Source organism: Anopheles cruzii, chromosome 3 (assembly GCF_943734635.1).
Source record: "Anopheles cruzii chromosome 3, idAnoCruzAS_RS32_06, whole genome shotgun sequence".
NCBI classification, from domain to species: domain Eukaryota; kingdom Metazoa; phylum Arthropoda; class Insecta; order Diptera; family Culicidae; genus Anopheles; species Anopheles cruzii.
Window position 1 is genome coordinate 80,355,423 of NC_069145.1, and position 139,339 is coordinate 80,494,761.

At 49.2% G+C, this 139,339-nt stretch overlaps 13 protein-coding genes across 19 annotated transcripts in view; 7 read left to right on the forward strand and 6 right to left on the reverse strand.

The window, feature by feature from the left end:
- Positions 1-2,334: 2,334 nt before the first annotated feature.
- LOC128274372 (troponin C) lies at positions 2,335-9,537 on the forward strand. Of its 2 annotated transcripts, none has more exons than XM_053012551.1 (4): positions 2,335-2,531; positions 6,625-6,938; positions 8,570-8,679; positions 8,738-9,537. In XM_053012551.1, the coding sequence occupies exons 1-4, from the start codon at positions 2,529-2,531 to the stop codon at positions 8,764-8,766; spliced, it is 456 nt and encodes a 151-aa protein (XP_052868511.1). In that variant the 5' UTR covers positions 2,335-2,528; the 3' UTR covers positions 8,767-9,537. The 2 variants fall into 2 exon arrangements, with proteins under 2 accessions (XP_052868511.1, XP_052868510.1); XM_053012550.1 differs by lacking the exon at positions 2,335-2,531 and adding an exon at positions 4,604-4,807.
- A 16,184-nt stretch (positions 9,538-25,721) lies between these two features.
- Positions 25,722-35,890, forward strand: LOC128273714 (slowpoke-binding protein). Its single transcript, XM_053011741.1, has 10 exons — positions 25,722-25,958; positions 26,780-26,893; positions 27,064-27,228; positions 31,323-31,530; positions 31,612-31,848; positions 31,915-32,096; positions 32,788-33,010; positions 33,073-33,198; positions 33,272-33,414; positions 35,752-35,890. Exons 1-10 carry the CDS (start codon positions 25,849-25,851, stop codon positions 35,798-35,800), a joined length of 1,557 nt encoding a protein of 518 aa, XP_052867701.1. The 5' UTR covers positions 25,722-25,848; the 3' UTR covers positions 35,801-35,890.
- A 10-nt stretch (positions 35,891-35,900) lies between these two features.
- Positions 35,901-41,638, forward strand: LOC128271104 (uncharacterized). The gene is made up of 3 exons (XM_053008541.1): positions 35,901-35,934; positions 36,187-36,211; positions 37,398-41,638. The coding sequence occupies exons 1-3, from the start codon at positions 35,901-35,903 to the stop codon at positions 39,412-39,414; spliced, it is 2,076 nt and encodes a 691-aa protein (XP_052864501.1). The 3' UTR covers positions 39,415-41,638.
- A 474-nt stretch (positions 41,639-42,112) lies between these two features.
- LOC128273604 (mitochondrial carrier protein Rim2) lies at positions 42,113-56,043 on the reverse strand. 2 transcript variants are annotated; one of them, XM_053011608.1, is made up of 6 exons: positions 55,258-56,043; positions 48,533-48,788; positions 47,424-47,623; positions 47,061-47,343; positions 45,366-45,604; positions 42,113-45,283 (listed from the first exon to the last, which is right to left on the reverse strand). In XM_053011608.1, the coding sequence occupies exons 1-6, from the start codon at positions 55,299-55,301 to the stop codon at positions 45,154-45,156; spliced, it is 1,152 nt and encodes a 383-aa protein (XP_052867568.1). In that variant the 5' UTR covers positions 55,302-56,043; the 3' UTR covers positions 42,113-45,153. The 2 variants fall into 2 exon arrangements, 1 of the variants encoding a protein (XP_052867568.1); XR_008269267.1 differs by lacking the exon at positions 42,113-45,283 and adding an exon at positions 46,301-46,991 and having other exon boundaries at positions 45,470-45,604.
- LOC128271106 (uncharacterized) lies at positions 55,541-66,663 on the forward strand. Its single transcript, XM_053008542.1, has 7 exons — positions 55,541-55,551; positions 55,667-55,761; positions 58,986-59,685; positions 59,746-59,920; positions 64,251-64,442; positions 64,503-64,624; positions 64,686-66,663. Exons 1-7 carry the CDS (start codon positions 55,541-55,543, stop codon positions 66,604-66,606), a joined length of 3,216 nt encoding a protein of 1,071 aa, XP_052864502.1. The 3' UTR covers positions 66,607-66,663.
- LOC128273607 (V-type proton ATPase 21 kDa proteolipid subunit c'') lies at positions 57,145-58,587 on the reverse strand. Of its 2 annotated transcripts, none has more exons than XM_053011613.1 (3): positions 58,490-58,587; positions 57,714-58,425; positions 57,145-57,656 (listed from the first exon to the last, which is right to left on the reverse strand). In XM_053011613.1, exon 2 carries the CDS (start codon positions 58,415-58,417, stop codon positions 57,791-57,793), a length of 627 nt encoding a protein of 208 aa, XP_052867573.1. In that variant the 5' UTR covers positions 58,418-58,425; positions 58,490-58,587; the 3' UTR covers positions 57,145-57,656; positions 57,714-57,790. The 2 variants fall into 2 exon arrangements, with proteins under 2 accessions (XP_052867573.1, XP_052867572.1); XM_053011612.1 differs by having other exon boundaries at positions 57,714-58,428; positions 58,490-58,582.
- Positions 58,832-60,074, forward strand: LOC128273606 (F-box/LRR-repeat protein 15). Of its 2 annotated transcripts, XM_053011611.1 has the most exons (3): positions 58,832-58,924; positions 58,986-59,685; positions 59,746-60,074. In XM_053011611.1, exons 2-3 carry the CDS (start codon positions 59,000-59,002, stop codon positions 59,924-59,926), a joined length of 867 nt encoding a protein of 288 aa, XP_052867571.1. In that variant the 5' UTR covers positions 58,832-58,924; positions 58,986-58,999; the 3' UTR covers positions 59,927-60,074. The 2 variants fall into 2 exon arrangements, with proteins under 2 accessions (XP_052867571.1, XP_052867570.1); XM_053011610.1 differs by having other exon boundaries at positions 58,846-59,685.
- LOC128273605 (uncharacterized) lies at positions 60,058-61,077 on the reverse strand. The gene has a single exon (XM_053011609.1). The coding sequence runs from the start codon at positions 61,047-61,049 to the stop codon at positions 60,105-60,107; it is 945 nt and encodes a 314-aa protein (XP_052867569.1). The 5' UTR covers positions 61,050-61,077; the 3' UTR covers positions 60,058-60,104.
- A 237-nt stretch (positions 66,664-66,900) lies between the features above and the next one.
- Positions 66,901-68,571, reverse strand: LOC128273664 (cell division cycle protein 20 homolog). 2 transcript variants are annotated; one of them, XM_053011686.1, is made up of 2 exons: positions 68,342-68,571; positions 66,901-68,254 (listed from the first exon to the last, which is right to left on the reverse strand). In XM_053011686.1, the coding sequence occupies exons 1-2, from the start codon at positions 68,569-68,571 to the stop codon at positions 66,901-66,903; spliced, it is 1,584 nt and encodes a 527-aa protein (XP_052867646.1). The 2 variants fall into 2 exon arrangements, with proteins under 2 accessions (XP_052867646.1, XP_052867645.1); XM_053011685.1 differs by having other exon boundaries at positions 66,901-68,571.
- A 656-nt stretch (positions 68,572-69,227) lies between these two features.
- Positions 69,228-72,150, forward strand: LOC128272475 (zinc finger protein 780A-like). Its single transcript, XM_053010292.1, has 2 exons — positions 69,228-69,295; positions 69,351-72,150. Exons 1-2 carry the CDS (start codon positions 69,272-69,274, stop codon positions 72,108-72,110), a joined length of 2,784 nt encoding a protein of 927 aa, XP_052866252.1. The 5' UTR covers positions 69,228-69,271; the 3' UTR covers positions 72,111-72,150.
- Positions 72,151-72,723: 573 nt separating this feature from the next.
- LOC128273507 (serine/threonine-protein phosphatase 2A 56 kDa regulatory subunit gamma isoform-like) lies at positions 72,724-77,022 on the forward strand. Of its 2 annotated transcripts, none has more exons than XM_053011481.1 (2): positions 72,724-73,586; positions 73,668-77,022. In XM_053011481.1, exons 1-2 carry the CDS (start codon positions 73,291-73,293, stop codon positions 75,328-75,330), a joined length of 1,959 nt encoding a protein of 652 aa, XP_052867441.1. In that variant the 5' UTR covers positions 72,724-73,290; the 3' UTR covers positions 75,331-77,022. The 2 variants fall into 2 exon arrangements, with proteins under 2 accessions (XP_052867441.1, XP_052867440.1); XM_053011480.1 differs by having other exon boundaries at positions 72,724-73,549; positions 73,640-77,022.
- An 861-nt stretch (positions 77,023-77,883) lies between these two features.
- Positions 77,884-79,335, reverse strand: LOC128271107 (zinc finger protein OZF-like). The gene has a single exon (XM_053008543.1). The coding sequence runs from the start codon at positions 79,333-79,335 to the stop codon at positions 77,884-77,886; it is 1,452 nt and encodes a 483-aa protein (XP_052864503.1).
- A 48,265-nt stretch (positions 79,336-127,600) lies between these two features.
- Positions 127,601-139,339, reverse strand: part of LOC128271108 (uncharacterized) — a 21,436-nt gene continuing 9,697 nt past the window's right edge. The window contains exons 3-15 of the mRNA XM_053008544.1: positions 137,860-137,974; positions 137,672-137,765; positions 137,065-137,178; positions 132,654-132,857; positions 131,401-131,691; positions 131,186-131,316; positions 130,394-130,556; positions 129,682-129,781; positions 129,368-129,561; positions 128,795-128,933; positions 128,293-128,695; positions 128,004-128,111; positions 127,601-127,903 (exon numbers count right to left, since the gene is read on the reverse strand). Of these exons, the coding sequence (XP_052864504.1) occupies positions 127,601-127,903; positions 128,004-128,111; positions 128,293-128,695; positions 128,795-128,933; positions 129,368-129,561; positions 129,682-129,781; positions 130,394-130,556; positions 131,186-131,316; positions 131,401-131,691; positions 132,654-132,857; positions 137,065-137,178; positions 137,672-137,765; positions 137,860-137,974 (2,359 nt within the window). The remainder of the gene's footprint in view (positions 127,904-128,003; positions 128,112-128,292; positions 128,696-128,794; positions 128,934-129,367; positions 129,562-129,681; positions 129,782-130,393; positions 130,557-131,185; positions 131,317-131,400; positions 131,692-132,653; positions 132,858-137,064; positions 137,179-137,671; positions 137,766-137,859; positions 137,975-139,339) is intronic.

Sequence of the window (139,339 nt, forward strand, 5' to 3'; positions counted from 1 at the left end):
GATTTACGATGCTCAAGTGATCGTAGCTCAAGTAGAAGGCAATCCTTGTGAACTTGCGTTGTGAGGCCTTAAAGTGATCAATCCAACATTTATACTGCGGATGTAACACAACCCAAGCATACTCTTGAATCGGCCGAATAAGAGAATTGTACACACCGATGGATTGCGCATCACAGGTAAATGATGCTCAGAAGGAAGCCGAAGAGTCAGATCATTAATAAACAGCAGAAATAAAAGCGGACCCGAATCGCTTCCTTGGGGAACGCCGGAGGACACAGAGGACAGGGTCAGAATAACACTTGCTTTGTCAACTGCTTTGTCGAAGACTGAACACACCTCAGCTTTTGTCTGCTATCCCTTGGACTAAATTACCCGTAAGAACATCTTGGCGGACCTTGACAGCTGGTCCAAAACCCTCACGCGTACTGAATAGGCCCATAGTTCGGTCAAAGCTGTCTGAACCGAAGCGCTAAGGTACCGGAAACGTACTAACGACACGTCCTCCCCGTAACGAGGTCATTCACGGGCGCGTGTGGATTGCATTTGGAGTGCCACGTGGTGTTCGGGTTGTCGCGTAAACTTTAGAAACCCCATCAAAATGGGTTACTATCCCACTCGAACCGTTCCTCGAACAACGCTTCTGCTCGAGACACGAGGCGATTATGAGAGTGGCTCATCCGGAAGTTCCAAACGAAGTGAATTCAATTGACGCTGCTTCACTGGGCCCCACGTGAGGCAGCGAACATGTTGAGTGGCAAAAAACGAACAAATGACCCACCCATCGACTCGGCGTTTTCAATCAATCAAGCCGGTTCCGAAGTGATCGAGTTTATTACCCGTTTGATGGCGCGATAAGATGCTGCGACTCGGAAAAGCGACTTCCAGACTGCGCGCTCTATCCAGATGATAAATGGATAAGCGAGAAGCATCGAAACAGAGCACAGTCTCAATCTCGTGCACTACATGTTCAATCTCTCCAATAGTCGCACCGCGATAATCAATCAATTTGTGACAACGCAAGAACGCGGAAAGAGCCTCCTACAAAAGGCATGCGAATCACTACCACCAGACAGTTTGGAATGCTTGCCGAATTTAGGGGTCATTGCTGTCCACATCGCGCGAAGGCAGCAACAATAAATTAGCTCTGTTTATCCACCATTTATGCAGGAGGTCCGCAGGCAGGCCCCCATCCGCAAAGTCTGGCTGACCTCGCCAAACGCGCGGATTGGCACAAGAGATGCGAGCCGCGTGTTTACAACACCTGGCCAACCGCCGCCGGGTGTTTTAAGCTGCTTAGGTCAGATTCCTTCGCCCCAACACAGTCCATTACACGACAGTCCGGGCCAGAAAGGGGGGCGATTTTTCTAAAACCGCATAAAATTCATAAAGTTGTGTCAAATAAAATAATCCAACTGTGACCGTTGTTGTATCGTAATTTTCCCTGTCCCCTTGGGGACCGGTCCTGGAAGGGGTGGTCCTGTCCCGATCCGATCCGATGCGTCTGCTTTCCACGTTTCGGTGCCAAGTTGCGCGTGCGGGTTATCGATCCCATGCCGAACGGACTCATCCAGTGCCCCGGCGCTCGTATTTATAGTGGATTATCGTGCGCCACGAACACCGACTGCCGAATGAGTCCGTTCGCGGGTGGGGAGTCCTCGGCCAGCCATCCCTGGTCTTTGCCCCCCTTTTGCTGCGTTTCGCGTGCGTGCAAAGGAATGCCCGTCGGTCGCTCTATGCTCTTAACCTGTTAACCTCCTCGGGGTTCTGCTCCGCGCGATGGAAAAGCACCCAGACTGATACCGAACAGCTCACGGGGGTGTGTGTGTGCCGTCGATGTTCCATGTTCCCGAGAGCGAGATGGATCACCGGCCGCGCAAAGGTGATTTCCACGATCGCGCCATTCCGTTTCGTCCACCGTCGGTCGTCGTCGTCGTCGTCGTTGCATCGTCGTCATGGGCCGCATTTTCGGCCGCTCTCGCGCGGATGGAAAAATATACACGTTTGCTAGAGCTACTTATAGCGATTTTGCTGCTCATTGCTGTGTCGAAGGCGTCATCGCCACCTTCTCTCGCTCGCCTCGGTTCGGCCACTGTGGCCACTGCTGCGGTCCCGTCATGGTCCTCCATGCGATGTTCCCAATGTTGCTGCTGCTTGCCGTGTGCGAACGAGATGGCTAGCGGGCGGGCGGGCGGTCGGACTGCTCACGCACCGCACCGTAGTCCGTAGTCCACCCCCAAGCAGCCGCTGCGGCGCTCCGGCAGCAAATATTGTGTGGAGGAGTTTTTAAATATAAATGATGTTGAATGATATTTTTCGCCTTTAGTTGCCTATTGAACCGCCTTCGGTTAATTAACTCCTCGGGTGTCTCGGCCGGAGTGCTCGCCGTGTCTGTGTGCTTCACAGTCTGTTGTGCTTCAGTGCCGTCGGTAGTCGTCCACAGAGCGAGAAGGACCGAGAGCCAGGCTCCAGAGTGGTCCCGATCCGAGTTTGAACTTCCTAGCGCAACACCTGCAAATCCCGTGGCCAAAATGGTAATAATCGTTGGATTACGGCGCACCAGGCGTCTCCACCAGCCGGGCGGAAGTGACCAGTGCCAACTGTGTGTTTGTGCGCGCGTGTGTGTGTGTGTACCGAAGTGGGTGTTCACGGGGCGCTCCATTGGCTTCATTATGTGCTGTAAAGAGTGCGCTCAATCAAACCAGGGCCGTGGGCCGTATAATAATGATTGCGAATTAAAATTCTTTCTACTCGGAGCACTCGGAGGTCCTCTGCCAAGGTGGCATCCGAGCGTTAAAGGGTTCGGGCACGGAACAGGTTCTGGTTCCACGGCCGGTGCCCGGTACGGTACATATTAATTAGCGAAACGACGTATCAATCACGGTGGCCGGGCACCCGATGGCCCCGATGGCAAGCGAACTTTCTTCCGAGGCGATGAACTATGAAAAGTGCACGTAATTGACGAACGGGACGTTTTTACAGTGACCGCGGGTGCACGTGACCGTGTGCGGTTTGTCCGCCACCACACACGGCCGTCCGTCCATCGGGATTTTATTAATAAATCTCAACTCATACCACGGTTATTAATCATCAGCTATGCCGGGCCGTCGCAGGGGCCGTCGCAGGGGCCCCCGGTTTGAGTGATGGGACGCAGCAAATGATTCATTAACGGCCGAGAAACACCGGCGAGTGTTGTTTGCTTGCCGCCTCCCGTTTCCGGTGTGTGTGTTGCTTATCGCCACCGATCACGGGCGGATGAGGCCGACGGATCTGTTTTCCGTCGGTGGTTCGATCGAAGCGCACGCAACACGCAAAGGCGGCAACACGCTTTTTATCAAGTCCGCTTGATCCGCCTGGAAGCAGATCGATCAAAGGGGTAGAAAGTGATGATGTACATTCGGGGAAGTAATTGGGCCGGCTTGGGAGGCGAAGGTACCAGTACCGAACCCAACACCGAAATAAACAATTATTAATGAGCGGCGGGATGCAAGTGTAAAAAGCTTCAAACCCCCTTTCCGGAAGCGGCCAGTTTATCGATCGAACGCTCCAGCGTTCCAGTGGGAACCCCTTCTTTTTATGCCGACCCCCCACAAAATTGTGGATCTCCGGCGCAGGAACCCCAAGCAGGAAATGGCGTTACGCTGGCGGGGTCGTTCGCATAAATTGCCGACCGCCGCCGAAATTATCTCTCCAACACACCAATTTCGTAATGGATTTACATGTTTTTTTTTGCCCACCACTCGCGAGTAGTAATAATTCATCGCAAAAGTATTCCGGTGCCCCGGGCCAGGCGGTCCTCGCACAGCGCGCTACTGCGTTAATTAATGAGTCGATATTTTTAATTCATCTTCGCAGGTTTTATTTAGACCATCACACTGCCGTCCCCGGACCACGGACTCCTCGTTCTCGTCGCTTAGGGAACAAGCGGCCTCCGTGGGGTTTCGGAGAAATTTCGGGTTTTCGGCCCGGATGAAATATCTCAGCCCATCCATTCAGCTGTCTGTCCATCCATCCATCCTTCCAATCGGCCAAACACCTTTCCCCGCGTGCGTAACATGCGTAAGCTCAGCCGACGCGGCCGACAAAATATGACTCCCGTCGGTCCGGTCGGTGTTTGGAAAATGTGCTAATGGTGGCCAGTGCACACACCGTGCCACTCCGGTGCTCAAGGTGTAAATAAATAAAATTAACTGCAACTGCCTGTGGTACCCACCCTGTGGCATCGACAGGGGGTCAGGTCGGCCATACTTCCCGAGAGCAGCTCCGCGTCCCGGAAAAGTCACGATCGCTTAGAAAAATCGTATCGTTGGCATTGTGTTGGGTTCGTTCGTTTGATCAAAACCAATACAATTTCGATGCAGGCCGGTGCGAGAAAGAGACCGTGGATCGCCCTCGGGATGAGGAAGAGTAGAGAGACAGCACTCGGGTGCAGAAATTGCATCCCGATGATGGGCCATCCCACCGCCACCGTCGTGCTGGTATTCGGCCATCTGGTGGTGGAAATGATTTTATAATTCGATTTGGCTTGGCTTGACCATCTTGGCTCAATATCGCGCGGATCCGGGGGACCGAACCGAAATTGCATTGGTCGAACATTTCACGGCCAAGTCGGGCCGCGCCAGGCCGTGGCCGTCAGTCGGAGGCTAAACGCCACAACAAAAGGGCCAACCAACAGTAAGGGCTCCCAGTGCTTAGCGAGTGGTCGCAAACTCGAGAGTTCGATTGCAGTCTCCAGTCGGACAGGACGCCAAGGGTTTTGCGAGAGAACCTACTACCTAGAGCCAGCGGGATCAGGATGTCGGACTATTTTGTGAGTGATGCGGCCAGAAAAAGCACCAAGTTGCGCCCAGTCAAACCTAATTAGTGACCGTGTCCGGGCTCGTGAAGGCAAACCCGAAACGGGTCTCCGGGTTTGGGGTCGAATCTGTCGACACCTTCACTTTCGGTCCAGTGGTTCAAACCGGTCCGCTGTGGCCCCTAATTAAGTGTTGGTGACGAAAGTGTTACCCGTCGCAGAAGGGCCGCTGGGCCGGTGATAGCTTCCGGTGGACCAACCGATCTAGGCGATCCTTCGGTGCGGTGAAATGAGCTGTAAATTAATGGCCGTTGACAAATGGTCGTGGCCTCCGTCCTGGTCGGATGGACAGGGGATGGACGATATTTTCGGACGTTCGCACTGCACTGCCGATTATCTATTATTTTTGCACATCGAAGAACGGAAAAAAACGCAATAGAAATGCGTTGACGTCCAGCGCTCCCGACCCCCATCGGTGTTTATTTGGCCAATTTCTGGTGGCCTTCCGCCCCGTACCCGCCAGGAGCTATCTTCCGGGTGGCATGCTTTCAATCGCCCGAAACAATGTTTGGCCAGACAACATCGACGGCCCGCTCCGACCGCGAGTGGTGGCATTGTTTATTGTGACATCGGTAATCGGCGTATCTAAACGGGGAGAACCCGTGACAGCTGCCACTCGTGAGGGGGCCCAGTGGCAGAAAGGAACCACAAACCACGAAATAAATGATGCGGCTGGTCAGAGCAGAGCAAATTTCGCGGTCATCGCGGCCCGCGATTGGGAAACGGCCTGGCGGCCAAAGTGAATCGAGGTGTCAATCAAAAATCCGAACCACCCGAATCGTGAACCGTGAACCGAAGGAGACCGCGAGATGAAAAGCCAACCGACACAACCGTCATCAAAATCGGACCCAGCTCCTTGGCAGCCGCGTAGCAAGTCGGCGGTGGCCGATCGGTGGCGAGATATTTTTAAGATCATCCGGCCGTGCGATGAAAAGGCAGCCAACTGTGAGAAGGGGGGTTCGAGATGGGGTGCGGGGGGAGGCCCATAAAAACCGAAACTGGCCACGATCGTGTCACCGCGTGATGATCATGAATCAATCGTTAATAATTACATCAGGCCCTTGGGCTGCCGGGCGGGCGAGCGGGTGGTCGGTTGCCAGGGTGGTCGGGTTGTTGGCCGGTGGCCAGCAGCGGTGTGGGCCGCGCAGGGAACGAGAGAATGATTAATGCAATATTCGGCCGTCTCGTCGTCGTCGGGAGTGGCCTCAGCAAAAATTCCTCTCCATTAATATTTATAAGCAAAATCGAAGGGCCACACCGCGCAACAGCGGGTTCGGGTGCGGGACGGGACGGGAGACAAAAATGGCCCCGAAGCGGCACTTACAGAAGCGAATGGAATGCCATTTAACCGCTGCCCGCGAACGGGAGGCGCAATTCGGGGCCACCAGGCAAAAAGGAAGGAAATAAATGCCCTGCCCTTGCTCCACCGCCGCCAAGGGTTTCGATTTCACAGTCCATTTCGGCAGACGAATGTTTCCTGTCCGCGCAGGAGGCACCACCACCACCACCATCGCTAACGAACCGTTCGAAACGTGCCATTTGAAGTGCACCACTCGCTCTCCGGCGGTCTTGGGGCGGTTGATGGACACCTGTTTAGACGTACGGACGTATTGCTACGGACGCCCGAGGGCCCGGAAATGGCACACAAAAGCGGGAGCGCGTACGATACATCTCACTTATTTTGTGGGGGGGGGCCCGAAGGCCCATTGTCCAGTTACAAAGTAATTCCGAGTGGTTCGGCCTATAGTTGACGGTTCCCTTTCGCTTCGCAGGATGACGAGGAGCAGAGAATGCTGATCATGCGCAAGGCGTTCCAGATGTTCGACACGCAAAAGACGGGCTTCGTCGAGACGATCAAGATCTCGACCATCCTGAACACGCTCGGCCAGCTGTTCGACGAGGGCGAGCTGCAGGACCTGATCGACGGCGAGGACCCGGAGAACACGGGCAGGGTCAACTTCGATGGGTTCGCTAACATCGCGTCCAACTTCCTGCAGGAGGAAGAGGACGCCGAGGCGATGCAGCAGGAGCTGAAGGAAGCCTTCCGATTGTACGATCGCGAAGGCAACGGCTACATCACGACCAGGTACGTTCGCGGGGCGGGGGGCGTCAAAGGACGCGTCCTAAATTTACTATCGGCTCGGTTGGTCGCTTGGCCGCGGCTTCGTGGCCAAACAGGCGGCCCTGCGCCCTGATTTATGGCTGTGAGGCGGGATTAGGATAGTGTCATTATTTTTATTTATTTTCCACCGATCCTTTCACCGGTGGTGGCCCTTCCCTTAGAAGGGGACGAAGGCCACAGTTACGTTGCCCGTGGTCGGCGTCTTTTCCGGAAAGGCGAACCGAAAGTATCCGGAAGCGAATCGAGAACACAAGTCCCAAGCAAACCATATTTCTGTGCTTCATTCGGACGGAAAGATAAAGGATGCCGCTGGGACTTTAGGTGTGTAACGCCAAACCGCAGAACCGGTAAAAAATGGTGGTAACGGGTCACGCGTGAAAAAAGTTGCCACGACCCATTGCCATTCACCAACTCGACCAAGCGCCCAGAGGACAGTGCGGTACCAGTGCGGGGAACCGGGCAAGAACTTTTGAACCGCAGCCAACATCGAGAGGCACAAATGGCGCAAGCTAATTTTGGAGGCAAACGGTGACACCGCGCAGATGTTGGCCACTGAGCGGTTTGTTTCCCTGCGCTCTCTCTCTCTGTTTACACCTCATCCCGCGGCACTCTTCCCGCGTGTCACGCGGGCTGGCCGCGCTGGGCGTAGGCAGATCACTCCGCACCAGTCACCTTTCCGCCGTGTTGTGCAAGATTTAGAACCCTTGCCCTTACGTGTCCAGCACACGTGGGGCGCGTCCATCCTTGCACCGGAACGAACCGGAAACTGTGCGGAGATACGGGGAGCCAGCGGGTGCGTCGTAAATAAATGGTCGCGCGCCGCGCAGGAAGTTAATTTTGCATTCCTGACAAAACATTTCCAAACGGCGGTGGTTCTCAGCTCGAGAAAATCGAGCTACAAATTCCAACCTACGCTCCGCCCCGATGAATAATCCCCACCCCGGGCCACGAAAATCCACTTAATCCGGGCGCGCGCGCGCGTCACCTGGCGTTGAGTTGAGCTCTTCCGTGTGGTGCAATAAACGTTTGGTCGTGTCACGAGCGAGTCAAGACCAAAACACGCCCTCGGCACGAAACCAACCAGGCGTCTCCATGTCGTCGTCGTCGTCGTCGTCGTCGGTTGAAGCGGTCCACTCCACGGATGGATTTTTATTATTACGTTTTTCGAGATCCCCTCATTTTGCGCCAACTGGGCGCTGGAGATTGGCTTATGATCCTCGTCGGTCGGATGCACAGCGAAGACCGTAAGCGGAGACCTATGCTCGAGGTCGCGCGATGCCACCGGATGCCATCCTCATGATGGTCCTTGAGTCGGAAACGTAGCGTGTCGAGAGCGCAGCGCTCGCCCCGTGTGGGCTTGGAAATCGCGTCGCGGCTAAATTATAAATACGCGCGCGCGGCGCACGATGGAGTGGACAATTTATGTGTGCCGTCGAGATGAAACGCTCTCGGCCCGCGTTATGCTTCGGCCAACCGCACTGCTCCCCACAGTGCACGGATGCACGGATTGATTATTTACGAGTGTGTCCCCGTCCCGGGGTCCTGGAGTGGTGCTCGCTGTTGCTCAAGCATTTTCTCTTCCCTTTTCTCGACAGCACGCTGAAGGAAATTCTCGCTGCCCTCGACGATAAGCTGTCGAACGAGGACCTGGACGGCATCATTACGGAGATCGACACAGACGGTTCCGGAACGGTGGACTTTGACGGTAAGCCAGTCGCGACGATCGTCCTAAAACGCGCTAATACTTATCGAAACCGTTGCAGAGTTCATGGAAATGATGACGGGTGAATAAACCGACAATTCCGACCGGGTGCCTAATCTATCGCCTTCCGGGAAACCAGATGCCACGTGTTCGTCAGTCATGCTGCTGCTGCTGCTGCTGCTGCTACTGGAGTTTCTTAGTTTCGACCCAACCACATTGATGCACATTTTGTTTTTCACAACAACCTCACCACACAACAAAACGCAACGGAGCCAGCAGCATTACGTTTGCGGTGCGACGTTTCCTCTTCGCTTCGGCGCCAACGACGCTTTCGTGCCACACACACACACACACACACACACGGTCGTAAACATTTTGTTTCCATCCTCAACCGTGTTCCGGGGACAGCACCGTTTTTTCGACCGATTCGGCGTTCGGTTCTGCCGAACAGCAATTTGAATTTTCATTTCGCTGCCGCTTGTGAAAAAATGGAAATTATCGCCTCGCCGATAAGCGGCGAGTGCTGGGGGCGGGCGGGCCATTGTCCAATGGGGCCGCTTAATCCTCGTTTTGTTGGCCGCTCTGCCGCTTTTTTCTGATCATTCTTTTCTCATTGTTTTTCTGGCCACTCTGAGCGCATTCGCTGGTCCAGCTTCTCCATTCTCCTTTTTATTCCGTTCGCTCCAGCTTGCGCGCGTGTGTGCGTGTGTTTGTGTTGCCCCTAATCCCTTTGGTGGCGCCACACCGTTTCCTTTCCGTAAGGTTTGTCTTTGGCGTAGCTCCGGTTTTCCTTTCTTCTCGTAGAAGTAATAAGATTTGTACGATTTAATTTTAATATGAATAAAGTGACGATATTTTCCAGCTGTTTTGTGTCCGAGCGCTATCGCACTCCCCCGCGGTGTTGTGCCCTCGAACTGGATCGAAACTCGACGAGTTATCGCCCGTCTCGGGCATTCCTTTTCGCGCCCCCCAGGGCCGGGCGCTGGAGACACGATAAAAGCGTTACTGATGGAAATGATTAATGATGGCAAAGAATGAACTTACGGAGCGCGCACTGCATGCAGATGGGGAAAGAAGTACGTAAACGTAATTATGGCCACCTTAGAGGGCAATTAACTTGGCGGGTCGACGCCGCGCCGAACAACGCCGTTCGCTGCCGAGCGCCCGAACGGCGTTGTTGGAATGGTTAATTATTTTAAACTGACATCATTTAGCCCCAGGAGCAGCTGGTACGATGTAAAATATGAGTGCACAAGGAAGCAAGTTTTTGCAACGATTAAATTATGTTAAAAGATGTAATTTTCACTTCAATTTTCATTCAAACGCAGCGTCGCGTCTTGTGCGACGATGGCGCCTAACAGTATGCAATCCGGGTCGCTTACGATCCTAAATATAGGTCGATCGCCTGAGCGCCACATTTTCGCTCGCAATAAAACGTGTGCCCGCAGTAAAATTAATGAGCTACACAAAACGCAGCCTCTCCGACGAACGGGCGTCAGGATGAGGATATTTTTTTTAATTCCTTGGTGAAAAAGTGACACACTCATCCATAATTTAGACCCAGCAGCGTTCCAGTTCAGTTCCTTATTCCACCATTTGCCACACGAGCGGCCGTCGCCGTCACCGAATGTAACCGACGAGCGTGTGTGCGGTGGTGTGCGGAACACATTTTCAGCTTAATTAATAATTTATAAGCCCGCAATTAATCATACTTATCCCTCAACAAACGACGTCGTTTGAATCTCCGGCCCGGAACCGCCGCCGAGCCGAGGCCGAAAAATCAATTTCTTTCATCCGGGATCCTTAGCAAAAGGGGCCCGGTTGCTGCTGCTGCTGCTGATGAGGGGCTGCCACAAAATGTACACATTATCTCGGTGTCGCCTTTCTCTCGGGCCGAATGGGCCCAACGCAAACGGAACGCCGGCAGGTGGAAAAATAAAACCAACGTGCCTAGTGTGCCGGATTGTTGGCCATCGTCTCCTGACCCGGCGGCCCTGTTTAACGGCAGATCATAAAATCGAAAGAAACGAGAGGGCGCCTCCGGGCGCCGGAGTGTAGTACGTGCATTCCCGGGTCACAATGAGCCGCACCTTGCCTTGATAGTGCATTCCACGAGATAAAGCTCGAAGCTCGTTTCCCACCAGTGGCTCACTGTGCCGGCCGGGGGCGGTTTTATCTTAAAGTCTATAAAATGTGAGGCGGTGAGACGGCGAGGCGCCACCGGCAACAGGGCACAGGACTCTTTAATCCCTCAGGTTGTTTGGAGTTGATAAAGTTTCGGCACCGCAATACGCCACGCGCAAAGGTGCGAAGCCTACGGCGGTGGAATGTGGCTCCGTAATAAAGACGGAACGAGCGAAGGAAAATCGAGCAAACGGCGCGAGCATAAGACTGATTCACTTTGTTACCTTTTTTTTTTTTGCGGGAGCTCGAAAATCTTGGCGTTGAGCAAGGACAGATTGGAACTTTGGATTGGAACGGACAAAGGCCTATAAGTTTTTGCTATTAAGCAAACCTAATAACGGACTGTTGGAAAGTTTTTGCGTGAGTGTCTTTTGAAATTCATTTGCGTCACTGTTGACATGCATTCGACAAACTTCTCACTCATGATCTGTTTCAGTTCGGCAACTGTTTCATCCAAAGTTTTACTACACTGCAACATATTACTTTGACGATTCTTTCGCAACTTTACCGTCGTCTGCCTCTACAATGCCTGTCGTCAGAAATATCTTTCCTTCGAGCGGGGGGCGACACAAAGTAAAGTGAAACAAATCTAGTGCCCCTCCAGGGCTCATGTGCTTCGTATTTATTGGAGTTTCTTAGTTCCGCGAAACTCGATAAGTGGTACATATTTTTTGGAAGCACAGCTACGTCATCGTGCAAATAAAGTTTCCGATGCTAGCAGCGACTTTGCCGACCGTTCCTATCGCATATGGCCCCACAGCGTAAGAAAATGAGCGCTTCATGGCCAGTCCTTAATTATGCTACTCAATTGAACACGGTACAGGAGGCGCACATCGGTGACAGAAAACGAGAACAATGGTGTCAGAGCGACACGCATCCACGTTATGTAAGGTTGTCTTAATATTGGCCACCTGCCAAGGCGACCACCACGCAGACCGTACACAACGGTGAAGCGTATGAAACTCTGTGTTTTGTTACACAAGACGGTGTCGGTCTAGGCGGCCTCAGGATTAAAGCAGAAGATCAAGAGCCGGCACCATTGCTTACGTCAACCGTTATCTCTAGGTATCGGGCAGGGCCACTCAAGTTGAGGGTTTCCGTTCGTCCTATGCGGCATTCGTGGCTTGTGGCGCTGGGTCGCTGAACCGTTGGGTGACCAAAGAAATCCCACAAGGATTCGAGTAGCGAGCAGCACCGAGTTCGATGCCCACGGTCCGATCCGGCACTGACCATGAATAGATTTTTAATAAATGTTGAAAAAAGGCGAAGCATTGCAAAAATAAACATCGCCGACGGGACACTTAACGACAGGCAGATGGCAGTGCCTTCGAGGAAAATAAAAAGCTTTTCAATGATAAAAATGTCGATACCAAAGTGACGCAATTACGTTTCCAATACCCACGGTGCCCCAATCTACGCCAAGAAATGGGATTCATTCATAACTTTACTTCGGCCACACACTAATCCGCCCAAATCATTAGCAGCACCCGCTTTGCTTCTCTTTCTTTCTCATGGCTTCTTCGGCTACAGTACGTGAGTGCATCTCTTTTTGCTCCTTTGTATTTCTCTCGTGTTATCCTTTCGCTATCAGCCTTAGTTCATTTTCCTTCGACTTTCCTTCCTCGTTTTATAACTAACCTGGTTTTTTCTATAACTAATTATTATAATAATCGTTTTACCAGCGAATAAAAACCTTTTGCTTTACTCGTTGCTTACCCAAAACTACCCTTAGACGAGCATTGAGGATCAAGCGACGCTGCAAACGGTGTGCTCTTTTCCCTTGGCCTAAGAAGGATAAAGCCAAAGCATTCCAATTCGCCATTACCTATCGCATGTTAGCGTTATCCTCTATTGCTCGATTGATAAATGAATTTGTAGCGCTTTGTCGGTCCGATAACCCCCGAGTGAACCAATCACGCACGCCTCATTCATCCAGGTCGGGGTTTGCCAGCAAAAGGGGAATCGAGTTTTTGTTCCGAGAGCGAATGAATGCTCATGGTTAAAGGACGCAGCAGCAGCAGCATGGGAATTCGTTCATTCTCTCCGCCATCTCGGTGGAAAATTCGCTCGATTAACGTGTGCTCTCCGTGTGTTCAAAAGCGAAGCGAAGAGAACGTTTTATGCTGCATGCGACGCGGTGGACTGCAGGATGAAAATATTGGCCCCCCCTTTTGGGGGGCGGTTGAAGCGGATACAAATCTCCGTGGCTGTGGCTCCTCTCTTACTCGAGTGCTCTCTCTCTCTAGGGCAGATCGTACCGTTGCCAGAGGGCGAAGCGAAAATCCGTTTTCCCGTTTTCGGCAGTCGAACGGAACATCTATCTCGGAGTGCACGTGTGCCACTGCGGCGGCCGACGCGGAAGTGTTAAAACCCCGACGCTTTGCCCACCTTGCATCCGACGACGGCGCTTTTGCTCTGCCTGCCAACCGTGTATAGTGTCCTGGCAGGCCCCGTGCATCGAGCTGAATTTCACCCCCTTCGCGCTTGCTGCTGCTGCTGCTGAGCTAACGGAACACACCGTGATTGTGGAACGCCCTAACACGGGACGCAGTGCCAACAACAAGCAGCGTAGCGTCGAAGCCGAAGGAAGCTCCAGGCCAGGAAAATAGGGCAAACCAGGGCCCCGCGAGCATCAACTACCCAGGTGCCCGAGCTAGGCCCGAGCAGCAGCACACCCCGTGTGTTCGTGAGTGAGTGCGCTTCAACTGGTGAGCGAAACTGGTGAGGTCGGTGAGAGTGACCGAAAGGTGCGGTGCCGTGAGAAGGAACGAGATAGCGCCACAGAGTCATCCCCGCGCGGTGTGCGTTTGACTAATTGAGCCGGATATTGTTGCACAAAAGGATTAAAGTCCCGTTTGGTCCCGCGGGCGTAGCTCGCTCGTGGACGTCGCAGAACAACAAACGAGTAGTGAACGGAACGGTGTCCGGCAGCGAATCAAACGCTGAAATTAAACGCTTACGGTCCTCGCTTTGTTCCATTGCAACCCATTATCCGCCCCGTTATTAAAGAAAGCATAGCAAGCAAGTGAAAATAAAGGCGGATTCTCTAGAATAACATAAGACACAGTCGTGCCAACGTAACAGCAACAGCATCGCGGTGACCGAAATTCGAAAATCATTCATTGAACACTTTGGCCTAGCGGAGCGAGAGGGTGGTACGTCACAAAGCAAACGCGAGCGAATAACAAAACACACGAAAAAAGGGGGAAAAGATCAAGTGTACTCGACAGAGAAGGCGAGAGAGAGCACAAATTCATTGAACGTGCGAGCAGCGCCCGGAAGGACCGAGCGAGAAAGAGCGTGGCTTAAGTAAGAAAATACGCGCGCGTGGGTTTTCCTTGCAACCCCCCAACGGGTGTGTGCGTGTTGTACGTTCGCTGGTGTGCGAGTGTGTGAGTGGTACAGAACCGCGCGTCGCAGTGGTAGTAGTGCGAAAATCGTTCAACGTCATCGCTGTTGGTGTTTTCCCTGACTACGTCATTACTTTCGCGTCGCCTACTAAGACCACCACCACCCGAATGCCAGTAAACGAAGGGGGCTGCTGTGTGCTCACAGACCAACGCCTCGCTCGCTGAGTAGTCATCGCACCGGAAACAGTATCCGCACCGCGTACCCTAACGAGACGCGGTCACGGGCGTCCTTTTCGCCAGCAGGAGGGTCCATCTGCCACCCACTCACCCCTACCTCGGAGAAAATGATGCCAAGGTAAAAATGGAAACCATTGAAGCCCGCAGCATCCAGTAATTCAATTTGCCGCCTATGAACCGCCCATTTAACGTTTAGCACATTTTCATATCGAAAGGGCGACAGGATACTGTTCCTTCAACGCCCGCCTAAAACACACCCCGGCCCGTGTCATATCGGTGGCCATTATCTCCATTTCCTCCAAGCCATTGCTTCGCCACTTCCGGACGTTGCAAAAATGGAAAATTGTCTCAGCGTCCCTTCGCTTTTCCGGCCGGCGTGCGGAGGGTCCCTAATCTTGATGCGCGCATACGCAAGTTACACGAATTTGCATTTTAACCGGCGCCACTTCTGCAAAACAAGCTGTTGCTACGGCCATAATGGGCGTGTGACACGACTTCCACGACGAGTGCCGCCACGCCGCCACCGCGTTAATCATGTGCAAATAGCTGCCCAGCCAGCTGACGGTCCGGAGTGCAAACCGCAATGACACTTTTAATATATAGGAAACGGAACAACCGGTAAACACCCACCGCCACGGCCGGACGGCCAACGGAAATTGTCGCTGGAAAAAGCTTATTGCGCCAAGTGCCACTTTTCAGACGATACAAGCATAATTACATGGCTTGGGCAACAATTTCAAAGCCAAGCGAAGAGTTGATGATGATTCTTGTCAGCTCCGTTGCTGGGGTTACATCACACGGGCAGAGCGTCTTGTGCTTAGAGGAAAACTTATTTTAGTCCATGCATTTCCACCCGATTTTCCCGGGATGACGCCCAGAGCGTACCTCTCATTCGCGGAGAGAGAGAGAGATGGGGCGCCAACTGAACGGCGTTTGGCACCGAGCCGTATTGAATTAGAAATTAAATGTCACTTGCGTTTTCAGCCTCGCCATCACGCGGGCGCCCGAGACAACTCCATGATTGTCTCCTCGACCGGTCTCGACACGTCCGCTTGACACAAATCAAACGTCAGGACGCTCCGGCGAGGCCGTGGAGGAAGTGTGTTTAATGAAATGGACGATCCACAATGGCAAGAAGGAATCCGTGTACCGAGAGGCGACGAGGCGAGCCAAAAAACAATCGACACCAGAGTGAGGCTCTGGCGAACAAGGACAACATCAATACCACGGCCACGGCATAGGCGACAACGGCGGCGAATGCAAATGGAGCGCCACTGGGTTGCATTGATTTTTAATTTGCATCTCATTCCGCAAACGACAAGCGCAGCAGAAGCATGATTTCCGTGTTTGTTGCCGGCGATAGTTTTCGTCGAGTTTGCATCTCGGCTCGCGGTTTGTTCTTTTACCGCTTCCGAAACGGACCGCGTGTTGTTGACACAATTATTGCATTATATTTTGGTCGCCGAAAGTGCCGAAGAACTAATCCAATGATGGCCCGCTTTTCGACGGTTGCTTGAGGTGAGAGTGAAAAGGGTCTCTTATGTACTCGTGTCTTTGACTGTACAGCATTGTAATTCCACCTAAAGGGCACCGGAAACAGAGTGAACGGAAGTCAGAAGCCGACATTATCGAATCAAGATGCGCATGCATTATTAACCGGCTCGATTCCGGCGATGGCGATGATTGATTGAGAGCCCGGCGGCGGTCAGAGTACAGACCGGCACACCGGGAACGACTATGCATTTTGTATGATATGGGTCTACTGGCCACACAATGGCTCACTGAGCGATTGTCCTGCCCGGCCCGTCGTCCGTCTAGGAGCTAGACGTCCGGGGCTGAAGCGGTTTCCCTTTTTATCCATAATTTATGCGCCCTTATTGATTTGACGGTACAAAACTGTGGCCATACGACGGAAGGGATATTATTAAAGGCTAACGAAGAGGTGAGTTTAATGCGAATTTCGCTTGGAGGCCACCGCCACCAGCCAGCCGGGGGATAAAAATAACACGCGTTTATTCGATGTCGATAATGATAAGCATTCGCTGGCGTTGGCACAGAACGACCACGAGACGGTCATCGACCACGGTCCTAGCTGGGAGCCAGGAAAAGGTCTGCTGTTACGAAGCGAAAACACGGTAACGACGCCATCGGGAGCATAAAAAGCGCCCTTTATTGTAGCGGACATATTAATTCAATGGCTCCGTTACCGAACACCGAGCAGCCGACGGTGGCCGCCCGTCGAATATGCCGACGAATACCCGGAATGCCCTGGCGTGGATTGACGACTTTAGGATAAATATAGGCTGAGCCAAGCCGTCCCCGGCAGTCCACAACCGGCAACAAAGCACACGCCTCATGTAGGGCTTCCTGTGCCGCGTCTGCCAGAATGAGCTGTGGCCAGCTCCTTCACGGAGGTGGGCCAAAAATTGGAACCCCACATCGGAGGCTCCGTCATCGTGACGCCTTCTCGGCGATCGCCTCCGTATGTTTATTGACTCTGTTTTGCCACTTTTGTTTGCTCGCGTTTCTCGGCAGGCATGTGAGCTCCATATGGCCCAGAATGCGCCGTCCGCACTTGGTCTACCCAGGAATACCCGGGATTCTATGGAAGCCGTCAGAGCGAAAGCAACGCTGGTGACTGAAATATGGCACAGCTTTGTTATTTTTCATTGCCGTTGTTTGCAGCCGTGTTCCCTTTCGCATGTTCGGCTGAGGATGTTTATTTGTTTCCCATTCTTTGGCCACTCGTTGTTTTGTTAGTGCAGCGCGCCAAGCAATATATGGACCATATATGAATGGAAAGTGTGTTGACCCAATTTATGTTCGCATTCGATCAGCCACGCCAGGCGCCACCTTTGGCCCCCCCGACGGTCCGTGTTATAAATCGACTTTCGTTCCCCGTTCCCCGGTGCTTGTCCGGTGTGCGGAATAAACCCCCATTTCCGGTGACGGGTGAAGCATAGTTCACTGACACGGATCCACAGGCCGCTCTAGCTCTAGCTCCAACTAGCCAGCCAGCCACCCAGCCGACCAGCCAGCCGACCAGCCAGCCGACCAGCCAGCCAGCTATAAATCTTTTAAATTGCCAACGGCCACACTAGTTGAGGATGAACCTCGCCGGGTCCCGCTCTGCCGGCGTTCGCCGTTCGATCGATTTCGATTCCGTATCAATTGGTTGCAGCAAACAACGTCCGGATCGAATGCGTGGCACCATTCGGTTTAATGAAAGCAATTTAGCAATCCAAATGAAATGTGGGAACCGTTTCACTGGGAAATGGCCGTCCCGCGTCGTCCCGTTACGCAACGCTCCGGGCTCCGGATTGTGGTTGCTTCGCTCGCGAAAACAAGCCACGGACAGCTTTTGTCCGTTTGGCAATCTAGAGCATAAATATGGTTTTAATAAACTTCTAATGCGCCCTCAAAACAGCCGTTCTACCGAATTCACGTTCAGTTTAGCGACCGAATTTTGAATCACGATTTGCTCCATGAGTGGCTTGAACGTAACAGATTCCATTTCAGGACTTCCCCGTTAGTTTTTCGATGACAATGTCGCACGATTTTCACACTCGACCGGGGCTTAGCCGGTCACGGCAACCAATCCCATTATGAGAGAAGCGCTCTCGCTTCAGCGCAGCACCGATTTTAAGTCGCATAAATCCGTTAATGCTTGACATCGTAATACCCAGAGCGCAGTGGCCTCCATGGACCGGCTCGGTTTGGTTGGCCATCGATCGTTACATCGCGAGCCCGAGAAGCACCACTCCCCGAACCGGCACCATTAGGTGAAAAGTAATCTCTTACGTAAATAGCAGCGAAAACCATGTGCAGCAGGCGTGAAGGACCGGAAATCTCAATCCTCCATGGATGAACACTCGGTGTCCAGTTAGACTTTCGGTTCGGTTCTGCCGTTTCGACTCCACAGAAGCGGAACGATGGCGAAGAAGCGATCGCAGTGATTTCACGCGATTTTCAACCATCGAAAAATGGAAGAAAATCGACCCACCCACTTGCCAGTGTCTACCCGCGAACTGTGTCACGGAACGCGTGTGCGTCTGACATCGGTAATCGTGTAAGGGTCGCCCTTTATTGGGCTTAACTCGGGCGCAGCATCCACCGGGTTAGACGACCGGGTTTCGGTCCGATGTGGAACCCTTTTCCCACCAAGACACCGTGTTGTTGTCCGTGTTGTGGTCCGAGGTCCCTGCGTACGGACCGTTGTCAGAGGGAGGATCATTAAATTAAGCAACCTAATTCCGGCACCGCGCTGTGTCGGGCCCCGGCGCGTATGATTGAATTATTTTGAACGAAGTCTAATCATTTTTCTTTTTCGACACTATGTGGACTTTCACGAACTTCATAAACGTTTCAGTTCTAGGGACCTAAGGCTCACGAAACGCCGTGACGATTAAGTTTTTTCATCCATCATTCGCATCGGCTTCACTACTCACTTTTCGCTTCCGCTCTATCGTTCACAGGTCAACGTGACTTTGCGCTTGAAGGGAAATGAAAGTTGATTTACACCACAACAATAGCTACAGCTCATCGTCGCATTTCTGGATTGTAAGTATGCCGCCGTTTTCGTCCCGCTTTTTACTCCGAAATCCTCGTTCGCTCCGAAAGGTTGCTAGCTGACCGAGCCGTGGCGAATTGAAACCCTTTTCCTGTCACTTCCTGGGGTCTTTTTCCACCGGAGAACGCCGCTTACACTGCTCGCGGCCGGCACAGCGAGCGTTGCGTCACAATGTGGACGTAATTTATGACCGTCGCCCGTTTCTATAATGCTGCTGCATGACTCAAAGGATCAAAGCCTACGGCTGCCAGTCCGCCGCCGCCGTAGCCCGCCATTCGGGTGGGACCTTTGAACCTTTATCATGCCCAGCCGTCCACACGGCCCTGCCCCCGCAGCGTACGACCTTTCGCCCGATGTTTCGCTGGCAAATTAAGTGCAAACTAAATTAGTTCAAGTTGGTGAATAGTTTGTAGGGAATCTGTGGAACCCTGTGGAGCTGCTGACCACGGGGGACCTGCCCCTTGGGTTCCTTTTTTGTGTGCCAGGCCGGAACGGTATTTAGGCATAAATTTCTTACGCGGTCCCGTCTGCGGACAGGAAGTGAAGGAGATCTTTGGAGCCGTGCGTGTGCTCCGATTTCCTTTGCCTCCACATAGGTAATCACAGGTTTCGGGGGATTGCCCGGGAGTAGAATTTATGAACTATAGAAACCACCCGTACGAGCGATGATGGAATGCCATGCTAGCGCTTTTCTCTCTCCCTTTCGGCCCTCATTAACTCCTGTTCCGTGGTTTCTGTTTTGCAGGGTGCACTCTGGTGTACAGTCGGTATCATCATATTCGGCGCTGTGGCTGTGATTTCATGCTGGATAAAACGATGCAGGTAAATATGGTTAAACCCCAGCAGCAGCACCTATATCCGCCAGGACGCCCGAAAAGTCAGAAAAGCGCTTCCCCGCGAACGTACCCGGTTTGCGTTCTTTTCCTGTGAGGCCAATCAAAAGCACTCGGCTGCAGGAAAGCGGTCCCGTAAGCAACTCCGACGAGTGCAATGTAATGAAATGCAGTGAAAATGGTGAATCGTGCAAAACTACGCCGTGTAAACAGTGTGTCAACAGCGGGGCTTTGGCGCACGTGCACGGCTTTCCCGCTGTTTGTTGATTTTTCTTCGTCGTCCTCTTTCTATGCTGCACGGGCCCATCAATGTACTTTACAGCGCGCGGCACGCGGCCGGGGGGCTGGTTTATGCATCGGCAGCAAGTTTACATTGCTTGAAGCCGAGTGCACAGCCAAGCCAAGAGCTGTGCCGTGTGGCCCAGAAAATGGTACCAATCGATTTTCAGACTCGGCGGAAAACCAAAAATCCCTCCTCTTCGGGGTGGGCAAACGAGGGGGAACACTGTTTTCAGCCCAACCCAGCGGTCGGTGAATGACTGCTGTTGGGTAACGGCAGCCTTTCGTTGCACAATCGAATCAAGGCGAGGTAATCCAATTCAAATCACATTTCAGGGACTCTAGTGCCCGGCATGGAAAGAGAACGAATATTTACATCTAATAGCAACAATGCGACAGTTTGCAACACATCTCTCGTATCGTTTCTATTTAACTATAAATTCACGGCCCAAAAGAACGTAAGCGGATCTCGTGGAACGCGACGTGCACTAATGGCCGGAAATGAAAAAGGCCAAATGAGCCCTGGTCGACGTGCAAAACATCAACGGTTGGGCAAGCAAAGCAACATTATGAGAAGTGAAAATGAGAAACCGGAAAAGAACCGAAACCGAGCCTTCCGGCGTACTGGGTGTGACCAGAATGCAAACACACCGGTCACACTGACGCCATTTCACAATGGCCCCATTTAGCCATTTGCGTGCGAATGTTTATTTTTAATCCCATCCCGCTAGCAAGGGAAGACGCAGAACCGAGTCAGGACCACCTAAGGACGCACTACGAACCGACGAAGGATAACTTTGAGGCAAACTTTAGTTCGTCCGCGTTCGGGCAGTCCGCCGGAGCGAGCTAGCGGTCGGAACCGGAAAGGGCCCGAGCGCAGCCTTTGTGGGAGCCAAAAGGATGATTGATTATTTTGTAACCCATGGAAATTGATTTTAGATTATCTCTCCCTCACCTCATGGCTTTCTGGTGGCTATCTCTGTGCCCTAAAGCCGGCCAGCCTTTGTGGGGCATTTCGGGCGGGTGTAACACAAAGACAAACTATTGAAAGTTCAACACCGAGCGTCGGGGTGGCTTTCTCGCCCGGACACCACGAAGTCAAGCAACAACCGTACAACCCTTGTTTATGTCATTTAGTGAATCGAATTGCCTATTTATATGTGCCCGGTCCACTGCTGACAGCGCGGGCGCGGATGATTGGTTTATTTGCCTGACCTTCCCTTTTTCTGGCCCGGGGTTTCGGGGTGTTATTGTGTTGTTGTGCTGGATGCCTTTCAACCTGCTGGCTTCCTGTTGCCCCGGTAGGCTGGCTAGGGCCCAGTAACGAGTTTTTAACGATGGACACACGTTGGACCTTTCGTTTTGAAAATTCCATAGCGAAGCATTCGGTAATGTAGGGGAATTTGCATGCCAGCAGTGTAATTGATGGATCGATATCAGGCACAAGTCCTCTTATTGCAGCACACAGTTAATTGACAGCTGGAGCTAAAAAAACGAGTACGTCAGAACAGTGCTCAGGTACTTGAGCTATATTTGAATAATGTAGCAACCTGTTCACATTTCCATTGGTGCCCGGGATTGAAATACCTGGATCCAGGTGTCAGGTGCATAGTAATCTTCCAACCAAAAATGTGCATTCTGATTCTGAGAATGGCACTCCATTCATTCCGACCGTCCGCAATGCCACAGCCAACAAGTTCACTGCAGGAGTCCGGTTTCAAATCCATCCCTAAGCTTTAGATGCGTAATTCATTATTCATGCCCACGGCCGCTTCTCCTGGTCAGCATTATTTGTGGCACTAACCTTTAATAACGATGTGTTGATTTGTGCCGCAAAACTTTAGTCCGTAATCGGTCCTCTGTTGTACTCTTTGCCAAACTTTGGAAGGTTTTTCGTGCAAACTTTACCGGGGTGTTCCCCACACACATTTATCCAAATCTAGATTGCTCGGTTGCAAGTCTTCACGTTGAGCATCGCATTGGTTCCGTGCATCGCTCACCATAACGGATAAGTTCGGAAACCCGGCCATAACACGTGCCCGATATTTCCAGGCCCCGGCGCGAAGATTCGTTTCATCTTGCCGACCTTAGCCGACGCCCACAAAACCTCCACCTACGTAGGTGGAACTCGCAGAGCCCGGCGAAAGGTTAAAGGGTAAAACGGAAAGCGCTCGATCGGTGGTGGCCCAGGCATGTGCCCAGCCCAGCCAACCATGCCAACAAATTTTCCACCCAACGCGCCATCCTGGGCGCAAAGGGAAAACAGGTATCACCCGCAAACAACAACAAAAACCCAAAAAACGGTCTCTCCACATCACTGCATGTCTGCACCAACGCACTTTCGGGATGGGACAGCCTCCGAAAAGTAAATGTATTGCGTTTATTGTGGCCTCCCTTATTTTTGCGTAGCATTGCCCGGGATGCTGAACTTTGACATTTCGCACGGCGCACTAGCTGCTGATCTTACACTTACCGCCCAATCTAGCGAAGGATGCGCGAATTGGCACCGAAAGTAAAATGTCACGCTTCGCCCAGGCCGGACGGAGGCTTCGGTGACAAGTTCCATTAGTTCCGTGAGCTCCGGCCTCACGCGGATGCTTGTGTGGGATGCTTTCGAATCGTCTCGAATCTCAACGGGCGTTGGGGAAATGAAATTTTAAAAATTCATAACCCCGATCCACGGCCGAGCCTGGCGAGCGACCCTGACCAGGCCATCTGATAGACGGCTTGCTGCTTGCTTGCTCCACTGTCTTTCCACTTTCCATCTCGGTCACAAAGTCCCATCATTATGGTAGCGGCACTAATCTATCCCATTTCGGTCTGCCAACGGGCGTCGTCCGTCTTACCGGAGCCGCTGTGTGCCGAGCCGAGAGAGAGAGCGTTGGACACGATTTCCGGTGACACAAAACGTCAGCTACGTTACAGCTACGAAAGGTGAAATGAGTGAGTGCCAAAATCGGACCACCGGGGATTGGTTGGTACAGGCCGGCCAGACCATGGCCAGGCCGTTATAATGAAACTCGACTTTGGTCAGTGACAGCTTCCAAGCACGTAGCGCTTTCTTATGGCGTCCACGTCTTGCCACTTTGTTTACAAAAAAAACAGCATTGCAGCGTGACCGGGCTTTTGAAGGATTCCGAGCCTCGCATAGGCCTAGCGAGTGGCCAGAAAAAGCTGTGTGTGGGTTATGGTGTTTCCCTTGCAAACTGGAAAAATGCCTTATGAAGTATTCCGCTAGCAAAGCAGACAGACTTGGAAAGTTGAGTTCAGGCGCCCATCCTTTATATTGGCTTCAAACGGTTTACTTCGTGGTCTGACTTGCCTTCTACCGACCGTGAGTTGTTGCAGCTGTTGGGATGATGGTGCGAAAGTAACGAAAAGAGATCTTACGGAAGCTGGTGAATAAGGTTCACCACTTTTGTGTGTGCAAGGCCATCCTTTGAGGAGAAGGCGCCTCAGTGGCCATTAACCATGGTTTAGTGTATTTTAAAACTTCACAATTGGAACAGCTTATTCGTGACAGTTTGATAATATTAAGATGATTCAATTGACCAGTATTGTAATTTTACATTTATATTTAAGTTACTCGATCCATAATGAAGTTGAATATTGTTCATTCTACTCTTCTATTTCTTACATCGCAATCAAAGCAGTTATATGGGCAATGTTTTCCGTTAAGTAATTGAGATCGTCCCACACGTACAAACGACACGCTTGGTGTGCAATTTGTTAGGGCACAAACCCGCACAAACACACTCGCCCGCCAAGGTGCTCCCTCCGGCACTAAATGAGTTCATTTTTCCACCAACGCACAAAATAAAGTCCTCATTACTCCGGGTCCGGGCCAGCCAGGTACCTGGCAGCCTGCTAGCAACCAACCAGAGGGCCACAGGGAACAGGGACGTGTGTGTGTTGTTGCGCTATACACATACACCACTACGGCCGTATCGGCCAAGCGAAGTTCGACGAAATTGTCGGCACGATGGACAGGCTTTTCGCGCATATCCGTTCCGTCCGTCGGCGTTACCAGGCGGGCCAGCCGGGCAGCTTTTTCGCGTTGAAAGTGCCAAAGTATTCTCACTCGGTTTGAAACTACCGACCGACAGCGATTCATCACCAGCTTGTTCTGCGGGGCCAGAATGGCCAACGCCGGTCGTGGCAATGATGGAGCATTTTTCTCGAACAATGAATGCAAAGTGTGGAAAAATGTGGAAAGTTCCCTCGGGCACACGCTGAAGAACGAAAGCCGCGAGTCCCGTGCGTGAAATCGTCCATCCATAGTAGGTCGAACTAGGATCCTGCGGGCTTCCGGCATCGATCCGGTGCATGGTAAATGCAGTTGCAGCTCCGCAGATGGTTGAGAAGTTTTGTTGGCAGCGCAATTTGTGTTAAGTGTTACAGTTTCTGTTACGTTCTTGAGTGAGGCAACGGAAACAATCAAGGCCGTGTTACAGAAGTTATTGACAGTGATTACATGTTCCAATAGTTGGTCCGGTTGGAAGAGATCAAAATTTAGCAAGCCCCTTATGGGCGTCACTCTTATAACATCGACCAGCGAGCCCTTTTCGCTTCGCGAAGAATGTATGAAACATTGTAAACAAATTTTGTTTTTTTTTTTGTCAGATAATAATGTTAGATTTATGCAAAGAGACCGCTAAACTATAGAGGCCTGTCGGCTGTCGAAGAACAGAACTTCGAAGCACGAATTCCAGGGCGCCTTGCCGCAGGTGAATCTTTTAATTTGATTTAAGATCCGACGCCCAGTTCGTGGCCTACGCGTCAGCCGTACTTTGTATTTGCGTAGTGTAAGTGCGCCTATAACGATGCCGTCGACCTTAATTGCCGGCCAGAGCAGGAAGCCTCGCACGTGACATCGTATGAAGCGCAGGCCAACGTTCTGACCAACAATGGTCGGAGGGCGGTTTAATGCGCTTATTGGCACGCCTTCGTGGCGATAATGGAGGCGCATGGTGCTCGACAGTTCGTCTTCCCAGTTTTCCCCTTGCTACGCGAACACGTGCGTTGTGAAAAGAAGGTTTAGACATTGTTAACGTTTCCTTACCAACGGTGGGTGCTGGGTAGCAGTTCTCGAGGTTGCCACCGCGAACTCGCCACCGCCCACCGTAATGGCGTAACGTGTCAAACCTACGGTCGATAAGAGATGACACGTTGCAGTGCATGGGACCACTTTTTGAGTATTTTCGACCATTCCAATCACAAGGCATTGGACGCATAAGACTCGCCTCGTTTGTGTACTACTCGTTCACTACAACCCGAATCCTCGCTCTCTTCGTTCGTTCTGCCTAAATCGCAGGATACAACGAATAAGCAGCAACAACCGTCATCTAGATCACATCAGAAAACTCATCCCGACCAGCAGCACCTGCGAACGACGCCGCTGGAACCATTACAGCAACCATTGCAGCAACCATTACAGGACCAAAGGGAACAACAGCCGGTGCCGCAGCAGCAACCGAAACAACCGCTCCAACTGCCTTTGCAGGAGCAGCCAGAATTACAGGAAAAACCGCCAGAAAACGTCCAAACACGACACCACCACAGTTGCCCACCGGCGGCACCACCACCCGGCAGCAAGCCGCCGAAAGACGGGCCCCCGGTGTCCTTCTCGTTCTACAAGACAATCAATACGGTGATTAAGAGCAGCCGCAAGATTATAGTGCGCGTTTGCGAGGTGACCAATGTGAAGACCAAGCTCAAGATGTTCAACCTATACTCGACGATGAACAAGCGCAATGGCGCGGACGATAAGGAGGCGAAAGAGGTGGAAACCACCGGTCACGATCGCTTCTGTCAGGAGCGCCCTTCGAGGTAAGTGCACCGACGGCATCGTGTGATTCCCACGGCGGGGGGGAGGTGCTGGTGCGGTCAGTTTCGTGTGCAGCAGACCGGGCGTCTGAACAGTGAACCCTGACGTGAATGGTGCGAAAACGCGACAAACGTAGTGATAAGAACAAAAATCGGTAGATTTAAAAAAAAATGGTAAAAATGATTAAAAAATGCAGGACAGGTAAGAACTGACCCCAATTGGAATTTACAAATGTTAGGAATCAGTTACATTTTCCCTTCCCTAACGCATCAGTCTCATAATTTAAGGAATGCTTGTGAACGAGTATGAGCGTGAATATTTACTGTGCTACTGTTTTCTCTCTGCGCTGTGCTAACACTTTAATCCTGAGCTGGCTTGGTTTTGGCTTATTTTGTATTGCGCAACAATAAATTACACACTGTAACCCCTACAACGATCGACAGTAAAACAATTGGATGAGAAGAACGAATAATGAACGCCACATTCACCGGACTTCACCCAACTGCCGTGTTTCTGCTGCACACGAGGACCATATTATCTCGACCGGCACCTCCAACCAGTTTAATCAATACCAAGTACTGACATTTGCACAAAGCTTATCGAAACTAAATCAGCAACTTTCTTCTTTCTTTTACTGCATTGCATCCTTCTTTCTATTTTGTATCCTTGATCGTGCCATTTTCTACTTTTGAACCGCTGGAATTGCCTCCCGCATTCGTCTACAATAATGACACTTCGGTTTTGGGGGGTTTGCCTTTGGCTTCCCATTTTCTCGAAACACGTGGTCTGTCGCTCGGTACGTCCGGATCCGTACTGTCCGTAGGTCAAGCTACCGACGGAAGAAAAGAAAAATGCGCCGGGCACAGTCGGCCGCCGAGTTCCAGGAACCGCACCCTGAACCGACACTAACTGCGGCCAATAAACGCATGCTGTTCAGGTAACTACACTTCCGACTCCTATCTACTCACCACATACATCGCATGTTTGCGGCGCTCACACTAATGAGTATTCTGCATTGTAAATCATCATCTTCAACCCCCAAAAAAGCACCACCTGCCCCATTGTCACAGTCTGAGCCAACGGAATTCTTTTCTCACGTTCTTTCAGAGGGCGCTCCATTAGCTCGGAGCACGACAACAATTCCGAAACCGAACATTCCGAGCGGTCGCCACTGGTCAGTGCCAAGCTCGACTCGCTCGCCAAGTTCCTCTTCAGTCGAAGCCTGCTGCAGGAGAATACGGGCGCGACCAAAGATAGCGAGTCACCGACAAGGTTTCTATGCTCTTCATACTACTTCATTCCACTACTACTACTTCTACTGCTACAAACCAACTGTAACCCTCTGCCATCCGTTGTCACTTTTTCAATTTTCGTTACTGTTGATTAATGTTACGCATTTCAATGTACACGTGCACAATCGCAAACAACACTCAAACCCACAACAACCTCTTTCTGATCACACCCTTCAATGGTTGAGCTATAGAAAAAGGATAATTAACGGAAAAACATGCATATACTCGAGCAAACGAATCCTTACCCAAATGTTCGCGTTAGGGTTATTTTGTGTTCAATTGGAAGTTCTCAAATGAGATGTTTAGCCAGCCTCCCGATTTGTTGTTATTAAAAATTTTTGCTTTAAAGTCATCCTGTTCTTGTCGAACTACATCAAAATACACATTATCCCTGCTATCGACACACACCCACACATACACACACACCAGTTCTACTTTTCGTCATCTAGATTTGTCTTGCTCAACGAAATAGATAGATTTCTAGCTTAATGTTTGCCATACCTAGCAGAAAATGTTCGCTCAGTTAGGTGGTTTGGCAAATGAAAATGTTTGTTTATTTATTCAACTTTCACTATCTCTCTCTCTCTCGCTCTCTGTCTTTCTATCTGTCTTGTTCCTCTTTGTTTGGCAATCTTTTATCAACCCTGCTCTTCATTATTCCCAAGACACGGTATGGCGTTAGTTTCATCGTTTCCTCACGCCTTTATTCTGTTTTGCCAGTTTTAGAACCAACACAACACTCATTTGTCCATCGTGTATAGATCATGCAACAGATAGCAGCCATCGCCGATGATTAAGCTAGATTTAGGTCACAAATTATGAAACTTTTTCCACCTCGGAAAGAAATATGGCCCAATAAATGGTTGCCAGGCAAACACAGTGCCAACATCAAATGTCAGATAAAACAAGTTTAAAACATTTTCAATTTACTGAAAAAACTTTTAATTAACGAATCTTCTTACCCATGGTAAATGCGAGCAAGCTTTATATATGCCAACAAGTTACCAGCGCGCGAAATTGGCAAAAGCGGTCCCACCTTATCTGGACGGAAGAACCGTAGACTTTAACACCAGATCTTGATTAGCTACTGTTTTTTACTTTCTTTTATCGTGTAAAACAAAAACCATTGGTCGCTGGGTGCCCACCAGTATTCTGTTAAATCACTCTCAGTGCCAATGGGGCAAGCAAGGAAAATTCCCCTTTCGATTACGATTCAACGAGTGAATTTCCTCTCCGATTGCAATGGTAGCCCTTTGGCCGTAACACACTCGCTCGGTGCGTCCGGTGGGAAATGTTGAAATTTCCATTATCGAGAAAAATCTTTATCTTGGTTGAATCTAGGGTCCCTCTACCGGCAAGATCTACGAAAACTTTTGTTTGCCATTCGGCGAATTCAGTGGCCATTGCGAAGCTGCTGAATGCCGAACGTTTCTGCTGTTTCCCCCCTCTTTACCGGTGCCGCAAAGGCACACTTGAGCGGGGGTCAACAACTGGCACTTCCTACTAATTGGGATTCGCATCGCATTTACCAGCGGCCTGCGAGTGGTCTCTCTCTGTACGGCATCCTTTCCGTACTATGCAGTCATCCCATTTACCATTTTGATCTTACTCTTCCTTGAAAATGGCAGCTGAAGTCTGTGGACCGCAAAGCAGAACGAACCGGCATAAACAGGTTACAGGACCAGCAATTAGTGAACCACAGACCCCCGAGAAACTTGAACATAACTCAACCGCCTCTTCAAACATGACTTTACGTTATAAACACGTACTGTACATTACGCCAACCTTATTGTTTCGCGTCCCAGGCTTGCTTTACTTATACAAAGTTCTTCTCGTTATGATTTCTACTTATTTAACTAAATGACCTATAATTTAGACCAAGTAGTTTGGTGCTTATTCACCCACGATCTATGCAACATTTCCTTTTAAATTAATGCATTTAAACGCAATTGCCAATACAAAACTAACTCAGTAATAAAAAATTAAATAAACAATTGGTCAAAGTATACTCAAAATAAGGCAAATAAATTAACTACAAAACAATAAACCAGTTCGCGCATACAAGATGCGACTCAAAACAACTATACCAACAATAAGCAATAGTACAGTAAGTGAGTAAGGTTAGAATCATTTGTAAATCTGAGAGGTAACAAAGTGCGAAATAAAACCAGCCAACCCGAGTGGTTCAAAAACAAATCGATTCCAAATTTATCGCGTTTACAGTGCGATGACACGCAAAATTGTCAATCAAATTGTCAAAAACTGATCGTCAAAGCAATGTGGAAAAAAAAGCAGCTAATCACTGTCAAACTAATGGGGACGGGGGGACATCAAACACGTCCAAGAACTTGTTTCAGGAGAACTCAGTAACATGTTGCAAGTTGTGAAAAACAGAAAAAATATCAGGCAAAATGCGAGTCACATCAGTGAAGTACTATAAGTTGTAGCTCTTTCAGCGTTCACGTGTGTCTGTTGGCCCATCTAGAGGGTCTCTTGGTCTCTAGTATTTTTTTCTCTTCATCTTTCGCTCTCTCCTTTCTGTCTGTCTGTTTCTCGTTTTCGCTCCGATTTCGTGCATCTTTCGAATAGATTTTACAACTTGTCATTCACTCATTTTCTTAGCGACTAGCGACCTCTGTACAATAATAGTCAATACGTTATCTGTTTCAAAAGCATTCGGAACATCTTTCTTCTCTTGAATTACTATCTTTGCTCAACTAAGTAGGAATAGTGATTTAGTGGCAAGAACTACGTAAATCTGCTTGTTTAAATTTAGCCATTTTGGCAGTTTTTCCTAATGTCAGCTACAACACCGTGCGCTATGTCGCCATCCCATTTACTCTACTATCCTCGTACTCTACTCAATTCGTTCGAAATTCGTTCGTTCGACTGGTTCTTCTAGACGTTTGTTTGTACATTTCCCTGCTCACTTTCTACACTCCCTGAACGTTGTTACTGTTTACGATGTTGTTTTGCTGTTTTGTGCCCTTCTGTCCAAACTATCCGAGTTTATTGTGCAACAAAGCAACCTCTATCTTTATCGATCGTTACCCAAACCCGCAAATTTGTATTGCATGGTGGTAGTGTTGAATCAACGGGCACCACTTCCTTTCTTACAGACAACAGCAACCATGTCCATGTCTCCCTAATGCAGCGTCCGGCTGAATCGGTCCTCTTCCATTCGTGAGTCATCAGCACATTGAGTCCGAAACCAGAACTGACGCAGCAAAACGCTCATCAATGCTCTGTTCCTGTCTGCTATGACACATTACGAACACTTCATCCAACACTAAGCCACGGACGCCCAGAAACCGATTAATGGTGGCACGGCAACATAGTGCTGGTGAATGTGCCTGACCATAGTGGTGGGGCATCGATGGGTGTCGGTTGGCGACACAGACTTTTGCTAATGGGATTAGAAACACGTGCACGGAGTGCAGCGCAGAGCCATTACTTCTGACCATCGATTATCGACAGGCTTCCGTAAGGGATACGCGTGTTTTTGTACGGTTGTTACCACCGTCCTTGCTGTCGCTACTGGGTCGGGCCATTGTTGTTGGGTTGGCCATGATTGCTAAACAAAAAGTGGCCCTTTTTGCCGGGACGAAAACCAAACGTCAGCCACAAACTGTACAAAATCAAAGCGACATTGTACCGTCACGAATGTGTCGACATGTTTGGTGACAAAGTTTCGGTGACATGCGCTAGTGTCCATGGCCTGGAACTATCTGCCACGTCAGTGTTCTGGTTTTCTGTTGCGTGATTCATGTTTCTCTCCATTCATTTGTTGCGTAGTTTTGCTCGAATCTGTATATACTGTTCCATTAGCTGCCGCCGCTACAGGCCACTGCGCTCGGCCAGGGCAGCCGAAGGTTTGTATGTACGAGTTCCGGTGTTGTTGCATTCGATAATTCGGTATTAGTCTAGAGTTTCCAATTTCTTTGCCCTTCGGGAGATAGCTTCTTCTAGTGTGTCTCGAAGGCATAGCGTCTCAGAAATAGTGTACCGATCACCGAGAACCGTACGGCAAGCTTCGTTTGACCACAGGATTTTTTTCTCCCTCTCCCTCCTCAGACACAGTGTGCGCTATCAGTATACGGCCCTGGACAGTGGCATCGGCGCCCCGGACCGAAGCCCGCGGGAGCGTGCGGCCAGGGAACGGGCCTATGGCGCTTGCACGGAGTGGCTGCAGCACTCGGGCGGTCGCTACGAGTCCATCGCACACCTAGATGACATCGGGTCGCGGACAAATAAGCACTGGTTCCTACTCAACGACTGCACGGTAACGAACTCGAGCTACAAAGCGCCACGGCTCCACGACGCTGATTGTTTACGCCCCTGGCGTCTTTCTCGTTGACCACAGATACGCACCGATCGGCTCATGACTTTACTACCATTACCTCCTGATTGCATTGCCTTAGAAGAATTGCCGCCGTCTGAATGTCCCCAGGGGGTGCTGATGGAGCTGCTCGGCTCGCTGCAGCATCCCTACATCTACCCGGTGCTAGATCTCGGCTTTTTCCCTTCCGATTCCCACCAGTACACCAGTCTCGTGATGCCCTTCAATCCCCGTGGCAGTCTCAAGGATCTCATCTACAAGGTACGCGCTTGTACGGCGGACAGCAGACCGATAACGAACGGCCCACTAACCAGTATCAATCTTCAGTCCCAATGGAACGAACCGTGGGGTCGTAAGTACACGCGCAAGTCCACCTGCCTGCCGATCTCGCAGGTGCAACGCCTCGGCCGCCAGATCCTGGAAGCGCTGCTGTTTCTGCGTGAGCGCGGCATACCCTCCCACGGACACCTGCACAGTGGAAACGTCATTCTGCAGAATGGGGTCGCCCGGTAAGCGTCTTAAATAAGCACCCATTCGACAGGCTATTTCGCCCTATTTCGGTGTCAAAACTCGCGAGCTTCGAACGTCAGTAAAATGTCTTTCAAAGAGTCGAGTGCCGACTCGCAACGTGTCACACCGTGCTCCACATTGCTCCCGAAAACGGAAAATCATTCATTCCATTGATTTTCCGGAAAGCCCTGCGTCCAATGTTTGGGGGCCTGTGACCAGAACTCAATTCGGGACTGCACGAACGGTCCCAAAAAGCGTCCTTTCGCTCCGATTGCTTCCGGCTTCGGAACGGATTTCCATCCGAAATAACATATTTCCGGTTTGTCGCGGCTGTAGGGCTCCATCCGTCACCGGGCCGGCCGCCGAGTACGTACATTACGGTGACACTAATGTGACACTGAATGCATTGGTGGCACTTTCACTCCGTGTCACCACCGTCACCCCGTCTACAGGCACTGACAATGTGTATGACAAATGAATTCCGCCGTTTCCATCGGAGAACGAAACAAGTTCGATAGGCTAGGGGCGCCAACTAGGGGAGCAAATGGAGAGTCAACTTTCCTACTCAACAGTGAAACACTTTTGGGGTTTGGCCACAATGCTTTCACTCGCGTGGCACCGCACCTGGGCCTTCAACTTATCCATATTGATGCACATTTTGTACATAATTTATTTTACTCAACTTTGCAGACTTTCCGGCCTGGAGAACGGTTTGCTGGGGTTGAACTCACGCGTCAATGCCGTTATTTGGGCACGGTCGGCACCGGACATCGACAACATCGACGTCATCTGCTTCGGACACCTACTGTTCGAGATGTGCGCCGGGTACGAGCTGACGTCACCCCAGCCCACTCCCGGTCACTACCAGCTCGATCTCGAGCGGTACCCACAAGTACGCACTGCGCCGACTACGGCAACGATGGCGCTGATGTTCAGAACTAAAAATCGGATTGTTTGAACCGTCTTCCATTCCAGGTCGTTGACGTGCTGCAGATGATATTCGAATCGCCGGATGGTCGCTACCCGACGGTGGAGGAGCTCGTGCTCTGTGATATTTTCCGCAATATCGATTTAAGAGAAATGCGAGGAACATGTGTGCCTGTACGTAGCGTCTGGCAGCTAATGCCGTGCTAATTGCACCCTTTTTGATTCGCTTTTCGCCTTCCCCCCACAGTCCTTCAAACACGGGTTGAGCAGCTCCACCCTGAGCTTACTGAATGCTGTCCGGCGGCGCCAGGGTGCCATCATGAGCGGTTCGTACAGCGAGGGCAGTTCGCCCTGCACACCGCCCTCGACGCCACGGGATCGGAAAACCGGGTGTGTAGTCTATGTCTAGTCGCTGCTGCTGCCGATCGTCTCACAATCGTACATTTTTCGTCCCGTTCCGTTTCTTAACGTTTACTTTACGTGGTTTTTGGTTTGTGTTTTGCGTTTTTTTGTTTTCACTTCATGCCATCCGACACGAAATCGACGATTTTTAAGCAATTCCTTTTTTTTTGCATTTTACAAAGTCTAAGGTTTCGGTTTGTGAATTATGTGTCAAATGGACAATTTTCTGTTCAACCATTTCTGATTTAGCAGCTTCCGTTGCTGATATTTGTCTAATTGTCTAACAACCGCTTAGAGTTCTCACAGATACTGTTTGATTTTTACAAGCACAGTTTTACGTGGATAATTCGTAGCACAAGCAAACGAAATAAGATAGTCTGCCATTAAGAACGGATCGGAAACGTTTTCGTTGTTGTAGTTTTTTTTGTGCCTTTTCTCTGTTAACATGCCCACTTTAGGCGAGAGCAATGCTTTGCAAATTCTAGACATCAACACTAGCTACCTAGGGATTTCGCGAAAGATCAGTGTGTCTCATTTTCATGTAGTTCTTACTAAAAACGTACTTCGCTCAGCCCTAATTCTAATAACCTGTGTGTACTCTTATCATCCGATGTTATGCCAACAAACAACCAAACAAACACACGCAAACACTCTTTCCATCACTCTCTCATGCCTATCCTGTACGGGTACTCCTTTCCGATTCCTCCCAAAGCAAGCAGAAAACGATGTAAAGTTATGCGTAACCGTCCCGCGAAGAAAGGCAAAACACAGGCACCACTCACAGACAGTTAACCAATGCGCGAACCAATGGCTCCCGATCAGTGCACAGCTTTGCACTGATGCATTTGCAAGTCGGCAAATCAAGGCTGCACTATTTGGCAAATGTTTTGCAAGTTACACCAGAACGTAGAATTCATTCACAAATTTGCCTGCAAGTGCAAGCTAATGAATGGGGCGATACATACTTTCAGTGTCTTTCCTAAAACGTATCAAGCTCGAAGATTTGATATGAACAAAGTACCGATTAACCGCGAACAACCGTGGCCAAAGAGGCGTGTTACTTGTTCGCTTCGATCTTTGGATCGCTCGGTTTCCGTTGTTTTATGTTTTGTTTTGCCTTACCTTATCCTTGATCCCGTATCCACCGCCGATTTTGCCCACACGTCTGGGTTCAACAGTACTGAACTGAGTACCGAGTAACGATCGTCCTCATCCGGCGCACTGGTGGTGGTGGGCACACCGATCGAAGAAGTCGACGGACCGAAAACAAGATAAATACAGTAAGTAAAACCGAAAACTCAGCCACGCAAAATACATGCCATATCTACCATTGTGCAACACAGCAACCGCTGGACCACTGGACGCTTCGTTTTGTTCCGTTCAGTTGCTCGTGCTTTGTTCGATTATTGGCCATTTTTGGTTTTAGTTTTCTGGTGATCATTTGGTTCCATTGGCGTTCGGAAGGTTCGGAATGCATCTGTATATTTGCGGAATGATAAAGTAGCTAAATATCTTATCGTTTGATTACACACACCTCACATGCATACCAGCAAACACATTCACACACTCGGACACACTCACTCCCGTAATTTGTGAGGCGTCCACCACAAGCCCCAAGAGCAAACCCCCCTGCGTTAATCCACCGGTCGACAGAGCGAATCCTTCCCCTCCGTTCCTTCATCATTTTACAAGCAGTGATAACGGCATAACATCGGTATGAACGGCGCATAATCGGAAAATGACCACACTTTGATGTTTCACTCTGTGACTATTTTGTCTCTGTTTTTTGTCAATGATTCGTTCTTCGTACAAATTATCCCCAGTGTCTCAACGCTTCTTGTACTATCCGATCAAGGCAATAATGAAAAAAAAACTCTAAATACTAGGAACGGTTCATATACATCATATACAATAGTTTGAAAACGAAAAAATGCTAATAAAAACAGATATCGTTGAGGCCAGTTGATGATCAATCCGTTCACCCCGCACAAGCGAGTGGAAAATGTACGTTTTTCACGACTTCATCCATCATTCATTAATATCACCGAACCAGACCGAACACCGTGTTCGCACTGGGCCATCATCAGCATCATCGGCATCCCGTCATCTCATTACATTTCGGTTGTACTTTGGTTTATTGTTATGTTGTTTCTCTATTTCTATGCGCACGAAAATCGGTAATCAAATCTCGATGGCTGTACCGTCCTTGGCTACTATCTGATGATGGTGTCTATCTTCGATTAATATATTTGTTGGCCAAAAAACACGCACACACACACACACCCCATATCGCCGTGATTTTGGGATTCTCATACCCGTACACAGTTACAACTATCAGGGCCATTACGATGACTTTGTGTTTCGTATGGCCTAACGGTGGTTGCGTTCGATCTCTGACCATCCGGCCCACGTGCCGCACCAGGCGGCTCCACCAGGCGGCTCCACCAGAGCGGTCCTATGATTGTGTGCATTCAATGCTGACGACGCAGCACCAGCTTCTGGCCAGCTGTTGCGTAGTGACCCCTTTTCATGATTCCATTTGTAATAAATGACGTTACGACGAGCCCAAACGGACTGCCGGTGTCCAAGAACCGGCCAACGCATTCTGTTCCAATCGTCAAATTCTTCCTCTCTCTGTATCTGCGTGTGTGAGCGTTATTGTGTGTGTTTTTACAATAGTTAAAAAGTTTAAGAGAGTGTTTGCTTCGTTTGTAAGATAGAAATAATTTCTTTAACCATCGTCACGTCCTGAAGCCTGAGGCCTTCTAACAACGTCACAGTTTAGGTAAGCATCGGACAAACGTAATCACTTCATTATGATACAAATGCTTACCCTGGATGGCCATATCTGCGCTAAACCGTATGAGAGATTTATGTTGCCAGCGCGTGACCTTCATTTATGCAATATTTATAAGCCAGTGCTAGTGACCCAATGCTAGGCCTCCCCTAACTAAACTGGTAAGGCCAAGCAAATTAATTTACTTCTGTTTCACCCTTTTCGGGACCACAAAAAATGCCAACGTAATGTTAAACTAGTCAGTCCCGTGATGAAGGCATCATTCCGGCATCATGGCGTTATCAGTGTTTTCTATCTTCAAATGCGGTACCGTTACTATCATAGCTCATTATCATTGCTGGCCCCATTTGCACTTAGTCAGTGGGTTTAGCAAGCCATATCATAAGAACCGTTCATCATCTTGCTCTTAACAAGTAATGCAGTAAGGACAGCATCGAGTATGTTAAATCATTGCTGTGCCACGAGAACTTGGCTGTAGCTCATCTCTTGACCCAACCGATTCACTCACACTCAATGATTGTGAGTTATCAGTTTTGCTCAAACAGTTTCTTTTCTCTCTTCCCTGATAATTTCTATTTTCATTAACAAAGCCGAAAAACATTCCATTGCATTTTGCCTTAGACGTACTGTTTATGTTTTTTAAATTACCATTTGTAGCTCGTGCTTAGTTTATCATAACGCCCTACGCTAAACAGAACCGACACGTGCTTCGTTAGCGATTAGCCATTGATGGGCGGCGGCCATCAGTAAACCAACATTAGCATTGTGGCATCGATTGGGAAGCGTTTGTTTCGTTGCGTTTTCGTTATATATGTTGCTGTGTGCGTTAACATGTGTTTGGTTTTGGTTTAGTTCCACACTATCGCGCCCATAATATGCACTCATACTACATCACACACACCCGCACACACACACGCATCAACACACAGATAAGAGCAAACTGCTATGTTTGGCTGTGTTTTACCGTGCGGTGTGTCGCTCGCAGTCTGTAAGTGTGTTCTGTCTGATTTGATCTATATCGTTGCCGTACGGCCACCGCCCACCATCCAACACTCCTCCTCCATCCATCCGAATCCTGCTCCGAATCATCCACCTTCCACCGCTCCGACCCTCCCCAACCGGCAAATTCCTTCGCACCTCCTCGACCTCTCGAGTCCGACTTTTTTCTTTATAGTGATGTAGAATCCTCCGATCTGTCTAGTAGTGATTCCGAGGGTCTGTTAGATGAAATAGTTATAGCGTCGGCCCGCATCGACGATCCATGCCATTACGATCCACTGAGCTCGCCGATACATTACTGTGACAATAACGTCCACTCGGACGATAACAGCAATAGTAACAACAACACAATCATTCGTATAGATTCGATCGAAGAATCGCAAGGTTCCAGCAGCTCGGGCACGGTCGTGGTGGCGGGCGGTTCCGGCTCATCGTCGGCAGGGCCAGCGTCGGCTGCGGCGGCAGTAGCGGCGGCGGCGGCGGCAGCAGCGGTGGGTCTGAACCCGTCGTCCGCCTACAAAAACTCCAAGTCGCGCCGCATGGAGTACAGCCGGCGCGGCATGATACTCGGGCTCAGCAACCCCTCGCAAGACTCCGCGTTCGGTTCCATGACGGACGGCGAGTCGTCCAGGGCGTCCAGCTTTAAGCTGAGCAGCTTCGCCTCGATGAACTCGCCGATCGACGAGGGCGTCGAGGATCTGCTGGCGGAGCAGAGCGCTGCCGACAATCTCGCCACGACGATCGCCAACATGAAGTACATCGATTCGACCGGATCATCGCCGTGCCACGATTACCACTGCGCCGTGAGCAATTCGCGCACCGAGCCATCGATCGCATCGCGGGACATCTCGCCCAGTCGATCGCGGTTCCTCGAGCCGCCGAAGCTCATGATCAACAATCACTCGGCGTCCACCACGAACTCGTCGCTCTGCTACACACTGTCGCCCCTGCGAAAGTGCGCAACCACGGAGGTGTTCTCGCAGAAGTATCGCGTCTCTTCGTTCGAGGACATGTCCTGTTCGTCATCCCACAAATCGATCAAGAACACGGCCCGCAAAATCTTCCGCTCGTTCGAGGAGGAGCGTCGGATCGACTCGGCCTTCATGCCGATCGATACCGGAGCCAGCACGTCGCGAACGGTGCGGCAGCAACATCAACAGCCGGGTCTGCTCCAACCGCAACTATCCCTGCCACCCATGTCGATCGCGGGACCATCGTCCTCTTCGCCCTCCCCAAAACACCACCATCCGTCGGGCTTCTCTCCATCGCACCACTTTGGCTACCAGCAGCCCGCGGCCTCTCCCCATCACCAGCTGTCGAAGAAGAACCACGCGTCCTACCAGAACCTGCACACGATCGTTCCGACGGCTCGCGAACGGGGTCTACAGTGGCGCAGCAATCTGATCAAATCGAACGAATGTCTCTTCGAGACATCGTTCAACTGTGTACCAACCCACCATCCGTACTACCAGCAACCGCAGCAGCAGCAGCAACAGCACCCGTCACATTCCTTCTCCTCGTTCCACGGCCACGGATCACAGGATCTGCCCACCGGATCGGACTGTGGCAGTTCGAGCGAAATGAGTGGCGATCGCTTCACACTCACACCGGAACCGGGGCCCGGGACTGGCCCTGAGTCTCCCGCCTGCTCAGTGGTGGCCAGTTCTTCTACGAGTCGTCTACGGCCCAACCGAACCGATCGGGCGCAGCTGTTTTCGTTGGCCCGCTTCAAACACAACGCCATCCTGGACAGTGTGTCCATCGAGGACATCTCATCGGATGCATCGCTGCGGCAAGGGACGGGCAGCCCCGTGGCCAGTCCATGCCGCAGTGCCGCCAGTGTGTCCTCCTCGTCGGCCGGTGAACCGCCGCCAGAGTTTGAAGCGAAGCGCCTCTCGTCGGACGTAACGTGCACCTCGGACGCATCCGACACGACCAGCGAAGATACGGCCAGCATCAGCACGACCGACACGTCCCTGCTCAAGTCACCATTGCCGGCGCACCGTGACACGGTGGCAGCCCAGGACTTGCGCCACAAGCATGCACCCCGTGACGTCCGCCAGTATCTGGACGACGCCACGGTCGCCAGCGGCGGTGACTTCGGCAGTGGCAGCGAGGAGAAAACACCGCTCCTCGAGGGCATGGAACTGTCGCCCATCATCTCGCCGACCGAGTCGGAGCAAATGTTGTGATAATACCGTGGCACGCTCAACCGAACATTCCCCTTTTCCGGCGACTTGCGCCGTTGTCCGTACCGCTTAGGCAGTGAAATGCAAGCGGAGGTCCTACTCTGACTGGAAACAGGAACATCACGCGAAACAGGTCCTTTTTTTACGCGAACGCATTTTAGGCCCGTGAGCCGACGTGACCATGTGTCACACGGACTCACGGTAATCTTGATGAACGTGGATAGTCCACTGCGCCGTACATAGTCAGTTTGTCTCTCGAGTTTTAACAACAACAGTCCAACGTCGTAGCAAACACTGACAAGTCCCTTGGCCCGTGCCGCTAATCGGCCTGTGCGCCACGCATATACGATAATCAATACGTAGCCGAAATACACACATCAAGATAATACAACTTTGCTGTAGGCCGCCCTAGTGGTAGACTTTTCGTCCTGAGGTAGACAAATAGAACGTCGACGGTAGTGGTACCATTACCATCTGTTTCCAACCAGAACTCTCCGCGGCCCGAGTGGTCAAATTTCTTCGCAATCCGTAGCTCCACAAGGATCTTTAGTAGTGTTCCAGGCTGCGTCCTTGCAGTTAGTTGTTCACCATAAAAACACAGCCGACCGGATTAAACAGGGATTCGCTTTCGATTCGCAGCAGTGTACCTGTGCGAGTGTGAGTTGTTAGAAAAAGGGAATGGCGGTTGAAGGTACGCGAAACAACCGCTTCGACGCGAAAGTCAAAGTGTCAATCAAGAAGTAATCAGTATTTAAACAATAACTTAAAATGATAAAGGGTACACTATCCGACCGAGATTTTGACCCCAGCCACGGCAACCCCCTGTTTCCTGCGCTCGATATACTCGGATCCCCGGTTCTTACAGTGTAAGTAGTGAAATTTAAAGTACATTAGAGAGCCGTCGGGAAGATAGTCCGGCAATCACGACGATGTTGTTCCCGACCGATATGAACGAAATGCGAAAACGCAGAAGTAAAATTTTTCTAGAGAAAACCAAAACCAGTATATGAAATCGTATCGTAGGCAATCCCGAAAGGCGTTGACCGCTAAGCCGGGGGGGGGCTCGAGCAACCGATGACGATCAAGCTGAAATGTATATGAATGAATGATAGCTTCCCACGAATCATCAACTGGACGGATTACATGTACCGAAATAGGACCGAACCTTACTTTCATGTTTTTCGGAACAGTACACACCTGGAAATCGCCATTGTGTCACCCGGATCCCATTTCCGATACACCCTTGAAATAGAAAGCGGAGTCTAGTATCATAATTAACCATTTTAAAATAAATGAAACGGCCAAAGTTGAAAACAGTTGAATTAATAACTCATTTCACACAACTCTAACAACACCGCTACTGCGTGTATAAAACAATGGTACACTTTCTTTCACTGTCCACTCGAATAATAGGCAACCAAGGGTGCCCTATAACTGCGTCACGAATCGTTTCTCCTCTGTCTGCCATACACTACCGAATGGTGAATTTCCCATTTGTACATTTTCGTTGGCTGATTAAAAAGATATACAGCAGAAACAAGAAAGCCCGCCGGACCGCAAAGCAGGAAAGCGCGCCTCGAGGGCACGTCAGAACATCAAACGAAAACAGTCGTTTGAACGTTAGAGACGGAAAGATTGATGAAACCTTTGATAGAACAATTTCTAAACCGTCCCCGAATATCAAAATCATTAGATGTACAAATATGTATCCGTTGGGTTGCGCGTTTCCGTGGTGCCACTGATTTACCGCTGCGCCGAGATCAGAAAGGCAGCATGGAAGAGGCGTTTGTTATCATTTTATCAAAGCTCAAGCATTCGAGAAGATAACGCAGATAAACTTTCTTTACTTACAACGGCACCAAACCCATAGGTAAGAACCAATATAGAATGTAGACCTCCGTTTAGCCCCCCGTTAAGCTGTGTAGCTTAAGGTTCTGTTCGGAGATAGCCCACTAAGAATCCACGCGCATACGGTGCGCATGCAGTTTGTTGCCGCCATCATTGCAGACACAATTCCTAATACACACGCGTTCCTCTCGCTTAGGTCGGCCAACGTTTTTGTCGCGGAAAGAACAACCCAATACAATAACTTGAATATGAGGTACAATTATGAAGAAACAATCACTGCTAACAACCACTATCCGGAGAGCAGCAGAGGCAGAAATATAACAAAACAAAAAACACAGTATAGTTCATTAAAACTTCCGAGCTTGATCGTTATAGGAAACAAATAAACAGAAGAAAGTCTATCAACATCTTTTTTGCAATCCAATTACTTACGAAATATGAACCATATTATTAAAGAGAACAAAACGAACCTATAAAAGTTAGATTGTAATGGTTGCCAACAACGTCTGAAATATACGGTGCATAATAAAGTGAGCCCAAATGATGCAACTCAGTAAATAGTGGCCCCCTCCAAGAGGGAGCGCGCCTTGGTTTGTTACCTTATTGAAAGAACTAGAAACCTCCAAGGGTTCGGCGGATATTTTGGGTAACTTACTTTCGGTGGCCACTTCACTTGACTGAATTCTACACAACCTAACTGCTTTCGTCTAAACCACTCACTCAACATGGTTCACTAATCCCTCTAGCTCTATGTATACTATGATCATTTTTCTGAAGCACCGCACACTTGTCATATTACTGACGTTTGCTGTTTCCTGCAAAACACAATTACCAAACACCGGGTGGGTAGATTTTTGAATAACTTTATTCATATGTATACGGTTTTCATGTTCATGAAAAAAGCGTTTAAAAAAACAAAATAACATTATAATCCTGATAACTTTCTCCCTTCGTAATTCCATCAATTCAACCCCTGTTTTTACGTTTCATTTCTTGGATTTGTTTCAAACTTGTCTTACTGCTCTAGTGTTTTGTAAATGTTATGCGCAACTTCAGGGTGTATAGTGTAGATATATATATATATATTGTAGTAAATTTAACCGATACCCGATCGAAGGCTATCTTTTGTAAAGCAACTATTTCATCATACCACCGGGGTAGAGTACCACCTAATCTGCAGCGCTTGGCTATTTGGTTTGTGCCACATGACTCGACCTTCGAAGCACCCACCACAAGAAGCAAGATGTGCACATGTCGCAATGACGACATGACGATCATGTTTCGTTGTTTCGTTGCATTTGCAGGTAACCTCTAACTCGGCCTATACTGACTGTGAGACTACGAATCAATGCTTAAAAACAGGTTAACTTTGAACTTACCAAACATCAGAGCCAATTGTAATATACTCTAATGTTGCGCTACGCTTTGTGTACTATTTACTGCTTCCCCCGGTTCTCTTAGGAACAGCAGATAAGATAAAGCAGAGCTACTCCATTGGGTCCTAGGGTGGCGACTATTTTACTGTTTAGCCATTGCATTCCTAGTTTCTACACAATGGGGCAAAAAATTTGTATGGCTCTCGTCAATCTTGTACTTTCAAGTGTGCTTCCCATCTTGTCTCTGGTGCCTGATGCAGCGTGTCCCATATGTCACCGACCACCCTTCACCATGTTACATCATCACCCCTTCAGACGTGGCCATATGCCAACGACTAATTAGTGGCAATGCACCCTTGCTCGTCCGGCCGTGGTAAATTGTGAAAATATAGTCACGACGCATCAACACATAACTCTTGGGGTAGGTCAAATTGGCCCTAAGCAACAACGATCGCACCCTGATCAACACGCTGTTTTGGCACAACATTTTCTTATTTTTGGATATTATTCATGTTTACTGACGGTACGTTTTCTTGTAAACAGTGTCGGAAGAATGGTCAGCAGAGCCCAGGGGCGTCATAACTAGTGTGCGATCGATCATCGCGCGCATTGCCACCGAAGAACAATTTCAAAACGATGCCATTATGGCGCTGTTTCGATCCGTGTTGCTGGGCGGATGGTATTTTTAAACGCCAATTATGCCTCTCTTTTTCACAATTCAAAGGTCAGCCAGGGCACAACAAGTGCGCATCCGACTGCGTGTTGTTTGTGACTTCTGATGTGCCGATTGATATAAAGGCTGCACTTGTGTCGCTGTTTGGATGGAACATCATCTCGGCCTCGGCCTGTGATTCACTAGGTATTTTTACAACTCGGTGCTCGGCCGATTTTCTATGGCCTCTTCTGCGAAGGACGACTCATTCCGTTCGCCTAAAGCAATCAATTAATGGGCAATTCAAAAGGGGATAAGCAATCAACATGGGCTGAGCGAGATTGGTTAATTTCTACTTAAGATCTGTTGTTTGCATCTATCTTGCCAGAGGAGATATATGTATTGCATTCATTGGCCCATTTTTGCTGCGACCATCATACTTCTGAACTAAGCATTATCGTGACGAATTAAAAATAGTAACACTTCCGAGTAGCAGTATATCCTTTTTTCTCCAATTATTGTAATTGGCATTAGACGTAAGTTTGCTTTCTTGACGTAACTTTCGCTTCTTCGAACTCTATGCTCGTGCGTTCGGTTTCCGAACATACTATTGGCTTCCCCGGTTTTCGTCAATGAAATCAACTCAAACCACAAACCAACCGTCGCCGCTTCGGCTGGGCCCGACCTTCACTCGCAAACAGCAGGTTAGGAGCTAACCAGTCGAAAAGGAATAAGCTCTTCTGCTTCCTCGCTACATCTACGCGCTACGCTATGGTACACTGCTCTGCGGGAGCGTTGGCCCTTCCACTTACACTTAGAGTCTCTCGCCTGAGAAGCGGTTGTGAGTTTCTAACAAAAATTAATATAATTTTCTAAGAACTCTCGCCTCTCGAACCAATAAATCAAATTTTCCATCATTTCTACAACATTTCGCAGGCGCGTTCGCTAGTGGAAAGTGTGGAGAAACAATGGAAAATAGTTGTCCTTGTTCAGGCCACGACCAAATGATAATAACTACTACTAAGCCCTTAACGTGTCCGACTACTAACCGAAATGAAAGTGAAGGAATTGAAAACATAAATCGTTATCCACTCTCTACGCAGCCATCGGACCACACTCTTGCAAGCTGGCGAACGAAAGATACAGAAATAACAACAATAAACATAAAACCAATCATCAATTTCGATTCCGTGTGCCATCAGAATAAAGCGTTTGTGTGCGCTTGCTTGTGTATATGAACAATCAGTCTCTCTATTCAAACGAGCGTGTGCGGAGGAGGACCTTAATCGCTCCCCGCCAACACTTCGCTCTGTTTTTCTCTCTCTCTCTCTCTTTCTTTTCCTTTCTTTTTGTCCCTTTTTTCTCTCGCTTTTTTGTTAATTTTGGTTTCGTTCGCCGTAATGCTGTCCTCCCCGTGTCGTAAAACTAGTCTTCCCCCCGCTAGCTAATTGCATAAATACTCGTCGTTGTCCTAACATGTGAACGTTAGCTTCCGTTACTCCTACGCCCTCCTCCCCCCGTTAATCCTATCGAAAAACCACAGTAATATCATCCCTTCCCTAGACCTTACAGATCTACGAAGAAATCACAAATACAATGCACCATCCATGCAGAGTCCGCAGCCTCCAGCAGCTCGACGACGGTTTGGCCGGATTCGCCAGCACCGTTGGCCAACGACGCCGTCGACGAAGGCGACTCAACTGCAATCGCGGACTCGGAAGACCCACCGACGAGACCGAGTGCAGTGAGCGCCGTTGAAAGCATGACCAGCGATGGCGGCGGCAGTCCGTCTTCCTCCATCGTTAGGAAGTCCTGCTCCACCGGCGGAAGCAACCCCGCCACCAGAGGCTGACCGTCGGCCGGATCTCAGTTGGCCGCACCGGCCGGCAGCAGGGTGGCGCTGGCCGGGTTCGTGAGGACGTACACGACGGCCTCGTACGTGGCCATCATGATGGCCGTGTTGGGAATCTGTCGTACCAGCTGCGTTCCAAGTCCGCTGCAGGAAGGAAGCGAGAGGACAAGGAAGCGAATAAGCACGATCGATCGGTTTTGGTTTTGTTGCCACCGCCGCCACTTACCGGTAAAGGCCGGCTTTGCCTTCCTCCTTCCACACGGTCAGAAGCGTCTGCCAGAAGTTGCGGTACTTGTTGCCCTCTTCCCGCAGCCGCGTTCTGGCCACTTCGTGCGGATATGCCACGATCGACGCGATCGTCTTGGACGTTGCGCCGGCCAGCATAAACTCGAGGAAATCACGCGACGTTTTGCCACCTTCGGGACCATCCCCGTACCGAGCGGGGGACGATTCTCGTAGCTCCAGCTAAATGGTCGGATCGAAAGTAAAGTGAACGAGAGGCGTTAGTCCCGATCGGTGTCCTTGAAAAGCGCAACCAACGCTGTTCTGCGCAACGGTACACGTTGCTACTTCGCACTGGGGACGGCTGTGTTTGCGGTTGGTCAAAACTCTTGCCCGAACGAATGAAGCTACACAAGAAGCAACGTTCGTTCCACGTCCACGTTCCACAACAGTTTCGAACCAGACCCACAGGTCCTCAGTCTCAGAATGGATGGTAACGTTAGATGGGGAGCGGTTGGCAAAATGGGTAGCATAGAGAGAGGGTGGTATTAGCAAAGTAAATGTTAAGATGTAACTTGTTTCGCTTTTTCTCGCTGCCCTTTCAGGCTCACACTGATTTAGACAGACACAGGCGCAGCTCGTGTGTGTATGAGCGTGTGATGATGAAAGGCGGTTCTGAAATGGTACGACTGAAACGATTACGTGCGCCCTTGCGGCATAGGGTGGAGACTTTGGTTTTGGTTTTTCAGTTAGCTAATTGGGTGTAGCTTCTGCCAGTGCGCGTCCGGGGGCACTGTTGGTCGCACACGAGCGACTTTTATCGAACCAAATTGTCTCCCAATGGAGGATCGAAAACGGATTACGAATTTCTGTTTGCCTACGCTGGCGACCAACAGCGCTCACGGACAACGACGAGAGCTACACCCAAAAGCACGATACCTTGGCCCTTGGTTCGGACTCAAGTGCTGGCTGCGCGCGCGTGGCGGGCGATGTTCTCCGGCGGCGCCATTTTCCCGCGCCTCTCATATCCTGCCAGCCATTCATTCTGTTCTGTTCTCTCTCTTTCTTTTGCGCGCCCCGTATCTGCCCGCCGTCTGTCGGGGGGCACAGGTGCGTCCGTCGATCTCCGCAGGCGAAAAGCATTCGACCTACAAAACTTTGACTGTGTAAGGTGGAAATTTTTCACTGAAACAATTTACCAGGTGCCTCGCCTCTTATCTGAATCGAAGATTCGAATCGTCCACACCACTACATATCTTCTCCGGGCGTCGTCGGTGTTGTGGGTGGCTTATTTGGAGGTTCGCTCTGGCAGGCAGGCTGTTCGGACCTTTCTTTCAGTATCAGCTTATCATTTCGTTGCAATCAATAGCAACGTTACTGGGGCTCTCTCTCCCTTTCTACGTAACTCTCTTTTTTCTTTTAGGCCGAGGAATCAGCGAGTTCTTTTTCTTTTTACTCTTAGTCGCATAAATGTATTCAACCCAAACGCAAACAATGGACATGAACATAAACGCAGGCGATGGACGACGACGATGCCGGCGGGATGTGCGCGACGTTTTATGAACACAGAACACAGAACAGATGAAGGAACACATCGGCGGAACACAATGCGAACGGAAAGCACCGCGGACTGAAGTGGAAACAGAGAATGGCATATGGTTGTGGTTAGGGCTGCAGCGCTGCCGCATCCGATACGTACCAGTTTCTTCTTCAGAGCCTCGTAGATGACAAAGTGGATCACCGTCTCCGAGATGCCGACGTAGCTGGCCGTGATGCCCTTGTAGAACCCGCGGACACCCTGTGACTCGTAAATTTGCTTCACGCACTGTCCCACGGATGTACGCAGCCCGTTCGAGGCGTTGCTGCTGTCGAGCTGCATGCGCGTCTTGATGAACCATATCGGATTGGTGGCGGTCGACGAAGCGAACCCGGCGCAGGTTGCGCTCAGGATGTGCACCAATGGTGAGTTGGCCGGAATAATGCTATATTTGTGTGAGTGCACATAAAACACATTTCAATAAGCTTCATCTCATTCTCAAGAAGCGCAACCAAAAACACGTACCCAACGGTATTCAGTGCATTCTTCGTCTTGGAGTACGCGCAGAAGTAGATGGCACGGGACGGTGCCACACCGACAATGTTCGGCCCAAGACCCTTGAACAGGGCGCGTGAGCCCTCGGTTTGCACAATGTGCTTCAGGCATTGCCAGATGCTGATGGACTGTACCGAGGTGGACAAACCGCACTGCGGAATGGCGAGGATCTGTAAGCGGAAGGATCGAGAAATGGAAAATTAAAAAGCTGGCCCGTAGCGCTAGCAACAGTTCGGATCTTTCCCAAGTCAAAGTGATAAAAGCGATTTTCGACCGAAGTTTGATTGAGTGGCAGGCGCAAGGGCAATAAAAAATCTCGTTCTAGTAAAGAAATCCGGTATTTTTCCATCGCTCGGATTATCTAGAACGGCGCCGGCCGCCCAGGTTCTCGATGGCAGCGTGCGCACAACAAGCCAGTAATATAGCTGGCGATAAGGAACGGCCTCATCATTATTACATGACCCGATGATGAGCTGAAGAACCTTTGGCAACTAGAACGATCGCTAACCGGATCGAACAGGACAGGAGCGGAATCTCTCCCGTTCCGCCGATCGTGCTGAGCGCCGCCTGTGCCAATCATATATTGATGCGCGTACAAACATCCCGCGGCTTTGATAACCGTTAACATCGCCTCCGTGGGCCGGTTAAGAGGTTACGTTACGTTCCGCGCTTCGACCGATTGTTGCACGCGAAAGTCCACAGTAAACAAGTTGTCACTGGTTTTCAATTGCACTCCCCGTGCATGCGAAGCCCATCGCTGGCCACGCCTTGTCCGAGTCAGAAGTAGTTTCGATTGCCTGCCCATGATGATAATGAAGAATGAAAACGGCTCCATTTTCAAAAGCACATTGGCCTCCTCTCCACAGCATCTAGAGCGCGGGTCTATAGGTGGGTCATTACGCAACAGCCAACCTACGTCAAAGCAAGGATCGGTTGAATCTGGATTCTCTCAATCGCAATCGGCGGTTAGAAGCGGTTTTCTATTGCCCCTTCACCCAACCCCGACAACGCCTCGACCGATCGCCACCGGAGATCCCCCCCAAGTGTCCTCTCTGAGGGTTACAACCTGGATTACTTACCGAAGGACGCCGACGGGTCAAAATGGAGCTAGCGCATACTCGCTGAATGCGCGCCGCGTTTTGGTGCCGCTCGGATGCGTTGTTCGAAGCGGTCAAGTGGCGCATATGGTGATCGGTCACTTTTCCCCCATCGGCAACGAGCGCATGTCTAGCGACGCTCGACGCATTGATGATGAACGATGACGATGAGCTTTGCAGACGGGTTTTGACCACCTCCAACGGACATGTCACTACGGCGCCAGCAGTACCAGCGATACTGCAACGGAAAAGAAAGAAAGAATCGAAATTAATACGCAAATTGGTGGTGACTAACATTAAAAAAACCAATACCCCCTTGTGGCCCGTTATCAAAAGCAATCGATTAAGTCTCGCCCAACAATGACGTGGCTTTTTCACCGCGAAATCCGGATTATTCATTCAAATCTACGCCTCAGAGAGTGGTACATCGCGAGTTCCCAGGACATTTCGTTTCATCTCAAACCTAATCAGCCCATGGCAATAGAACAAACTTTGAATGTTTCAACACCATTTCGCTCTCCGGCACACGATCAATCAAATCGGATGCAAAGAACGCGTACAAGCTGCCCGTGGGCGAGATAACATTGACTTACGCCAGTAATGTACGTCGTTTGCATCGCAAATAGAATCAAGGCACAGGGACGTGTGCGCCTGCACACCAATAGACGCGATCATGCACCGATCGGCTTTACGTGTCCATCATCATCATCATCATAGAGAGGAGCAAACATCATCCACTTTCGATTGCCGGGGCTACAGCGGAATACGATTCGAAACCGGATCGAATAACCGACCGCGATCGACCAACGGACCATCGGTGTAATCTAAACTGCTTTCATCGTCGTCCTATCAACCGGATGATGGAGGATTGTTGGAAAAACAACCATTCTAATTCCGGACCCCTCTCCATGGACAGAACACAAAACTGTGCTAATAATAGAAAAATGTTTTGATTTAACATAACTTTTGGTTATCGACGGCGGGCTCCATCATTTCAACAATAATGCCCTTTGCCTTCCCAGGCCGCGATTATAACTAGCTCGCACAACAACAACGGTCCAAACGGTTACGAAAGCGACCACCAACCATCGTCCATGTATTCGCGCACAATCTTATCTCGCGTATTTCACTTGAGCGACTCTGGATGTTTTTTGCCATAAAATTATCATTACCCAGGGGCGCCGCTTTACTGCAGGCAATGGGGGGCTTACGTGACTTGCGGGCGACTTATCTCGCAAGGTTGCTGCTGCAGCAAACACCGAATCACCGCACCGCAGAATGAGATGATGCATGTGGAGGTTGGTTGGTGTGTGCACTAAATATGTGCACTAGAAAGATGGCCATAAATCAAATTATACAGGCCGCCGCCACCAGTGGCACCTCACGACGGTCACGGCGGAAGTGACCGCGATATGGTAGGACATTATCTGTCCCTCGGCACTTTTGCCAACGGCCTCTCTCTCTATGCCTCTCGTTTGCTTACTACAAATTTCTTACGCGCTACAAAAAATGGCCAGGAGGTGTGGCGTCGCCTGATGTATTGCAACAGAAAAACAGAAGGTTGTGAAATTAATCGCGTTTATTTTCGATCACAACATACGCCTCCGCCGCCACCGCCATCGTAGGGGTTTGTTGGTGCTTTGTGAGCCAAAATATAAACATTGCCATTCCGTTCCGTGCTGTAAAATTGTGCCGAAGAGCGGCGTGGCGTAGAAACGGAAACGAAATAAAAGTCGCGTAAAAAGATGTCCACAATGCCCACCAAAACAGCAGCCAGGCACCGCATGGTGTGTTGTTGTGATAAAATTAGTTCCAACATGTGAAGAAAGCGTGATCGCATCACACGATGAGTGGCAGATATGGGATCGATAAAAAATAGTCTAGTGCGCCACCTTGGCTCGCTGCCGTCGCTCCGTTTAAATAGACCCCAGATCGAAAGTAAAACACAGCCGATCTTCGGTTAGTTATTTTTAATCCACCCGAAGGGTGCACATCGCTCTGGCGCACTAGGATCGGATTGGTCAGAATCGAAAGTGTCTTGTGCAGGTGGTGCATGGCGTCCTTGTGCGTACCAAGAACCTAGCCGCCACCGACAACGACAACGACGAAGACAACGTCGTGTCTAGTCAACGACCTTTGCACAATGAGCACAACAACGCACCCGGAACGGGCCACAACGGATAGAAAATATCTTTCTTTCGACTCACACACAGTCAACGCAGTGGTGGCTTACGATGGGCGAGATGTTTAATTTTACATGATTCACCATCGCACCGCCGGCCAAAGCCAACCCGGTAAATCCGCTCCCTTCGTACCTAACGCTTAATGCCAAGAAAAAAATACACATAAACCTGTCTCTCGCAGGTCCAAAGGTCGAAAATGCATGCCTCGTCTGCCACGCCGTCGCTGACGTTTAAGAGAACTTTCTGATACTTTGCTAAAAAAGGAATCGAGGACCCCCTGGTGCCCCCCACATTGTAACACAAGGTGCGCGGTTGATGAACAAAATTATCTCACATGGTCTGTTTACCGCCGTATCTTATCGGGGGAGTAAGAAAAGAACAAAATGGACAATCAACAAACAAATCATCGCTCACAATGAAGCTGATAATGTTTCGACAAACAAGCAAGGTGCGCGGGCGCCTGAAGATATCTCCGGTTGTTGGTCGGATGGCGGGTAGAAATTTCCAGTCAGTTATCAAAATGTGGCAAATATATGGAGAAACTTCTCGCAAACTGCAAAACATGGCCAAAGTTTTGTGCAAATCGTTATTGATCAAGCAAGACCTCCGAGCTGCCACCTTCGCTCTTTTGCGAAGGTCACAGAGGTTTGTTTTCCCCAACAAGGTCCAATAAAGTTGGCAGCACCGTCACGGCATGTATTGACCAAACGGTGTTCTACCTAACCCTACCCAAGGGATGACATGTAACTCTGGGTTACTCTGGGCGGAACGCGAAGAAAGCCAAATCGGCTCTATTGCAACTTGATTCCACCTTGCATAACGAACATCGTGACACGCGGGAGGGGACCCATTTGGGACAGTGACAAATGGACATCCATATCTCCGTTTGCGCACTTCACCTTCTTGAAAAATCTATTTTGGCATTTTCGGACGTAGGTGCAGATATTGACCCCCCGCCATGATTGTCACACCTTCCAAAAATAGTACGTGTCCCATTCAATTTGGCCAGTGATTAGCAAATCAATTAGTGGCGCGATATGTCCCCAATTTCTCGAGGTCCCTGGATGTTGGGGAACCGAAATTCCGGATTGAATCAATTCGAGCAGCACGACGTTCGCAGCTTCCCATTGTTGTTGGTCACCCTGTTGACGGCTGCGTTCGAATAAATACAAATTAGCAACTTCATTACTTTCTTGCTCATCGGCAAACACCGTGACCCTAAAAAGGGTGGATTTTTTGCCCATCACATCATGTTCATACTGGAATGGCGCATTTAGGAACGCGGAAGCCTCACAGATATAGAGGCCATTGAAGCTGATTGAGTGCAAAGTGAAAAGGAGAACAGAATCGTCTTTTGTAACAAATTACCATACGATCGCTAACGAATGGTGTCAATATGGCAAGACCATATGGCGCCGCGTGCAGTGTCTAGTGGAAAATTTTAAGAAGCAGTGCAACGCAATAGCCTAACATGATTTGCACCACGGCCGGTTTGAATAGGTGACAAAGTTGGCAAAAGTCGTGCGATGATTCGTGCTACACAAGGCCTTCGCTCAAAGTGCGATCATCCAGTGTCTTAACCACATTGCACACTTGAGGCTCGGCGAGCCACTAATCTGTAAAGTCCATATCGGACACATCGAAGTTCCAGCTCAAACCGGAATCTTGGGGCGCGCGAGTACTAGTCACACTCTCGGATCGCCGGTTTTTTGCTGTACACGTTATCTGCCGACCCGCGGACAGTGCTTGGCCTGAAAGTACATCGCGCCCGTACGCCCGCGGATGTGATCCGGCAAAAAGCGCTCGTGTATATTAACGCCTCTTGCTAATGGTAACATTTAAAGTAAACGTCGTAACAGGAAAGAAAAAACCTTTTCCTCATCAGCGAAAATAAATATGACGCGAAGAGTACCAGTGATAACAATGGCAGAGAACTCTGGCAACGGTCCTGCCCGCAGGAGCAACGCGCAGCCCCCACCGGTGGACGAATCGGGAGCAGGCACGCAATCGCGGCCTTTCTTGTGATTGACCCACGAAAGAACCAATCGCTCGTGGCGCATTAATCGCAGAGAGCCCGAAATGAAGATGTTTACAGGAACCGCGTACCCGCGATTCCATCAATCTCTGGACACGTTTTATGTCCGCCGATCAGGCGATGGGGATATTTTTGGAACCGTGTACTTGCTTCTGCCGACGTCAATCGGGAGACCAACCCGGGTCAGAAGATCCCCCTGCCGCTTTTGGTAATCTATTTGTACTGTCACTTATTTTGTTTGTTCGGTACGGCGGCATCAGAACGGCAGTCCAGTTTAGAAAGCACTATCAAAAGCTGGGTCGTGACTCGCGGTCCCCTTATCAGTGCTTGTCTTCCGATGACGGCCCAGAACCGCTTCCAGAGTGCGTTATCTCGCAAGCGCTGAGGCAAAAAGGTACGTTAAAAATCATGTTTCTTGAGCGAGCAACTTTTATGTGCAGCACTCGACGACACACGCGGAAACGTGATTGTTTTGGAACCGGTTTCGGTTGGTTTCGGAGAGGTGCGGTGGCGATGCGGTACTGTGCTCAGCTTTTGACATTAAAATGGAGGATCGACTTTGACGCTGCTGTGCACGATTCCTTTGCAGCGATTTTACCACCGCTAGGCGAGACTGCATTTTCAGGGTGACCGGACTTTAAGTGACATGATGTTCTGTTCACCACCAGGGTGATCGAAGGTGAACAACAAGTTTCAGGAAGTTTGCTTGAGGATCGAGGAGGATTCCTTCGAATTGTCGAATGAAAGTGAAACATTTAAGTGGATCCTCAATCTGAAACGATCCACAAAGAAGCGAAACGATCTTAATTGACCAATTCACCGTCGTGTACGCATCTCTCGTCTCGCAGGAACCTTCAAATGGGCGGCGGCATTAGAGTGAAAGAGAAAAAGTGTGTGCAGGGCTATTTTTAGACTCGTATCCAAACGACTATCCCGCAGTCGCTTTGGCGCAGTATGCGTAAAGGAACCGCGCACTCAAGTGGTCACGGTGCCGACATGCACCACGCACACGATAACAAGCCATTTCAAACATGGCGCCCATGCGGAGGAGGCTCAGGGGCCCTCTGCGTCCCGTGGACGTCGTCGATGATGGAATGATCAAGTTTTAGTAAGCAATTTCATAACGCAATGCAAGTAATAGACCAAAGATGGAAGACGGGTCGTGGACATAGCGAGAATCACACGAGAGTCGTTGCACTTGCACGAGACTAGTGAGTGACGATCGGTCGTACGACTATGATAACGTGCGTGGATCGCACAACTTGGTGTTATGCTAATTTACTAACGACGACAAAGGTAAACGGAGGGAAATGTGGAACAAAAAGTTGATTCTAAGATAGGTTTCGAGTACAGCTACTACAATGACCTAGCATCACCAACTCTATCGCAAAATGTCCGTTTAAGTCTGGAAAGGTATAATTCTTTCAACGCTGATACGCCATATCTGCATTGGCCGCAATTAATCAAACACACGAGATAAGATATCAACAAAACGTAGCACGATTCGAACACAAAAACCACACTGGTATTGTGAAACCGAAACCGAGTACGCCAGACTAATCCAATTTTGGGCCAAACTCGGTTTTTCTGCCTCCTGAAAGTGTTTTGAACCGAAAACTCCTATGTCATAACATTGCACGGATAGAAGCAATAGTTAGATAAGAGTTCTCCAAACATGGTATCCATATCAATAATCCATAGGGTGCAGATTTGAACAGTTTGCCGGCTCTCATTCGCAGCAAGTTCAAGGTCATCAAAGTAGTTGCGTCGCAAAATATTGCCACACAACCCCGAAACATAGCTCTGTCTATCGGTTCTCTTTGCTCGTACGTATCCGAGTAGGCATCAACAAAGTGCGCTATCCTACTTACGCTCGCACACACCGCCGCGAGCTGGAGATTCCAGAGAAACGCTTCGACTGGCACCGGATTTTCTGAGCGAACGAATCTATTGTAGGGCGAAGTATAATTATCTTGCTCTACCGACTGGAATATCATTTTGCAAATGCAAGTTGTTTGCGGTATGCTAAATTTAGCAGCACTATGATTATTCGTCGTTCCACCGGTAACCGGTCACCGGGTGTTGGTAGCGGTACAACAGTTCTCCGGTACGAGCCTTATTGCGCATCAAAATAAACCCTTCTCAGAAGCCGCGTCCTTAATGGCGGACCGGGCCCCTACCAGCGAGCCCTACTTTGGGCACCGAGCCCATTGGACGGGTTTCTATCGCATCAAGGTGCGTTTTCGTGCGTACGTGTCCACCGTCGCGTATACGCCGGAGAAGCAATGCCCTTTTTACCCGCCGTACGCACACCAGCTTCAACCAACGTGCGTACGAATATCGCACGCATACAGTGTCGCCGTTTTCTTGTGATAAATATAAAAGTGCACCATCGGAAGGATGCATTGGCAGCAGTTTTACCGCAATTTTCTGAAACTTTTTAATAAAATAATGGAGAAACAAATGACAAAACAATGGTAGGTACTTACCCTCCAGCGAATAGGTGAATGAAATCGCGATCACGCTGTGACATAATTTATCAGCGGCTTGATGTTTAGAAAAAAATTATGTTCCTCTAATCTTCTGCAAAAGTTCCTTTGAACGATGGTTTCCCTATTTTCGTGTGGTTAAACTATAAAACTTTACACTTTCACGTACTCCGTTTCAGTGCGTTTCTCTGTTCGTCAGTTTCCTACTCGTTCTCACTAGCTTTATTCTCGTGACGAAATTAATGCAACCATTTGTGCGATCCTAGTTCCCTTCACAACAACTATGTGCGATTTGTAGCAACTTTCCAAAGCCTCCCGCCTTCCGGCGGAGGTACTGCGATCGCTTTCGTACGCCAGCCGTGAGGCCACCGCCGTGTGATGTAATCGCCAGAACGCGTGCTCGGAGCAGATTTTCGAGCGCTGCTGACGAGTGTGAAAAGGATAAACAAGGATCCGGTCTCGAAGACGAAAGGACGAACGAAAACAAAAATATAGCACTTCTTAGCTCGTTTCTGTCGTCGTTTTTCGATACGTTTTCGCCACACGCACACTCTAACACCCGATAGTTTCCAGCTTATTTTCGCTCACGCACACACCGCTCACAGAAGAAGTTTTATTGAAAACTGCTGCTGCACACCTCACAAAAAGAGTTGATACTTCCGCAATTGATGCACCACACAATTTTGAAAATCTATTTTCCACGTAACTGTTTCAGGTCCAATCTTGAGTTTATGTATTTATTAACGGATTAACGCTTTGAGCTCACGGAACACGGAACGAACGACAAACAACTTTTCTCTTTGATTTTCTCGAAATATTTTGAAAAATATTTTATGAATGTTGTTTTTATGAATCCAACCGATTTTTGAATCCAACTTTGGCACTGGGAACCTGAACCTGACACCCGAGTCAAGTTGCGAAAATTCCGAAAAAAGCCGAGTCAACTTGCGAAAATCCCGAAGGTAACTCACGAATTCATCCGGCACTCAATTTCTTCCTCGTTCCTACCCCCTCGGGCCCACAAACTTGCGCTTCCGCAGAATCCGGGTGGTGTCGTTTCATTCGCTCCTTCGCACATGTTTGTTCCTTTCTCGCTCTTCCAACCGTAACGGGCAAAGTAACTCACGAATTCATCCGTCATGCGATTTTTTCCTAACGCACTGTGGGGAATTTATAACGGATAGGTGCACACATTTAAAATGTTTTAATCTAATGCCTTATGAATTTAAACAAGGATATTAAATGATCGATGTGCTTAACCCATTGCGTTTGTGGGAATTTTTACCATCCAAATTATTACTCCTGAACTATTATTGCAACGTTTGATGGAGTACTAATGAGCCTTTTTTCATCCAAACTTAAAGTGATATTATCTACTTGATTAAATACATGATCAATCGCGATATCGTCATTAATGTTTTCCTCCATGATAAATTTTTTTTACATAAATAGTAACTTGTTAGAGTTCCTTTATGTCCGCTATTTACCCATAGTGCAACATCAGTGAACAAAATTGAGTGCCCGATTGCCCGATGAGTGCCAATTATGTTCACTGGGTAAGAATGAATTTGAAAATCCCGAACAAATCCCGAACAAATCCGAACACGAAACGATAAGCTTGAAAACGATAAGTTTTAACAATGCGTGACAAAATGTATCTGCTTTTTGTTTTCTTTCTAATTTGGAAAATTTTTATTTAGGAATCGAATCCTTCCAATTTCCACAGTATGAAATGCCGAATCATCCGTTCTGATCCGTTAGACTAAGTACTTAGTACTTCTGCTCGAGTATCACAACTGAAACAACTTATTTTCTGTGGTTTGCACGACGATTATCTGACCCTAAGGCCAAATAGTAATGGTTCAAATTAAATAAAATGCATTCTGTAAGTAGGGAGAGTAGTTTATTACATTGCGTTCGTTACAATTCATGTTCTACCGAGTGCATAATTAGGCTAAGGATGAATCATGTTTTCGGCATGCCATTTATACACACTGATCTTCTGCAATCGCAGCGGAACAACGGTTCCAGAAGCCATGGAGGGTGATGCAGAAAATTAAAAGAAAAAAACAAACGATAACCTACTGGCGACGTTTATCAATGTACAGAGTGAAAATACAACGTGAAGGAGCTGCTGTCCACTTTGCCTAAGCTTCCATCCTAAACTCGGAACATCGATCGATCTGGCGCGCCTTACGGATGTCGGTACTTGTACGCTGGAATGGCCTGGAACAGTTCTGCGGAACCTCGAGTTGGTGACGGGAGAGGTTCAGCTGTAAATTAGCAAATTAAATAACAATAACTTTACACAAATATCCACTTGTTTGGGGCGACCGACTATGTACGGGTTTTATGCTAGCCGGAATTGATTGGCGCAGCAGTACAATACGTTTGGAATTCTGAAATAGAAGAAATGTGTCAGCTGATTTCCTCGCGATCACGATAAAGCACTGTACCTTTGCGGGTGGATTGGTTGGCCAAAACTCGCTCTCTTCGGGTTGGCATACGGTGTTTGGGGTTACACCGTTCCGACTTACTCCTTGTCACCCATCTTCACCTTGGAGGTCATGTAAATGCCGACAATCAATCCGAACAAACCGATGGCGGAGCCGAAAATTTCCACGATCAGAATCTTGACGAACAGCGCAGAGTTGGCCGCATCAGCAAGGGCGGCGCCCGAGCCCACGATTCCGACGGCAATGCCGCAGAACAGGTTGACCAATCCGACGGCCAGACCGGCTCCAAACATTACATAACCCGACATCCAGTTGTTGTTGCGGATGTTCTCGTTGCTCGCCACCACGGACCACTTGAAGCTGTCCAGCATACCCGAGAGGACGATGGCCGTGATCAGCCCGTAGATGGCGACCGCTTCGCAGAAGATGACGGAGATAAGGTTCTTGGTCTTGATGCGCGGAGCCTTGACACCGCCGCCAACGATGCTCACTCCGGTCGTGTGGATGCCCATGGCTGCACCGACCACCGACAGGGCGACGGCCAGCCCGATGCCGAGGGTGGCCCACATGTACGGGGACGTTTCCTCCAGGAACCATCCCACACTGACTCGCTCTCCCTTGCCCGTGAGGACATGATACAGGATCAATACGGTGGCCACCGACACGAAGGACGTGGAGAAAATGTATCCGAGTGTGTATCTCATCCTTGCGCCTGCTGCAAAACGGAAACGTCGTTGATCAGCACCTCCACCAGCAATTTTGCAGCTTATACTCACTTTGGGCAGTCCAAATATGCTCCGTTTTCACAAGATTCAGTCACAAGATCTTCCCGATGTCATATGACCCAGAAGTTGTTCACTCGATTTGCTCGATGTTTTGTATCTGTCAAACAACGTTCGTCGAGTATTCGGTTCATCGTGTAGAGCTAGCACGCGTCGCAAATCGATGTACAATTATAAAGCATTAATGAAACAGAATAATTTTCGTAATAGGCAGTTATAAAACAGGAATTCCATTCCAGGACAATAGATCATCGATCCGAGAGCTAAAATGAACGAATCATCTTTAAATTGTTACTGCGCATTACTTCACCGTTCTCTTCGTCGATTTGTCATAAAGTTTGTTTTGACGGTTTGCGCGAAGGAAAAATGACAAGTTTTAGTTCACAGGAAAATATCAAAAAGAAGAATCAAAACATTAAGTGCTAAAATGTAGGTTCTTACCTCCTCCTATAATCTTCGTCGTGCCAACTCTCTCCGCTTTATCCGGTAGCCTGGCCACCCACAATGGCAGAAGACGATGAAAACGATGCCATGAGCCTTTTCGACATCGCCTGGGAGGACGTGCTGTATGTAAAGTTATTTCCCCTGTTGTCGCTAAAAGACAAGTTCAACCTGCGATGCTGCTCGAAGCTGACCAAGTCGTTCGTTGACCACGGTTTCCGGCGAATGCGGGAAGTTAATCTGTCTGGTAACAACTCCCCCACCGTTGCCGTGGCGTTCGAAGTGCTAGCACGGAATTGTCGTAACGTAAGGGTGCTCAATCTGGCACGATGCCACTGGATCGACGACAGCAACCTGTTCCCGTTTCTACAGGACAACCACCGGTTGTCGAAAATCAATATTAGCGACTGCCCCAAGGTAACGACCCGATCGATGCAGCCCGTCATCATTGCCTGCAAACAGTTGACCACGCTGAAGCTGGCCCATTGCCACTGGCTTACGATCGGGGCGATCGAAGCTCTCACGCTGCATCACACCAAAATACAGGAGCTGGACGTGTCGTATTGCGCTACACTGAATGAGCGATGCATCTCGGTGTTTCTGTTGAACTGTCGCACCTTGAGGACACTCTCCCTGGCAAACGTACCGGCCGTAACGGATAACTTGCTGTTTGCGATCGCGAAACACTCGAAGCTGATCAAACACCTTAACCTGATCGGTTGCTACATGATCACGGATCGCGGCATTGGGTAAGTAGCGGCGGATGGGTATGTTGAATAAGCAATACCGAATAACCGCCCTCCTTGCAGAGCTCTTGCACTGTGCTGCAAAGAACTAGAGTCGCTGATGGTACGCGAGTGTCCACATGTAACGGAGCGAAGCCTAGCGCTGATTCGTGGCCGGGTGTTCATCGATCGACCACGACTGTTCCAACCCGATATGAACATGGTTCCGAACATGGGCATTCCCCGGCTTTATCTGCAGGTTTAGAGCAGGACATCGTGAAATTGAACCCTGGCACCGATGATAATAAGAGCAGCTTCAAGAAGCGTGATAACTGCTGTAGTTAACTGTTTCGTTTTAAATAGATAGTAAGATGTTTTGTTTGATATTGGAATAAATGTAATTTATTGATACACCGTACTTTGAACACGCTTTGTGTTTCACTTCACTTTGTGTTTGGTTGTTTCTTTCCCTTTTTAGCATTCGGCGATTTCTTGTTCTGTGGCTGACCCTTTGTAGCCTGAGCAGCATTTCCTTTCTTGACCAGCTTGGTTTCCTTCTTTAAAGGGGTTTTAACGGATGGCGCACCTTGCTGCTTTACGGAGGCCGCTTTCTTTTTTTGCTGCCCCTTCGGTTGCTGTTTGCCTCCAGAAGCAGGCTTCGTTTTCTGGGTTGGCGTACTGGATGTTTCTGCGGACGTCTTTCCTTTTTGCTTTTGTCTCAACTTTTGCTTGCGATTCTTAAGCTTTCGCTTCTCCACGTTGGACTGGCACCGTTCGATTACAACCTCATCGCCGTTCAAACACTCTTGGCTGAGGGTGAGCGCCTTTTCAACCGCTTCCGGTTTATCGAACAGTACAATCGCGAAGCCTTTGCTTCGCACAATGCGGCTTTTGATAACCTTGCCGACACTTTCGAAGAACGTAGCAATCTGGGCCTCGGTCGTCTGATGCCTGACATGCTTGAGGAACACGGAACGCTTATCGCGTTCCCCGAGAGCAACAAATTTGGCTGGTGTTTTCGGTGTTTCCGCTTTCCCCGGTGCACTTTTTCCCACACTGGCCGGCGTCTTCCTGGCAGCCAGGGCCTTATCAGTCGGTGACTTTTTGGCCGTACCCATTGCTGGCATTACTTCGTCGTCCTCCGCAGACTCCCCGTCGTCCTCCGCAGACTCCCCGTCGTCCTCCGCAGACTCCTCGTCGTCGTCGGTGTCATCATCATCTAAATTATCGTCAAACTCTTCTGATTCAATGTCCTCACTGTCCATATCCTCGTCGATATGGTCGTCATCGGAGCTCAGCTCTTCTTTTGTTGGGACTGCCTTTTTGATCGCCTGCTGGCCAGGTTTCGCGAGTACCTTTGAGGACGGGGCCTTTCCTTTCACCGCCATCGTTGTGTAATTTATTATTTCTTTTCTGAAACACCGGGACCGGGAGCACAGAAAATGCCGCCACACGTGTTGAAGAATGCTACACGAGAACTGGATACCGAGATCAATACATGCGCATCGGTTGAACTGTCAAAAGATGGCGGATGTCAAATAAACGGCTCAAGATCACTACACATTGGCTTGGGTGGGCAGGCTTGGGGTTTTCGTATCCTTTTATTTACATGTTTTGTTTTTGATGTAATACGAGTTTCCAGTGATTCGCTAATTGTTGCGACCTTGGATTACTTCTTTCACGACGTGGATTTGGAATTTATAGGCTCCCAATGTGCCAATCCATACTGTCGCATACTGTGTCCAAACGAAGAGAGACGAGTACAAAGATTTGGAAAACGATCTTCACGCACGTGTTTTGGCTCCGCGTGGTAGAGAGAAGAAGTCGGCGGAAAAAGAAAATAAAATGTACAAAACTGACTAACCTAACTTCCTAACTAACTGTACTGCTAACTACCTACTCTAACTAACCTAAAACTTCTAGCTACTCAAATGATTCCGGCAGAGCAACGAAGCATGTGCTATCGGGCATCCATACGACACATAGCTTACAAATCATATCTTGCACACTATATTCTTTCGTGCTCTGCAGATCCTTTTTGTCTTCTGTTGCAAAGACGTCCAACCCTATTGGATTGGCGAAAGGGTGATCGCTAATCGTCGTTTGTTTTGTCAGAAGTTTCCCACACACAACAACCTTAGCCTTAGAGTCTGCCTTAGCCGATACAAATTTGACTACTTGGCCTCGGCTTAAAGGGCCCGTACCCGGTACCAAAAACCAGCTGTCTGAATCATCGTTGTTTAGCAACAAAAAATTCTTCCGAACTTTCACCCCGTTCGGAATAATAACCGGAAACTGAATGCGCGCTTGCGGCTTTTGGGCTTGCGCGCTCTTATTGCGTACTCTTTGGCGCAGTAGCAGGGCCGTTGCCGCCTGCTGCACCAGCGACCTGTTCTTCGTGACGTCTACTTGGTGTCCTAGAACACCAGCTTCGTCTTCGAACGGGTACGTGGACAGCAGCGGCAGCGACCCAAACCTCTGCACCTCATCCAAGTGGTGGAGGAGGTTATGTACATTGCTGGTGACATTTCCAGCCAAAAGCTCATGCTGTTTTACAAAATCTCTCAATAGCCGATTCGCCGGCTTTCTATAATGTTCCCATCGCATATGGCTGTAGATGGCCACGGCGAAATGAAGGAAGCAGTAGTTTTGGTATAGCTTTGCATGGTGTTCTGCCGGTCGCCGAAACGCTACTATCCCCAAAACGTCCATTATGTAGCCATATGCGGCTGGCACGCGTACATCTTCTTTGTTGTGTTCTTTCAAACTCCTTCCTATTGCCGCACGCCTCTCATGAGGGACTACTGATTTGGCTATTGATTGATGACAAGAGGTCTCGAGCCACGGTATACCATTCGATGCTAACCCTTTCTTGAACGCCTCATAATAGTGCAGCAATATGCCCTGATGCAAAATATGCCGATTGTCGGCGACGGTGACTTGTTCGATAACGTCGAACTTTGGGATTTCTGTCAATGGGGTCATGGGGTTTTTGTTACGATGATCGTCGTCGTACACCCCATTTATGAAATCCCGATGTGTCCGCCGGTCGCCGACCGCGCCGAAGGACATGGTGCCACTTTTGACTTCGCCTTTAGCAGTGCATTTTTGGCAACCGCTTTCTGCATTACAGTATACTGTGTCTGTAATTAAAATAAAACATGTATTACGAATCGGAAAAATAAATTATCTCATTCCAAACATACCTTTAATAAAAGATCGTGCGTTAGCATCCGCTAGCACAGCATTCACCGATCGATTGAGTTGCCCGGCCTCCACGCACAGTTTCCGCAGGAACACATCTAGTGGCGGCTTTCCCTCCCCACAAAAGACGACCAGCGGAAACGGGTCGCCCGCGGTTACTTTTGGTTCCACCAGTCGTCCTTGTATCAGCCAGGACGTGAGCTTTGGATTCGACGGCTGTTTCAAAGGTGCCTCACAGATATGTAAGTCTAGATCGATGGCCTTTGGTGCATCGCTGCGAATATTTTCCTCAATTGCAAGTTCTGTAACGAGAATTGAATGTCAAATGTGTAATTTAATACTAATGTAAATATATTAAATATTAAGTACGTACTTAAATCACGCTGCCAGATGTGGCCAATTACTTCGTTCTCCACTACGACCTCCCTCTCCACCACATCCCAACATCCACCCAGCGTCACTCGGACATCTCTGGGCAACCCTTTGAAGTATTTTGCCAGCTTACGCAGCAAACAATTCAGAATTCGTGGCCCATGATCCGGGCATTTTCGCGTTGCCTTAGATAAATGAAGGGCAACTTCCGACGCCGTTTGCTGCTCCTCCAATGTCGCGGCTTCAAAGTCGCGGTGATCGTAATCATCCGGCTCCAGCTCGCTGTCGTCAGAGTCGTAGGCTTCGGCTTCCAGTCGCCGCCGCTTCTCCTCGATCGCTCCTCGCGGCTCCTCGCTCGAACGTCGCTTGGAAGACATTCTGCAACAATAGGAAAAAAAAAAAACATTACTCTAACCATCTTGGCATCAAGGGGATTAACAAGAGGGACAAAATATCAAATATAACTTGCCTTGATTCAAATCAAATCTGCAGAAGTACACCCGGAAAGTGGAGCACAACAAAACTCACTCACTAACTAACCAACAAACTAGCTAACCTAAGACTACTAACAACTCAAACGATTGCAACGAAGCCTCCGGACATATGATTGAAGAAAACAAACGAAACGACAAACGATTTGAAGCGAAACAGAAGCAACAATTTGGTGAGAAGCTGGTGACCAGGACAAAATACCAGGACGACGACGAATATTTTTCACAAATGTTTTCTGCGCTTGAAATCAGTTGTTGATGATTTCCTGCAAAAAAACCGCGAGAATGAGTGTCAAAAGACAATTGACACTTGGCAGGGTTGGGGTGACAGTTGGCAGGGTAGTCTCGAAACACATAAACCAATATTTTTCAGACCAAACCTTAAAAAAATCTAACTAAACAAAAAAATAACATTGAAATTAAAATATGAGAATTCGTATCATAACCATTAACAATTATTCATAATAATTGTTTTAATGAACCCGTACCGGTGTACATGAAAATGTTTGACAACGCCCGCAGTCTCGAAAAGCCGTACGCTGCGATGTGTGCCTGAAAATGGCGTCTAAACAATCTTCGGAAATAGTGTGTAGAATTTGCTCCGCCAACACGTCCCTCGCCAGAGCAATCTACATTTTCTCCATTTCCGGTGGACAGTTGGACGATGGAAGCAAAACGATTGCGGACAACATTGCCGAGTTTGCGGATGTCACGGTAACGTACTATTGTTGCGGTACTGTTGCGATCGATGTTAAACGAAAGTTCCCTTCCCAGATTAACAATGATGATGAACACTCGCAGTACCTGTGTCCGGGTTGCTTCAAAGCCTTCAACAAGGCCGTGAAGTTGCGGCAGCAAATTCGTGACGCCGAGAGCGCTATGCTGAGTGTCCTACAGTGAGTAAACAGTTCGCCATCGGGTGCAAACCAGCTAACCATCCGGTTTCCATTGTTGCAGATCCATTGAAATGCAGGGCTCCGTGGTAGAGTATGAATTGGAGTATTTGGAAGAATTCAGGGACCAGGTTTCGGGTACCGTAGTGCCGAAAGAGTTGATGCACCAGTCGGCGCTTGCAGATGTCCGGTCGGACGTCGAAGCGCTCTCGGAAGGTGAGGATGATCTCCTGGCAAAGCAGATGACGTTGCAGCTGTCGGAGGAAGAGCTGGACACGCTGGAAGTTGACCCGGTCGAGCAGGGAAGGTTTGTCTTCGAAATGCCATCCGACGAGCTGATTGCCCGCCGCATCGTGTTTACCGAGTTCGAGTATCTCGAAATCCACGGGGAACGTTGTTGCGGTTGCCCTCACATTGCCGCTACGCACGATGAGCTGGTCGAGCATGCCGGTGAGAAACACTCGCAGAACTACTACGCGGACAGTAGCTACACGTGTCCCACGTGCTACAACAAGTTCCCGACGGAAGAAGCGCTCTCGAAGCACATCCAGTACTACTCGTACAACGACGTGTTCTTGTGTACCGTTTGCCAGAAAGCGTTCAACTTCCACAGCCACCTCATGCTGCACCGCACGCAGCACCACGAGGAAGCCGAGCTGGCCGTGGTCGAGCAAACGGATGTAAGCATAAAACTGGAGCACGATGAGGCAGGCGCAGATAAGAACCCGGCAGCGAAGCGATGTCGGAAAACCGAGAGTACCGAGCTAACTGTCCTTCCGGATGCACGGTTCATTAAGGAGGTGCACGAACGTCCGGATTACCGAGAGTACCAGCTCATCGGCGAACGCTGCTGCTCGTGTGGCGTGCTTCAGGATTCGATGGAAGCACACGTGGCCGAGATGCACTTGCCGGGTGGGAATACACGCGCCATGAAGGGCGGCTTGCCGTATTGCACCGTTTGTCGGCGTCGGTTCTCTTCCGAGCGAGAAAAGCTGCTACACGAAGAGCAGCGCCGTACGGTGAACCAAATCTACGAGTGCCGTACCTGTGGCAAGATCTTTCGCAGGCGGCTCATGCTTATGAGGCACCTGGTGAAGCACGCGAAAGAAACGAAGGTTGAGGTACCATCCGCTGCAACCGAAAATGCAACGGTTTCGGTTCCAGCGGCTCCAGCCGAAGCCTCCGCCAAAGTGGCCACGATGGCTGCGCCCAAAAAGCAGTTGGTTTGTTACTGTTGCTGCTTTACACGCTGTCAGCAGGAGTACAACACGGAGAAGGAACTGTTGAGTCATGCTCTCGAGGCGCACAACGGTCGGCGGAAGGAAAACGAGATACTGTCGAAAGCGCAGCATCCGGACCGTTACTCGGGTTCCCTGTTTTGTCCCATCTGCCTGCGGGTGTTTGAGTCTGCGCGGAAACTAGCGCAACATCGGTTGTACAAAGCGCAGGCTGAAAAGAATCGCTGTCACCATTGTGGCCGTTGCTTCATAAAGCCGCACGCGCTGCGAGAGCACCAGGAACGGGAACATCTTGATCTGCCGCCTGAGCATGCGTGCGACATTTGTGGCAAACACTTTCTCAACCGAACCACGCTACTTCACCACCACTCGGTGCATGGTCCATTCAAGAAAATCCCTTGTGCGGCCGAAAACTGCGATATCGTGTTCCGTGACGAGCGGCTTATGCGCCGCCACTTTCGCAACGTGCACGCCGAGCACACGCCGTACGAATGCCCGCATTGCCAGAAAAAGTATCGCTCGAAGGAAGCGCTCGACATTCACGTGCGTTGCCACACCGGTGACCGGCCGTTTCCATGTCGGCACGACGGGTGCACGCGACGCTTCAGTCACGGCACCGACCGGTTGCGGCACGAGCGGGCCGCACATACTGGCGAGCGGCCACACAAGTGTCCGTCGTGCGGTGCCACCTTCATACGTCGACGGGAGCTGCGGATTCACTTCAATCGACAGCACAAGGAGACTTGAGCGGCCCATCCGTTTCATATGGGCAATAACGAGCCGAAGTAACTACCAAACCGAACGTGGCGCTAGTTTTATTTATGTTTTTTATTTGTCAATAAAGAGATGAGTACAGTAGAACATTTAAAAAAACACCGTAAAATGGAGCTAAAAACTTGTACACATTATGCTAGACGTGTAAAATCCACGGGAATCAGTCCATGTGTGTGTGTGTGTAGCAATACTAAAACAAAAACATGGCAATGGGAAAACGGTTCCGCCGGGAGTCGCGGTGGTCAGTACTTCTTCGTCGATGCGTTTCTACCGTATGCTCTGCTTCAGCAAGCTCGGTTTCTCCCGGGCGCCCTGTTTCTCTTTCTTCGCCAGCAACGGATCGGGTATGAAGCAGCTCCAGAGGCGCAGCGTTTCGTCGGCTCCGGCGCTCATCACCTTGCTACCGTCGGGTGACATCGCGAGCTGCAGGACCCGCCCTGTGTGGCCCAGCAGGTCCAGTTGCTTCGTCATTGACGGATACTTCCAGATGGTCAGCTGGTTATTCACGTATCCGTGGGCCGAGATGATTTCCTTGTACGTTTTCGAAAACATTAGGCCACAAACTTGCGACTTTGTGTCGACCGAATTCAGCAACTGGCCGCTGGCCACATTCCAAAACTTGATGCACCGATCGGCCGTTCCGCCTCCACTGGCGAGCACGTTCGGTTGCCATGGACACCAGGCCAGCGCACGGATGGCTGCTTGGTGTTGGTTGAAAACCTGCACCGGCTCACTGAGCGCGTTCGGCGCTCCATTGGCGGTGCCCCAAACGTGCACCAAATTGTCATTGCCCCCGCTGGCCAGATACTTGCCATCCGGCGACCACTTGAGACCGCAGACCTCTTGCGTGTGTCCCTGCAGCACGCCGATGTTGTGTTGGCGCGTCCGCACGTCATGATTCACGATCGTCCCGTCCCGACTGCCCGAACAGAGAACGTACGAGTTCCAGGCCAGCACGCCGACCCGAGCGGAATGGCCGTTCATCACACGCAAGCGCTTGGCGTTCTCGCAATCCCATAGCTCCACCGTGCCGCAGTTCGTACCGACCGCCAAAATGTGTCCCTCGTGTATCCAGCTCAGCGAACACGTGTGATCGTTGCCCTCGTTCTCCAGCAGCATCTCGATCGTTCCGGTGGCCGCATTCCACAGGTACACCGATGCCCCGAGCGCTATTGCCACCACATTGTCGTTGCTCCAGTCCATCAGGTTCAGGTAGTAGTCGTTCAGAATTTCCGGTGCGTCCAGAATGCGCTCCGGCGCATTGGGAATGTAGCGGCTACCGCTTTTCGTGGACATGGGCGTCTTAATCGAGTACACCACCTTCAGCTGGTTCTCGTATCCTTCCGGCGGAGCGGGCGCCTTCGTTTGGTACGACAATAGCCGCTGTTTGGTGATATCACAGCCCTTCAGTGCCTCGGACAGATGCTTCACGCGTTCCTCGTGCTTTGGACTGTTTGTGGACCCGGAGGATGGGCCAGCCTCGCCAAATTCATCCACATTTTCGGCATCCTCTTTACCGTTCCCTGCCGCCGCTACCGACTGTGTCACCATGTAGTGGCCAAGATCGAAGTCGGTCGTAGCACGGTTCGGTATGAACCGATCGCCCCCCGGTTGCGGTACACTCTTGCCGGTGCCGCCGGGAGTTTTGTCCGATTTCTTCACCGACGACGCACTGCTGATCGGCTGCTTGCGGGGAGTTTTCAGTGACAGGCCGGAACTGGACGGCTGTGTGGTGTTTGGGTTGTTGTTTCCATTGCCGGTGAACGATATCGTCAGCTTTTGTCGGGTGGAGGTGTTGGCCAGAGCACTACTGTTGAAGCTGGTGGAGGCCGACGAGAGATCCAACTTTTTCTGCCAACGCGGGGCGGGTCCTCGAGTGATTTCTCCGTCCAGTGTAACGAAGTTGTTCAGATCTTTCATATAATTGAATTGTGCCATCGGTTAGCTGCGGATGCGTCCGTCCGATGGACACAGTCGAACACGAGAAGCAGAACGCCAATAAGTGTTTTACAAGAAGAAAAAGCACAACCCAAGCTAGATCTCTTACCTGTCGCCGTCTGTCGTCCTTTTTTGTCGTTGCACGTTCAAATTTCGCGCAAAGCTTGCTTTTCGACGCGTCTAGCAAAATGTCGAACCTCTTTTTTGGCAGCTTGGCTGGGGTGGCTGCGTCGTACAATGAACAGGCTGCGTACAACGGATGACAGCGGGCTGCGTAGCGTGGATGACAAATCGAACCAAGCGCACATTTATTTCCTCGAGGCAAGCTCAAAACAAGAGTTTTTGGATTTTTGAAATAATCCTTTGCTTTTCTATTGCGGTTCGTTGCAAGTTGCGTCGCGATAAGCATCGAATTTTCACTTGATTTCATCGCCGCTTTTCAAACTGTCACTATCTGTTGTTTTTCTGCGTACCTTCCTCGCATCAGCTGCAATCTCAGCGACGCGCAGTTTTTCCAGTTTTGTGGACTGTTTTAACCATGAGAAGAACTTCGAAACGAAGGAAGGTCGCAGTGAAGCGAGATGAACCTACAGCATCCACACGAATATGCAGCATCTGCACGAAGGAGGCGTCCGAAGAGACGACGCTTTCACTATCCGTGGTTGTTGACGACGGACATCGTAACACTGTGGGTAGCATTATGGAAGAGCTAGCGTCGATCAAGGTAAGTGGTCAATCTATGAACCACGGCAGGAACTAACAATCTATCGGTGTTTTAGATCAATCAAACCGAACGGTGCATCTGCGCACCGTGTTGGAAGCGGGTGCTGGAAGCACAGGAACTGCGGAGCGCAATACGCAGTTCGAAACTCCTCGGTGACGCCAGTGAGGAATCCGCCATCGAGTGCCCGGTGGTGATCCAGCCATGCCCGCAGGAGGACAGCAAAGTGTACGAGGAGTACGAGTATTTGATGGAATACTTCGAAAACTGCGGATCGAACGATCACACCTACAACAATCGAGAGGACGAGGACGAAGTCTCCACGGTGGGGGACGAATACTATGTTAAAGATGAAGACCAAGCAGATGAACGGTCGTCGTTCCTGTTTGAGACAAACATTATTGCCGATAGCAAACCGGACGGCGATGAAAATCGGTCCGCGAATATTACGCGCCAGTTCGAGATGCCGGACTCGTCGCTTATCGTGCACGACGAACTGCACGAGCGGCACCGGCGGGTGGAGGTGGCCGGGGAGCGATGCTGTGGCTGCAGCTACGTTGCGCCCAACCGCAAAGGCCTGATGCAGCACTCGGAAACGGTGCACGCGATCAATATAGTCGACATTGGCGATTACTGTCCGATCTGTTTCTACAAGTTCGCCACCGACCAGCAGCTGGAGCGGCACATACAGGAGTTCAAGTCGAACAGCATGTACGTGTGTTTGCGGTGCAACCGATTCTACAACATGCGCCGCCGTCTGTACAATCACCTGCTAAGGTGCTGGGACGAAGAGCTCGGTGGTGCGCTGAATGGCGAGGACTCGCCAGATGAGAACGAGGATGACGACGGGCAGGACATGGACGAACTCGACGATGAGGCTGAGGTGTATGGCGAAGAGGTCCCAGGCGAGTACGACACGATCGAGTACCTTCTGCAGCAGGACGACGCACCGCTCCGTGGAATCGATCGCCGGCGGATGCACCGCTACCGGGATCAATTTCCCGAAGTTCTCGCTAACGTCGAGCTATCGTACGGGCTCGGTGAGGACCAGCTGAACATAAATCCGAATCAAATCATCGCGCAGGGTGAGTTCGAGACGTTCAAATATGTGCGATTGCGCGGGGAACGTTGCTGCGGCTGCCCCTACACGTGTTCCACGCGCGAGAAGCTGATGGAACACGCCAACCGTGAGCATCCGGAAGGGCCGTTGACGGATGCGGTCGACGATCGGACCACGTGTGGACTGTGCCGTGTGCAGTTAGGGGACGAAGTGGAACTGGTGAAACATTTAAGCTTCTTCGTGAGCAGACAGCTCTTTTTCTGCACCATCTGCCGCGAGTCGTTCCTGACGCGCGACAGTCTGCGGCACCATCAGGAGCACAGTAAGGTCCACCAGCACGAGGTGCTCGAGCGTCACCAGGAGGCCGGTCTGAAGGCGGAGGACTTTGTTGAACTCGATCGGCCGGATGTGGGGGAGCGGCTAGAGAAGCTGCTGGCGCTCAGGATGGTCAATCGCATGAAGGGGTCCCGCCACATGCGCATGCCGGACGCTCGGTTCATCAAGGAGGTGGTAGAGTACAAAAACTACCGCAAGCTGACCGTCGTCGGCGAACAGTGCTGCGGGTGCGGAATGTTTTTCGACACCACGGCCAGCCTGAAGGAGCACTCCCGGGAGGCGCACTTTACTCCGATGGCGCACGCGGACAGCCCCTGGAAGGCGAACCACGAGTGCGAGATTTGCCACACGCAGTTCGAAGGCGAGCGTGGCCTCGCGCTGCACATGGGTGCGTCCCGGGTGAACCGGGGCAAAAGCACGACCAACCTGTACGTCTGCAAGCTGTGCGGGTTGCTGTTTTCGAAAAAGTTTTGCCTCGGAAGACACATGCAGTTTGCGGCCAATCACCTGTCGCGCCTGATCGAGGATGCGACCCGGAGAAAAGCGGACGACGCTGCTCCGGAGGACGAAGACGACGATAGGAGTGCCATCAGCCAGGATCCGCGGATTGCGGAAGCGCTGCAGTTGCACAAGACGATGCGCACGGACAAGGCGGGGGCCCAGATTGGGCACCACTGTTGCTTCCCCAAGTGCCGCGTTCGCTTCACCGACGAGTCCGAGCTGCTGGAGCACGTGCACGACGAGCACGGCGGAAAGCGGCGCGAGTTTGAGTGCGAACGGAAGTCGGAACAAAACGTGTGCCCGGCTTGCTGCAAATCGTTCGACACTCGGGCCAAACTGAACTGGCACCGCGTGCAGCGCTTCGTGCCGCGCCGATACAGCTGCAAGCGCTGCGACAAAACGTTCGAAAAGTGGCCACTGCTGAAAATTCACGTCGCCACCGATCACGAGAACGCGCCGCCCAGCTTCCCGTGCACGCAGTGCAACAAAACGTTCATCAACGTGTCGCGCCTGCGGGTTCACGAGAAAATTCACGACACGCACCTCCGGTTCGCGTGCGACGTGTGCGGTGACCGGTTCCGGTACAACGGCTTGCTTTCGCGCCACAAACGGGCGATGCACTCGAGCGAGCTGCGCTTCGAGTGTAAGCTGTGCCCGAAAAAGTTTGCCGTTGCGGAAAAGCTCAAGATCCACCAGCGAGTGCACACGGGGGACCGGCCGTACGGTTGCACGTTCTGCAGTCGCCACTTTAGCCACTTTACCGACCGGAAGCGCCACGAAATGTCGGCCCACACGGGCGAACGGCCGCACCGGTGTCCGTTCTGTCCCGCGGCGTACATCCGCAACCGTGAGCTGGCCATGCACATGCGGAAGCACAAGGAACACGAAGAACCTACCGACGGCAAGATCGTCGAGCAATGATCAAGACAAAAAGCACGTTTTATTATGTGAATAAAATAAGTTACTCCACACCACTTAAAACCGGTTTCTATGATGGCATGCAGAATTTACACCGGGCAGTATGCAATCGCAGCCAGCCCGTGAGCTGTGTGTGCGAAAGGAGAGCGATCGATCGGAGAGGCACGCGTAGCTGTCGGCAGAAAGAGACAAACAGCGCAACAGTAGCTCACCGATTTAAAATCTGTCAAACTCACTGAACGCCTGCTGTCATTTGGGGAGTGTTTTTCTTTTCTTGATTGTTCCCCTCGGCCACTGGACACACGGAACGGAACTGCAACTTTAACTTGCCACACTTCTTTTTGTATCACGAACCCCCCCATAAAACTCTGGATCTCTGGAAGCTGTTTGCTGTTTGTTTTGCTGAGCCACACTGCCCGGTTCCCAGTAGGCCGAATCCGATCGAAACGGGGGGTCTGATGACGACGGGTACCACCAGCCGATGGCAGCTTCGCGAAAGCCGTAACAATCATTTGGATTCCAGCTTTTTTTTCTTTCCTCGTCCCCCCTTTTGAGTGTGCGGTTCCAAGTCCAGGTCGGTGCGCGTTGCAACACACCGCGCGTACGTGAAGTGGTGAAGAAGCGCGATCACTTTATTGCGCCTAGAAGTGTCGGGGTGCCAGACCCGGAAAACCAAAGGGCACTTGATTCGTGCGAAGGAGAAGATAAACCAGCCCCCCCGTGGCCCCGTTACCCCAGTGGTGTGGCCGTCGTGTCGTGTTTGTGTGTGTGCGAAGCGCTCTGTGTACGTGTGCCTTTTCCGCTCCCGGGTTACCGCGGTTGGGAGTGTGGCGTGTGCGCTTTTGCCAATGTATTGACGGACCGTGATCGATTACCGTGGCCGCGCTTCGAAGTGCGTGAAGTTTTTCGTGATTCCTCTGTCCTGTGCCTAGCTTGTTATTATTTCGGGTGCGTCAAGTGCGATCGAACCCGTCTCAAGTAGTGGCAAAAGCCTTTGCCCCACATCCACCAACAGCCGGGCCGTGCGTGCGATAGTGAATGCCGAATGCTACTCGTGTAGCTCCTATATCGGCCATCGTTTTACCGCAGTGAACACCGCTGGCTGCTCTAGTGTGTGCACAGTGTGAGGCATCAATCAGAGCAACCGTCGTCGCGCGGTAAGCAGCGAAACCCACAGCAAAAGATGACACTGAACGATGAGAATGGGGCCAGCAGCAATAATGTGGTCGCCGCGAATGGAACGGGAACCGGCTCAGACCGTACCGCTGTGGGAGTGGCCGGGAGTGCCGGGGGACCAGCAGCCGCTGCCAGCAGCAGTAGCAGCAGCAGCATTTCCAGCTTAGGCCCGAATGGGGGCAACGGCAACACGAATAACAACAGTAGCAGCAGCAGCAGCAACAACGGCAATGGGAACAACGTTCTACCAGCAGCGACTTCTAATGGTAACAGTGGCAACAGGAACAACAGTGATAGTAGTAGTGGCACTCATACTAATAATACCAATAACTATTCCATTTTCGATATCACCGCAGCGGCGAACACCATCAGCTTAAGCACGAACAGCAATAACAGCGTTAGTAACAACATCAATAACAACAACCCCATAAGCAACGGGCTTAATAAGCAAGGGCCACAGGCGGCCGTGGCGGGGGGGCCACTGGGCGGACAGCTACAGCAACAGTTGAGCAACTTGGAAAAGCGGCCCAGCAGCGGCCGGTTCATCATACCGAAGTATAACGAAGTGGAAACGCTGCCACCGCTAAAGGACGCCGGGCCGGGCGAGCGAGAAGAGCTGTTCATCCAGAAGCTACGCCAGTGCTGCGTCCTGTTCGATTTCTCCGAGCCGCTGAACGATCTGAAGTACAAGGAGATCAAGCGCTGCGCGCTGCAGGAGATCGTGGAGCACCTGACCAACCAGAGCAACGTGATCACGGAGGCAATCTACCCGGAGGCGTTCAATATGGTCGCGGTAAACCTGTTCCGCACCCTGCCGCCCTCATCGAACCCGAACGGGGCCGAGTTTGATCCGGAGGAGGACGAGCCGACGCTGGAGGTGTCGTGGCCGCACCTGCAGTTCGTGTACGAGCTGTTTCTTCGGTTTCTCGAGTCGCCCGACTTCCAGCCGAGCGTGGCCAAGCGCTACATCGATCACAGCTTCATCCTGAATCTGCTCGAGCTGTTCGACTCGGAGGACCCGCGGGAACGTGACTTTCTCAAAACGGTCCTGCACCGGGTGTACGGCAAGTTCCTCGGGCTGCGGGCCTTCATCCGCAAGCAGATCAACAACATCTTCTACAAGTTTATCTACGAGACCGAGCACCACAACGGCATCGCCGAGCTGCTGGAGATCCTGGGCAGTATTATCAACGGGTTCGCGCTGCCACTGAAGGAGGAACACAAGCAGTTCCTGCTGAAGGTGCTGCTGCCGCTGCACAAGGTCAAGAGCCTGTCGGTGTACCATCCGCAGCTGGCGTACTGCGTGGTGCAGTTCCTCGAGAAGGACGCCAGCCTGACGCAGCCGGTGATCAAGTGTTTGCTCAAGTTCTGGCCCAAAACGCACAGCCCGAAGGAGGTGATGTTTCTGAACGAGCTGGAGGAGATACTGGACGTGATCGAACCGGCCGAGTTCCAGAAGGTGATGGAGCCACTGTTCCGCCAGATCGCCAAGTGCGTCTCGAGCCCCCACTTCCAGGTGGCCGAACGGGCACTGTACTACTGGAACAACGACTACATCATGTCGCTGATCACGGAAAACTCCAAAGTCATTCTGCCGATCATGTTCCCGGCCCTGTACAGCAACAGCAAATCGCACTGGAACAAAACGATCCACGGGCTGATCTACAACGCGATCAAGCTGTTCATGGAGATGAACCACCGCCTGTTCGACGAGTGCAATCGGAAGTATCAGGCCGAGATGGAGACTGAGCACGAGAAACTGGCGCAGCGCGAAGAGCTGTGGCAGCAGATGGAAGATTTGGCCGTGCGGAACAGCAAATTGGGGCTGCACGACGACGACGACAACAATGATGGGGATCGCGCGGCGACGGGCTCCGGTGGGCGATTCGGTGTGCCCGGAAGCCAACATCGTCAGCTAACTAACGGAGGGACCGACGCTGCTGCTGCTGGGCGCATTGCCGGTGTCTCCTCCTCGTCGTCCTCGTCCGGCTCATCATCCGCTTCGTCGTCGTTGTACGATCGTCGATCGATGCAGCATAGCACTTAATAGGCCCACCAGCAGCACCAATCAGCAGCAGCAGCGGCGGGTGGCCAATCGGGTAGGGTGGGTTGGAGCAAATTGTTGTTGTTACTCTACCATATTATACCAATTTTATCGCAGCACCCGAACAAAGCGAGCCCCCCCGTGGGAGACAGACACGTGGCCAGAGTGTGGCTGCCCTGTCGCTGCCGCGAAACGAAACACGCAAATCGGATCCCGCTGCAGAGACGCGGGCCGATCGGAATCGATGTATTTCTACGAAACTTCAAATTTCCCGGCTTTTTCGAGGGACAATTTTTGTTTTTCATTTACATTTTTTAAAGTAATAAATTAATGAAGTTGTAAAAGAAATCATTAATGGTGCACAAACGCGCCGACACCCGAGAGGCGCCGCATTGGAAGCCGCACACACCAAGCTTGGGTTCTCTACACAATGCTGCATCTCGCGCGTGCGGCGGCGGTAATCGAATAGGGGTTTTGATAAATGGAAAAGAGCCACGCAGAAATGGGTTTGTTCTCGTGCCGATGCGCGGGATACGAGGACGAATCCGCTAAGGGCGCTTCGCGGAAACTATGTAGACAACAATCAAACGAACACAGCGGTGTAGTAGGGATGTAGGGAAATATGGGTTCTCCTTGCCGGGAGTCAGCGAAACAACCGCATGGCTTCGGCAAACAAAACCTTTTATAAATGTAACACACGCATCGTGCAGCTAGCAATGTTCGATATTATCCTGCTTTCCTTGTTTGATTCTCCTGTACTTTATTTAATCGCATTATCGTTATCATCTACTTATGTTATGTAAGGCTGTACATTAGAAAGCGCACGCACAAAGTATCAGTTCGTTTCCCCCCCTTTGGGCGCTGATTAGGATTTGCGCTCCAATCCATATTCAATTCACGGGCCCTCCGCGGTCCAGGTTTTCGGTCGAACTTAGTATGTGTTCTTGTCCAACTTTTTCTCACCATTTCCACCTTCTTAGTCTACCATTTATGTGCATCCTTTCCTTCTTTGCTCGCTCGTGCCTTCGCCGGCCCACGATTATGTATGTAACGTTTCTTGATATTGTTTTCCACACACACACACACACTCCACTCTACTAGGACCCTTTAGGCGTTAAGAGAGCATGGCGGGTGAAGGCAAAGGAAATGCTGCAGCGTGGCTGCGCGGCTACACGTACACGGATTCCAATAGTTGCATAAGGGTAATGGAGCGGAATGGAAGCAAACTATGGGGCTACAACACGAAAGCAACAGCGCGCGATAGTGAAACTGTAAAAGTAAGTGTAAGAGGATATAAGCGAACGTTTGTAACGATCGATCGAGACGAAACAATAACGGAGGAACGAGGAAACACAGGAAAAACTACCAAAACCACGGTTCACGTGTCGATAAAAATACAGACAGAGAGAGAAACAAAAATCAAAGTTGTGCAAATGTGCGCTTGAAACGAGCCACGATCGCGACTGATCGAGCTATATTCGTATGTGGAGCGGCGCGAAAGGAGAACAAACTCTTCGCTTTACATGTCTCGTGCGTGGTTGATGTTGAATTGCAAAACGCCGCGGAAGTGGACAAATTTTAAGGTAAACGTGACGCGGAAAGAAGAAAAGCGGAAGCGAATGAACGCGCAACGCAGTCAACGGCGATATAACTGTTAGCATTTTACACTACTAAACCCACAATAAAGCAACGCAAAGTAATGTTGAAAACAAAAAGTGGCCCAAAGTGAACCACTCCACGTGCGTTTGTGTTTTTTGCCGTGTATTTAGCTGGTTTCGGCGCATGTCGCAATGTTTGGCCCCATTGCTTATGAGTTCGGTCAATCGATGGCGCATCGTACTCCGGATGAAGATGTTTCGGCTACGTGCTAATGCATAACAGTTCGGCGGGGAGTTGTCTCACGCCCAAAGGCCCTGTGGCGACCGTGACATGCCATCGGACCTGCCGCCTGCCGCCTCGCGTCACGATGTTCCCGATCGTTCGGCGCAGTGTATTTGTACGTCGCGTGCAGGCGCTAATTCACGGTACTCCACCTCGCTTCGAAGATGCTGCTTCGGTGTCGGGTTGACACTCTCGCGAAATTATCGCGGCGGCACGATCGCCGCCGATGTTCTCCTCAATTAAGGTTTTGTTTGTCGAGCGTCGCTAATAAAGATGTCAGCAGCTCCGGACAATTGGTCATTCTGCCGTCCTTGGCACGTGCCATGGGAACGGCTTTGAACGGGGTCAGTTCAATCCCTGTGTGGGCACGGGTGTGAGCACGGAGAACTGGTCCTGGAGCTAACGGTTCGCGAAAAGTTGCTTATCGACCCCTCCGGAGCGGCAAGGAAGGAACCCGTTATGTGATTAGTCCGATGGCACGCTCTCTCTCTCTTTTTCGCGCCAACAGCAAGCCCGTGATCATCATCGACGTCGCGGTTGTCGCGTTTGATCGGTGTCTTCGTAAAGATAAAGCTGGGAACGGGCCAACAACTTGAATGGTTCCCGTCGCATCTTCAGCAGTAACCAAAAGAGGCTTGGACGATGGAAAGATCACTTTTCCCTCCCCGCATCGTTCTACAGGGAAACGGGTGAATTCCGTTCCTGCGGACCACCGCTGTCATGTTGGCGCTTGCGGTGCTTTTTCATGTACTTTTCGTGGCCAAACGTCTTGCCGCACACGGTGCAGGCAACGGCCGCGTTTTGCTCCGCCAAGTGGCCCTTCTCGTGGATCAGCATGTTGGACTGGACGGTGAATTTTTTACCACAATGGCCACAGCAAAATACGGGTCTAGACGTGCTGTGCACCAGATGCAGATGCCGGTGATGGCCGGAGGCGTGCGCAAACTGTTTCCCGCACTCCTTGCACTGGAACGGTTTCTCGCCGGTGTGCATACGCGCGTGCGTCTCCAGATAGTGCGGGGTCTTACAGATTTTCCCACACACGGGACATTCGCACGGGTTCTGTCGGCTCGGCGCCTGGCCGTGCAGGCGTTGCGTGTGCACCTTCAAGTTGCCTTTGTTGGAGAATCGCTTCTCACAGATCGCGCACCGGAATTCTGCGTTCGTATCGTGCGTTTTTTCGTGATTGACCAGGGTGCTTTTGTTGTGGAACCTTTTACCACAGAACGTGCACTGATGGTTCCCCCCACTGGCCTCCGCACCGGGCTCACGTGGAACCACACAGGTCCGCGCCGTCTCGGGATGAAACTTACGCAGATGGGCACGCATCATGCGCTGCTGGAGAAACGATTTGCCACACACGTGGCAGCGTCGCAACTGGTCCGGGTCGAGGAGCGTCCGATGCCGCCGGTAAACCGCTTTGCTGGAGAAACGGTTGTAACAAATGGTACATTCGAACCCGCCCGGGTGCGCCGCGTCCGATAGGCGATCCGGCTCGTGGACTGTGTTCGAGTGAGCTTGTAGCTGCTCTCGGTTCAGAAATTGGTCCCCACAGCCGCAGCACTGATTGGCGGACACTTTGCGATCGCGGTGAACACGTCCGTAGAGGAATCGATCCTTGTAGTGGCGCCTTAGGGAAGGTTGCGAAATGAACCGTTTGTAGCAAACGGGGCACTCGTGCGTCCGGGGGTTGTCCACGAAACAGACACGATTTTTCAGATGCGCTTCTTTGGAGTGCTTTTGCAGCTCTTGGGCCGACACGAAATCCTGCCGACAACCGCAGCACCGATAGAGGTCTTCGGCGGCCAACGGTTCTTCGGTCGTGCGTGGCCGCAGCACCGTCACGGCCAGCTGTTTGTGGCGCTTGAGCGTGTACTTGTTAAAGTAGCGCCGGAAACACTTGTCACACTGGTACGGCTTGGCGTGATTTTCGCGGTTCTGTGGGAGATGTACTGCCTTCAAGTGCTCCTGCAACGCTTCGACCGTTTCAAGGTCCTTGCGACAGGCGCAACAGTGAGTCGAGTCATCGGCTTCAACGTTTTCCTCCTCACTACGTTGCTCCGAAGCATCCGAAGCATACTCAATCCGATTCAACGGATCGGAACGGAAACTTTCCATCGTCTCCATCACAGCCAACACAATTTCACAGTTTGCAACACCGATTTTGTCCGTTTTGTATTTAGTTCCGTGTATCCGTAAAGTAACTTTAGCGCGTGGTCTGGCTATTTTCCCGCCGACTGTGGTGGCGTTGCTTGCCGGTAGCTATGGTAAAATCTAGTAAGTAAGGCAAAAAGACTCGTTCGTGCTCTTTCTTTTGTTTTCGTGCGCTCTCTTTCGTGACGAATGGCAGTGCTGCCAACAATCAAAAACTTTGCTTTTGACATTTCCTGCATCATCTAGATCAGATTATGAGGTTTGATTTTTTATTTTTTATTTGAATCTCAAACTACTGCAGAACAATAACTGTTAGTTATTGTTTCAAACCCTATTTTCCGTTGCAAATCGTCTTTGATGATAAATTATTTACGAATCTGTTGCACAAACAACAAGCTGCCGAGAAAACAATTTTTGTTTAACATTCAACACGGAATTTCAAAGAAATTCAATCAAAATTTCACTGAGTGAACCAAGTGAAAACAACATGTGTCGTATTCAAATAACTCTTTTTAAGCTAAAGTTTAATAGTCATCAAAACTATTAACCATACTCTACTGATACCAGCAACATATCCCCTGTCGCGAAGCTGGCAATGCAAGCCACCCGTCAGCCCGCAAATTAGTTTAATCTACTCCGGTCCGGTGCCCCATTGTTCCGTTTGTATCGTAGTGCAATTTTTGGAGAATTTCACGATTATCGATTCACGGGGCACATCCAATAAATTCGTTGTGATAATTGACTCTATCGATAAATTGAATTCACGATTTCAGACAACCGGTTCTCTTCATGGCCCTCTGAGTGTGCGCTGGGTTTCAACCCTCTGGTTGCCCTTCCCAGCCAACTTAATTAGAATTCACTTGTTTGGTCGGATTTTCCGATGCCCTCATCCGGGGAGTTCCTAGTTTAGGAATCCCAATACCGGACCGTCCGAAGAAGGCTCCCAAGAGTTTAAAGATCAAACGTTAGTCGAACTAGCGGAGACGAATTGCATTCTCTCTTGGTACGAATCGGGTCGGTATGTGTGTGTGTTTAATTGGCAATAAACTTTCATAATGCAATAAGGGCCGGATGCATCGTTTAAACTTGGGGGGGCATTTGTGGAGCGCGCCGTGCAAAAAGTTGTCCTAATTGCAAGGAGGCAGCTGGTATGGTAGTAAGCTATTGGCTATCAATTGGCAATTTTATGGAGCAATAATTTCAGTTGGCGCTAATGAAACGTGTCCGGTATCCTTCAGGGTGGCGCTGGCTCCGGAACTCGGGTGGAATACAGATTTTCGATAAGATTGCATTGAATAAACGGGGCAATTTTCAGAATCCGATGAACTTAAGTAGTCAAATGAAAAAGCATAAAACACGATACAGTCATGCTCCTTAGTAAAGACATCAACAAAATGCGCCACAAGGATTCATCAGTCACCTTTGATGCGTCCCTTTCGTAAAGCAGCCATATCTCTCGTGCACATGTCTAGCCGAGTTGTTTGCATATATCATTTTCTTGATTCGACATTGGGCCAAAACTCGCATCCTGCCGCAGCATGGTGTCGTGCGAACAACGTGCCAACAGCGTGCCGTGCCATCTAACCTCTCTACGGTTCACAAGGGCTTCTGTCCGGTGATGATGTTCTCTTCGTGCTTTTCGATAAAAAATGTCGTTGCTCGGGGAACGTAAAACTTCGCCAGAGGCTGCAAGGGCAACGAGGAGCAGACCTTTCCCTCCCTTGGCAAAGGAGAGCTGTCTTGACGTAGAACTGGGGATAAAGCATGGCAGCTATGCAGAATGATGAGAAGCTTTCAAGAGGCGGCTGACTGTTGTGAGTTTTTCTTCCGGTGTCCAGTGGAACGAAATATGACGTTGAATGCCAAGGTGCGGTGTACGAGTAGTTGGTGTTTTATTTTGTCCTTCGTTTTATATTTCGCCCATTCAAGTTTTCCCTCTTTAAGGTTTGTTCGTTTGAGGCCATATAACGATACTCTAGGTCGCAGCCCTTCGAAAAATGTCACTCGGATAGCCTTTTTTCTGCTTTAGCCCCAGTATAGAGGTATTGCTTTATAGGGGGGATCTTCTGAACGTCCCGATTGTCAACTGGCATCATCGTGGAGTTCAATGTCAAGAAAAATGCGGATAGTCGGGATCGACGGGATAGTATCACTTCCGTTCAGATGACAGATGCGAGATTTGTTCGGCTTGTGTGTCACCTTTCCGGTTTATGTGTCAGGTGTGAGCTTGAAGAGCTTATTTTTCGCTTTCATTTCAATCCGCCTATTGGCAATGCGGTCTAGCATCCAAGCTTTTTGATGTTGTTGTCTCCATGTTGAAGGGTCTTAGAGTCAACAATGTGTCTTCTCAGTGTGTGTTTAGAGCTTCAGGTTTTCCTCTTTCACGTGTTGCTTCCATTTCCGGTGACAGTGACCATTTTTTTTCTCTAGCTGCTCTCAGTTGCACTTTTAGAGATGATTAAGCCACAGGACGGATCTGCTGTGAGGTACAAAACACAACCTTTTTTCTTAACATCAAAGAACGTTTAATAGAGAAGATGAAATTGCGTACGGCTTACAAGTCATGGCAATTAGGACAATAGCACATCACTTTCGACAATGGGACTGCCCGTGATGGGAGTGGTCTGTTAAACATCCGGTTACAAGGTGCCACCTGGAGCCTAGGTTTCGGAATGTTTGTTCTGAGTCCAGAGTCCAGAGCCCAAAGAGTGTGTATGACCCAGTTCAGCACCAATAAAGAAACCACAGTTCCTTGCTACTGGTGCTGGAAATTAATTGCAATCATTTGTTGACCAACACTCATGTTCGTAAGTCAATCCACAACAACGCACTCTGATTGCCAATAGAATACTCTGTGACACGCATTGCGGTGCTCTACACAACATTGTTTTTATTTAGACGATGGCCCTTTGATTTGTTTGTCCTTCAAATAGTACCTACAGCTTCAAGCATCTGAAGTTAACAAAAATGCATCTTAACGAACGAGAATCACACAAGGCCTCTAATCATGAATAGTGCAGTGCAAGTACCGGAAGTGCATTGTACCGCAAGGAAAATCGGTTCTTTTCGGAAGGAATGGATCAAATTCAGTTCCTACAATGGGTATAAAACTACTATAAAATGATTGTTCACTTGGTGATTTTCAAACAGGCGTGAGGCTGGGAAAATTTTCTTCCTGAACCAAAACTGCATTTTTCTTAGAATTGTAAACATACGGCTTTATAGCTTTCCGAAGCAAACTTGTTTTCAAGTGATGTAATTCAAATCTTTTTCACGAGACTTTCCCTAACACCAGGTACTGGTTGTGTCGGAGGTTAAGCTCATCTATGGTTCTGTAAAAAAAGCTTCATGCCAACTGGTGGTACTTAGGGTCAATGGTTTCAGCCCCAAATTAGTCTGCAGTGCTTTCACATTTAATTGAATACCATTAAGCGCTTGTTGTTGTGTTGCGAACGTGGATCGTGGATAGCGAATATTGCATTCCTGAAATGTCATTAACAGCTTTACTGAACATGTACCTGAAACGAAAGTGACTGAGGCTGAAGTGATTTTCGCACGAAGAACTCATCTTTCGCGTATCATTGTGGCAAAAAATAAGCGTTGTGTTGCAGCAAATTGGCCTTACCATTCAGACGAAACAAAATGCCAATAACTTCGGCAGAAGTTAGTTGAAATATAACAAAATAAAAGAAAATGTTGGAGGCTACAGTTTCTGAACGTAGAACACGCTTCCCTAGCGAAGAATAGGGGGTGCCATTTACACGGTTTTGAATTAATTAAAACTAATTTACATACACATTTGGGCTGTTTTTCTTTCCACCAACACTCAGTTTCTTGTAAAAGTTTTCCTTCTTCAGTTGTTCTTCGGGGTTGGCGATGGTTCGACGATAATAGCGGTTCCAGCATAGTTTTTGAAGGCGTTACTTTTTCAACAATAACGCGAAAAAGAGAGAAAGAATTACTGAGACTGAAAAAGGCAAGAGGGCACGTGCTCTTTTAGAGAAAACACCGGACTTCGAGATCTGGAGGTCTGGTGTCAAGGCAGGATGTAAAGTTTTCGTTCCAAGAATCCCGGCGAGCAACATTGGACCGGGAGGACGACGACTTTGTTCTGCTCGTTGACGATGGCATCGACTCCCGACGGGGAAGGATATTGACTATTCACCGCTCGATTGACTTTCGAGCGTGCATCCGAAGGGTCCCACAGACGATGGTTCCGTTTCTGGGAAGGAAATCGTGATTTTTCACCCTTACTGCAAGCGGCTGCATTAATGTTGGGCCATGAAGGGCTTAAGAACCTGGCGCCGTTCCAATGGCGGGTAATGAGAAAATTGAAAACTTAAGCCTTTTCTACTAACGAACTCGTTTGTGTGAGTGATGGTGCAAATTTGGACTCAGTGAAGTTGGTCCCAGTACGATGCTTATCATGCTGAAAGCGGAGGTAAACCTATTTAACGAACATTGCAGAAAATTAAGTCGCGATTTTGATCTAAACTTCATCAGATTATTAAAGAAAACTGGACATAATTGTACGGTGAAAAGGAATGTTATTAAAAAGCGAAAACAGTAACAGGGTGAAGCACTTGCTACGATGTTAAAGGCTTTGGTTGTGAACTTAGTGGGATTAATAATGTGAAATCCTTATCCTTAGCAGTAATTCTTACTTTAATATGAGAGTATAGTCCCAGGACTAAAGTGATTTAAATCGTAAGGAAAAAGTGATACATGCCTCCTCACATCCCGAATGGTAGGTTGCTGGAGGCGCAAAAAACTCTTTGTTTTGTGCAGCAAAAGGGCGTACGAAGCATGTCTAATCGCAGGAAGGACTACCTTTTTGCGTCGATTGAGAAGAGCCAAACAAATGACTGCACACATCGAAGGATTGGTTACGCACGATATGATTTATTTTTGCCATCCCGAACCGATCGGTTCGGTGCGCTGTTCTTCAAAAACCACAAAAATGCCACAATCGGGTTGGGACGAGCCTCGCCTTGCCGTGGGAGATAATAAATTTCAGCACCGACCATCAATCTTCAAACCTTTCGAATAAGACGTCTACGGCAGGCAGGCTCTCGGAGAGAAAGGATGCGATGAATCGGGATCATTCGTCACCATCAATAATCGCATACAAATGAATGGTTAAGCTTTCCGTGAGCTGGCAGGCCGGATGGCAACAACAATCGACAATCGGGAGAAAAATGAACCTTTCAATCTTGCGCGGCCACAGAGTGGGTCTGAGGTCAGTCATTCGTCTTTTTCCATTTGCCAAGTCTTGTGTTTTGACAAGATTTGCCTGTGCGCTTGTTACGCAGCATCAAACATTGAAAAGAGTTTCAGTATTTCTGTTAAATGCAATTAGTTAAGCCTATTAATTCACACCACATCACAACAAACGGTGATGGGAATCATTCTAAACAACGCAAACCCCAATCCTTTGGTCGGAAGCCCGTGGGGCTGTGTTAGTTCTGTCGACTGTGCCAAACTGTGTGCAGGAGCATTGCACGAATCGAATTCCACGCCTCGAAATGTCATCGCTCAAAGGCAGATCGAACCCTCGTCCTGGCTGCCAGGTTTGATTCGCATTCTGTTGGTCGCACCGGATGCCAACTCCAAAAGCCAGACCCTGGACTGCAGCGCGGCGCAATCCAGCACACAAGACCGATACGCTTAGCCCCGGTAATGCGATCGCAAAGGGACATATGAGGATGATACGCAGCAAAGCCCCATGCCGGACCGAACCACCTTGATGCAAGGTATTTATATTGGAATTTTTAATAAGCGTTAAAAGTGGAAATGGTGGTCCTTTTCCGGCCCTTGCGTGACGGTTCCGAACCACAATTTGTTCGCTTCCAATTTCAGTGTCATGTTTTCATATAGTTTATGTTGCTCCCCAGGTTCAATTATTTATACTTAAAAATTGACTTAATCTATCAATCCGTGACTTTTAATTGTGCACTTCTATGTTGCTATCTTCTGTTGTATTATGTACAATCAATTTAAGCTTTAAATTATTCTCAACCTCCTTCACTAGACCTTTGTCCAATATATTTTCCCGCGCTGTTAACCGCTTTTGTTATTGCTATTCGATATGCGTAACCAAATGTTCGCAAACTGTGGAACCCTTCATGGCGTCGACGCATGCCACCGGAACCGATGCATTTCGGAAAAACCGAACGCCGGGTTTGGCATTCAGCTACGGTTCGACAGGCGACGCGCTTCACATGCCTGCCAACATCAACTGACAACGTGGTGCAACGAAATTGCATTCACACCGCAGTGATGCACGAATTCCGCCATACGCGATGGGTGTGTCGGGTTGCTCCCCGATCCCAATCGGGGACAATTGCTTAGCCCTCCCGTCCGAGGAATGTTGGTAGTGCACGGAAAGTGTGGTCGCCATCAGGATGTGCGATCTGGTTAAGAGCCGAGACCGACAACACACACACACACACACACACACATGTTGTGGCTTCGGAGAACCGTGTAGAGGTCCTGCCATCCATTCGCAGAACCAAACATCGGTTCCGTTCGAACAGGAATCTGTTCGCCACAGCGAGCCATATGCGTCTTCAGACCTCGCCAGCGGATGAGACCTTCGCGAGGATCCCACGGTCGGTGAATTGGAATTAATGAGGCAGTCCACTTTCCATTTTGGGCTGGCAGCTTGCCAAACAGGGAACGGGTGCCCATTCTGATGAACACCCTAGAGCCTCTGATCGTAGGCCACCTAAGCACACGGCGTAGTCGTAGAACGATTTTTCGGGTATCAATCCATCTCGCCATTCTGGACGCCGCTTGAGTTGCGTGTTGTGGGTAAACGGTTAGCGTGAAACCGCTACGGTGTCGTTTGTGTCTTCCAGCGCACACCTAGACCGGATTCGCGTTACAGCCGAACGGACTTTGGTTTATGTTAGCTGCATAATTGCTGCGAGTCACAGGCCAAGTGGTTTCGCGATTGCATGCCATTGTGGTGTACGGCATGCGTTGCGACTTACTGATGTTCCGCAACCGTTTCGAGCAAAAGCGCTCTAAAAATTCCAACAAATAAACTTCTACATTGAGCGAAACAATCGAGCGCATGGTGTAACGATGTGGCAAACGATTTCGAGGGGTGCGGTTACGTATTCCTCTTGAATCTCGTCTCCTGGTTGGTCATTTCATAACATTCATAACTCGGCATCACGCTTAATACATCCATTTGGTATGCCACTAGCGTTGTGTACTGTGCATCTCATTAGGAGGGCAGCCTTGATTATTTCACCCTTTTAATTGCATTCACCATCCTGGTGGCTTTGTGCTGTGTGGCTTCTAGTTTGAGTTGTTCAACTCATCCTGGGTGGCTGTTGTTGCGTGGCTCATTAAGAAATGTGATCACGCAAAATGTGAGTTCTGCCGAGCGTTCCGGCAGCATCCAGACTGATGCTTATTCGTGCTGCATAGCGAACTGTTCGTCCAAGTGTACGATTGCAAGTGGGTTTTTAGTTTATTCGGTGTTTCCTTCACTAAGGCCGCTGCCGCATGATCTGCCAGAGACTAAAAGTATGAAATTACATCTTCATACAAACTTTTAAAACTGCTCTGGCTGAATCTGACACGAGTATAGAAAATAAACTAAACGATTGTACTGACATATAGAACAACTGAAAGAGGCTGTTGTTAAACTAATGAAAAACGGTTGGTTGGTTGATTGAAAAAGTTATTGAAACACAACGCCCTACAAGCAAGGTTGCGACACGGTTGAGAGTTGTTCAGATGACCAATATGGTTGAAAAGAGTCCAGATTCTTGAAATAACTCTCGAGTTGTTTATTGTCCTTCCGGAATGCCAGCTGAATTTGAATGGGAATCGGTCAAGCGTGAATCCAAGATTTATGAGACAAGCATTACCGGTACAATGCAACAGGTACGCAATGAAATAGAGATGGAAATTGCTTGGATTTCATTCCACAGTCTGAACTATAACGCCTCATCGAGTAGTGAGTAGCAGCAGTTCTACATTTCTTTAGTCCTTGCATTTTGTAAAAGTTATCCAAAAGGGAAAAAGAAAGATAGGAAAGCGATCGAGACTATGCATAAAAGTTTCACGTTGATTGATATGCACGTCAGGTTTCATTTAATTGAATTTTCTTGAAGATCATTGTCAACAAATCAGTGGACTGAATGTTTCCATTACACAATTGCTTTAATATATCGTTCCGTTTCTTTTAACAGGTATTGTTTAGAAATTATTCTCTCCATTATCAGTCACTGTGAAAAGTTCTAAGCTAAAGTGCAATAGAACTTCTATGTTTTTCAATTTCAATCATTTCAACCATTTCATATAATTGGAAAAGTTTCTAAGTTTTTTACCATTTCCAAATTACATTTCGTTGCCTTACTTTCAACACACAAATACTTACCATTCTCCATTGGCCTGACGAAGCGCTGGTCGTCTGTGGATGTAATTAGTGACGTCGAAAGCTCACTTCTTGTTTGTGGAGTATGCAATCCACAGCAACCTCAGTAATGCAGCTGCCATAACGAACCGCTACATCACACTAGCAGCACTAGCGGTTTCTCATATCCCGAAACTGGGATTCTCCGGCGATTCGCCTTCCTAGCGGACCAGAGTCATCCGCGTTCCAGATTTGGTGGTTTTTCAGCAAAAACCAGTAAAGCGTCTCCCGTTTTCCGAATGCTCCGATGCAGCAATCAAGTAAACGAACCGTGATTTCCCCCGAGGGCCGTGGCAAGTCACCATAAATGTCAAACCACATACCATTGCAGCCCACGGGACGACAACCACGCCGAAGGTCCGCGGTTTCGAATGGTGGAGCCGCCGTTCGCTGCAGCTTCACGCGCTCGTCAGAGGATGAGTTATGATTTTAATAACCATAATTCATGAAGTGAAGCAACAACACAGCCTCTCGCGGACGGCGGGCGAGCAAGAAGGACGTGCCGATTGAACCGCGCGTGGTTATATCACACAGAGCTGGACGTCGTTCCTTTTGCGGCCACCACGGCCGGGACCCCGCGTGGAGTGAAGATTAAATAGAAACGATGGTAATCCTTATAATGAAGCATTGAATTGTGTCACCCAGTGGCCGGGAGTGGTCCTAGACTCCGGGACGCGGATGTCACCGGGAGGTGTCAACGTTGAGACCTCCTACCAAGACGCGTTCACCCGAAAATTAGAGCCTGGGAAGGAGTAATGGTGCGGTGCGGTCAACATCGTTGTCGTTGTGGGGCCGTCTAGTTACGCCCATCCTTTTGCAGCCCTTCGAGGTGTCCGTGGTGTCCAGGGCAGCATGAAACTGTCTTTAAGCACCAGAAACTTCCTCCTCATCGTCCGCCAGGAATTATTCGCTTCGCTTTGCTAAAATGCTCTCTGACAGGGCGAGGATTTATTCTATCATTTATGAAAGTGTTTTAAGAACGTCGCCCAATGTTATTTCGTTTCAAAATTTTCGAAACACACAGTAAACGAGAAGGAAGCGTCCTTTATTGGGGATCTCCGACAGCGCGATTAATCGTTCTGTTTGCACAATGTTTCTGCATTAAAAATGATTTACGTTCCGCGGGCTCCGTCATTGGAACGATAAGAGCTTTCGTTTTGGTTTCGCGCGTAGTACGAGTTACTGTTCTTTGATCTTATGACGCAATTGTTCCGCGGGTGCAATGTTATGCAGTTTTTTTCTGCGGCCAGCGTTTTTTCCGAAAGAGATCGGTTTTATTCATTTACGTGATTTATGGTCTGGTGTGAAGCGGTTTGCCAGCGGCCAAACCGATCGAATTAAGTTATTTTCTGGCGCAAGTGATTAATGCTGGGAAGCACTTAATCTGCTGCATTGGTTCGATGGAGCCCGGGTTTTGAGCTCTGTCGTACATCATGATGGTTGGTGTTCGTTATTGTTGTACAGCCAAATTGACGATAATTGAAAGTAGTTTTTTTCAACCACGGCTTAATAAAACCAGCAGCTGATTGTCATTATTAATATGAGAATGAACCCGACTTTGGTATTTCGTATGTTAAATAGTACATGATGATAGAAAATCCAGCATAAAAGACAAACATTTCATTAAGAATTCATTCAATTGAGTTAGATTAAAATATAAAGAAATGTTTCTTCAAAGTGTTATTTAACATTCAACGTTGTTGCTATTTTACGCTCCAAGAGAACCGTCATGGAGACGAAAATCAACACTGTGATTGTTACCGACAGCCGCCGATATCGGTAGAGCCAGCTAGCCGCCACTCGCATGCCAGGCTGCAAACAAGCTGCGACCCGCATACGAGCCAAGAGAGATGATCACCGATCGACTCACGAGAGAGAGAGGTAGGATCATCGGCCGACACTCTCTGGGACACTCTTGGCATTACGAAAGAACCAGGAGTGATAAGCGAAACGCCGCGAACGGCGGACTAATTTTGAGTCGCTTCTTTCGGGTGACCAATAAAGGACTTCAAGATACGGAACGTTCGTGGTGTTTGATTATTACTAACAGTGATTGTAAAGAAACACAGCGACTCGCGTCATCACTAATGTCCATTTAGCAGTAAGTCGTGCATAGATTTCGGTGGTCATTAAGGGCACCTGGTGTTCGAGTTGAACATAACGTAATGGGACAAGTGAGCAATGTGGGCGTTGAATTGTCCATCAGGCGAGTAGGAAGTATCTTCGCCGGTACCGATTCTGTACAGGTATCTCTGTATATTTTACGATGCTCTATCGCTTAGGTAAGGTCATGTCCATTCATGCCCACCGTGACCCACCGTATTTTTGTAATGTGGCCTTATGCCCGTTCCTTCGGGGAAGTCTTGCTTCGAGCATTTTCGCCGGCTTGACAGGGAAATTGCTGACTGGTGGGCATCATGTAGAGGAGAAGATTCTTTCCTGTGGCCTAAGCTGCTGCTTTGAGGTTGTCGGAAAGCCACACTAATTAACTGACATTGCCGCCGCAAGACATAACCCGAGCATCAACCGCAGCCGGGTTCTGGAGTTGTTACATTATTGCTCCCGGTTCACAGAGGCCGGAAGCGATACCATTGTGGTTGGTGAGTAGGTGAACTTGATTTTTGGGAAGCACCCATGTAACCGTACGTTCCACAATCAAGCATCGTATCGTAACGGCGTCAGACCTGGGGCACAAAACCAGCGGCCCACCATCCTGGCCCTGGTTTGTAAACACCCACACGTACCGCCGTGTAGAAATCCAGTTGGAACATTCTGTGTTTGGGAACAGCATACGTTTTATAACAATGTGGCTGACTGCGAGGGCCTGCACGTCAAACAAGGGCCGTTGCGTTCTGTGAACCATTCACTTTTTGGCCCCAGTAAACTAGAGACGTGCGGTGAGAGACGCTGTATTTTGTTGACAAAATAGGCGCACCATTTCGTTTCCGGTTTTACTAACTGTCAGTGGCAGCTTCAGCACGTGTTGTAGTAAAACCCGGACCGTGCTGTGTGTACCATGTGAGATTTTGCCATGCTGATAATTTTTCGTTTTAATCCATTCTCTGTTTCGTTCTCTTACTTTTTACTGTTTCCATTTTTCATATCGGGTCTACTCGTTCAATCATGTCACACTTCGTGGCAGTCGTAGTATTCTGCTTGTGGCTGTCAGTTGAAGTGGTGAATGTAAACACGTTTGATTGAAACATTCTTCACACAGCTGGGTTCACTGGAATCGAGTGTGACGGTCGGAAATTGAAAATTTACTGTAGCCGAACTGCTTCTGGCGCCATTCGGGCGAAAACTGCGACGGATACGAAAGCGTGGCCTCGATAAACAGCACGGGTAGGCGAAGATGGGTGCTGCAGATTTGGTGTGGCCGTACACCGCACCCTCGGCGTGTTCCGACGGACAGAGGTGATTGATACAGATGCGAGGGATTTCATTTGCGTTCGCCGAAGTCTCCAACAAACCGAACACTCTGGCCGTGCAAAACCGAACCTCGACGCTCACCATCGAATACGCTGCGCTGCGGAAATGCTTTTGCGCGGCTCGCAAGGTAAGCTTCAGATACGCGATTTTGACAGGAAATGGATGCAATTCCGGTCTTCGTTTCGGGAAGCTGCTAATGGCTGGGAAGGTTGGAGAGGAACAAATATCATCCGATAGGAAAAGGGTTTCAACGCGTCACAGGAGCATGCAGGTGTGATTTTCTGTTCCCGAGATGAAGCTGCAGCCTGCAAACACTGTATCGACGATTGGCGTGAAAGAGATTCAGCATCGAGATAGGAACAACTTCGTATGAGGTCTATTTTGGACAAATATTAGCTAATCGCAAGCTTCAGTCACTTCACAAAATTGAATGCACAATATTTGATGTGATCCGTTTCGGAGAATGGGGATAGAAACGTACGGTTTGATTTGAAATTTTGTGACTCGGCCGAGTCTCTTGAGTTAAACCTTCAGAATACCAGAATAACTAGTGCCGTTCTCAGCATGAACTCCGAAATATTGTGGAGGTTGGTTAAATGGGTAATTTAAATTTGACCTTATTTGAATAATTCTCGGCCACAGCTCAAATTATGTGATTGAGTTGGAAAATTCCTATGAATGTTGTATGTGACGCAAAGGTCCCCACTTTTTGGTGTGCCAGTACACCCGCAATACATCAATCGAGCGTGACACGGCATAAATTCAAACGGCTTTTGATTGAACGCCTTTTTGTACGCTTGGGGGTGATTCTGAACAGGACGATTTTAGTGGTTCCGGGGTTTTTTCGGTTCCATTTTTCCTTGCGCGCGATGCCGCCTTTAATTTGATTGCAATGGCCGTGGCATTTAAACCGATATTGCATGCTGATTGTTGAACCGTTCCGTGCTGATGGATGGCTGCCATAGCGCAGTGACTGACACCACTAACCGGTGGGCGATAAATCGCGGTAAGCAAATCACACCGAGTGCATTCTCGAACCAACCGAAACAGATGAGAAATCAGTTTTGCTAATGATTCATCACCATCGTTAATTATTGAGTTAATTTTATAAGCTCATTAAAGGTTGTCTGTTAGTCAGCACAGCCACTAAAATTGGCCACTAACAACCGATGTCATCGGACGCCAAATCGATGTGTCAGAAGAAACATGGCCATGTGGGCTAAACATTTGCAGGATCTAAAATCAATGCCACTTCTTCGCGGGTTTATGAAGATGTTTCACAGCTCCCGACCTAGATTTCCCTAGTGTTACCGCAACGCGCCAACCAAAGAACCATGAGCCTGTACTGTTAGCAACCAGGGGGGTCTGTGGCATGGGAATGCCGTTCGTCACGACCGATCCGATCCATAACGACCCATGTGGGTGCCGTTTCAGTGTCTGTGCTGGCCACTGAAGTATCAAGCAAGGGTAATAAAACTGAAAAACGCCACTCCGCCATTAGTTCCGGAACCGGGTAACGAGGTCATTTGGTGGCACACATTCGGTGGCATCGGAAAGCCGGTTTTCGTTTAACCAAAAGTTCGTGAACAGTTATCACTGTTACACTACAGCGAGCAAAGATCGAGGGACCGGAAGACCAACCGGGCCACCGGGGTGTTTTGAACGGCCTTTAACTGTAACCTGGCAAAAGACGCAACACCGGATGTTGGGATCGGGCAGACGAAGAAACGTAACGTATAGTTGCGTGAAGCGTTTAGCGGGTTTTTACAACCGGCACATAAAGTTGAGCGATAATCCTCGGTGGGCCCCTCTTCCTTCACGTTACGGTCACGAGCATAGCGCTTCTCCTTCGCTGGCTCTTGGAACCGGGCTAGTTCGACGAGAGCATATCAAAAACCGGAACCCATTAAAGAGGGGTTACATCCGCTGCTGTGTGTGCGTGTAACCGGCCTGCGGATGATTGAAATTAAAATGATGTGTGGCTGTGTGTGTGGAAGAGTAATCTTTTCACGCCCACCATCCGGGAAAACACTTCCGGCTTTTCCACCCAGCTCCGCCTCTCCCCCTTTTAATTCTGTCTCTTCCTTTCCAGGTGATGACGTGGAAGCCATAGACCGGGAAAACTTTACGGCCGGACATCATTATTACGAATCGTAATTTACTCAACGAGTGCTGCGACTTCCGGTTCCGACTCTCGTCCTCGCTTCCTGTTTGTGCGCCGCACAGCTCTTTATCGTCTCCTTTACGGGGCAGTGCCAGCCGGTGGACCAATTTTCATTAAATGTCTCATTCACCGGGTTCACCAGAGTTCTCTTGCTTGCGCTGTACGGCCCTGGAAGGTTCATGGCGTCGTCGCCCAAGTCGCAGAACGTACGTAACGTAAACATGACACATGGCCTTGTGTCGAGTGGGAAGATTATTATTTTACCACCGCCCGGAGAAGGGGCTGTCTCCGGAATAATCAGGCCCGGTCGGCTAAAATTCTACGAGACCGATTGTTTTGAGGTGAAAGGTCCCTTTTTTGCCGATGCCATCGCCATCAAATCGAATGCTTTTCGCACAGTTTTCTAAGTGATTCTTTATAAATCTCCGGCTTCGAAAAAACCCTACAAATCGTATCCGGAGATTGAAATGGGGGCTTGCCTAAAAGAAGGAACCGGAAACGGTGAGAACATTATCACAAGGTACATCGAGCGGTGGCACTATCCATCAATTATTAACGGATGCAATCGTAAAAGGTGAGCCACAAGGACGTGAGCCGTAAATTTTGGGCCCTCTAAGGATTGGTGATGTCCTCCGATGGGAAATAAACTAAATCCTGCGGTGGCCCGAGGGATGTAAGACCTTAGTTTGAGAGTAGAACAAACAATAATGTTTTGGAAGTCCGATCATCATATCCATCAGTGAACAACCTTGTTCAAATTATAAAAAAGTGTAAGGGAATCTAGAAAAATATTATATCTAACTTCATAATGATGGAGACGCCTGGTCACTTGTAAAGTAAACCATGTTTCTAGTCTTTACCATTCTGCTCGCTTGAATTGTGAGCCTCGAAATGCGTTTTCTTTTCGATGATAAAAGATAGCATTCTTAGCCTCGAAATGATTGTCGTTCGTACGATCATTTGTAATCGTTCGTTAGTTTTTAATGCTTACGTGCTCCGCGTCTCATCTTTTATTTTTCCGAGTGACGTTATACAGTACTTTGCTGCATGACGCCTTGTCTTGGGTTTTCATGTACCATCCCGAATCGCTGGTCCGTTTCACCCGTACGGCAAAAAATCAGACAAACATCCTCAGAACAATGTTTTATTTTTGCACTAAGATGGATAGCAGCTTCCGCACTAGATCGCGGGCTACGCCATCCTTGGTAGCCAGCTTCGCGTGTTGTACCTTTTTTCGGCGAAGCTTTATGAGTGTAACGATTCTTGCAGCCATCGTGCATGGAATGCGAGGTGTCCTGTTGCTTGCGGTTTTCAGAAAGCGCTCTGTGTTGCGAGTGCATCAGACGTCATATTTCATTTTAACGGTCCACTATCTTCCACCATTCAGCCAGGAGTTGGATTGCAGAAGAGAATATGATTTCTTTTTGGACAAGAGAGAAAAAATCTGCCAAAAACCGTTGTTGCCCTTCGCTTGATGTTGGGTCGTGGAACGTGGATGAGACTCTACACATTTTACACTTGAGGCATGTGTTGAATGTGAATGATTGTTATGATTTTTGTCTGAAGCACTGCGGCATTGTTGGTTCTGTTGCCGGTGCCGTTGTACGCCGTCAGGTCACATGTTTATCTTTTATTTATCTATGTAAGGCAGATGTAGAGTGCTCTACAAATCATAGCAATGTTTATTTTAAAAAAACCTCAAGTATAGCACACTGTCAATTCTTTGTTACGGAGCTGAGCTTCAGCACGTAATCGCAAGAGTTCAACTTAAATTGAAACACACAGTAGTAAACGTCGCGCAGCTTGAAAATTAAATTTAGCTCAATTTGGGTTTGCGGATCGCAACGGGTGTTCGTTAGTTCGTTGGACGCCAAGAGAATATAATAACATGAATTTGAAAAGCAAAACAAAAGAAACTCGAGCACAAACCGAGCACTGAATTAGTTTTAATCGTTTCGAGGCTGCGGAAATAATTCGCATAGGGCACGGCATCCTGTCGCACTGTTTTTGCTGCACATTTTGTAGGATTTTTCCATTAGTATTCGGTTTTAAACAGAATTGTCAGCATTTTTTTTGTGATTTGTATGTGTGCATGAAATGAACATAATGTTGCGTTTCCCAATGTTGGATTCATTTGACAAGAGTTTTCTTTTCACCGTTCGGAAACGCATTGTTATTGTGCCGCCACTTTGGTTCTCGTAAAAAGCCAGTTCCAGTAATTGTTGTCAGAGCCAAAGTGCACTGTACAAGAGGAACCGTTTTTTTGTGGGACGCGAATTTTATCCAACATATTGACTTTTCGCCTTAAATCCATGGCCACGGCCACCATATTCACTTGTTCATTGGTTTTTTCATCGCACTAGGATTAGACATTTATTTTGTTTTTAAGCCAGCTCTAGCAAGTTGGATACTATGGTTTTCAAATGAAGGACACAGCAAAAAAAGGATATACAATTGAATCCGTAGGTTGGAAACAATTGGAAAATTGAACTAAAAGTAAAGGACATCACCACTGTTCCCAGCATTGGGGACTTAGCGTAGGAACGTATTCGACGTTTTATTGTGTATTTCTCGACAGCTTTTTTCGGCTCGTTCTTGTAGATCATTTTTTTCGTTCCGCACACTTCCGCAAGCAGGATTATTGTTCGTAACGTTATTTCTAAATTGAATATTGGAAATTTATTTAGCACTCACCATGAGTTTCCGATCCGCTGGCTCTCGGGTCGGCAGAATCCACGCGGAGCAAGAGCACGCAACATTGCCATCTAAATTCAATCCCACGTTCAACGACCCAAAGGCAATTCGAATCCGTTATTCGATTAATTGTTTCGTGAATATGTATCCGATGACCGAACCTCTCGCCAACGGAGAAGAGTTTCAAATGTAGGAAATGGTTTTTATTTAAAAAAAAATGGCGGTGGACAATTCGTTTCTATTTGCCCCGCACCACTAATAGCACGTTCGGCGTCGAGACCGATTTATGGTTAGTTTTATGATCAAAAGATACGGAAAAAAGAAACACCACGAAGCGGCAGATTGTTTAATCATGCGTGGAACATAATGTTGTTTGCTTGAGGTTGCGTGTGTGATTATGTTATTAAATTGTTTATTAGGGCCCCTTCAATGTGCAGATGCGATTGACCGTATTTGCGAAACGCATCTACATGTAGCACTTGGTCGACGGTGCGGTGTGACCGAATTAATACCGTAAGTACGTAGCATTTCAACTTGTCATTTACGCAGCAGCTCTGGGCACAATTAGTTGCCTAATGATACGAAAGCATAATTGGCAAAAATAAAAACCAGCCTGTAATGAAAGTGAAATGTTTCGATTTGACGAGCTCTGGAACTCCGGAATATAAATCGAAGAAAACCCAGCCATGCTTTCGAAAGGTTTCAATTGGTCTCCATTGACAGTTTTCTTTTCGTCATCCGCCGAGCTCAACCTAGCGCTGGTGGGGGGCGCTTTCCTTTATCGCAAACAGAAAACCCTCCTTATTGAATTCGCTACGTTCAATTAGTTCCGATCGAAATGGCGTACGACGCTCGATCGATCGCCCAACATCCAGTGGCTACCATCTTCCAGCCCAGCATCTAATTGAATTCTACGTACCTCGTCACGAATGCGTGACGAGCACCTGAAAAAGGACACACACCATCATCGTGCTGCCACTCCACCGACAGACGCCACTCGGGGCGTTTCACATCATTGCTCATCGCCAAGCGTGTTGCTGAAGCGGACATTGTTGCCCATTGAGTGTCGTTTTCACAGCTTGGTTCGATTTTTGGCCGTTCCCGAAGCCGTCGAACGGTTTTTGAAATAGATTGGCTCGGCGATACGGCGAATGATTTAATGAGAAAATTAATTGCAACTGCAAGGTGAGCTAAGGTAAGAGATGATGAATGGAACCGTGGCAGGAATGACAAATACTTACAGTTTTCTTTTGTTTTCTTCGTCACGCCAAAATATGGTTGGCAGCGATTGGCGTACAACATATTGAGTAGGTGCGCAGCAAAGAATGGAACTAGAGCAAATAAATGAAACGCTTTCCAAGCGTTAGTCAGCCATTAGCTAGGGTACGAAAGACTAAGGCTCGGAATGACTGAGCAATCAAAGGCCGTCTTTTGGCATCAGGCAAGTGTGTGAAATTATTCATAGAAGAGAGTCCATTAAAATTATTCATTTCTGCCACAGTTCCAGTAGCTCACACGACACAATTCACAGTGCCACAAACCACCAAAGTCGGTGCATCAACACCTCAGGTGCTTAAACTTTGGAGCCTCTCTATGCATCGTATGTGTGCCGAGGTTTGATAGGGATCCAGCCATATTACCATTTTTCCTATTTCTATGCAAATGTTGCCAGAACAGGACATCAATCGGAAAAGTTTAGCAGTGTCGGAAGTGTTAGCAGCGCACAGTTCCCGACCCGCTGTTAGTGGCCGGCTTTTTTGTCTGTTCGGGAAAACCCTCTGAATTTGATGGTCGTTTTGTCTGAAATGAGGTTTGCAGAAAGTAATCAGCGGATTTTTGTGCCGAAAAGTTTCCACCCAACCCAAATCGGGTCATAATAATCTGGCCACCGGTTATAGAGTGTTCATTTTCGGCAGAAAAAGTCATCTGCTTTTTGGATCATCGTCAAAGCTTACAGTTTCAAGTGGTTCCTCTCTGCTGCCGTTATGTTTATTTTCGCATTCTCGGCACCAGTTGTTTCCCATTTTCAGCTTCACTTAGACGAGCTAAACATGCTAAACGTGCCACGATGCTGGTGCTGTATCGTGCGAAAACTATCAATGTCGGTTTGCTGACGAGCAAAACATGCCGCCCCTTGGTATGCAACGTGCTCGCGCACGATAATGTAATTGGGTGTAATTTTTATACCGACTTTATGAGCATGGGGCTCATGGTGACACGGGGAGGTCTTACCGTTAAATGTGAACACGCAGAATTACGTCATAAAATGATTATGATGTTGCTACTTTAAAGCAGATCGAAAAAACATTCTCGTCGTGACGTAAACGAAGCTAAAGCGGCGAAGCATAAGTCTGGATATTTGTTTCTGTTGTTTTTGTGTTTGAAAAAAAATTTAATTATTGTTAACAAGCTTTCTAACCAGCATTCAACAGCCATTTCGCATCCTTGTGCTTCGGGAACTAAGTTTAGAAGTACTAGTATATACACATCAACATTTACTTCAGGAGCAAGTTCGAAAGAAACCTACACTACACGCTTACGCGCCGCTTTCGGTAAAACTCGAGACCCACTGAGGGTCCTGTGTCCAAACCATCTCGTTACCGTAAAGCAGATCCACGCTACTCCGGTATCTGATTCCACAACTCGATACGGAGTTGAAATTAAATTTAAAATTAAATCTCATTTTGACCGCAAACCCGGCGCTCGGCGATGGACCGGGCCAAAGTTTGCCGTGAGAAGCCAGTTTGTAATTAATTCGTGCTTCATAACGTTGTTGGTGGAATGCGATGAAGCAGAACGAATCGCGCCACCAGTCGCTCCATCAGACGAAACTTGCACAGATTCTCCCAAAACGTGGGGCCCTCCGATGATGGATCGCATGTTGGAAATTGGAGCACAATAAGTACTCGGGTACACGGCAAATAAGGAAATAGTTTCCGGTGCCCGGTTACGGTTGAGAAGATTTTAAGAAACAGTTTCTTCACGGCCTCTAGGTCGAGCATGCAGCATGCAAACCGCCACCGACCGGAGCATGACGAGTTTTGCAAAGTTTTGTGAAAGTCGACTCGGAGCGCCCCAGAATGGGCAGAAGAAGTTTCCGCACCGCCGCACGTCACGCTGGCTGGCAGCTATGCTTTCGAAATGTGTGCAAAGATGCAGTGCTTTTTATTCGAAATTTACCACAGACTCAACTCAATATGATAAGTTTCAACGCTTCGCCTAGACGTTTCCCGACGCATGGCTTGATGCACTGCTTGACTTGGAGCTTGGGACGGTTCTTGGGCTCTGAGTTTCCCATTTTCCGTCCATCAAGTGGTGTGGTTGTATGTTCGTTTTGTCGATTGTAGTGCTTTTTTTGGGGAATAAATTGCCTTATTTGAAACTTGCCAGTTTTCCAGAGATGGTTCTAGGAGAGTGCGCACCGTTTCCCAACTCTGGTGATGAACTAAAACTGTAAGCTGCAAAATAAGTACCATTAAGTTAGTGTTACGTTGTCGTGCAATTTTCATTCGGTCTTCAATTGATGGAAACACTTTTGTGGGCTTGTCGCTCAAACTAGCACTAGAAGTTGTCTTGGTTTGGTAGAAGTTTGTTGGTACCGTCGCGCGATGCATTGCTGTTTGTTGGAGGCACTTTATGTCTCAATGTCGCTCGGTATGCCTTAAAATATGGAGACGCCTGGTACCTTTCAAAGTCGCCGCATAAGTAGTCTGTGTTCATCAATTTATTGATGATTATCTTGGAATTTGAATCACGTTCAAATAGATGCAATCCTCTCATCTACTTTCACCGTGTACGAGCATCGCAATCGTGTCGCATTCATGTTCCACCTCGAAGGAGTTATTGAATTACGATTGCTGCATCCGTATGGAGTTAACATCTGCGATGATTCTTAGCGTTGAAGGCTTCGCACTGCTGACGGTGGCTGCTGACTTATGCACAGTTTCCTGTCCGTCAGGTTGCTTCCTAGTGGCGCAGCATGAAGCGTATAATAATAAATCAAAGATAATGTCAGTTTATGACAAGGAAATTGAATCTGCTACGAATGATGGGTAGGTTATCTACTGCTTGCGTAATCTGTAATCGTACTGTGAGGATGGAGCGAAAGTTGAAGCCCGATGAAATGGAGACCGAAAAGGCTCTTAATAGGAGCTTAAGGTAAAATTGAACCGCCGTACGATTCCGTTGGTGTGGGCGGGCCGTGCCGAGTGGCTTTGTCCCGTTTGTTCGCGCGCACGAAAACGGTTGCGAAGCATTCGCTGTCAGTTATGGTATCAAACGACAGCGATCAGTTGTTTCATAAATTTGCAAGGTCGATCTCTTCTGGTGGGATGACTGTTGGCCTGCAGCGAATGTTTCATTATTGCCACCGCTCGATGGCCTAGCGAAGCTGTGTTTGCATAACGACGATGCCGGCCGGCCGATACCGGATGTACGCGCTGGGGAAGCTGTTCGCAACGGCAACACACAATAGGAAGATTATGGCCGCCGGTGTCAGGTTTAAATTAGGTTAGGTCGAGTAGCGACAAATTAATTTAATTCGAATCGCTACATTGTTGAGCCAGATGTTGACATTGATATTTACATTCATTATTGCGCTCCTCGATTACTGGAGCTTACTCGAAGTTGCTGGAATCCTGTCGGGCTATTTTGTAAATGAATACGCAATAAATGAGTCAAGTGGCATGGTTTTCTTTAAATTGTTTCGATAAACATTTAATTGGGTACTGTTTCATTGGTAGCATCACCCATATTCAGCATATTTAATCTTCATGATTGTATTTTATGATTAACGCACGTCAATGGTTTTACCTAAGCAGTTTATTGATCAGATTTAGCCATTTTCGGTTTTCGGGCACCAAGCGCACGAGGATTAATTTCCTCGTGATTCATCGGAAAACATAACTCCGACTTCCGGTGCGAGTTCAAACTGCGAGCCATAATTTTTAACGTTGATTGGCCAGCGCCTGTGAAGGGGTCCTTTAAATCATGTTCCAATGTTTCCCGCCCATGGAAACGGACATTATTTCTTCGTCCGCCACCACCACACGAATGCTAATGAGCTTTTGATACGTCGACATAATACAAATTGGTCCGTGCGTCCATTTTTGGTGGATAGCTTATCTGGATTATTTGTGCTCCCGTGTGTGGGGGGTATTCCTCTTACACGTCGAGCGTGGCTGTGGCTTATCGCGCAAGAATCCCAAAGTCGAGTCCCAGGGTCCGGGATAACCGGCCCGGAACGTGCGCATAGAAAAAGGGTTCTCGACGTGCTGCCGTTGTTCTATTTATTAATCAGTGTTTGCATTTACGATCCCGGCAGCCGGTCGGCCGAAGGGTTCCAGCACACGCCATGGACAAATGAAAAACGGGACTCATATTTATGCTCGGGATGAGAACGACAGCAGGGGCTGAGGGCCGAGGCGAGACTACATAATTTATTCATGCGCGTATAAATACGGTTTCTTTCACTTCCGACACCCGTGTTTGTGTGCGAGAACATGCGGCAAGGACGACGTGTGTTAAACCGTGTGCGACGTGTGGGGATTGATGGGACGCTGGGAAGACCGTGGAACAATATGTCCCTTTCAGGGCGCTCCGGTATTCTGGCGCTGGCATTTCATCCGCTTATGTTTGCGCCTTTGCGAAAGTTTATCCGCCACCGCCGCTTCTTTTTGTCTTCACGAGATCGGAAGGCTCGAAGGCCGTGCCACTACGCGCGTGCTCTGTCACGCCACACGGGCCAACACACCGGTGGTGGGCACGTCACGTTTCTGTCGGTCCATTCTTCGCTTCATTCCGGCGCCAACGTAAATTATCCCCATTTCTTCGCCATTCAAGTAGGCCTTCGCGGAGTAAGCCACCCGGTGAAGGCAAAATGGCTGCCACCGGAAGCCGACCACCGAAGGATCATCAGCATCCATCCAGCCATCGCGATGAGGTCGTCCGTGCCGGGCCAGAATGGGCCCATTTAGGGTTTGCACTTCACGCGCCCTCATCTAATTGAATCGGAACCGTCGGACGCGTTGCAGTCGAAAATCGAAAACAGTAATTTGCACTAAGCCGACGAAAGCGTTGAACGCGAGTGTCGAATGATTGGATTTGGCTGACGAAGCGGACGGCCGTGAATGAGCGGCATAAACGGTGAAAGGATTCGGCGTTTTAAATTCGATTGAACCTAGTTAGGCAATTTTATTTCCCTCGGTGGGATCCACGAGGCACCTTAAAGGCTCTCTATCTCCCTCTTGCTCTCACGGTGGCATTCGTTTCCGGTGGCCTTCCATCAGACTGGTGAAAAATCACTAAAGCTTTCTCATAATCCTCTATGATAGGTGGCTCTTCTTTTAATTAAAGTCGATGATGGATAATCCACTCCGCTTGCAGGGGGTTCTTCATTTTTTCGTTAGACGGCCGTCCTGGCATCTGGTGTACTTCGGAAGGCTTAACAAGGTGTAGAACCATTTTGTATTTGAACATTAGTTGCATCTGTAGTAGTGAAAGTTTGTTCTTCTTATTTCTCGGACATTCCTAATCAGGGTTCATCCCTTCCAACATACAACTCAGGATAAGGATCAGAATCAGAAATTGAAAAAGGCACGGACATAACACAATAGGAGAGAAGTTTCGCAACAACCTCTGGGGTACCTCAAGGCAGCGTCCTGAGCCCCCTCCTTTTCTCTTTGTTCATAAACGACTGTTCCGCTGTACTCCCTACCGAAGGCTACCTTATGTATGCCGACGATGTAAAGTTCTTCCTCCCGATTGCCAGTCCTGCCGACGCTCGTTCCCTCCAAAGAGCGATTGATGATTTTGCAACATGGTGCTCGTCCAATGGCCTCTGCCTGTCTCCTAGTAAGTGCTGTGTCATCTCCTTCTCTCGCCTGAGTTCGCCTTTATCCTGGAATTATTCCCTCCTTAACTCTCCCCTCCCTCGAGTATCCGCGGTGAAGGACCTCGGCGTATGCCTCGATTACGCATTAACGTTTACGCCACAGATCGAGGCCACTGTGGCTAAGGCCAATAAGACCCTCGGCTTCATCTCTCGCATATCCCCTGACATTCGCGATCCTTGGTGCCTGAGGGCTCTTTTCTGCTGCTGGGTCCGCCCTATCCTCGAGTATGCCTGTGTTGTCTGGTCCCCCTCGTCGCCCTCCTCCATGGACAGGCTTGAGAAGGTACAACGGCGGTTTACCAGGCTGGCCATTCGCAGGCTCCTGGGTACCTCTGCTTCCACCTTGCCCCCTTACGGCACTCGCTGTCGCATGTTGGGGCTACCTACAATAGCGTCCCGCCACTCTTTTGCCCAATCCCTCTTTATCGCCAACCTCCTGCTTCATAATATGGATGCTCCCTCCCTACTTTCCTCACTCCCTTTCTATGCCCCCTCTCGTCGCCTCCGCGACAGACCCCCATTCCTCATTCCCCCCCGCCAATCTCGCTTCGGATCAGACGAGCCATTCCTGCGGGCGATCGGTTCCTTCAATGCCGCAAGCCACATGTTCGACTTCCACCTCCCCGTGTCCTCCTTCCGCTCCCGCCTTCGCGCCTCCAACGCCCCTAGTATTTAAGAACTTAGTATGTAAGCTTGAATTTGTTAAGCCACCGGCGACCAATTTAATAAACGAAATGAAATGAAAAATGAAAACCATAGCCATAAAGAAGCAGACAAATGGAACATGCTCCGAATGGACTTAAAACCGTTTCACCAGCAAAACCGATTTGCCCTCAGCCCTTGGAAATGGTTTTTATCAGCTCTAATTGATTGTAATACGCAACTTGTACCGCTCGGGCACAATGATATACGAAACTTGTGCAAATGTCTGCAAGGGCGTTCCCTCGGTTCATTTGAGATAATTGATTTTATTAGCAAAAACTTAATCCCCTTCTAAATATTCCCGAACAGCGGATGACGCCCGGTAGTTTTCTTACCCAACTTACAACTTCTCCCCATTTCGAAACGGGAGTTTATATCTTTTTTACTTTCCACTAACGCCTCCCTGGCCGTTATCTGGCACGACGGGGACGGGCTACGTTCTGGTAACCACCACGACCCTGTTCCCCGGTTTCGAGATCAGCATTGAAATGGCTCACGCGTTGGTCGCACGTTTGTTCCTGGGGTGCCTGGGAAACTTTCGGCACTTAACATCAATTCCAGCGTCAAGCACCGCGAACAGGACCAAAGTCTGCTCGGTAGGCAGGTGCCTGGTCAGAGACACTTTGCTGTTTTTCCCACCAAAATGGGATTGCGATTAGGCGTAGGGCCGGGCCTTCGGCTCCAAACGATCCAAACGGGAAGTTTTCTCCCCACGAGTACCTCCAAAGACTTGTCTTTATTTCTCCAACACACCTGGTTCCTGCGTTCTGCGTTTGGGGCTGAAGCGGATTGGTGGGTAGTAAATTCTTACGGTGGTCAGTACGGCGCTTTAAGAAGGCGAGCTCCGGAAGATGGTGATCGGCCCTAATTTCGTGCCCAACACTCAACGAGATCAAAGTTTTAACAAAGTTATTCAATTTGGGGCCTTATTTCGATGAAGGGGCTGCTGTCGTCGATGGGTCAGGGAAAGGAGTTTGTAAAAGTAAGTACGGGGCACACAAAAAAACCCACAAACATAGAGCCGGTGAACGATAAAAGTCTGCCGAAAGAGCAATTGAGACCCACTTCCGGGTCCGGAGCAGCACCGGGTCAGGTACAACGCAAGGTGGACATCCAACGGCCGTGGCTAGCCAAACACCTTCGGCCTTCCGTCGCGCATTGTACACGAAGTTCTGAGCGCTAGCATCGTTACTTCCAGCAGACAGGATCCGAGCGGGACGGGAGCTAAAGTTTCGGGAAATTTATGGCAAACCCCTGGCATGCTGGGCCTCGTTTTTGGGTCTTGCCTCGTGGAGCACCTCAGCCCGTTGCTGAGTAGGAAGTTTTATGTGTGTGCGATGAGTTTTTGTACTTCTTTTTCGCTTCCGGGTTAGCTTCTCATTGGCTACTTCCCAGCGTAACTTGGGCAAAGATCAAAGTTTCCGATTCGGCGAAACAAAAAAAAACACTACCGCCACGGCTTCGCTTCCTTCGCACGTGTGGGCACGTGTGGCGTGTTTGTGACAGTGTGGCACCCCGTTTCCTGTCCAGGTATCCTACTACAGCCGAAAAATTAAGACACGACAAGCTTTGATGGAATTTCGCTTTTCATCTCGAGGCGCTTCCACGAGAACGTTCTGCCACGCCCGGCTGCAAACTGTTGCTAAGGGATTTGCGCCGATCCCCGGGAACCCGGGAGTGGTGTCCATAAATGGTTTAAGCCCGCAATAAGCAGTCACGCTTAACGCTTAGTTGGGATTGAAGGGGAGTTTGAAAGGACGGAACCGTCGAATAGAAACCACGGATGGCGTGAAATGATATAATGTCGTCCGCTGCCTCTCTATCGGGCGGCCCCTGTACCGGCGTCGTGGCACGATGAGAGAGTTTTTTCCACCGAATAAAGCCTCATTTTTGCACAGAAGGCATGACCAGGTGAACCCAGCGCAGCCCGAAGAGCACGACAGGCAACTTATCCCATCATCATTTTCCCGTAATTTGCATAAAGGGAATTTCATATTCATGAAATTCCATTCAAATTTATTTTTTATTCATATGTTCGAGAAAGGATCCCGTGCGCGGGTGAACGGCATCCCAAAGCTTCGGTCTTGCACAGTTGCAGTGATAGCTGTAACTTCGGAATGGCCCCGTGGAAATGGCGGCGATTTTAAGTCACTGTCACAAAGGCCATCACCAGATAGTTTTTCGGAACTAGTGCTAGTGAATAGGACACAAAAAGAGCTCCGCCGGTTGAAGGAGTAAAAGTTGGGAAAAGTGCATTTTGGGTTAGCAATTGCTACGTTATCCATTATATCAATGAAACGGCAGCATGAGAACATCGTGGTCTTCTCGTGCATCGTCGTAAAAGTCGAAGGTCGCCTCCGCCGGGTTTCCGGTTTATGGTGCAGTGGTTTAGCCCCTAGGTTTACGGGAACTTCCGTTTTGGTGGGGTGCTAAATTTTAAATTTGTGTTCCACACTCCCAAATGTGAGGTCGCTACGGAGTTGAAGCCATTGCTCTGGGGTACTCTTTTTCGCTTTTCCCTTGTCGCTCGTTTTCATTTCGGGACTGGGCGATAAATGTGTTTTATGTGTTTCTTTCGAAACCGTTATTTACAGCCATCGAGTCCATGGTGCGAAGTGAAAAAGTGAGAGCAAATTCACAATATTATTCATCATTTTTCATAATTATGGCGTCTCCACTCCATCTTGAACCGGCGAGAAGATTGTTCAAGTGTTTTTTGCCGAAAATATTACTTTTATTGAGTGTCGCAAACAAACGGAAGGTGAAAAAAGATACCATTCGCCCCATATTGCATTGCGCTTGTTAGTGTGCGTATGTTTCTCTCTTTTCCTCTAGCCTTTCTCGTTCTGGTTCTCTCTTGCTCTCTCTCACTCTGTCTCTCCGATCTCTATTTTTGTCTCGGTCTTCCCTAACACTTCTCAGGCTGACGAGGTGATTTATGAAATTTGAATTTATTAAATCATTTATTTTACTCCGCCGTCGTCGTCGGGTGGCCAATAATACTATTCAGCTGCGGTACCGCCTCGTAACCACAAGGTTACGCGGAAAGAAAAACAGCGGGCAGCAGGAGGACAATAATGTTCCAAATGAAGCAAAATGCGGTGATCTCTCGGCTTTTGCGGTTTGCCATTTGGCGCTACTTTCGTTGCAACATAATGTTTTCATTTTGTCCATCTTTTTCCACTTTCGTGAAGTGTTGAGAGCATACATTTTATCGCTCCACGTCCTTCGTAAGTTTAAGGTTTCTTGGTGTTGCCTTTTCCCACAAGACGTCCTTCGGCTAGACGTTGCGGGAGTAATAGATTTTAATTTTCGCTTGACTCTACTTACCATCGCTTCCACTTTCGCTGCCTAATGGTTGCCGGGATGGTCCTGACCGGGCCGACGATGATGGTGGCGATAACGATAAGTCGTTCCATGGTTCGTCAACTTTTCGGTCTTCCCTCGCTCACAGAGAGAGCTAATGATTTAGTGCGTCCTGTGGCTACCCTGTAGTGACAGGAGGGGACCCCACGAAGATGTTGCCCGAGCCCGAGTGATGAAACGAGCCGCACATCTACAACAACCCAACAACATCCCAAAGGTCCACGTGGTGGCATTCGCACTTGGTGGGAAATGGGCCCTCGAAAGAAAACTACTCGGAAAAAGCACAACAAATGGGGTGATACACTTCCGCCGAGCGGAAAAGTTTAATAAGCTATACGTTTTCATCAGCAAACTCCGCTCCGACCGGCCGCTGGTCGCTCGTGCTACCCGAAGGTAAAACCCCGCCAGTTGACCTGCACCCCGCAAAACCCGCCGATTCTGGCGGTTGTCGTCGGTCCATTTGCGAACTTTTTCCATGGAAAGCCCCGGCACGGAATTGGCCACTACTTCTGTGTGGGCCTTCTCGTGAAGGTTTTTTCTCTGTTATTTTTTTGTTTTAAACTTTCACTTTTCCGAGGCGAAAGTTCATCAGGTCCCTTGGGTCTGGTAAGCGATGAGTGATGGTAAAAATTTACTTTTGAACGGCAACGGACCTGTTCCGGCAATGGCCTGAGGAACGCCCTGGCAAGGAGGTACGAGCGTTGAACAATTGCTTCGGAAACTTTGGGGCCAGTTTGTTGAAGTTCGAACTCACCTGGACCCTGGTCGGTTTTGTGCGATGTAGCTTTGTTTTACAGGACGATGTGTTGTTGTTTCGATTGTTTTTCAATTCCCTAGGAAGTTACAGCATTGGATTGCTTTCGCTGCGAATTTTCTTATTCGCTGTGGAACTTTCAGCTTGATCGAAATGTTAACCCGAAAGAGCTTTTGAAGTGCTTAGCATTGCAGCTGCAACTGCGTTGAAAATTAGTTCCCCATCGAGAACCATGGTCCGGTTTCGCTTCAATTTCGCCGGCGCAGAGTGGAGTGTTACTTTTATCGCAACCACTTTTACGGATAACTTTTAATTGATGCTCTTGCACGGAGACGGGGTTTTAAAGGGGTCTTTTGCCGTAGTGCAGAACGTTTGACTGCTTTCGAGGAAAGAATGAGTTTCTCAGGGAATGGCCAAAATTACGCCACCATTTCGGTGTGAGAAGTTGACGACTGAGCTTAATTTGCTCTCACGACTTCAATTAATGCGTAACGCTAAGCTATCTGGATCTCTGAATTGAATTCCAAGCCGGGTTCCTTACACCAGCTTGAGAGCTGGTTATTCATGATGATTGAATTGTTCACCTCACGACAAAGGATTGTATGCTGACGAGCAGAAACACTTCTTCAAGGTGAATGATGAGCTACCGCCTTAGTGCCGTGGCTGGAAGTCAGTTATGTCATGGAGGATTAATGGAGTGTTGGCATTCTCATTTATTCAACTGAAATTCCTTCTTGAATGAGTGAGATGAATGAAAGGATATGAATCTTGTGCCTAAGAAACAGGCTTCGATTCAACAGCTGTGCTAATGGGAATGGTTCTTGAATTTTTCATTAATTGATTTAAGTGTTCATCGAACTGGCGTGGTTTGGGGTCTGAACTTGAACACAAAACACCTCTTTCGTTCCGGTATAGCTCACCGAAACGTGAGCCAGCAATTGCTGGAATATTTAAAACATTGTGCCGTAGCTGCGCATAAGGACATCTGCTCCTGCTTGGAGATTACAGACGAGCACGGGTGGTTCCATCCATCATCTGGCCACGGGCCAAGCCCACCATTGGTGCAGCCACGAAAGCAAACATCGGAGGACACATGTTTGTGGGATCAAACGATAGCAATGACCGGAATCTCGTACAAAACACGCACCGGAACATTGCTCAATGGAACCGCTGCACACCCTCACACACACACACTCGCACATTGAATTGTAGTCCGAATAAAGGCGAACGAATGAACCATAAGTCGCCACGTTAACCTCAGGCTGGTAGGCGCCGCGTTACGATAGGAGCTGGAGCCCGTCCGTTTGTGATGCTGGCAGGACACGTTGGGCCGTTCGCTGGAACTGTCGGTTGCACATTCCATCAGAGTGAGAGAGTCCCACAGACCCACAGGTTGTGGCTTCTGGATAAGGCACCGGACCCTTCGGTGCGCCAATGTTGAGCCTTACTTTGTGAGCGGTTTCACGTCCGTGAACGGCCTTGGATGCCTTGGACAAAGAAAACACATCCTCCGAAATCCTGTGCCGGACTCATCGCGGAGGTCCATCCAGCTCGGGCGTTGTTTATTGTTTGCTTGCAGTTCATCCTGGGATTGGCGGGGCACCATCCGAAGATCGGAATCGGAGGCCGCGCTGCCTCTCTGTCTCTGGTGTAGGTCATGCGTATTGATTCGAAATATCGAGCGAACCAAATCGCCCCACCGACGTTACGGCTCGGCAGCAACCACAAAACACGTGCACGGTTTACCGGAATGGCGCGATGGATACGTTGCGATGTACCGCACAGCACATCTGCACTTGTGGTTGGAAGGCCAACAGAATGCCTCGAGCCTCGAGCTCGACTTCCCCCGTTCCAAATGATAATCAACTTTTCGGAGAGTTCATTTTCGGCCTGGCGGATGGCTACGAGAACGTGTGTCCGATCGATTACTGGCCACCCCGTACGTGTGAGTGCCCCGTATCGGTCTTCGGGCATCCTGATAGCAACCGAGACGTAAACCCCTTCCCAGAATCCCTTCATCGAAACATCGAATTCCGTGAAGTCCTTTTCGCGCACCGTTTCGTTTCACGCGCTTGGGCGCCCTGGTCGTATCGGAGGTGGCCCAATAACGCCGATTTGTGTGACGACGATTTACGAGGATGAGGTTTTGCCGCTGTCAATCACACATACCCCAGCGGAGGGTCTTATGACGCGATTGATAAGATGATTGTTTGTGGGTTTTGTCTCGGCAACTCGATATGCCGATTGTGATCACCGCTCGATTGCACAATCAATTTAGTCATTTTATTATCGACTCACTGTGAGGCAAAATCAGCAACAGCACCTCTTTTCTGATACAAACCTTTTGAGCCACGTGTGAATTGCTCGTCCCCTAGTGCGGACTGGTTATTAATGGTGGGTTTTCATCGTTTCGCCAGGCCCTTATGCACTCACCAAAGGAATGGGGCAAATATGTGTTTCATAAAACAGACGCCCGTCTCGGCTCGGATCCCTGCGGAGCTGAACTTTTGACGGAAAACGAAAAACGCGAAAACGTAAAAAGCCAGTCGACGGATGAAAAACGCGGCACACGAGATCTTTCAACGACCGCCTCCTGGCGTGGTTTCATAATAAATTTCAATTCAAATACCTTCGTAACACCTTAGGCCTCAAAGAGACGCGAACCCTCGGAAGCACGTGCATCTGAACAAGTGGAGCGTGATATTTCTTCGTCAACGCCGATAACGGGAGCAGTGAATGTAAGGTCATACGTGGGTTTTTGAGTGGCTGTTAGAAGACTTTAACATTAAACTCCATCTCCACACAGATCCATACTTGAAATTCGTTCCACTGTCGCATAAATCTATTAAAAGGTGACAATGGAGCTGGCAATGTGAAAATTTAACTGACGGTGTTACCACAGTTTTGACATTGAAATGAAATGGTATTTTACCGAACAACTCCAACAGCATTCTGCGCATAGCAGAGCGACGCGTAGAAAGTATTCCGTGTGTAGTTTTAGGGAAATTATAAAATAATAATTTCCCCGTACAACTGCACGTCCCAGCGTGTCGTGAACAGGCTTCCGGGGAATTTAAGCTGGAACACCCGCCCTGGTCTCTGCTGCAGTGTACCTGCCGTAGCCGAGCCACTCGGCAAGGTAAGGCACATCACCGGTTCTCCCACAAAGCCTGCGGGTTGGTAAGAAAAAGTTGCTCTGTTCGTGCCGTTCCCGGTACGTCCGACGTCAGGCACACATTTTGTACATTTCCTTCGCCGAAGCATCGCTACCGTGTGACCGCAACTTACACACGGCCGCGGTTGGCCGCGGGAACTTTTGTTCCTGCTCCGCTCGCGAGAGCGTGGGCTCTTTTGGTGCCACCCCAAAGCAAGCCACCGAGCGCCACGCATGTTGTGTGGCGTCACGCTGAGGTAATTACAATTTTCAAAGCCAATTTGTGGGGTTTCTTCCCATTTGGACACAATATCCTCAAGTGTCGCAATCGTGCGTCGGTCGCCATATTTAAAGAACTCGACTCGTTTGGTCTTGGTTTTTTGTACACCACGCGATACGTCCTTGAGCAATGGCCATTCAATCGATTGCTGTTCCGCGAAGGTGCGCATACGTGGGGGGTACAGGTGGGTTGCTTTTAGGAAAGGCTTTTTCGTTAACAAATGCCCGAAATGTATACACAGAAACTCGAACACATTGATGTAATATGTCAACAGTTCTACGAAAAAATCGGTAGCCGTTACGCTACAATCCATTGCGGAACGCAACGTTTCTGGACATCGATTGCATATTTCAATTTTAACTATTTATAGTTTCCATAATTGATTCTTACATGCAAGGATTAAATGCTCGTGAGTTTACCCTTACAGAAGACTCAGTCCCCAAGAGTTTCCCCACAGTATTAGTTTCTTTTGCATATAGCTTTAAATCAGCGAAGGAAGTTGGTCGTTGGAAATCGGAAATATAACGGAATGTTCCGATAAGCGATGCGCCCTTTGTGCCCGCGTGGTGATAACAAGATAGCATTCGCGTCACTGCCACCCGGAATTACATCCAACGCCACCATCGTCATGCCGGAAGTGGTTAAAGGTAATTTGGCAATATTTACTCTTCAAGCGACTCCTTTCGGAAGTAGATTTCAATATTTTCCTTTTTTCTGTTCACACGCCCTGCTGCCGGATGTTTTATTCCGTTTTTGCACACAACCCAAGAGACTCCCCACTGCGTGCGGCGAAAATTGGATGTCGAAGATTTATCGTTCGCCACCACAAGCACTGCGTCGATTCCCCTCGCAAGCCAATAAGTATGGAGGTCGTTCTAGAACGGGAAAAACCGTGTACACCAATGCTGCCGCCGTCGAGCATTGTCCGTGGCATTCCCTCGAGAGCGAGAAAGAGAGAGAGACAGGCGATGAGAAAAAACTCTCACTTCCCACCGAACACACACACACCGGAAGTAGCAATAAATAGGGATAAAAGATCTTTTATGCCAACAAACATGCTTATAGATTATGATACTTTTGCCGCACTCCATCGGACGATCTCCTGCAGCCACTTCCAGGCACACACACCGGAAGCGTGATCTATGTCTCGTGCTTGCTGCGCTGCGCGACCAAACAAACCCGAACCCAGACTCCTCGCTAAACGTTTATTGGCGCAAGAGCGGAAGTTTCCCCGGCAAGATGCCATCCATGCCAACTTGTGCCATCCGCCCCGCCACGTGCCCCAGGAACGGAGACGCCGAACGGAGAAAAGTTGGCAATCGGCGCCCATTCGCAGAAATGGAGCCGCCTGGTGCTCCGCTCCGCGTGGCAAATTTGGCGGGCGGCAAACGCAAGCGCGGGCGAAATAGGCGGATATCTCGATTTGATTTTTTGATTGGATTCCTCCCACTGTACGGGGTGTTCGGTGTTTAGATTGCTGCTTCCGGTTTTGGTTCAAACATTCGCGCCGGGGGGACCCCGAGCCGAGCCGAGCCGAGCCGAGATTGATCGCCTCGCGCCGGCTTCGCAGTAAGAGTCGCGGGCCCAAGGCGGATGCCGCTCCGGAAGAAGTCCTAGGTGGCCAATTCAGTGAAGTAAATATTTTGCACTCCCTCGTTCTCTCTTTCTCTCTGTATCTCTTTTTATTCTACCATTTTTTTATAGCGCGGTCGGAATTCCACCAAAAGTGCTGATAAATTGATGATGCTTGATTTGAACGGTTGTTTGATTTCGATGCTCAACTGATCGAAGGGTCCAGTCGCGGCCTAACCTCTGCTGTTTGCTATCAATCTTATTGGCCGGCGGCCGGCTGTTGGCTTTGGCCGGAACCCTGGGGCATCTGTGTGCCCGTCGCAAGCGCACGTCTTATTAAATGTCTCAATTATCTATCGATTTGTTTTCGGAGACGGCATTATCCGGAGCGCATCATTTATACATTTTCCGTTCGATTATGGGGCAAAAATGGACAACACATTTTAAGCATAATAAATTTTCGTTTTTAAATTTCCATGTTCCGACTAGATCCGCACCTCAAAAACTCATCATTCATCATAGTCGCTGTAGTGCAACAATTCTTCGACTTTCCCGCAACATATGGCCGACCCCGGTACGACCGGCTGGTCCATTCTACCAGAAACAAGTTCTGCAATTGCCGTGCGTTGCCTTCCAGTTTGTTAGCCCGCGTGTCGGCTGCCCCGATGTCTCGATGAAATAGCAATCTTGGGTCTTGCGTAGGTCAGCACCAGCCCGGCGCACTTGTTGGCCTAGACATGGAGCATGGACCGTGCACCGTGCGCCTCTGCGGTGTTTTTCTTAACATTTTCATTTCCCTCGAAACATTCATCCTAATCGTATTCAGATTTCAACAGCTGCACCATTTCCGGCGGATGTGCTTGGAAAGCATAGTTCAGCGAATGCAGCAGGGTGGGCCGTAAAAGAACAAACCGAGAAAGACACGTACGGTGGCAGAGAGTAAGCTGGAGTTTCTTTTACACAAAAAACCGCCTCTCGCAAAGGTGCATCATCTGGTACAACAAACGCTGCAGTCAAGGAGATAAGGGTAAAAAGAAGGGCACAGAACGTTACAGGCAGAAAAAAGCGGCGAAATAACGAAGCGAATGGAGAAACATGAAACGAAACATACGTACGGTGCAGGAAAATTGCTAATGTAATTCACCGCCCAACAGTGGCAGCCTTCATCTTTGAGCTCGACGGGTGAAGGTTGCCGACTGTTGGTTGGTTGCAAACCGCGCCCAAGGTTTAGCATTCATTCGTTAGCGTAAAAGCTTGTTGGTTGCCAGTGAACCCGGGTTAGCACCAGCTGAACAATGGAGCAGATGATAGAGCCTGAACAATCTATAATACCAACGCCACCAGCCACCTGACGGCCAGAGTCAGGCACTCATTTGCAGCAGCATGCAAGAGGTTTAGCGAAGAAGATACGAAGCCGCTATCGGTGCTTCTGTTGCACCAACCGAACGCGGATGATTGTGACATTGTCTTAGGAGACACGTGCAAACTGTGAGTTTGAACAACAATAATTTTGCACAGCGCAAAACTACGGTGATTACGATGATTTCAAGCTGATCTGCCCACTGTTTCGCTGGGACTCGGTGGTCGATCGTCGATAATCATTTATAAAACATACACACAAAAGTGATGTTCAGAGTGCCGTTGATATTGCCATCAGAGCTTCGACCCATCCGGTTGAAGGTAAATGATAATGTAACGGCAGTTGTGAACATTTTGAATTAGTCATGCATGTTGGTGTCTGGTTCGTTACACGTTTACTGGAACGGTTTCTTGTTCGGTTGAGTTGCAGCTAACACGTTTGCTGTCAGTACATCTTCCAACTCACGACGGGCATGTTTTAGGAATGGTGAAAGCTTAGCCAAAGAAAACGAACCACTCTACCCGTTGTTGGTGTTTTGTGAGGACGGTTGTGGCTTACCATCTGTAGTACAAACATTCGACCCAGTCGATGTACTCCGATGGCGACAGTTTGCATTCGAAAGATGGCATCTCTCGCCCTGGCACCATGCTGAGCGTTCAGCATTGCAGTAAAAGTTGCAGGATTTTACACGCAGCACGCAAGCAAATGAGTTGCAACGGTGCAGAATGTCCAGGCTACCGTTGGGTTCGGTCGTAATCCTCGTAACACTGTTTGGTTGGAGCATCGGAGCATTGTCAAAGGATGTAAGTTGACAAATGTCCACATCTCGTCGTCACAGTTCTTAAGTCATAAATCGTGACGCATGCCACACTTCCGAGGAGCCCCGGGGAACCAAGGGTATTATCCGATGATTGATTGGCCGTTCCCCAGTCGGGATGCGTTATAATCTCTGGACTTTGACACGGGATTTGATAGCAGTTTTCCACGACGGGAGATTTGACCCAAATTTACTCTTAGCCTGTCAACAATGCTGTTCGACTGGAGAAAGTTTAGCAGAAATCCGTTTGGAGATGAGTTGGGGACGGGGTAGAAAGAGATATAGAATCTTCCCAACATGGTTTTATGTGTAAACGGAAAATGGTCGTTATGTCGTCGGTTTGACAAATACCCCAAAAGTATATCGCTTTTAGTACCCCATACGTGCAATCCATTAAAAGAGCAGAAAAGTTAATAAAAGCGTGCCAGCGCTGGCACCTGGCGAGGCACGAACATTCCACGAATCATCGTAGCATTTTTATTCATTTCGCACAGGTATTGGCGCCATTAGCGACAAATGCGCCCTTCGATGGCGATATTGAATTCCAGCTAGTCTCCGGTCTTCGTCTAGCAATGCGTTTCGGATAAACGAGCCCCGGCGCAAGCCACCGGCCGTAATGCAGTCGATAACAAAATCTATTGCCCATATCCGAGACAGTGGGGAGCGATTTGGGCTAACTTATATTTGATCGGTCCCCTTTCGCAGCTCATGCTCGCCGCATGACGATCCTGGCGAAGCGAAGGGTATGCCGTACGCCTCGAAAAATACGTTCCGCCCTCGCTCTCTCCGCCTCACGATGGCAGGATGGAAAAAGGACATTTGAACGAACCCCGTTTCGAAGCAGTTGCCGTGGTAGCAGTGCTGCAGTAGTCCCTTATGCTTGGGGTTCCGTTTTTCCGGCCATCCTGATGCTGGGATTTACCGTCGGGATTCGAGGCTTAGGATCGGCACATCCTAATCATTGCCAGCGGGAATTGCAACAAAATTGATCGAACACCTATCCGCCTTCCGGGCGGACAGACGGGATTCGCTGCAGTGCTCCAGTAGCACGAATCCAGATGGACGCCATAAGCCCAGACACCGCAGTGGTCAATTAAAAGCCAATGCCTTTATCGAGCCGCTTTGGTCGTTGCTGCAGGCTTGCCTGGCGAGTGTGACTGGGGATTGGGGACGGATTTTGTGACCGTGCGACTGTTTGGGTCGGCACTTGGTCTGTGAGCACGACGACGGTGCGTACCGGTGCGACCGATAAATGCAATGGCGTCCGAATGGTAAGCACTATTCATTTATTAAATGCTAACTCATTCACATTATTAGCTTTCAAAGGTCATCCAGGACCTCCGGTTCGCTGGCAGACAAGGTAAGGGATAAACATAATTGAAAAGTTGAACATCATTTAAGATATTAAAGGGCGATGAAAATTGGTCGGTGGTCGAATTTCTGTGTGCCACAGCGCGATGGCGATGGAATGCAACGCATTCCTCGGCGCAGCTTCTCGGTGGAAGACAAAACGGTTGTGCAGAAGCAAATGAACTCGAATTCTCTTTATTCAGTTCGCGAGGCGAGTGAAATATTTTCCCAAAGAGCCCAAGAAAACGGAATGGTTGATTTATTTTGTTCAAAGCAAATAATGCGGAGGGTTTGGCAGGCCAAAAGGAATGTGCTTTTCTCTTTCGCTGGGAAAGGACTTTAGACCATATTTTCCTTTTGTAGCTAGACTGTGTTGGCTCGCTCTCGGGTTTCCGCGAAGGAGCGATCCTACTCGATTTGGCGAGTGTTTGGTGTTGGCAAAAATGTCTGCTATTTGGCAGAATGGAGGCGTCTGGTGTTACGTGGACAATGTTTTGAACGCGGTAACTTTGGTTGGGACTGATGGATGCCAACGGAACGTTTTAGTGACTGCATGTTGGATTGTATTGAATATTCTCTAAAACTATCTTCTTTATTTCAGTTGGATACAGGACACAATTCAGGGCTCGAAGTTTACCCGAATCCGTTAACATCACAGCCGTATTGAGGACACGTTTTGCGGTACAGTCACTTTGACATGATCTTGTGATTAATCTAATATGTCCAGTAATTCGCTTTCGTATTATCTACGCTGCCTCGCAAGAATCCTTCTGTTCGTAATTAGACTCCTGACCGGACCTACACGGAATGCAGCGAGTGGAATCAGGTGATTCATCATCTGGTTACCAGGCTCTGGCTGTTTCCTTCGGCGAGAGCCGTGTCGTGTGGTTGGTCGGGGACTGAAAACAAACCCAAAAAACACACGCGCCAACACACGGGACTGGCATAGCTCGACTCCAGCATCCCGAGGCGCAAATCCGACTGTGGCCGTGGTAAATGTCATTAAGAGATAATGTGCTTCATCTACAGACGGAATAATTAATCTCTTTCACGTGCGGTGGAAATATTCATTTACGCAATTACATTTTCTACACGTGCGTCACAACGCGTTGCGGACCCTTCATCCACCGTGGTAGCCGCCCTGGGCAGGGCAGGGACATCCTGTCGGGTACAATCACGTAGTGGGCTGCTATTTGATGTCGCTTTTGATGTTGCTGCGAATCTAGAGGGTTTTACGGTTTTAGGTCGTATTTTTTTGTGCCAAAACCAATTTGAACCGTCCATCACGCGCGCGTCCGTCACCTGAGGTGATCGGAAAATGTCAAACAGGTTGCTAATCTGATCGGAAGCGTCACTTACGCGCTTTGATGAGAGCCCAGTTTTTGATGAATTGCCGAACGTTGCATCGGATCCGGAAAGCATCCGCGGAGCTCGCGGACACCGTTGTTGATTATGAATTCATATCCTCGCACCTGGTGTCCGGTGCGCAGTTGCCCTGTACGCGCACAAGTTATGACGCCTCGAATTCGGTGCCAATATTAAACATCTTCTCCGCCTATCTGCGTGTATTTTGAGTTCCAAAGTTTTGACCGTTGCCACCCCGTGTCTACCGGAAATTTGAATACGTTTGTAGAACGCTGGTTTGAATAGGCAGTTGACTCTTAGATAGCAGAACTTCGATTGAATGCAGACCTTGCAGGACTAATTTCCCAGCCAAAGCTATTCTCGAAAAAGAGGCTTCCTTTAGCAATCCATTTGCAGCCATCGCTTGACTACTCCAGTTACCCCATTAGCTCGAGAGCAACCGGTCCGAACCCAAGCGGTTTGGTGTGTTAAAGTTTGCTTCTTAGAAAAGGGAAAGTTAACTCGAAACGTGGTATCGGTACCTGGCACAGTGACTTAGTTTGTGACCTGTGTTGTCATTCGATACCATCTCCACACACACACACACACACACACACAGAGAGCTTTGAAGGGGTTATTAATGTTGCGAAGGCTCGGGCAACTTGCTGGCAAACCGTAACCAAATCATGTTGTTCAAACAGCAGCGCACCGGGCACCGGAGACCCTGGCAATTAATTTACATAAACAACACCCCTTCAACGCCCAAACCGGTGTTCCACTCCCGGCGAGACCTTGAGAGTGGAGAGCAGCGGCACAAGAAAATGGGTTTCATGTTGCCAACATAACTGTAAACTCCTTCACAAGGCGCGTCTTCGATAACGTAGACGAACGCAGGCCGCAGGTGGGGTAGGTTAAAACGCCGGGGCTGAGTTTGCTCACTGGCCTGAACCGGCTGAAAAGTTGGGCCAAAATTGCGCTAAATGGCGTAAGAGAGAAACTTCTCGTCCAACTGTCTGACACTCGGATAAATGATATGTTCACCTGAGAGTGCTGCTGCCGTCAAGCACTTGCTTTCTCGGGGAGCATCCCGTCGTCCTCGGGCCGGAGTGCTGTTCTCGACTTCACTGTTTGCGGCACTCCATCGGAAAGGGGTTGCTATCGTAAACTTTGCAGACGTCAGTTAAGGTCAAGGCTGTGGTGCGGTGCCGTAGACCGTGCTTGATTGATCCAAGAACCAGAACCGAGAAGATTTGGTGCTCCTCCGCCTGACACGCGGGCAGCGAAGGCCCCATCTGCACGGGTTGCGGGTGGCACGGAACACGAAGATAGCATGAATATTTATGACGGATGTCCTGCCATACGTCGTCCCGCGGCGGCAAGGGAGGCCCTTTTTACCGACCGCTGGCTCTGAATTCTTTTCCGTTTCTTGACGTACGGGCCGGCGTGAGAAATCCATTTGCCGATGTAAGATCAGTTAAATAGCTTTTTCTCGAGTACATACGGGAGTTTTGGCCAGTTCCAGATCGTGGGTATCGCCCGACGCAGATTGAAAGTGCAGTTGGCGCGTGTCTGTGCGGTTCAATTTGATAAATTGATTTCCCTCGGCTGGCTGCAAATGCAAACCAACAACATAAATCCGTTTAGGAGCGTCTCGATTCAGCTGTCGGAAGTAAGACTCGCGTTCTATCCTTTCCGCTTTCAATGCTAAGTGAATTAAAATGCAAGTTGAACGTACTGTAGATGGATGCTTTTTCGGTGAGTTCACCACATTTTTCATTGTTCATTAAGCTTTCAATACATCAGATCCGTACCAGGAGACTAGAAATAGGGCTTATTCTGTTCTGTTCTCCAGAGGTCTGGAGCATATGCTGACAGAAAAATATGATAAGCCATTACTTTTTACGTCCGCAGCAGAAGGGTGCTGACGAAATGGCCTTGCAAATGAAGCTCGACGGAGCGTAAATTATATTACTGGACCCTGGGCCCAGTCTGGCAAGAAACCATTCGGTTTATGCCGGGTAATAATTGAGCTATCGACGGCGGATCTCCATAAACCCCGATGAATGCGAACGAAAATGGTAATGCACCTCGATGGGCCGATGGGCCACCCGAGAAAGGATAATGAGTGTTGTTGCCACGAGCCCCAAGACCGATCGAGTTGCGTTCGCACTTTTGCCCTCTTGCCGATGGGTTGTGGGTTGCTGAAGCACCTGGGTTGGTAGAAGATGGGAGGATCTCGCCGCGGCGGACACCCTTTTCAAGACGCTCCGTGTAACTGGATCGCGGTACAAAGGCGGAGGACACTTTTCCATCAATTAGGTTTAATTGAGATCGAAGAAAATGGTGTTGCTCCTCGGAAACGCGGCAAGGTATCAGGTGGTGTGGAGTCGCCGAAGAGCCGTGCGGCCTCTTCCGATCCTTTCGGGCTAATAATGTCAGGGCGCTCAGACCGTAAACCACCGCTCGCTGTGATCAGTCGAGAAGGGTGGACGGTGCAAAAACTTTGTCCAGGTGGCGACGGACCCTGCTCATTAAAAGTTGCCCACCAAGACAAGGAGAGTGGGTTCCTGATGATGCTTGATTTCTGCTTCTTGTATCCTTTATCATAAGACGAAGGAAGGTTTCTTAAGATGTCACCGATTTTCGCACTTTTTGTGGTACATTCTAAACGAAATGAAGTGTTAGTCGCCGTTAATGTATTCATGACTTGACGGTCGCCCTGAATTAATGCTAATGACTGATGTTTGTTAAAAAAATATTAGATTACTTTTAAATAATGCATCATCCACTGATTTTTCACAATCTCAAGATACACAATAGAAATTCAACACAAAAAGTGTTTCATTCAGGACACTTTTTGAAGTCGCAAGAAAGTGCTTCGCTATCGAAACCGAACGATGCTGTGGAACTTTGAGGCCTCCCACCCCCCAGAAAAGACCGTTTCGGATGCTTTGGCGTACAAAAGTTCACATTGAACCTTGCCACGGTTTTGTGGTAAAAGCCCTCGACGGTCGCGAGGGGGCATTCGTCGTTCGTTGTCTGACAGAAAGATAAATATTTCCACGGAGTTCGCAGCGTTTTTCCACCAGAAAGCAAACATTCCGCCGTTCGAAAAACTGTCAACCCTTCTCAACGCCAAGCCGTGAGCCGAAAAAGGTTGGCCGCACGGCGCACGGTTGTAATTTGTGGCAAACAGTATCAACAGCAGCAGCATCAGCAGCACACACAGATATCCCGTCCGCTGGCACGTGCAAAAGAATCGCACAACTTAATCACCATTTTTTGGCCGTTACGCCGTTAAATGGAGTTTCCAGCGGCATGAATAGCGCAAATGGCCGTGAAATGCGTGTGGCCCCTGTTGGGGCCAGTCGAAAAAGGGGTGCCAATTCAAATATCATCAAACAACGCCAGCCACAAGCCCCAGAGCCAAAGTGTGGGCCCCAAAGTCCATTAGAACGTGCGTTGCGCGTGGGTAATTTAGAGAACCGTTTTGAATGACGCGAAGCACGGTCGGCGGTCAATGTGCCGTTTCTCGTGCAAAAAAAAAAAAACGAAAAACACAGCGGATGTGAGTTTCCCGCGGCACACTGGCGCATGATCCCTCATTTTTCCTAGCCAACGGATTCCGAGCCACGAAGCCACGGCGTGGTGCGTAAATTACTCAACATCAAACAGAACTTAATCGCTCATGATAATCGTTGAAATATTGAGCCGTTTTGCATGTTTTGCCTGCACCGCACCGGGGTTACGATGGAGCCCGCAAATTGAAGCTGACAAGGCCGGAAGTCGGTCGTTCGATCGGAGTGCCGTCCTGCGCTGGTGCACCATTAAGCCGGAGTCCGGCGACGGAACCGGTTCGTCGCCTCACTCGCTTCTGTAGGAGCGCATAAAGCGCTCGAATCAAACTGAATGGAGCAGTAAAATTGTATTCCAACAAACAGCACCAGCACGGGAGGGGACCAGCACATAATGCATTGCTTCGCCTTTTATTTTATGTTCGTTGCTCAACGGTAAACGGTTTTTCTACATGTTCAAATGTGCCCAAAAAACGGGGCAGAAACGAAGGGAACGCGAAAAATTGAAAACCCGTAACGCAAACAGTGGCCAGTGGGGATGGAAAGGTATAATGGTAATTTGAGTGATAAAAGAAACACGAAAATTGGAACACACAAACACAAAAGGTGTATGAATAGTTAAAAAATACACGGCGACGAAATGGTTTCCTTTTCGCCCGTACCACGCGCGCCCGATAAAATGGAATATAAATTTGCACGCCCATTTTCAAGGTGCATCGGAAAAAGGGGAGGAATGGAGCGCAATAAAAAGCAGGGGTCGTGAAAAAGCGGAAAATAATTTCACACTCCAAGCTCCAAAGATAGAGAAGCGGGTTGTTTGCCCCGGTCCCGAGATGTGTCGCACCCAACACCGGATCGCAAATGAAGTGGTGCGCATTCGGTGCGTTCGGTGTTTTTGCAAGGCTGTGGTGCGGAACTCTTATCTTTGAAATTCAAGCCTTCACGAGCAGGCACAGCGGACAGATTTTTTGTTCTCTCCGAGGTGCGTGTTATCTTGGTGTTTAATGTTGTGTTTTTGTCCTTCGGCGTGGAATGAATCCATTCGCAAAGGAAGCATATAATTATGCGACCCTTGGACTTGGGCGGAAAAGAGCTGTTAAAGTGATTTTAACGTGAAAGCGATTAAAAGGAATGCTGCCTCAAGGGTGGTCTGAAGAGTGTTCGGCTCAACCGGAAGATGCCAGCACTAGCACAATAAGTTGCCGGTGCGTTTGGTTGTCAATCTTCTGACAGTTACTCACCAAAGGTTCAGCCAGTTTGGGCGCATCATCACGTTGCTTGGCGGTTGTCATGGTGAAAATCAACTTCCTTTTGTTCCCTCATATGCAAATTCCACTCGGAGGACAGATACTTTTATCCTTTTCAGAACAGCCACTAAGGCCTATGACGTACAATTAATACAAGTACACTTGTATTTCTCCGTTTAGCTTATCGTACACCTACATCCAAATCCACATCCACAGTTTCAGTTGAACAATCTTAAAGAGGTGCTGCTCCGTAGCCAACATTTTAGGCCAAGACTCCAAAGCTTCTTTAATTCAATCAACTCCCGGGCATTCCTCGAAGATGTTTCCTGAATAGTTTTTCGCCGGACGGCAAAGAATGGTGATAAGAGGATAAGAACACCGAAACCACAGTATGACACCGCAAGCCACACGAGAAGGATCCCCTTCATGCCAAGTATTCGACGGAAGAGAAAGTTCACATTAAAGTCCGGGTCACTGACAGCACAGCGGACAATGTTGGATCGGTCTGTCGGTCCATCGAAGGAATTGAGACCTGTTTTCCTGTGGACCTGTCACGCCGGATGGTTCATGTCATACGGTTTTTTTGTAGGTTATGTGTCCTTCTCAGATGGAAAAGCCATTACATTGTGTGTTACGATCCCTTCGGCTCGGCTCCGGATCGCCTCCGGCTCCGGCTCCGGGAAGGAAAGCAAGCCAATAGAGCCGCCAGTGTCGGTCCGATAAAGTCACCCCATAAAAGGATCCTTCGGTTACGCATCCGGATCGGACGTATGCAGGAAAAATGAAACGAACCCCCACAAAAGCAAAGAAACGTGTCCCGGTCGTCCCGCACATTCTTCTCATCCCATCACCGACTGCGGAATAGATTTCTATCTCGAGAAAGCGGAATGATGATCGCTCAAATATTTGCACTCCGCGCCTCCCGGACCGCCCCCGGTCCGCTCGCTCACTCGGACAGCCGTGTGTAAAGTCCAGTGTCCTGCCATGTTTACTGGGTTTCTATTTTTCTCGTCTCGTCGGCCAACACCTACGTGGTAGCCCCATTCCGCAAGATGGTGACAGCTCGATAGCGTAATAGTGTGACGAGATCCGTTTGGCCACCATTCAGCAGCTCAACTATTTGCACGCATCCGGTTTCACCAAGCACCGTGTGTGTGTGTGTGCGTGTGTGACCGTATCCGGTTCCACAGTGGGTATAGAGGCGGCCCCCTTAGAACGTGGGTGGGCTTTGGAGAGGAAATTTTCGGACGACGAGGAAGTTTCCGAAGGACAAACAAACAGAACGCGTGGGGATGCGTGGGATTTTTTGTGTGCGCCTTTCGGAATTCTATTGAAACGAACGCCTGTGGGCTTCGGTCGGTAGGGAATCGATTCCAGAAGGAAACGTAAAACACCACCAACGCACGCCATTTAGCCGTTCGAGGCCTTTAAAGGGCGACTGGCGGCGGTTGTGGTGTAATGCGGTTCAAAACGCTTCATCGCAGCACCTTTCGCTGAGGACCGTTCGGTTTTTTGTTTTTTATTAGAACGTGAGTCGAAAGTCAACCGAACTCTGCCGTTCGCCCTCAGGGCCCATTTCCGGTTTGCTGATCGTCGAGAGCGGCAGGCAAAAAACAACATTTTTCCACCGTTCCGATCGGTTCCAGCCAGCAACAGTTGGCTGGCCCCGTGGGAGCGCCATCGGGAAACGACGGAAGTCGTGCTAAAGTTTTCTTGTGCTCCGTGGCAAAGGTGGAAGAGTTGATCCGCCGGTGTCGTGGTGGTGTCGAACCTGCTGAGATGATGGGGGCCACGAAGAATTGGATGGAAAAATTCGGAAAACTCAACGATTGGTTCGTGTGCTGCCCAGGGCCTTTCCTCTAAACACTAATCGATGGTGCCCTCGGAAGCCCCACGGGTGGGGACGCATGTGGGACGCGGTTTTCGCAAATTTAACACGCTTTGCATACCGATTGCGAACCGTGGCCGCTTCCGCCGCTGAAACGACGAGCGAAGTGTTTGGCTTAGAAAGCGCCCGTTTCGGCTTCGGCAGCATCTGGCAGCGGGACCGGCCAGGGTCGAGAAGGTTCAAAGAGCCTTCGTCCGTTTCGGAAGGAAAATTTAATTTAAGGAAGAAAGCTAACGCCCACCGGCGGCGCTGACAATCGGAAATGAAAGGCGGAATTATTATTGGTTGCCCGTGGACACCAATAATTGGGGATCGGTGGGGCTTCAACGGGACAAGGTTCGTTTGTCTCTTCAGTGATGCAACTAAATGCTGGTCAACAACCTGGAAACGATTGGCCTTCACTCCAAACGGTGATCCAACAACCAATTGAATCGTCGACTCGTCGACCTCACCTCATTTCGTATGTCCCGATGGTGCTCCGAGCGCTCCCCTACAATCTGTTCCGGAATCGACTCCTTCTTCGGCTTGTTTGTACGTCGACAACCGATGCCACCGCCACCGAGCCCATCCATCATCCTCATCCATTTCCATAATGTATGAGGCAGCGTCTCAAGCGGCAAACGGCGTGACGTTTCGCCGAAGGAACACGTCGTCCCCGGGCAAGCATGTGCGCTCCATCACTCAGCGCGCGCGTGTTTATTGTTGTTGGCGCTCATCAGCACCACCATTTTCTTCTTTCCTGAAGGACACACTCGTGATAATCTCGTAACCACCCGGGAAGCACGGAAGCTGTTGGGTTCCGGAAGCCCCGAACCATCATCGTTCTCGATTGTTTCTCGATGATGGGTCCACAAGGCACGTCGAAAAGCGCAAATAAACGCTCTGCGCGTGTGATTGTGTGTTCGGTTTGGCTCTTTTACGAACCCGCCAGCAAATCGTGTGGTGCGACGTGCCAGAATGTTTGCCAGGAAGTGAGAGATCATCCTTCACAGCACTCGATATCGGTTCGTGTCATCAATCGTGCAACCCGGGCGATGGAATCGATTGATTCCCATTCTGTTCATCGATAACGACTGTCAACTCTACCGTCAAGCTCCGATTGAGCCAGAGTCCCAAGCCACACATCGTACACGGGTGCTCGGCAAATGTTCAAAATCAATTTCCGTCAAATTTGATTGAATCTGATTTATGGCGCAACAAGCATTCCGGGGTCTTCGGGGCGACGCTGGCGACTGGCTCGATAAAAAGGGCTCACAGCTCGAAACTTACTTCGTTACACTTTTCATCTCGAAGGACGGGTCTCGAAGATGAACTTTTCCGGCTCGAAAGATCCCTATCCGCCGCAGGGCGCAGCAGCTACAGGTGCGGCTCGGCCCGTCGACCGCATGGCTTTCGAGTCTTGATTAACTCCATCTTTCGGGTTCTTGGCCGTTTTTGCTATCTTCTCTTCCGCTTGGGATGATTTATGTAATTGAGGGCTGTTTTACACCGACCGAGAGAGAGAGAGAGAGAGAGAGAGAGGTCCTCCATTTTGTAATGAAGCACCGGTCTCCGGGCTAAAAGGGTCGGTCCGGGAGGCCACGTGAAGGGCTGTGCGAAATATGCATGTGAAGGACGGGGAGAACCCCTTCGAACCCCCCCTGACAGCTGTCGATAATCAACAGGTGTACCCTCCTGGGCACCCGCCGGAAAGTGGTTCGAAGTGGTTGATGCTGTGGCCCCCCTCCAACGGAGCCAAAAGAACTCCGGAAGAAACCGGAAAAGGGTGTTTTGGACCGTAATCTTCGCTAAAAAGGAACGAAACGGATCCATTTCGAGTGGGTCTTCGGGTGGGGCTCGAATCCTTTCGAGTTGCTTGCTTGAGTGCTCTCTCGCTCTCTCTCTCTCTCACTCTGCCATTGCAATTTGGAACAATTTGCGCTCATCTATTATCGGGGTCGGTACCGAATTAATGGCGTGTTTTGCGAATTCCAATTTCTTCACCGCCACCGCCGTCCGACCTTCGACCAGGTTACGGGGCGCTTTGAAGTGGTTGTTGGCGAAATTAAAGTCACCTTCGCCGGAGATGCTCCGGGGGAAAGGATTCCGACAGCGCGGCCTCGTAATGACATTCGGGTGGTGGTTTTTGTTCAAAGTCTTCGAACGGAAGGCGCGAACGTTCCCGTTCTTGGAGTCCGTGGGAGAAACTTCAGCGCAGAAAGCGAGGGAGGGCGCAGAATGTTGATTACATTTTAATTATAATGGGTTTGAAGGAAATTATGCTAAGCGCCGATGTCAGGTGAAGCCTTTGGGATACGCTCACCGAGTTTGTGGCACGAAATTAACCACATCGGGGAACTCGGAAACTCCTTTTCTGTCACTGCCGCTGATTGTTGTTTCTGATTCCGGAAACACCTTAACGTTGGTCTCAGTCAAAACACAGAGCCGCGAAAATTGATTTTAAGTTTCTTGTAAAGTTTTACTTTATTGTACAAACAATGTCTCTTGTCGTCTTACTAATTACAGTAGTTCTTGCACAGTTATTATAATAATGCTAAACGTAATAGTTTCGCTTCTCTCTTTTAAATAATAGTACATTTGTCTCGCACAGCGTACACGTACACTAACACCACGGCCGCGATCCAACGCGGGCCACGATTCGACTAATTAGGTACACTTCCATACTTGAGCAGGGCGGCGAGATTCGAGCTTTCGGATGCGCCTTAGTCTAGGGGATAGTCTTAGCCTTCGATGAGGACCGATCCTCTTGAAGCTGCTTTCGTTCCTTTCGAGAGTAATTTGCTTCGATTTCGGCTTCGCTAGAATTAGTTTAGGGTTTTCCATCTCGAGACGTAATTATTTTCCTATTATTGTTATCCAGCGCACGCCACTTGACGCTACGCCTCACGCCTTGGCCGAAGCGATCCGATCCGTTGCACCAGCACCCAGCACTCGAAAGGGCAAAAGTTAGGCTATCCGGTCCGATTCCGATTACCCCTTTTTGGGCCCGAAAAACTCGGTTCGGCCAACGACGCGGGCCAAATGTACATCCACGTGTGTGTGTGTGTGTGTGTGTGAGTTGATTGCTAACTAGCCACCCCGACATCCTGGGATAATGATGATTGAGGGCAAAAAGAGGAAGCCAAAATGGAGCGACGGACCAAAAAACTGTGCCGCAAATGAAATCAATTTTATTCCTGCTGCTTCGGCTGGGACCGGATTCCGATTCGATCGATATCACACACAACTTTCCGGGACACGGTTTGTCATTAGGAAGTCCTCAATTCCTTTCAGGTTGATTTCCGCCTCGGAGATCTCGTCGTCTCGGACGAAGCTCCGGCCTCCGGCTTTTGGTTGTTGCTGCGGCACCAACGGCGGCTGCTGCTGCTGCTGCTGCGGATGGTAGAACCGATCCTTATCCGGCTCCTGGTCCAGGTGCAGCGGCTGGCCCGCCGGCTGCTGGTGCTTGATGGTAAAGGACGATCCGCCCGAGTTCATCGGAATCAGCTCCTCCTGGTGGATGTCCGTCAAGCGAGGATACTGCCCGAGGATCGGCGAACGTGCCGATAAAAAGCATGCAAAAGGCAGGATTGGCAGAAACATAACCTCCAAAAAAACGGACCAGTCCGAAAGAACTTACCGGTATCAGATCGGGGTCCTGCTCGTCGTCGATTGTTTCTATTTTCGTCTTCGTCTTGATGCTGCTGCCGACGTTGTTCATCCATTTGGTGGCCTTCGTGGGTTTGTCCTTCTGTGTGTGTGGCAAAATGTGTCCCACGGGAGAGAGTGGAAGCACACAAACGCACACGCACGCCGATGCCGAAGGGCACAGCAAGTTGGGGCAAAAACGGATGTTGCGTGTTGCGTTTTGGCATTAAACTTTCGGTCCAACTCGGCCCACGCCAAGCGGCCCACAGAAAAACCCTTACCTTCGAGATGTCCACCAGCAGGAGCGTGTTTTTCGACTCCTCCGTGTACCGCTTCTCTTTGTTGATGTTTTGCTTAAGTCTTTTCGATTTCAGATAAATTCTAACGATGATGACGATAATGATCAGCACGATGGTTAGGAACAGGCCGATGAGGATGGGCGTCAGGAGTGGAGACTTGCGGTCGCCACCGTCACTGCCGGCCGCTCGGTCGATCGGGGCCACCGGGAGCGGGAGGTCTGCGATGAACACCCGCGGGCTGGTACCCTTCAGGTTGACGGAGTAGACGTACAGTTTGAGCGAATCGGGCTCGGCAAGGACCAGGACCGCTGCCGGCAGCTGCTGACGGATCTCGTCGAAGGACCGAATGCTGAAGGTGGGCTCCTCGGGCCCGGTAAAGTTTATGCTGTCAATAGCGGGCGGACAAAGGAAAGCATTAGCGATGGGGTTGTGCCGGTTTTTTCTATGCGCCCCAAAGATTTTTGTATCACCCTGGGGCCAGTACCTGAGGCCAGCATGACGAGACGAAACCATCTCCAGGACGAAGGACTGCTTCAGCCCACCGTCGTAGCCGGGGTGACAGCTAACCTCCAGCCCGTTGGTGAAGTTTCGCCAGGAACAGTTAATAACGGACGTTGGTAACCCTGCAAGGTTGGGATCCATAACGGAAACGATTTTTTTTTCGGTCAGTGTAATGTGACTCAGATAACGTTTAGAATGTCAGTCAGAGGGTAGATCCATTTCATCAGTTCCGAGAGTATTCCGAGTTTGAGTACTTTACATTTTAAAATTTTCGATAATTTTATCAATTTAACAATTTCATAAGTGAACACGTTTCTTGTGTTACAATTTAATATAGTTAAGTGGCCAAAGCTTTCCGCCGATGAAATGTAGAACAATGGATTACCAATCACTCAAGTGTGCTTAAATGATTCTCTGTTTCCGTATGCGGTGCCATCGGAAATATGGTACGCTTAAGAGCAAACACTCGAGAGTCATTTAGATGGAGGATTTAATGCACGTTCCGGCTCGCGAGTTCGCGATTTGCAATGGATAGCCGTAGCGGAATCAATCATACCGGCGGCTATCAGGTGGAAAATGCACGGCTCCGCCATCGTGCCAATCTCGTTCGTGCCCCAGCAGGACAGCGTGCCATAGTCCTGCTCGCTGGCCGGTGTGTACTGCATGTGACTGCTGGACCCATTGTTGGAGTACCGGTGCGGCTCGATCTCTAGCACTTCCTCGGAATTTTCAAACCGCCAATAGAACTTGCTGTAATAATTACAATCCGTACGGTTAGTGCCCATGAAGCAGCGACTGTTTGCCAACCACTCCACGCTAAGCTGAGCAAATAGTTTGGAATGGCTGCTGCTTCGCCTTGCGTCTGCGTACCTGGCGAGCGGATGCGTGATGATATCACAACTGACGGTGATAGTTTCGTCCAGCGACACACCCATGCTGACGATCTTGTCCGTGGCACACAGTGGAACGTCTGCGGATCGAAAAGAGAGTATCGACAAGCGTCGACCAGCATTAACTCCGTGTAATGTGCCGTGTAATGTGATGAAGCAGAGTCGAAAGTAGAACAAGTAAAGAGAAACTCTGGAATGACATATTATCTGGAAACCGATAAATAATGATGACGGAAAGTGGGACATCCCGTACACCGAGATATACGGGCGTCGGTCGTGTTATTTTTACTCCGTATGCGTAAATAAGATTGATGGGATTTTGTGTGGTAATTATGGCCCCCGGGCCGGTGTTGCTGATGGAAAACAGCATCATTTTGCATTATATTTTTGTTACACGTTGGCAATCCCCGCAATTTAAAGCAATTCGGTAATATTAAAGTTTTTAAGTGAAAGTACCATTAAATCATTGCGTCGGTTGCAGATATTTAATGATAATGATAACATTTGTTGGGGCTTAGGGGCTAATCACCACAAATTGCCTCTCCATCAGGAGCGAGTTACGCGTGAGTGTCGGTGATTATTTTAAACTAATTTCTGCCGGCAAATATTGTTCCACTCGTCGTTCCAGTGGCCGGCATTTCAATTGCTTCAATTAGTAACGAGGACCACAACCACGAAAAGGACATGCTTACATTTGATGTTGAGCACGATTTCGTTGCTGAGCGTTTCTCCCTCGGAGTTGAGTGCGCCACACTGGTACGAGCCACTCGACGAGCGCGTCACTTTCTGGATGACCAGGCTCTGGTTCGAGCGGACAATTTTCGTCGACGACGAGTTCTGAGGTAGTTGCACTCCCTGCGGGGACGAGAGATAGAGAGATGAAATAAATATGCTCAACACAACACGCACAATCTGTTATCCTCGTCCTCGGTGAGCGTCCTTTTCTCGAAAACCAATTGGCCACAGCTTAGTCCATCCCACAGTAGGTGTCCAGCGGGTGGCCTGGCAAGCCATCTTGCCTATATTGGCCATATCAATTCGCAGCACTAGGCTTCCGGGGGCTTCCGATAAATGGTACGATCCGTTTTACCAAGAACTCGGGGGCGCCCTCGAAAAACGGAAGCGGCTCCAAATTATGCAAATCAGTTGTAATTGAAGATGTTTGACTAAACGTGACTCGTGGTTTGAGCACGGGCGTCCCAAAGCGCACGCACCCGAGGTCTACTTCGCGCCGCTTTGGGTTAATGGGGATAAATATCGGCACTTGCTCCATCATCAGAAGGGTACAAATTGGAAGTACACAACGGGGCCTCGTTTTGTGTGCGGACCCGGGCCCAGCGTCTGACGGGAGTGTCAGAAATTATGGATGCTACGTCCGTGGCAATTATTATTCTTCCACCGGGGACCCCAAGAATCCGGGCCCGGGCTGCATGACAAATGAAAGCCACCCTGGATCCAGCAGGGGTAGGACCTCAGGTACGTACATTGTGTAGCCAGGAGAGGCGTCGCCACGTCGGGTTTGATTGTATCTTGCACTCGAAGTAGATGTCGTCCCCTTCCTTGATGTCGTCCATGGCGAGGGTTGAGCCGAGCTGAAGGTTCACCAGCGGAGGATCTGGTGTCGGCGAAAGCGCATGGTAAACGGTTAGGTCCGGAGGTCCCAAGGACACACACTGTGGGACCTGCCGACAGTACTCACAGTGCACGCTGATGTTCTGGAAATGCTCGAGGAAGAGTCCGGGAACCTTGGGATTTTGTGCGCGGCAGCCGAGCAGTCGGCCGTCGTCCTCGACCGTCGGCACGAAGGTCAGCACCGAAACGGTTGTGTTGCGGATTGTGTGCTCGCGGACCCGCTTCAGCGTCTTCTTGCCCTTCGTCCACTGGATGATGGCGTTCGGTCGGGCACCGGTCGACTGGCAGACGATCTGGTACTCGCGGTGGGCGGCCAACGATTCGGTTGAGTTTAGTATCTTCACCGCCAGGGGTTTTACTGAGAAGAGCGAGAAAGATGAAAGCAACCCCTCAGATGAAGGTCTCAGACTTCGTTGGAAGGCTTCAGTGGCGCGCACAGCCGACCTTCGCAGGCGTAGAGATGGTGCAAACTTTCGTGCGAATTAATTTCAAGAGGTGTGTAGGTTTTTTAACGATTTCATCAATATTCAAACTGAGTCAGTGTCGTGTTGCGAAAGAAATTTGATTATTCTTATAACGTTTTCCGCCCAATGCATTCGAATTGTGAAAACATAAAGTTTTCGCGAGATTGAACAACTTCTACCTAGCATGGAACAACTCCAGAGCATGGTTTTCTTGTGCGTCATTCAATGAACGAACAAAATTGGTAATAATAAGAACCTCTATCGATAGCGGGCATGCTCAATCGAACATTTCTGCGCAAAATAATGAACGTAGAAGACATTTTTAGAGGACAATTGCTGATTGATGCGTGTAAACAATTGAAGACCTCTCCGATTCATTGTCCCTCCATAGGAATCTTTGAAGCAATAAGTGAAATAATGATGGAAACGGTGATATATTTATAGAACTAAACGGCATCAGATCATCGTGGCGAGGGCAGATGGTACAACAAATGGTCTGCCGACGGTTCTGCCTCTGCCGAAAACGGTTCTTGGTCGTGATTGACACTTCAAATCGGTGCACGGCTTCGGAGAAATTTCGGCCTCGCATAGTGGAACGATGTGGATTTTCAAATCTTGACGCATCATTTATTAAGGCGATCGTCAGCAATAGTCCGGCAGGTAGAGGATGTATCTGTCGCTTCTGAAGGGCGACGACACGTGTCAACTTCGAACTCGAGACGCTACTGAATTTGTGGTTCGGGTAACTATTCGGGCAACAAACTGGCGTCACAGCAACGCCTTGGGGTTCGGTTCATGTCATCCTCTGCCCAAATTGTTTCGTGTTTGCGGGGGAAAGACTGGACGCGGTACTTACGGTACATGTCAAGCTCGAACTTGGCGGTCCGGGGCTGCATCAGCTTCGTGTTCGACGCCTGGCACGTGAAGACCGAGTGCAGCTGCTGGCGCTGCACGGACGTCCACAGCAGGCGATTCTCGATAATGTTTCCGGTGTTCTGTTCGATCTGATTATCCACCAGATTATCGTTGATGAACCAGAGCACATCGGGCTGCGGTCTGCCTGGAAGCGAAAAGGACAGTTGGGGAAAAAACACCCATTTCTGTGAATGACGATAAGCAACAGCTTGACGGTGGAAAGGAAATTGTGAGATCCTGTTTGGCGCAGAAACCGGAACTACCAGATCAGCTTGATCGACCGGGGGTGGTCACTGGTTCGATTGGAGTTGAAAGAACCGGGATTCGTTTTGTGGTCTATCGGCAAATTTTCCAGCGCTGAATGGCCAAACCGGTGCAATAACTTATGTTCGTGTCCGTTTCAGCATGACGAGAATCTATTTGATCGTGCGTTCTATGGTGCTGCTCTAGAGGACTTTTTGAATGAATCTTACTCGTACTCTCGAATCATACCCTTTAAAGGAATTAAAATCATCGTTTTCCGAAACAAATTAACATACTCAGTGTGAACTTTCGAAAGGACTTCGATACCTTGAATGATTACCAAAAGTTTTGTAGCTCAATTTTTATGAATTTCTGTGGATTGAGTTTCGTTTTGTAAGCTCATCTTCATCTCGGTTCCATCGATATTTGTCAGTGTAACTGTAATGCTTGTCTATCTTTCAACTGGCGGTGGTCATTTCTCGCAACCTGTTCAATCCATTACGTTTTTTTTGGCAAAAACTAACCCAAGAGCTGGGAAACTGAGTAGAATGCCAGTAACCGAGGCTGCAATGATTTGCTGCTGAGCGTTCGCTCTCAGAACTATTCAATAAATCCATGCTCCAGTCGGTAGCGGTCCAGCTGGCGACTCCGTTTTTTGTATGGGAAAGATTTCCCAAGAATGCCGCAGCAGAATGTGGTTTCGTTTGAGGTCCGGGCTATTCAGAGCCCCAAACCTTCGTTGCCATTCAATCAATGTTGGATTTGCATGCAAATTCACTCTTGCGCTTAACTTTGCATTTTCCTTCTTCGGCGGATGAATGGGAAACGGATCGCACCGGTGGAAACTATGCACCGGAGCGCAATGTGCGCCATGCGCTGCTCTAGCGTTCACTCGGTCGTTTTATAAAATAATTTTTATACGGTTCGCCCGTGGCTTTTATGTTCGCCACTCCTGGTAACGAACCGGTTCGAAGGAAAAATGAACGGACGGAGTTCCACCGAAAGGATCATTTATACCCCTAGTCCGGTGGCGTTAGTTGATGGTGCGTTCAATTGAGTCTTTTTCGGATGGCCGATTTTTTTTGCACGTTGCTGGTCGGTTAAAAATCGCCTTTCCCATTCTTAATTTCCACCAACAACTCCCCGGTTGAGTTGACGATAGTTGTTAGTTTCTTCCGTCGGCTCTGTGGTTAAAGTGCCAACACGTTCAGCGTCGAATCCTTACACCACACTCTTTCTGTCGTGTTTTAAAGTTCTTTCTTTCGTGTGCAAATGAGCTGCAATTGAGCTATATTATCTAGAGAATATGCAAAAACGATCCAATTATCTTACCACCCGTTCAGAGAAGGACTCTGAAACAGATTTGTTTTTCGGTTCGCTCTTTTCGTTTGCTAAGGAATAATTTTTATCTGTGTCTTATCCTTCCAACCTGTCGAACGGCTAACGGGGCTGGTAAACATTGTGCAATAAATCCCTGGATGCAACGGAAACCTGGCCCAGCTTAAGTGGATCTCGTAGAATTATACCACCACCGAAGCGTGTCGAATGGCCTGAGACTGCCATACGCTCTGGGTGCTTCATAAGCGCTAGAGCCGATCTACGGTTGAAGAGTGTCTTGCACGTTCGACGTCCAACTTTTAAGGGCCAGATAATAAACTTTCCGTCGGCGGCGTACTTCTCGCGCGCTTCGTTAGTCGCGCTTAGCGTTCTGTGTGTGGCGAAGCGCGAAGGGATGAAAACGAAAATGCAGCCAATCCGTGAGGGAAGTATGCGTTTGGTGAGTCACGAAAAAAAAAGAACCAAACGCCAAGCAAAGTGCATGCAGCGCCAGAGCTTTGGCCGAACTTCAAAAAATGCAAACCATCAAAGTTCACTGCGTCTCAAGTGCCAAAGGGTGGAACAAGTGGAACCGCCTGCTACGATGCAAGAGGTAATCCGAATTATGCCATGCAAACAAGGTTTCCCATTCCCCGTTTGTTCTGAAAGCCAGTTCTTTGTTAATCGCAGTAGCCAGGAAAAGCGACCGACAGCCTGACGGTGAAGTTGGAGCTAAAGTGAGAAGCTTGCGCTGAGCGAGATTGATTGATATTTACCCCCCGATTACGGTTTTCAAGTACTTGAGTTGTCAATCTCAAATGGCAATCTCGTGTGTCGGCATTACGGTTTTCAATTAGAGAAGCTCCGAGTGCTAAATGTGCTAAAATGTGCTAAAAAGCTTAAATGTGAAAGCTTGTCAAGCTCTTTGAGTACGAACTGTCATTTCTGGTGCATTTTTGTAAACATTGCACACACAGATACACATACACAGGTAGCAGTTCAGCTGTGCATGCAATTTTTGCTATTACATTTCTGAAATTTTTAGATGTGTAAAAGGTTGTAACTCGAAATATTGTAAGCTGGCGGATCACCGAGATCACGACTACAAGTTTGCGCACGAAATAGCGAACGAAATGCGCGACGGCCTGTGTGGTTAGTTGCGGGTCGCACAGCGAGTTCGGCTGCTAGCTGGTCCCGTTCTCCAACGCGATGAAAGTGATCGGTGATCGGCAAGCAACGTTCGGATTCGGTGCGGCTCTGTCGCCGGCCATAATAACGAGACAGTTGTTGGTTCAACGTTTACGCGTTTACAATTACGCGTTCTCGGTGTACATGATTATTTGTTCTTGTTGTACACCAATGTGTGAGCTACCGAGTTCCCTATCTATCTATCTATCTATCTATTGGTGGCGCGAACGCCCGATTCGGGCTATGGCCGATTGTATCGAGACCCTCCAGCTGTCCCGGCCTACTGCCCTGCCTCTCCAGTCTGCTACACCGAGCAGGTCCTCGCTGGCCTTACGGACGCTGTCCTCCCATCGGGCTCTTGGCCTACCGACTGGTCTCCTGCCGTGTACCGTTCCCAATAGCGTTTTCTTTGGTAGCCTTGTTTCGTTCATCCGTATAATGTGGCCCGCCCATTGCAATTTTTGTTTCTTTATCATGGTGGAGACCTCTGGGTCATCGAACACTGCATAGATTTCCCTATTATGCCTGATCCTCCAGTGCTCTCCATCCTTCACTGGGCCTAGTATCCTTCTGAGGATCTTTCTCTCAAAGGCATTAATTTTGTTTTCTTGGGACTGGGTTAGGACCCTGAGTTCCCTATCACTTATCCTATTTGCTATAAAGCAGGCTCTTAGTTAGGCAGACCTACTTTGGACTAGCGACACTGGCAGTAAAGGAACTGAAAATTCATCGCAAAATATTGCGACATAAATTTGACAAATTGAAGTTTTCATCACCAAAATACAAACTATCTTTGAAAGTATCACTATCTTTGCACGGCGCAGCATAAACAATACAAAATAATTGATAAAATCAAAGACATCCTAACAGAACGGCACTTTCCGTTACGAAAAGTTGACGGAAACTCGATTGTCAAATTCGAGTCTCCGTTTGAAAACCATAATGCCGTGACAACTCGATTGATCGAGTGAACAAGTTCATCCTGCCGAAAGCTTTCCACAGAGAGCGTTCATCCAGTTTGCGTTTGAGCGTTTGAGAACTCAAACGGTGCGCTAATACCAAAGTGAACTCAGATGACCGCTTGAGTAGTCAATTAGAGAATGATAATCAGGCCTTAAAGGCCTAATCAAATCATAAAAGAGTTTTTGTCAGGAAGGAAGCATAAAAGAATTTCTATATTTTGTCACTGTGAAGGCTTAATGGACTGTGACCTTTTCGATTGCTATTGATTGCCAATTGAATTCTAATCGATAGATGGTTGATCAGTACGCCGGATGGGCTATTTGCATGAAATGAGCTTTACGATTGAAGCTCGCTAAATGGACTCATTGAAATTGAAATAAAAATGGGCCCTCGTGTGAAACATAAATTTAACCGAGGCTTTGCTTAAATCGCTTATTATTCAATAAACATATTATTAACCCTCCACTTTGCACTCAAGCTGAAGTTTATGATGAAAACGTGTTTATAATCCCAACTGCTTGTTGAAGCTGCCCTTATTGTCCCCTGTCTGCAATAACACTCCAGATAACACCGCCGAAAAAACCGATAAACCCGCGAAAGCTGCAGGTTGTGTCCGTTCCCATTCGCCCAAGATAAATTACCTCCAACCACGCGGCAGGTCAGCAGTATATCATCTCCTTCCTCCTTTGGTCCGATTATTGTACTATTTATGACGCGTCCCCAGCGGTCCAGGATGACTGGCTGCGATGGTGGTACTGCAACGGGAAGAACCGGTGGCGTTAGCTGTGGGGCGAGGAGCATATTTCCATGCAGTGCCGCTTCTGAGGAGCTTCTGCAAATTCGGTGCGTTCAGGACATTGGGCAATAATAAAAATGGAAACACTCGTTGACGAAACCGTTGACCTAAACCCCGGCTGCCGTCTGGCGTGACGGATTGTGGCGGGTTTCGGGGAAGCGGTATGATGACGACCCACAAGACCCACAAGGCCCTTTAGGCTCTTCAGGTTGTCAATTCGTGGATTTACGCACACTGTGTACGTAACATTTGCAACGACCACGGTAATGGAGGCGACTCGACCACAATCTCCTTTTTGCCATAAATCTCTTTAACCGCTTTATTTGGGCCGTGTGCCAGCAGTCTGCCGTGGGCCTGGAACGCTCCTTGGAGGCTTAAAGTGTCTTCCTCGCCCTGCTGGTGGTGGTGCTGTTGGCGGGTTGCCATTCGGAAATGGACACATAGATACTTACTAATCACGGTGAGATTGAAGCGAAAGCTTTGCGTTTGGCTGTTCTGAAAGTCAACCCGGCAGCGATAAATTCCCTGATCATGGCGTTTAATTTCCTGCGAAAAAATATATATTTTCAGCAAAACGAAACATTTAATCACGGATGTGTCACGCCCCGCACGAAACCGGGTGGTGGGCCGAGCGGCTTACGTTCAATTCCAAATACGCTGGGTCACTCTCGATCACGTAACGAGCGCGAGGTCCGAACACCTGCGGCGCCGACCAATGTTGGGCATCGGTTAACGATTTGCCACGTACGTCCAGGCTGCTCCGGGGAGGTGTTGTTGTGCCGCCCCCCATTTACGGTGTACATGAACATTACGGAGGACGAAAGCGAAAAGGAAAACATATTATCAAATGTAATCACATAAATGGGGTTGTGTAGGCTCATGGGCTTCAGTTCCTGAGATGTCGGACACGAACGCACGATTTGTATCGTCTAGATAAATGAGATTTTTTCACATAAACTAGAATTTGTTGCAACTATAGAATGTTTGTGTTTTGTGTTGAGTGAATATAATAGTCTAAATGTTTCATGTACTTGATACAACGAATCAGAACTTTAAACAGTTCAATGTTAATCATTCTGCGGTACTAAGTATCGGTTTTTCACAGTCACTCCGTTTTCCCATTGGACAGTGGCCACTGTTACATCTTTGCTAAGGTTAATCCTTCCTTAAGGACACCAGCTGAGTCCGAGTCCGAGTCTGCTCCGTTCAGCCATAAGACCCACAATAGACCACAATTTCAAAAAGGTTTTCTACACTTTGCCATCGAAAAGGGCCATTCTTATTAATATTTGCCATTCGTCCACTTCGGACATACCGAACCGGAATAGATTTGTCATTCAAAGCGCCGGAACCACTGCAGCGGAGTGGGAAAGTGGCATATCGTGTCGGACCGTAGAGATAAAATCCCAGCCACCCAAACACCCATCAGCCATCATCTACACGCCAGCCGGGGGCCGGGCAGCAAGGGTTGTTTGTGGTATCCCTTTTTTAATCTCAACCTCAGTGTCCACCCAACTAGGATTGCAAAGTCCACCGCTTAAGCTCTGTCCATCGTTCCGGCTCTGTCTGGTCCGGAATCGAGTAAAGGGTGAGCGTCACCGGCTATCTGTCCGTGACGTTTGGTGTTACTTTTTGCCGTTGATCCACACCCGGCATCGTTTGCCGACAAAAACCACAACTAACGCGAAACAATTTATCTTCCATTTAAGCTCCGAGCGGGTCAAACGTCCACGGGTTTCCAGCAGAGAGACAGTTTTATTAAACGGGATCCCGTTCGATCGTGCGCTCTTACAGGGCTCACAATATCTCGAACTCCGCGCCGCGCCGGATACTGATATGTCCGAGAGGTTCAAGCGATAAACAAAAGGATAAACGGCACCAGCTTACTGGCCAGCCATCGATACCTCGGTGGCCAGTTCTCGGACACTCCGGAAAATACAATAGAAAAAAGGCGACTCCACCAAGGGCCAATCCGATGGTGGTCGTGTAGTTCGATGGGTGCTTTCTCCACATATCTGTCGAGATGTTGTTGGTGTGGGTTGGTGCATTTGGACGGACCCTGCACGGGCAGGAAGCTATACCGTACCACTCGAGACCCCGGATATCCCCGGAGATGACTT

Excerpts from the sequence above, each read along its gene's own strand:
- LOC128273714 (XM_053011741.1), top strand. The coding sequence starts at position 25,849 with ATGTTCAACCTATACTCGACGATGAACAAGCGCAATGGCGCGGACGAT. Across the intron at positions 26,894-27,063 it reads AATAAACGCATGCTGTTCAG|AGGGCGCTCCATTAGCTCGG; the intron begins GTAACTACACTT and ends ACGTTCTTTCAG. Across the intron at positions 33,415-35,751 it reads CCACGGGATCGGAAAACCGG|TTACAACTATCAGGGCCATT; the intron begins GTGTGTAGTCTA and ends ACCCGTACACAG.
- LOC128274372 (XM_053012550.1), top strand. Across the intron at positions 6,939-8,569 it reads AACGGCTACATCACGACCAG|CACGCTGAAGGAAATTCTCG; the intron begins GTACGTTCGCGG and ends TTTTCTCGACAG. Across the intron at positions 8,680-8,737 it reads CGGAACGGTGGACTTTGACG|AGTTCATGGAAATGATGACG; the intron begins GTAAGCCAGTCG and ends AAACCGTTGCAG.
- LOC128273604 (XM_053011608.1), bottom strand. The coding sequence starts at position 55,301 with ATGTCACAGCGTGATCGCGATTTCATTCACCTATTCGCTGGAGG. Across the intron at positions 48,789-55,257 it reads ATTCACCTATTCGCTGGAGG|TATCGCTGGTACTGCTGGCG; the intron begins GTAAGTACCTAC and ends TTTCCGTTGCAG. Across the intron at positions 45,605-47,060 it reads AGGCTCTGAAGAAGAAACTG|CTGGAGCTACGAGAATCGTC; the intron begins GTACGTATCGGA and ends CCGACCATTTAG.
- LOC128271107 (XM_053008543.1), bottom strand. The coding sequence starts at position 79,335 with ATGGAGACGATGGAAAGTTTCCGTTCCGATCCGTTGAATCGGATTGAG.
- LOC128273606 (XM_053011611.1), top strand. The coding sequence starts at position 59,000 with ATGGCAGAAGACGATGAAAACGATGCCATGAGCCTTTTCGACATCGCC. Across the intron at positions 59,686-59,745 it reads ATCACGGATCGCGGCATTGG|AGCTCTTGCACTGTGCTGCA; the intron begins GTAAGTAGCGGC and ends CCCTCCTTGCAG.
- LOC128273607 (XM_053011613.1), bottom strand. The coding sequence starts at position 58,417 with ATGAGATACACACTCGGATACATTTTCTCCACGTCCTTCGTGTCGGTG.
- LOC128272475 (XM_053010292.1), top strand. The coding sequence starts at position 69,272 with ATGGAAGAGCTAGCGTCGATCAAG. Across the intron at positions 69,296-69,350 it reads AAGAGCTAGCGTCGATCAAG|ATCAATCAAACCGAACGGTG; the intron begins GTAAGTGGTCAA and ends TCGGTGTTTTAG.
- LOC128271104 (XM_053008541.1), top strand. The coding sequence starts at position 35,901 with ATGCTGACGACGCAGCACCAGCTTCTGGCCAGCT. Across the intron at positions 35,935-36,186 it reads GCACCAGCTTCTGGCCAGCT|GCCTTCTAACAACGTCACAG; the intron begins GTTGCGTAGTGA and ends CTGAAGCCTGAG. Across the intron at positions 36,212-37,397 it reads CTAACAACGTCACAGTTTAG|TGATGTAGAATCCTCCGATC; the intron begins GTAAGCATCGGA and ends TTTTCTTTATAG.
- LOC128273507 (XM_053011481.1), top strand. The coding sequence starts at position 73,291 with ATGACACTGAACGATGAGAATGGGGCCAGCAGCAATAATGTGGTCGCC. Across the intron at positions 73,587-73,667 it reads AACAACAGTGATAGTAGTAG|CAGCAATAACAGCGTTAGTA; the intron begins TGGCACTCATAC and ends CTTAAGCACGAA.
- LOC128273605 (XM_053011609.1), bottom strand. The coding sequence starts at position 61,049 with ATGGCGGTGAAAGGAAAGGCCCCGTCCTCAAAGGTACTCGCGAAACCT.
- LOC128273664 (XM_053011685.1), bottom strand. The coding sequence starts at position 68,571 with ATGGCACAATTCAATTATATGAAAGATCTGAACAACTTCGTTACACTG.
- LOC128271106 (XM_053008542.1), top strand. Across the intron at positions 55,762-58,985 it reads CAAAAATATAGCACTTCTTA|CCTGGCCACCCACAATGGCA; the intron begins GCTCGTTTCTGT and ends TTTATCCGGTAG. Across the intron at positions 59,686-59,745 it reads ATCACGGATCGCGGCATTGG|AGCTCTTGCACTGTGCTGCA; the intron begins GTAAGTAGCGGC and ends CCCTCCTTGCAG.